Source organism: Bombina bombina, chromosome 6, assembly GCF_027579735.1.
Source record: "Bombina bombina isolate aBomBom1 chromosome 6, aBomBom1.pri, whole genome shotgun sequence".
Classification (NCBI taxonomy): Eukaryota; Metazoa; Chordata; class Amphibia; order Anura; family Bombinatoridae; genus Bombina; species Bombina bombina.
This window is the reverse complement of record NC_069504.1, coordinates 306,416,840-306,561,018: the sequence shown is the minus strand read 5'-3', so window position 1 is coordinate 306,561,018 and position 144,179 is coordinate 306,416,840. Positions and strand designations below refer to the sequence as shown.

The 144,179-nt window shown below is 40.5% G+C and overlaps 1 pseudogene; it reads right to left on the bottom strand.

Annotated features, from left to right (window-relative positions):
* Positions 1–134,541: 134,541 nt before the first annotated feature.
* On the bottom strand, positions 134,542–136,427 carry LOC128665050 (26S proteasome regulatory subunit 10B-like; annotated as a pseudogene).
* Between the last annotated feature and the right edge of the window lie 7,752 nt (positions 136,428–144,179).

The window sequence follows — 144,179 nt, the reverse complement described above, 5'->3', positions numbered from 1 at the left end:
CTTTTCTTCAATGCAATGCTTGCTTGTCTAGTGTCTCCGTTCAGTGGCGTTCACACTGACCACATGCACCGTGTCGGCTCGTCCAATGCCGACGTGCGTTTCACCCGTTGGGTGTGTCGGGCTTCGTCAGGGCGTGATGACGTAGGGAGCGTCTCATCTCCCTTTTAAGCTTCCTATGTTACACGCCTCTTCTTTCCAAGTTTCTTAATAGCCAATCATATTTAGAGAGAATAAATGCGTAAATACTTAACTCTCTATTGCTTACAAAGTTGTAATAAAAACATGTCAAAACCGGGCAAGTAAGCCCTAATGGAAAATACTTATATATACACCAACAAGTTTTGGTCATTTATGTACTAATGAAAGTGTCGAGAATTATTAAGAGTGTACGGATACCTATGGCAATTGTAGCCCTAAATTTCTAATGCTTAGATAAAGCTTCTAAAAACTTGTGATAAACCATATTAATTACATACATAGCTATTTTTTATCATTGTCAAACGAAGTATTCTTGTTACTTTGCAATACATTTTGCACTTGTCTGTAATAGAGAAATACTGTTATAACAGGAACTGTTCCTTATAGGAAGCAGGCCATGTCTATTCTGTCATTTAATCCATTCGGCATCTGGGTTTGTAGGATAGTGATCCACCTACATTCTTTCTGGAGGAGGACCCTATCGTTATCACCCCCTCTATTGTTGGTAATGCCTCTGTCAATACCCACAAATGAGAGAGAGTCAGGATTACAGGCATGGATTTCTTCAAAATGTTTAGCCACATTACTTTTGGGATTTTTGTATTTTATGTCATCCCGATGCTCAGTTATTCTATCCTTTATCGCTCTCCTTGTTTTACCCACGTAAAAGCGTGGGCAGCTACAGGACAGGAGGTAGATAACACCTTCAGTGCTACAAGTAATGTGGTATTTTAACTTGTATATTTTGCCTGTGTGTGTTGAAAATGTTTTAGTTTTTTTCATATACTTGCAGGCCACACATCTTCCACAAGGATGATTCCCAGTGGATCTGTGTGTAGTGAGCCAGTCTGTTTGTTTTTTCAGTGACACGTATTGGCTTCTCACGAACTTGTCTCTGAGATTGGGAGCTCTTCTGGCAGTGATGTTGGGGTAGTCTCCTACCTCCTTAGATACCCCTTCATCACTCATTAGAATATGCCAGTTTCTTTCCAATACCAGTCTCAGGGCTGTCCAATGACAGTTGTAATCTGTTATCAACCTAATTGTACTTTGTACAGCCTTTTTTTTGGGTCTTAAGAGTTGTTCTCGATCTGAATGAGCTGCTTCATTAAGAGCTCTATTCACTACTCTTTTGGAGTACCCTCTGTCTAGAAATCGTTTTTGCATCTCCTTGGCATGCTCGTAGTATTTAGTTTTTGTGGAGCAGTTCCGACGTAATCTAAGGAACTGCCCCTTTGGTATCCCCTTCTTGAGATGGTCAGGATGGTGACTAGTGGCGAGTAGCAAACTATTAGTTGCAGTAGTTTTGCGGAAATTCTCAGTCACAATAAAGCCCTGTTTTAATTTAATTGTAATATCCAAAAAGGATATTTCCTCCTTACTACTTTGTAATGTGAGGAAAATATTTTTATCATTTTTGTTTAGAGTTTCAACAAACTCTAAAAGGCCTGTTTCAGAGCCCTCCCATATGAGGAAAATGTCATCCACATATCTTAGCCATATGTGGATATTTTCCTCAAAGAGAGGGCTCTGATAAACATCCTCCATCTCCCAGGCTCCTAAGTGTAGGCAGGCATAGGTGGGGGCACACGTTGCCCCCATGGCAGTCCCTTGCTGCTGTACATACACCTTGTTGTCAAATAGAAAAACGTTGTTTGTCAGTATGAACTCTAAGAGTTCTATGACAAAAACCGTGTGCTGTTGTGATTGTGTACCTCTCATCATAAGAAAGTGATTACACGCTTTTAGACCTACATTGTGGGGGATAGATGAATATAATCCTTCCACATCCAAACAGGCCATGATGGCTCCTGGTGGAACTGTAAGGTTGTCTATTTTCCTTAGAAAATCAGCCGTATCTAAAATATATGATGGTAATGTACTTAGGAATGGCCTAAGGAAAAAGTCTACATAATTTCCAAGATTTTCTGTTAGGCTACCAATGCCTGCAATTATTGGGCGGCCTGGTGGATGATTAGCATTCTTGTGTATTTTGGGGATACAATAGAAAACAGGTGTTATTGGGTACTCACAATAAAGATATTTCTTTTCTGAGTTTGTAATTAGGCCTTCACTTTTTGCCTTTTTTAGTATGTTAAAAAGCTTAAATTGTAAGGAAGATGTTGGATTGAACGTCAATGATTTGTAATGTTTCTTATTCAGAAGTTGACGTTTTACTTCCAGGACGTACATGTTCTCATCCCAAAGGACTAGGTTTCCACCTTTGTCCGCGGGCTTGATCACAAATCCTTTTGCATTTATCAGGTCATTGAGTGCTTTACGTTCAGATTTTGTTAGGTTATCATCAACTACTCCTGTAAAGGACATTTGGTTAACCTCTTTCTCAACCTGTTTTACAAAGATATTGACTGCTGGCACCATTGAGAGTTGCGGCATGTACTTAGATTTTGCTTTGAAGTTGGAAGTAGTTTTATTAAGGTAAGGAATATCCTTAACTTGGGTAGGAGTATATTGACTGCCTTCATTTTCTTCTAGGAGGCTTTGGAGGTTTTCTACTGTGGACTTGTCATCCTGGGTAATGGAGACATCGTCTATTAGGTGTTTGCTTTTGCCCTTCATTATTTGTGATAACACAATTTTGCGGGCAAAGAGATGGAGATCTTTTGTGAAATTGAATTTGTCAAGGTAATTAGTGGGGCAGAAGGAAAGGCCTTTCTTAAGTACCTCTATGTGAGCCAGGTTTAACTTAAATGTTGATAAGTTGATTATCTGAAGCCCTTCTTCTGTTGTCTTTAATATCCCCTGCGTCCCCGGAATCGCCGGGGTCTGCCCCTCGTATAGTTCCCTTGATTCAGTTGTTGTCTCCGTTGTCTGGAGGGATATCTCCTCTCTTGAGAGTCTGAATTTGTCCCTCCTCCACCTTCTCTTCCTGCCTCCTCTCCTCCTTCCCCTAAAAAAGAAGAGTGTGACTTTTCTGTAATAGGTCTTTGGTGTTCTGATTCTATATCAGACGCATCTGTACCAGAGTCATACGTGCCTCTTGGTGTCAAGTAATTATAGACCTTGTTGTTCTTATAGTCATCATTGTCTCTGGACAATTTCCTACCTTTTCTCAATTTTATGTCATTCTGCAGTCTGGCAATCTGATCCTTTATTTCTTCATTAAGTTTAACAAAGTTTGGGTTGCTAGAAAAGGTATTAACTATCTTTAGGCATTCCTCTGCCTGTGTGATTGTCTTGTCCAATCTTTCTTTGTTACGTTTGACCATTTTTCCCATCAAAATGATGGAGCACTCAGTTAGACTGGAATTCCAGTCTTCCATAAATGCTTCCCCACCTTCATCTTCCCTTAGGTTAGTTCCGGGGTCTAATCTCAATCGTAGCCCCCTAGGTATGATGTTATTTTTTATATAGTTTTCTAGGCTCGATGTCTCAGCCCTGAGTTTGACCTGTTTTACTAAAAGTTTTTTATAGTTTTTAAATGCCCCATATATGTTAACTGGAGCATTATTTTCAAGTTGGCTCTCTTCTAAGCCTGACATCGACAATGACGCTGTTAATTCAGCTTCCCAATTCTCATCAGACAGTGTAAATGCCATAATGCAAGTATGTATGACTAGATTGGGCTTTAATGTCAAAGATTATTATGTCTCTTGCTGTCACTCTAGCTTCTTAAATGGACACACCCAAGAGTTGTTAACTCTTACGGAAATTAATTATTAGCACTATAGGGTCACCTCTCCGGAAGCCTATGATTCGGTCCTAGAACCCAGTAACATAGGTAATGAAATTGAAAAATAGAAAAGAAGATACGGAGGGGACGCAATTGCTATGAGCTTCTAGAAAAGAGCCATATAGTTCCAAAGTAAATACTAATATGGCTACAGTTGAATAAATGGTGCAGACCCTTAAATAAATTTCATGGTTTTGTAAGAAAGAGAAAATCCTGAAAAAATATAAATGTCAGGATAAAAGACAGGGAATTCAGCACTCTTTTTAAAAAAGTTTTATTAGCTCAAAAATATATATGATCCTGTGTGTCCAAAATGAAAGCTGTAGTGGTTTCAAGAAAGATCAATCTTTGACAGTTAAATCCTAGGACAAAGAAATCCTAGGAATATGCTTAGCAATAGGTAAATACACAATTGACCAAGTGGTGTATATATTAGAAACACAAAACATAATACTTAACAAACCTGACCGGTCAGGGGTGAGTGTTCAAGCATGAACAGGATACATTAATAAGAGACATAGCTTCTATCAAATATTAGACAAAAGTATCTCATTGTACTCACAATGCTTTAAATGCAGTTTATGTCTTGGGAAACTGTAGTCAGACTATTATTTCTTACTGCCATCGGCACCTTTAGAAATATAAGGCAAACTGCCGAGCAGATATTAAGGTGACTGACTATGTATCTCAAGATATAATTCAGATATGTATAATGCACATTTGAGCAACAGCAATGTAATAATTGTACATAGTATTACTGAGATATATTAATGAGGAACACTTATCAAACTACTACACCCTGCTGCGTACGGCACCTTATCAAATAAGGCTTAATGCCGGGCAGGTAAAGTGATGGGATCTAAGTAGTTACTGATAATGTGCCTCAGAATATTTACATATGTCGATACATAAACAAGCAAGCGTTAAAAAGCAGAGATGGAATATACTCAGCGGTGATTAGTAGTAAGCAAGTAGTAGCGTGATGCTTGAAAAGTCATTGTAGAGGTCCTTAGCTTAAGGTCGTATATGCATAAGGTAAAAAGTCATGAAAAAGTGACAGGCATTATGTAGATTTGCAGATCAAGTATGCTAGATGTTAGTATGCTGTAAGCGATAGATAGAAATCACAGACTCTGTAGCTCAGAGTGGCTTCTGTTTACACCCTCTCTGCAGGGTAACGATATCCAAGTCTAACATCAATATGCCTATTTTTCAGGCCAAATTTTAGCTGCATACGACCTGTCTCCTGTCAAGTCCTCAGACTGATGTTTGTTAGATAATCATCAGTAGTTTTCCCCGGGACCTCCAAACTTTTCTTCAATGCAATGCTTGCTTGTCTAGTGTCTCCGTTCAGTGGCGTTCACACTGACCACATGCACCGTGTCGGCTCGTCCAATGCCGACGCGCGTTTCACCCGTTGGGTGTGTCGGGCTTCGTCAGGGCGTGATGACGTAGGGAGCGTCTCATCTCCCTTTTAAGCTTCCTATGTTACACGCCTCTTCTTTCCAAGTTTCTTAATAGCCAATCATATTTAGAGAGAATAAATGCGTAAATACTTAACTCTCTATTGCTTACAAAGTTGTAATAAAAACATGTCAAAACCGGGCAAGTAAGCCCTAATGGAAAATACTTATATATACACCAACAAGTTTTGGTCATTTATGTACTAATGAAAGTGTCGAGAATTATTAAGAGTGTACGGATACCTATGGCAATTGTAGCCCTAAATTTCTAATGCTTAGATAAAGCTTCTAAAAACTTGTGATAAACCATATTAATTACATACATAGCTATTTTTTATCATTGTCAAACGAAGTATTCTTGTTACTTTGCAATACATTTTGCACTTGTCTGTAATAGAGAAATACTGTTATAACAGGAACTGTTCCTTATAGGAAGCAGGCCATGTCTATTCTGTCATTTAATCCATTCGGCATCTGGGTTTGTAGGATAGTGATCCACCTACATTCTTTCTGGAGGAGGACCCTATCGTTATCACCCCCTCTATTGTTGGTAATGCCTCTGTCAATACCCACAAATGAGAGAGAGTCAGGATTACAGGCATGGATTTCTTCAAAATGTTTAGCCACATTACTTTTGGGATTTTTGTATTTTATGTCATCCCGATGCTCAGTTATTCTATCCTTTATCGCTCTCCTTGTTTTACCCACGTAAAAGCGTGGGCAGCTACAGGACAGGAGGTAGATAACACCTTCAGTGCTACAAGTAATGTGGTATTTTAACTTGTATATTTTGCCTGTGTGTGTTGAAAATGTTTTAGTTTTTTTCATATACTTGCAGGCCACACATCTTCCACAAGGATGATTCCCAGTGGATCTGTGTGTAGTGAGCCAGTCTGTTTGTTTTTTCAGTGACACGTATTGGCTTCTCACGAACTTGTCTCTGAGATTGGGAGCTCTTCTGGCAGTGATGTTGGGGTAGTCTCCTACCTCCTTAGATACCCCTTCATCACTCATTAGAATATGCCAGTTTCTTTCCAATACCAGTCTCAGGGCTGTCCAATGACAGTTGTAATCTGTTATCAACCTAATTGTACTTTGTACAGCCTTTTTTTTGGGTCTTAAGAGTTGTTCTCGATCTGAATGAGCTGCTTCATTAAGAGCTCTATTCACTACTCTTTTGGAGTACCCTCTGTCTAGAAATCGTTTTTGCATCTCCTTGGCATGCTCGTAGTATTTAGTTTTTGTGGAGCAGTTCCGACGTAATCTAAGGAACTGCCCCTTTGGTATCCCCTTCTTGAGATGGTCAGGATGGTGACTAGTGGCGAGTAGCAAACTATTAGTTGCAGTAGTTTTGCGGAAATTCTCAGTCACAATAAAGCCCTGTTTTAATTTAATTGTAATATCCAAAAAGGATATTTCCTCCTTACTACTTTGTAATGTGAGGAAAATATTTTTATCATTTTTGTTTAGAGTTTCAACAAACTCTAAAAGGCCTGTTTCAGAGCCCTCCCATATGAGGAAAATGTCATCCACATATCATTACCATCATATATTTTAGATACGGCTGATTTTCTAAGGAAAATAGACAACCTTACAGTTCCACCAGGAGCCATCATGGCCTGTTTGGATGTGGAAGGATTATATTCATCTATCCCCCACAATGTAGGTCTAAAAGCGTGTAATCACTTTCTTATGATGAGAGGTACACAATCACAACAGCACACGGTTTTTGTCATAGAACTCTTAGAGTTCATACTGACAAACAACGTTTTTCTATTTGACAACAAGGTGTATGTACAGCAGCAAGGGACTGCCATGGGGGCAACGTGTGCCCCCACCTATGCCTGCCTACACTTAGGAGCCTGGGAGATGGAGGATGTTTATCAGAGCCCTCTCTTTGAGGAAAATATCCACATATGGCTAAGATATGTGGATGACATTTTCCTCATATGGGAGGGCTCTGAAACAGGCCTTTTAGAGTTTGTTGAAACTCTAAACAAAAATGATAAAAATATTTTCCTCACATTACAAAGTAGTAAGGAGGAAATATCCTTTTTGGATATTACAATTAAATTAAAACAGGGCTTTATTGTGACTGAGAATTTCCGCAAAACTACTGCAACTAATAGTTTGCTACTCGCCACTAGTCACCATCCTGACCATCTCAAGAAGGGGATACCAAAGGGGCAGTTCCTTAGATTACGTCGGAACTGCTCCACAAAAACTAAATACTACGAGCATGCCAAGGAGATGCAAAAACGATTTCTAGACAGAGGGTACTCCAAAAGAGTAGTGAATAGAGCTCTTAATGAAGCAGCTCATTCAGATCGAGAACAACTCTTAAGACCCAAAAAAAAGGCTGTACAAAGTACAATTAGGTTGATAACAGATTACAACTGTCATTGGACAGCCCTGAGACTGGTATTGGAAAGAAACTGGCATATTCTAATGAGTGATGAAGGGGTATCTAAGGAGGTAGGAGACTACCCCAACATCACTGCCAGAAGAGCTCCCAATCTCAGAGACAAGTTCGTGAGAAGCCAATACGTGTCACTGAAAAAACAAACAGACTGGCTCACTACACACAGATCCACTGGGAATCATCCTTGTGGAAGATGTGTGGCCTGCAAGTATATGAAAAAAACTAAAACATTTTCAACACACACAGGCAAAATATACAAGTTAAAATACCACATTACTTGTAGCACTGAAGGTGTTATCTACCTCCTGTCCTGTAGCTGCCCACGCTTTTACGTGGGTAAAACAAGGAGAGCGATAAAGGATAGAATAACTGAGCATCGGGATGACATAAAATACAAAAATCCCAAAAGTAATGTGGCTAAACATTTTGAAGAAATCCATGCCTGTAATCCTGACTCTCTCTCATTTGTGGGTATTGACAGAGGCATTACCAACAATAGAGGGGGTGATAACGATAGGGTCCTCCTCCAGAAAGAATGTAGGTGGATCACTATCCTACAAACCCAGATGCCGAATGGATTAAATGACAGAATAGACATGGCCTGCTTCCTATAAGGAACAGTTCCTGTTATAACAGTATTTCTCTATTACAGACAAGTGCAAAATGTATTGCAAAGTAACAAGAATACTTCGTTTGACAATGATAAAAAATAGCTATGTATGTAATTAATATGGTTTATCACAAGTTTTTAGAAGCTTTATCTAAGCATTAGAAATTTAGGGCTACAATTGCCATAGGTATCCGTACACTCTTAATAATTCTCGACACTTTCATTAGTACATAAATGACCAAAACTTGTTGGTGTATATATAAGTATTTTCCATTAGGGCTTACTTGCCCGGTTTTGACATGTTTTTATTACAACTTTGTAAGCAATAGAGAGTTAAGTATTTACGCATTTATTCTCTCTAAATATGATTGGCTATTAAGAAACTTGGAAAGAAGAGGCGTGTAACATAGGAAGCTTAAAAGGGAGATGAGACGCTCCCTACGTCATCACGCCCTGACGAAGCCCGACACACCCAACGGGTGAAACGCGCGTCGGCATTGGACGAGCCGACACGGTGCATGTGGTCAGTGTGAACGCCACTGAACGGAGACACTAGACAAGCAAGCATTGCATTGAAGAAAAGTTTGGAGGTCCCGGGGAAAACTACTGATGATTATCTAACAAACATCAGTCTGAGGACTTGACAGGAGACAGGTCGTATGCAGCTAAAATTTGGCCTGAAAAATAGGCATATTGATGTTAGACTTGGATATCGTTACCCTGCAGAGAGGGTGTAAACAGAAGCCACTCTGAGCTACAGAGTCTGTGATTTCTATCTATCGCTTACAGCATACTAACATCTAGCATACTTGATCTGCAAATCTACATAATGCCTGTCACTTTTTCATGACTTTTTACCTTATGCATATACGACCTTAAGCTAAGGACCTCTACAATGACTTTTCAAGCATCACGCTACTACTTGCTTACTACTAATCACCGCTGAGTATATTCCATCTCTGCTTTTTAACGCTTGCTTGTTTATGTATCGACATATGTAAATATTCTGAGGCACATTATCAGTAACTACTTAGATCCCATCACTTTACCTGCCCGGCATTAAGCCTTATTTGATAAGGTGCCGTACGCAGCAGGGTGTAGTAGTTTGATAAGTGTTCCTCATTAATATATCTCAGTAATACTATGTACAATTATTACATTGCTGTTGCTCAAATGTGCATTATACATATCTGAATTATATCTTGAGATACATAGTCAGTCACCTTAATATCTGCTCGGCAGTTTGCCTTATATTTCTAAAGGTGCCGATGGCAGTAAGAAATAATAGTCTGACTACAGTTTCCCAAGACATAAACTGCATTTAAAGCATTGTGAGTACAATGAGATACTTTTGTCTAATATTTGATAGAAGCTATGTCTCTTATTAATGTATCCTGTTCATGCTTGAACACTCACCCCTGACCGGTCAGGTTTGTTAAGTATTATGTTTTGTGTTTCTAATATATACACCACTTGGTCAATTGTGTATTTACCTATTGCTAAGCATATTCCTAGGATTTCTTTGTCCTAGGATTTAACTGTCAAAGATTGATCTTTCTTGAAACCACTACAGCTTTCATTTTGGACACACAGGATCATATATATTTTTGAGCTAATAAAACTTTTTTAAAAAGAGTGCTGAATTCCCTGTCTTTTATCCTGACATTTATATTTTTTCAGGATTTTCTCTTTCTTACAAAACCATGAAATTTATTTAAGGGTCTGCACCATTTATTCAACTGTAGCCATATTAGTATTTACTTTGGAACTATATGGCTCTTTTCTAGAAGCTCATAGCAATTGCGTCCCCTCCGTATCTTCTTTTCTATTTTTCAATTTCATTACCTATGTTACTGGGTTCTAGGACCGAATCATAGGCTTCCGGAGAGGTGACCCTATAGTGCTAATAATTAATTTCCGTAAGAGTTAACAACTCTTGGGTGTGTCCATTTAAGAAGCTAGAGTGACAGCAAGAGACATAATAATCTTTGACATTAAAGCCCAATCTAGTCATACATACTTGCATTATGGCATTTACACTGTCTGATGAGAATTGGGAAGCTGAATTAACAGCGTCATTGTCGATGTCAGGCTTAGAAGAGAGCCAACTTGAAAATAATGCTCCAGTTAACATATATGGGGCATTTAAAAACTATAAAAAACTTTTAGTAAAACAGGTCAAACTCAGGGCTGAGACATCGAGCCTAGAAAACTATATAAAAAATAACATCATACCTAGGGGGCTACGATTGAGATTAGACCCCGGAACTAACCTAAGGGAAGATGAAGGTGGGGAAGCATTTATGGAAGACTGGAATTCCAGTCTAACTGAGTGCTCCATCATTTTGATGGGAAAAATGGTCAAACGTAACAAAGAAAGATTGGACAAGACAATCACACAGGCAGAGGAATGCCTAAAGATAGTTAATACCTTTTCTAGCAACCCAAACTTTGTTAAACTTAATGAAGAAATAAAGGATCAGATTGCCAGACTGCAGAATGACATAAAATTGAGAAAAGGTAGGAAATTGTCCAGAGACAATGATGACTATAAGAACAACAAGGTCTATAATTACTTGACACCAAGAGGCACGTATGACTCTGGTACAGATGCGTCTGATATAGAATCAGAACACCAAAGACCTATTACAGAAAAGTCACACTCTTCTTTTTTAGGGGAAGGAGGAGAGGAGGCAGGAAGAGAAGGTGGAGGAGGGACAAATTCAGACTCTCAAGAGAGGAGATATCCCTCCAGACAACGGAGACAACAACTGAATCAAGGGAACTATACGAGGGGCAGACCCCGGCGATTCCGGGGACGCAGGGGATATTAAAGACAACAGAAGAAGGGCTTCAGATAATCAACTTATCAACATTTAAGTTAAACCTGGCTCACATAGAGGTACTTAAGAAAGGCCTTTCCTTCTGCCCCACTAATTACCTTGACAAATTCAATTTCACAAAAGATCTCCATCTCTTTGCCCGCAAAATTGTGTTATCACAAATAATGAAGGGCAAAAGCAAACACCTAATAGACGATGTCTCCATTACCCAGGATGACAAGTCCACAGTAGAAAACCTCCAAAGCCTCCTAGAAGAAAATGAAGGCAGTCAATATACTCCTACCCAAGTTAAGGATATTCCTTACCTTAATAAAACTACTTCCAACTTCAAAGCAAAATCTAAGTACATGCCGCAACTCTCAATGGTGCCAGCAGTCAATATCTTTGTAAAACAGGTTGAGAAAGAGGTTAACCAAATGTCCTTTACAGGAGTAGTTGATGATAACCTAACAAAATCTGAACGTAAAGCACTCAATGACCTGATAAATGCAAAAGGATTTGTGATCAAGCCCGCGGACAAAGGTGGAAACCTAGTCCTTTGGGATGAGAACATGTACGTCCTGGAAGTAAAACGTCAACTTCTGAATAAGAAACATTACAAATCATTGACGTTCAATCCAACATCTTCCTTACAATTTAAGCTTTTTAACATACTAAAAAAGGCAAAAAGTGAAGGCCTAATTACAAACTCAGAAAAGAAATATCTTTATTGTGAGTACCCAATAACACCTGTTTTCTATTGTATCCCCAAAATACACAAGAATGCTAATCATCCACCAGGCCGCCCAATAATTGCAGGCATTGGTAGCCTAACAGAAAATCTTGGAAATTATGTAGACTTTTTCCTTAGGCCATTCCTAAGTACATTACCATCATATATTTTAGATACGGCTGATTTTCTAAGGAAAATAGACAACCTTACAGTTCCACCAGGAGCCATCATGGCCTGTTTGGATGTGGAAGGATTATATTCATCTATCCCCCACAATGTAGGTCTAAAAGCGTGTAATCACTTTCTTATGATGAGAGGTACACAATCACAACAGCACACGGTTTTTGTCATAGAACTCTTAGAGTTCATACTGACAAACAACGTTTTTCTATTTGACAACAAGGTGTATGTACAGCAGCAAGGGACTGCCATGGGGGCAACGTGTGCCCCCACCTATGCCTGCCTACACTTAGGAGCCTGGGAGATGGAGGATGTTTATCAGAGCCCTCTCTTTGAGGAAAATATCCACATATGGCTAAGATATGTGGATGACATTTTCCTCATATGGGAGGGCTCTGAAACAGGCCTTTTAGAGTTTGTTGAAACTCTAAACAAAAATGATAAAAATATTTTCCTCACATTACAAAGTAGTAAGGAGGAAATATCCTTTTTGGATATTACAATTAAATTAAAACAGGGCTTTATTGTGACTGAGAATTTCCGCAAAACTACTGCAACTAATAGTTTGCTACTCGCCACTAGTCACCATCCTGACCATCTCAAGAAGGGGATACCAAAGGGGCAGTTCCTTAGATTACGTCGGAACTGCTCCACAAAAACTAAATACTACGAGCATGCCAAGGAGATGCAAAAACGATTTCTAGACAGAGGGTACTCCAAAAGAGTAGTGAATAGAGCTCTTAATGAAGCAGCTCATTCAGATCGAGAACAACTCTTAAGACCCAAAAAAAAGGCTGTACAAAGTACAATTAGGTTGATAACAGATTACAACTGTCATTGGACAGCCCTGAGACTGGTATTGGAAAGAAACTGGCATATTCTAATGAGTGATGAAGGGGTATCTAAGGAGGTAGGAGACTACCCCAACATCACTGCCAGAAGAGCTCCCAATCTCAGAGACAAGTTCGTGAGAAGCCAATACGTGTCACTGAAAAAACAAACAGACTGGCTCACTACACACAGATCCACTGGGAATCATCCTTGTGGAAGATGTGTGGCCTGCAAGTATATGAAAAAAACTAAAACATTTTCAACACACACAGGCAAAATATACAAGTTAAAATACCACATTACTTGTAGCACTGAAGGTGTTATCTACCTCCTGTCCTGTAGCTGCCCACGCTTTTACGTGGGTAAAACAAGGAGAGCGATAAAGGATAGAATAACTGAGCATCGGGATGACATAAAATACAAAAATCCCAAAAGTAATGTGGCTAAACATTTTGAAGAAATCCATGCCTGTAATCCTGACTCTCTCTCATTTGTGGGTATTGACAGAGGCATTACCAACAATAGAGGGGGTGATAACGATAGGGTCCTCCTCCAGAAAGAATGTAGGTGGATCACTATCCTACAAACCCAGATGCCGAATGGATTAAATGACAGAATAGACATGGCCTGCTTCCTATAAGGAACAGTTCCTGTTATAACAGTATTTCTCTATTACAGACAAGTGCAAAATGTATTGCAAAGTAACAAGAATACTTCGTTTGACAATGATAAAAAATAGCTATGTATGTAATTAATATGGTTTATCACAAGTTTTTAGAAGCTTTATCTAAGCATTAGAAATTTAGGGCTACAATTGCCATAGGTATCCGTACACTCTTAATAATTCTCGACACTTTCATTAGTACATAAATGACCAAAACTTGTTGGTGTATATATAAGTATTTTCCATTAGGGCTTACTTGCCCGGTTTTGACATGTTTTTATTACAACTTTGTAAGCAATAGAGAGTTAAGTATTTACGCATTTATTCTCTCTAAATATGATTGGCTATTAAGAAACTTGGAAAGAAGAGGCGTGTAACATAGGAAGCTTAAAAGGGAGATGAGACGCTCCCTACGTCATCACGCCCTGACGAAGCCCGACACACCCAACGGGTGAAACGCGCGTCGGCATTGGACGAGCCGACACGGTGCATATGGTCAGTGTGAACGCCACTGAACGGAGACACTAGACAAGCAAGCATTGCATTGAAGAAAAGTTTGGAGGTCCCGGGGAAAACTACTGATGATTATCTAACAAACATCAGTCTGAGGACTTGACAGGAGACAGGTCGTATGCAGCTAAAATTTGGCCTGAAAAATAGGCATATTGATGTTAGACTTGGATATCGTTACCCTGCAGAGAGGGTGTAAACAGAAGCCACTCTGAGCTACAGAGTCTGTGATTTCTATCTATCGCTTACAGCATACTAACATCTAGCATACTTGATCTGCAAATCTACATAATGCCTGTCACTTTTTCATGACTTTTTACCTTATGCATATACGACCTTAAGCTAAGGACCTCTACAATGACTTTTCAAGCATCACGCTACTACTTGCTTACTACTAATCACCGCTGAGTATATTCCATCTCTGCTTTTTAACGCTTGCTTGTTTATGTATCGACATATGTAAATATTCTGAGGCACATTATCAGTAACTACTTAGATCCCATCACTTTACCTGCCCGGCATTAAGCCTTATTTGATAAGGTGCCGTACGCAGCAGGGTGTAGTAGTTTGATAAGTGTTCCTCATTAATATATCTCAGTAATACTATGTACAATTATTACATTGCTGTTGCTCAAATGTGCATTATACATATCTGAATTATATCTTGAGATACATAGTCAGTCACCTTAATATCTGCTCGGCAGTTTGCCTTATATTTCTAAAGGTGCCGATGGCAGTAAGAAATAATAGTCTGACTACAGTTTCCCAAGACATAAACTGCATTTAAAGCATTGTGAGTACAATGAGATACTTTTGTCTAATATTTGATAGAAGCTATGTCTCTTATTAATGTATCCTGTTCATGCTTGAACACTCACCCCTGACCGGTCAGGTTTGTTAAGTATTATGTTTTGTGTTTCTAATATATACACCACTTGGTCAATTGTGTATTTACCTATTGCTAAGCATATTCCTAGGATTTCTTTGTCCTAGGATTTAACTGTCAAAGATTGATCTTTCTTGAAACCACTACAGCTTTCATTTTGGACACACAGGATCATATATATTTTTGAGCTAATAAAACTTTTTTAAAAAGAGTGCTGAATTCCCTGTCTTTTATCCTGACATTTATATTTTTTCAGGATTTTCTCTTTCTTACAAAACCATGAAATTTATTTAAGGGTCTGCACCATTTATTCAACTGTAGCCATATTAGTATTTACTTTGGAACTATATGGCTCTTTTCTAGAAGCTCATAGCAATTGCGTCCCCTCCGTATCTTCTTTTCTATTTTTCAATTTCATTACCTATGTTACTGGGTTCTAGGACCGAATCATAGGCTTCCGGAGAGGTGACCCTATAGTGCTAATAATTAATTTCCGTAAGAGTTAACAACTCTTGGGTGTGTCCATTTAAGAAGCTAGAGTGACAGCAAGAGACATAATAATCTTTGACATTAAAGCCCAATCTAGTCATACATACTTGCATTATGGCATTTACACTGTCTGATGAGAATTGGGAAGCTGAATTAACAGCGTCATTGTCGATGTCAGGCTTAGAAGAGAGCCAACTTGAAAATAATGCTCCAGTTAACATATATGGGGCATTTAAAAACTATAAAAAACTTTTAGTAAAACAGGTCAAACTCAGGGCTGAGACATCGAGCCTAGAAAACTATATAAAAAATAACATCATACCTAGGGGGCTACGATTGAGATTAGACCCCGGAACTAACCTAAGGGAAGATGAAGGTGGGGAAGCATTTATGGAAGACTGGAATTCCAGTCTAACTGAGTGCTCCATCATTTTGATGGGAAAAATGGTCAAACGTAACAAAGAAAGATTGGACAAGACAATCACACAGGCAGAGGAATGCCTAAAGATAGTTAATACCTTTTCTAGCAACCCAAACTTTGTTAAACTTAATGAAGAAATAAAGGATCAGATTGCCAGACTGCAGAATGACATAAAATTGAGAAAAGGTAGGAAATTGTCCAGAGACAATGATGACTATAAGAACAACAAGGTCTATAATTACTTGACACCAAGAGGCACGTATGACTCTGGTACAGATGCGTCTGATATAGAATCAGAACACCAAAGACCTATTACAGAAAAGTCACACTCTTCTTTTTTAGGGGAAGGAGGAGAGGAGGCAGGAAGAGAAGGTGGAGGAGGGACAAATTCAGACTCTCAAGAGAGGAGATATCCCTCCAGACAACGGAGACAACAACTGAATCAAGGGAACTATACGAGGGGCAGACCCCGGCGATTCCGGGGACGCAGGGGATATTAAAGACAACAGAAGAAGGGCTTCAGATAATCAACTTATCAACATTTAAGTTAAACCTGGCTCACATAGAGGTACTTAAGAAAGGCCTTTCCTTCTGCCCCACTAATTACCTTGACAAATTCAATTTCACAAAAGATCTCCATCTCTTTGCCCGCAAAATTGTGTTATCACAAATAATGAAGGGCAAAAGCAAACACCTAATAGACGATGTCTCCATTACCCAGGATGACAAGTCCACAGTAGAAAACCTCCAAAGCCTCCTAGAAGAAAATGAAGGCAGTCAATATACTCCTACCCAAGTTAAGGATATTCCTTACCTTAATAAAACTACTTCCAACTTCAAAGCAAAATCTAAGTACATGCCGCAACTCTCAATGGTGCCAGCAGTCAATATCTTTGTAAAACAGGTTGAGAAAGAGGTTAACCAAATGTCCTTTACAGGAGTAGTTGATGATAACCTAACAAAATCTGAACGTAAAGCACTCAATGACCTGATAAATGCAAAAGGATTTGTGATCAAGCCCGCGGACAAAGGTGGAAACCTAGTCCTTTGGGATGAGAACATGTACGTCCTGGAAGTAAAACGTCAACTTCTGAATAAGAAACATTACAAATCATTGACGTTCAATCCAACATCTTCCTTACAATTTAAGCTTTTTAACATACTAAAAAAGGCAAAAAGTGAAGGCCTAATTACAAACTCAGAAAAGAAATATCTTTATTGTGAGTACCCAATAACACCTGTTTTCTATTGTATCCCCAAAATACACAAGAATGCTAATCATCCACCAGGCCGCCCAATAATTGCAGGCATTGGTAGCCTAACAGAAAATCTTGGAAATTATGTAGACTTTTTCCTTAGGCCATTCCTAAGTACATTACCATCATATATTTTAGATACGGCTGATTTTCTAAGGAAAATAGACAACCTTACAGTTCCACCAGGAGCCATCATGGCCTGTTTGGATGTGGAAGGATTATATTCATCTATCCCCCACAATGTAGGTCTAAAAGCGTGTAATCACTTTCTTATGATGAGAGGTACACAATCACAACAGCACACGGTTTTTGTCATAGAACTCTTAGAGTTCATACTGACAAACAACGTTTTTCTATTTGACAACAAGGTGTATGTACAGCAGCAAGGGACTGCCATGGGGGCAACGTGTGCCCCCACCTATGCCTGCCTACACTTAGGAGCCTGGGAGATGGAGGATGTTTATCAGAGCCCTCTCTTTGAGGAAAATATCCACATATGGCTAAGATATGTGGATGACATTTTCCTCATATGGGAGGGCTCTGAAACAGGCCTTTTAGAGTTTGTTGAAACTCTAAACAAAAATGATAAAAATATTTTCCTCACATTACAAAGTAGTAAGGAGGAAATATCCTTTTTGGATATTACAATTAAATTAAAACAGGGCTTTATTGTGACTGAGAATTTCCGCAAAACTACTGCAACTAATAGTTTGCTACTCGCCACTAGTCACCATCCTGACCATCTCAAGAAGGGGATACCAAAGGGGCAGTTCCTTAGATTACGTCGGAACTGCTCCACAAAAACTAAATACTACGAGCATGCCAAGGAGATGCAAAAACGATTTCTAGACAGAGGGTACTCCAAAAGAGTAGTGAATAGAGCTCTTAATGAAGCAGCTCATTCAGATCGAGAACAACTCTTAAGACCCAAAAAAAAGGCTGTACAAAGTACAATTAGGTTGATAACAGATTACAACTGTCATTGGACAGCCCTGAGACTGGTATTGGAAAGAAACTGGCATATTCTAATGAGTGATGAAGGGGTATCTAAGGAGGTAGGAGACTACCCCAACATCACTGCCAGAAGAGCTCCCAATCTCAGAGACAAGTTCGTGAGAAGCCAATACGTGTCACTGAAAAAACAAACAGACTGGCTCACTACACACAGATCCACTGGGAATCATCCTTGTGGAAGATGTGTGGCCTGCAAGTATATGAAAAAAACTAAAACATTTTCAACACACACAGGCAAAATATACAAGTTAAAATACCACATTACTTGTAGCACTGAAGGTGTTATCTACCTCCTGTCCTGTAGCTGCCCACGCTTTTACGTGGGTAAAACAAGGAGAGCGATAAAGGATAGAATAACTGAGCATCGGGATGACATAAAATACAAAAATCCCAAAAGTAATGTGGCTAAACATTTTGAAGAAATCCATGCCTGTAATCCTGACTCTCTCTCATTTGTGGGTATTGACAGAGGCATTACCAACAATAGAGGGGGTGATAACGATAGGGTCCTCCTCCAGAAAGAATGTAGGTGGATCACTATCCTACAAACCCAGATGCCGAATGGATTAAATGACAGAATAGACATGGCCTGCTTCCTATAAGGAACAGTTCCTGTTATAACAGTATTTCTCTATTACAGACAAGTGCAAAATGTATTGCAAAGTAACAAGAATACTTCGTTTGACAATGATAAAAAATAGCTATGTATGTAATTAATATGGTTTATCACAAGTTTTTAGAAGCTTTATCTAAGCATTAGAAATTTAGGGCTACAATTGCCATAGGTATCCGTACACTCTTAATAATTCTCGACACTTTCATTAGTACATAAATGACCAAAACTTGTTGGTGTATATATAAGTATTTTCCATTAGGGCTTACTTGCCCGGTTTTGACATGTTTTTATTACAACTTTGTAAGCAATAGAGAGTTAAGTATTTACGCATTTATTCTCTCTAAATATGATTGGCTATTAAGAAACTTGGAAAGAAGAGGCGTGTAACATAGGAAGCTTAAAAGGGAGATGAGACGCTCCCTACGTCATCACGCCCTGACGAAGCCCGACACACCCAACGGGTGAAACGCGCGTCGGCATTGGACGAGCCGACACGGTGCATGTGTTCAGTGTGAACGCCACTGAACGGAGACACTAGACAAGCAAGCATTGCATTGAAGAAAAGTTTGGAGGTCCCGGGGAAAACTACTGATGATTATCTAACAAACATCAGTCTGAGGACTTGACAGGAGACAGGTCGTATGCAGCTAAAATTTGGCCTGAAAAATAGGCATATTGATGTTAGACTTGGATATCGTTACCCTGCAGAGAGGGTGTAAACAGAAGCCACTCTGAGCTACAGAGTCTGTGATTTCTATCTATCGCTTACAGCATACTAACATCTAGCATACTTGATCTGCAAATCTACATAATGCCTGTCACTTTTTCATGACTTTTTACCTTATGCATATACGACCTTAAGCTAAGGACCTCTACAATGACTTTTCAAGCATCACGCTACTACTTGCTTACTACTAATCACCGCTGAGTATATTCCATCTCTGCTTTTTAACGCTTGCTTGTTTATGTATCGACATATGTAAATATTCTGAGGCACATTATCAGTAACTACTTAGATCCCATCACTTTACCTGCCCGGCATTAAGCCTTATTTGATAAGGTGCCGTACGCAGCAGGGTGTAGTAGTTTGATAAGTGTTCCTCATTAATATATCTCAGTAATACTATGTACAATTATTACATTGCTGTTGCTCAAATGTGCATTATACATATCTGAATTATATCTTGAGATACATAGTCAGTCACCTTAATATCTGCTCGGCAGTTTGCCTTATATTTCTAAAGGTGCCGATGGCAGTAAGAAATAATAGTCTGACTACAGTTTCCCAAGACATAAACTGCATTTAAAGCATTGTGAGTACAATGAGATACTTTTGTCTAATATTTGATAGAAGCTATGTCTCTTATTAATGTATCCTGTTCATGCTTGAACACTCACCCCTGACCGGTCAGGTTTGTTAAGTATTATGTTTTGTGTTTCTAATATATACACCACTTGGTCAATTGTGTATTTACCTATTGCTAAGCATATTCCTAGGATTTCTTTGTCCTAGGATTTAACTGTCAAAGATTGATCTTTCTTGAAACCACTACAGCTTTCATTTTGGACACACAGGATCATATATATTTTTGAGCTAATAAAACTTTTTTAAAAAGAGTGCTGAATTCCCTGTCTTTTATCCTGACATTTATATTTTTTCAGGATTTTCTCTTTCTTACAAAACCATGAAATTTATTTAAGGGTCTGCACCATTTATTCAACTGTAGCCATATTAGTATTTACTTTGGAACTATATGGCTCTTTTCTAGAAGCTCATAGCAATTGCGTCCCCTCCGTATCTTCTTTTCTATTTTTCAATATATATATATATATACACATATAGAAAGGATTAGAACATTGGAATGTAAAATATGTGTAATGCGCTTTAGGTCTAACGCAGTGTTGGGTTAGCACACATATAGAATTGATATATTCATGTTGAGTTTGAACACATAAGTCCAACAGTGCACTAATTCTTTATGTGTGCTAACCCGACATGAGTTATAATAAGGTATGTTATGTATTTATTATCTATAAAATATTGAAAAATAATAATACACATATACTATTGTTTAATATTGTCTATAACTATATCCTTCCAAATAGTATTTAGTCTCAATCAACAAAATAAGTCCAAATGCTGTAAGCTACATATATTGAATGGATATATAGATACACATAGACATTTTAGCTTATATTGTTCATTTATATTTAAGTTATTATGCAATTTGCTATAATTCAGCAACCTTCTTAAAGCTATGACCAGTGCTACATATAACTATTCAATCATGCTAGTTGTATAGCACACCATTACTATTGGGAACCCCTAACAGTTAACTCTATTGACCACTGTCCTGCCCCCAAACAAAATTAACCATATTTAGCACTTTCCCAGTTGCCCAGACAGCAGTTACCCTTTATCAACCCAAATATAAGCTAAACTTAACTATGACCATATTCCACATCAAGTAACTCTATCTGATGCTATTTCTCAAAAAACAATTAACACCCACCAATAACCTGAAAGTGCAAGTAATGCTAACCTTTGCTGACCTACCATAATATGCCTACAAAATCCAATGTGCCCTCTTTACACAACCATACAGCAAAAAACAAAAACAAAATCCCTACAATTGTTAAAAAGCCCAGCAAAGTAAATTCCTTCCTAACACCTAACTCCCCTTCCAAAACCTTTTCCTTATGATACTCATCACAATGCTAATCCTGATTGGTTAAAATATAGATGGGTGATTTACTGTCAAAATGAAACTTGCTCATTCTTCTGTTTTGTTACAGTAGTTTAAGGGGAGAATATTTGTTATGGAGAACTGGAATAATTTATATGTGGATATACTGGGGAGCAAGTCATTTAAGGGGTGTTTGCACTGGAGTGATAAAGAAAGGAGGAATGTTTGTAGCTGATGCCTGGTGGTAGGTATCAGGGCTAATGGCAGTCTTTGGGGCAAGCATAGTGACTGATAAGGTTAAATGCAGTTGGAGATAACTCATACAGGAGGATTTGTTTTTGATCTTCTGAATTGAGTTTTGTTATTTTAAATTAATTGTATATAGTTGAAAGCTATTGTGCAGATTATTTTATTTATTAGGTTCTAGGGGTTCCCATTATAAATAATTGGTTGTGTGTGTTACTTCTTGAGAGCAGTATCTTAGCTTAGCAACAGACTGTCACTTTATTCTGCAGTGGCTCTGTTGCTACCAACACCAGTTTAAATCAGATCCAGCACTTAGTGAGTTATGCACTTAATTTTTAAAATGCATTTACACTGATCAGCCACAACATTAAAACCACTGACTGGTGAGGTGAAGTGAATAACATTGATTATATTGTCAGGAGTAAACAGTCAGTTGTTGAATTTCATGTGTTGGAAGAAGGAAAAACATGTAAGAAAAAAGATCTAAGTGACTTTGACAAGGGCCAAATAGCAATGGCTAGACTACTGGGTCAAAGCATCTGGAAAACGGCAACTCTTGTGAGGTATTCCTGATATGCAGTGGTTAGTACTAACCAAAAGTGGTGCAAGGAAGGACAACCAGTGTACCGGCATCAGGGTCATGGGCGTCCAAGGCTCATGCATGCATGTGGGAAGCGAAGGCTTGCCCATCTGGTCCGATCACACAGAAGAGCTTCTGTAGTTGAAATTGCTAAAAAATAATGCTGGTCATGATAAAAAGGTGTCAGCACACACAGTGCATCACAGTTTGCTGCGTATGGGGCTGCATAGCCGCAAACCAGTCAGGTTGTCCCTGATGACCCCTGTAAACTGCAGAATGCACCTTCAATGGGGATGTGAGCATCAGAACTGGACAATGTAGCAATGGAATAAGGTTGAATGGTCTGATGAATCATGTTTTCCTTAAGATCAGGTAGTTGGCCGGGAGCCTGTGCATAGTTTACCTGGAGAAGAGATGGCAGCAGGATGAACTATGTGAAGAAGGCAGACCGGCGGTGGTAGTGTTATGCTCTGGGCAATGTTCTGCTAGGAAATCTTGGTTCCTGGCATTCATGCGGATGTTACTTTGACACGTACCACCTAACTAGAGATTTTTGCAGATCCTGTACACCCCTTCATGGCAATGGTGTTCTCTGATGGCAGTGGCCTCTTTCAGCAGGGTAATGCACCCTGCCACACTGCAAAAAATGTTTAGAAATGGTTTAAGGGACTTAACAATGAGTTCAAGGTGTTGCCTTGGCTTTCAAATTCCCCAGATCTCAATCTGATTGAGCATCTGTGGGATGTGCTCGAACAACATACCGATCCATGGAGGCCCCCTCAATGCAACTTGCAGGACTTAAAATATCTGCTGCTAATGTCTTGGTGTCAGATACCACAAGACACATTCAGAGGTCTTGTGGAGTCCATGCCTTGACACATCAGAACTGTTTTGGCAGCACAAGGGGAACCTACTAGATGATACTAGGCAGGTGGTTTTAATGCTGTGGCTTATCAGTGTATATTTATTTTTATTTATTTATCAAAATATTTTACCAGGAAGGATACATTGAGATTTCTCTCGTTTTCAAGTATGTCCTGGGATCACAAAAAATTGCATTGATACAATAGGGTACTATAAAATACAAAAACAATTATAATACACAATATAAGCAAAAATTAACATAGAACAGGTAGGAAATATATAATCAACCATGACAGGTGCATTCTGTTTTGAGATATATATATATATAGAGGGATCTCTTAAAGGATATTAGGCTTGGGGAAGGTTTTAAAGTGTGCGGGAGGTCATTCCATAATTGTGGTGCTCTGTAGGAAAAGGAGGATTGAGATGCTTTCTTTTTGTATTGAGGCAAGCTAAATAATGTGCTGGTACTGGATCAGAGGTTATAGGAGGTGGGAATAGCCGGGGAGAGCATTCTGCTCAGGTAGGGTGGGAGCTTCCGAGAAAGGTTTTTAAACTCAAGGCAGGAAAGATGGAGGGTGCGCCTGGATTCCAGCGTCAGCCAGTTTAGTTCTTTTAGCATGTCACAATGGTGGGTCTTGTAGTTACATTGTAGCACAAAGCGGCAGAATGAGTTATACAACGCATTAAGTTTATTAAGGTGAGTTTGCGGTGCAGGTGCATATACTACGTCCCCATAATCCATGATATGCATCAGCATTTGCTGTACAATCTTTTCTTTTACTGTAGGGCTGAGGCAAGATTTGTTTCTGTACAGGGCACCTAGTTTTGGATAAAGTTTAGATGCAAGTTTTTCTATGTGGAGGTCAAAAGATATATTAGGGTCTAACAACATTCCCAAGTATTTGAAAGAGTGGACTGCGGTCAGCGTGCAATTGGATTTTGTTTTGATGCATAGATGGGAATTTTGTAATTTGTGTAATTTAGGTCTCATTCCAAAGATCATTGTGACTGTTTTGTCAGTGTTTAGTATATACAGTATATACAGTGTATAATATATATATATATATATATATATATATATATATATATATATATATATATATATTGGTATTGACATCAGATATAACTGCCATTTTAGATATAATATATTTAGACTACTTTAGGTGATCTCCAATATTTTCCTTATTTTGCTAATTATAATAGATGCACTTTCATTAGACACAATGCAGAATACACAACATAAAAGGGAGCAAATAAATAATATAAAGAAAACATGATAATGAAGTCTTAGAAACCATTGACAGAGACAGATAGCTTTGTCTTTTAAACCAGTTATTATTTATACGCCTTGCTTTATAATTTCGGCATATAATTTAAATGTCAACAACTCAAACACACCAATAGTTTATTCATCATCGCTGCTTTAATTCGATAATTTTTTTTTAACAGAATATCTGCTTTTTTCCCTTAAGCAAAGTGTTTTTTTGCAAATGTAAATGTATAATGCATTACTACTCTACTGTGTGTTTTTAAATTTATGCAAATTTTAAATAATTTTAAATTGTATGAATAGTTGATCACTGTCAGTATAAAGCTTTAACTTGGACTTACTATTAATTAATCATTTTAACATCCTCTTGAAACAAACTAACACTCTCATAAACGAAAGCTAAATTATAAACACTGGATTCCAAGAAACAATTAGCAGAGCATGGTTACATAGTTTAAAAAAATGACAGTAATCCAATTAGCTCTATGTCTACTCTATTAATTGTTGGTGAGCCAAGCTTTTATGTAGGTCTGTAAATTAAGAAGGCATATGGCAGCAGCAAGCATGAATTCTTATCCAAATCACTGCTAATTATATAACTATAAAACCCGTATGTGTAACTACACTTTTTTTTTGTTTGTATCACAGTTCATAAAATGTGAGAAATACATATTTTATTCTTTTTAAGGTCTAAAAAAAAGTTTGAAAACTCTTGAAAAGCCTCTGAATTTTTAATTCAGAATTTTCCAATTAAGTTACAATTGGGAACATTTTATCACACAAATTCAGATTTTAGTTGAACGAGATGAAAAACAAATACATAAAGTAAAATAATAGTTTGAAATACTGCACATATTTTGCTCTGTATGGTTTATTTTGATGTTAGGTTTTTATGTCACTTGTTGCATTTATTATTGTGTGCAGAGATACTGGTCTATAAATGGATTGACTGTTCCATAATATGTTACTTTTGTTTATTATTAATATTCTCAAGTCTAGAAACATAATTTGGCCACAGATCTCCCATGTCATCTAATAGGTATCTTTCTTTCTAAGGATTTTAGATATCTGGACAAATTAATGTTATGCAGTTATAACACAAATGGATGTAGAAATAGCAGACATGCATGCCTTTGCCATTGATTTTTGATAATTAGAAGGCTGCTAATTGCTGCTGCGCACAATGCTTCTGAAATTCCTGGCAATGAAGGGGTTAAAGGGATATTAACCCCAATTTTTTTATTTCATAATTTAGATAGAGCATGCACTTTTAAACAACTTTCCAATTTACTTCTATTATGTAAGTTGCTTCATTCTCTTGATATACTTTATTGAAAAGCATATCTGAATAGGCTCAGTAGCTGCTAATTGGTGGCTGAGCACAGATGATTGGCTCACCCATGTACATTGCTATTTCTTCAACAAAGGATATCTTATAAATTAAGCAAATGAGATAATAGAAGTAAATTGGAATGTTTAAAATTGTATGCTTTATCAGAATCTTGAATCAATTTTGAATTTCATGTCCCTTTAAAGGGACACTGAACCCAAAATGTTTCTTTCGTGATTCAGATAGAGCATGCAATTTTAAGCAACTTTCTAATTTACTCCTATTATCAACGTTTCTTCGTTCTCTTGCTATCTTTATATTAAAAAGAAGGCATCTAAGCTTTTTTCTTGGTTCAGAATGCTGGACAGCATGTTTTTGATTGGTGGATGAATTTATCCACCAATCAGCAAGGACAACCTAGGTTGTTCATCAAAAATGGTCCGGCATCTAAACTTACATTCTTGCATTTCAAATAAAGATAACAAGAGAATAAGGTTTAAACCATCTATTCCGTCCTTCTTACTGTCTAATACCTTATCTAGTAAATAAGTTATTCTAATTACCCTTAGGCACTTGATCAACCTATCAACGAAACTTGGCAACAAGTTCGTAATCCCATCTCACCCTAACCTAGCCCCTACTAGCAGATGGTCAAGGCCCCTTTCGATACCTGCAGCGTGACACCCGGATGTCACACCCCATGGCACTCAGAGAGAGCTGTGATGTTCAGAGGTCTTCGGTCCAATTGCGATGGAGAGGACTCCCAGGCTGGCGCCTGGCAGGCATAACCCCTCCCTTTTCCAGGACCGTCACTCTTCTCTCCTTGTGCCCGCTCCCCAGGGCATTGACCACCCGCCGCTGAGGCATATCCAACCAACCTAGTAAGGCACCCCCTGACAGCCGAATCGTACAACGCAACCGCAGGGGTGGATGGCTACATTAAAGGCTTGGTCTTACTGCAGGCTAGCTCAATTAAACCCACCCCTGCCGAGCCAACTCACCCTAAACAGCCGCATCGTAGCCGCCAATCTCCTCTTCCAGGGACGGGTGGGCGGGGAAACCTTCTCCTTGAAGTCTGGAAACCGAAAGAGGCTGATTTCACTGCTGCAGGACCCTATAAAGGTAAGAAACAGACACCTCCTCTCCACTTGCAACATTGTAACAACACAATTTAGCATTACTCCAGACTTCAAGTTGGTAAACCCTTAATTTTGTTACAGGCCCACTAGAGGGCCCTCCACTACCATAAGGTTTAAACCATCTATTCCGTCCTTCTTACTGGCGGAATTGAAAGACCGACAGGGCCAAACCGTCCTCATGTATCAGGAGCAGTTTCCCCCCCGCCGGCCTCACCTTAAGGTATTGCTCCACACAAACCACCGGGCAGCAATCCTCAAACTCCTGTCGTTCAAGGGGCAACCATGCCCCCACCCCCTCCTGGTCCGTCTTGGACCTGGGCACAAACAAAAGGAGCCCCCCGTCCGTCAGACGGATGTGCTCTAACTGTACTCCACCGCGGCCCTTATCCTTGGCAAACGCGACAAGCTCCCCCACCCTGAGAGCTCCCGCAAACGCCAATGCAAATGCCGTTCTAAAAAGAAGCTGCTCGTATTCGGAGTTGCAAACCTTTGCAACGCCCTTCGCTAGCGCCCGCAGTCTCTCCTGGGTAATGGGTTCCCTCCAATCTTTTTGTCGGGGAGCCAACCTACCCCACCCCTTCAACACCTTCCTTACTAGGAAAGTTCCGGAATGGTCCTCAAAGCCAAGCGCCTTATTAAAGAATAACAACGCCGATAGCCTACCACTCGCGCTGGCCTTACTGACCCCCTCTTTATGCAGTAAAGCCAACCAATCTAACACCAGCACCCTAGTAGCCCTTTGTACCTGTACACCTCTGAGTTGACAGAACGCCTCCCAGCAGTCCCAGTGACTCTTATACGCTGACCATGTCCTTGGTGCCAAGGATGCCTTAACCAAGGCTAGGATGCTCATCCAACCTTCACCAGCTGCCAAAGAGAAGAAGGGCATGTTAACCCCTCCTCTCCCACCATGGGTGCCGCTGCCCTAAACTGTTCCCATTTAAATCGAGAGAGTGCATCTGGAATAATGTTCTGCACTCCCGGGACGTGTTTGGCGGTAAAATGTATATTGCACTGCAAGCATCGTAACACCAGGTGACGCAAGCAGCACACAACCGCAGGCGATGATGCGGACAGCCTGTTAATGGCGTACACCACACTCAGGTTGCCTGTCCAGAACACCACCACTTTATTAGCCAATCTATCACCCCAAATCTCCACAGCCACCACTATCGGGAATAATTCCAAAAGCGTCAGGTTTTTGGTATATCCCGCAGCTATCCAGCCCCTCGGCCATGGAGCTGCGCTCCATTCCCCATCAAGGTATGCTCCGTACCCGAAACCCCTGGCTGCATCCTTGTACAGGTTTATTGCCTTGTTGGGTACTTTCCTACCCCTCCATAGGCACACACCGTTAAAATTCCCCAAGAATTTCTCCCATATCTCCAGGTCCTCCCTGACATCCGCAGTAATGCTTGTCCATTTTGCTAGACCGGTAGGGCCTTTCAAAAGGCCCTCCAATCGACGGTTAAAGGCCCTTCCCATCGGGATGACCCTTCCCGCAAAATTCAGGAGGCCCAGCAGCGACTGCACCTCTTTGATTGTGACCTTCCTCGCCTCTCTAAGCCTCCGAACCGCCTCCAACATCCGGATCACCTTGTCCATGGGCAGTCTGCATTCAGCCTGCACCGTGTCTATTTCTATACCCAGAAATGTGAGGCAGGTGCACGGCCCCTGCGTTTTGTCGTCCGCGAGGGGCACTCCAAACTGCGCCCTCATATCCTGCATAACTTCCATGAGCTGTTCACACTCCGTGGAACCGGCTCTCCCTACCAACAAGAAATCGTCCAAGTAGTGGGCCACCGCTCCCCCACTTGACGCCTTGTACACTACCCAATGCAGGAAAGAGCTAAAACACTCGAACAGGGAACAGGACAATGAGCAACCCATCGGCAAGCACCTGTCCACGTAGTATTCCCCTTCAAACTTCATGCCCATTAGTCTGAATGCCGAAGGGTGCAGCGGAAGCAGGCGGAAAGCCGACTAGTGCACGATCAAATGATTGATAGTGCACCGAACTCAACACTGGGTCAATGGCGTAGTTAACTGACTCCCCTTTTGGGAAAGAAAGGTGATGTATCAACCTGAACTTCCTTTCCTATTTTTTGGGCACCACACCCAATGGGGAGATCACCAGATCTTCCTACGGGCAGGTGGAGAATGGCCCAGACACCCTGCCCAGCGCCACCTCCTTGGCCAACTTTTCCCTAACTACATGCAGGAATTTGTAGGCCGTTTTCAAATTTCTGTGCACTGAAGAACCCACAACCCGTCCAGTGACCGGTATACGGAAACCCCATTCCAACCCCGACCTCAGCAGCTCAGCTGCCCCCCTGTCAGGGTAGTTCGCCAGCCATATCAACATGGCATGCAACCTAAGCGGACTTGGTGCCCTTGACTGTAACTCCCGACTTAGGCGTGAGTTTGGGCTTTCCCTGGTCCTTTCGTTTTCCACAATCGGCACCTGGGTGAGGCCCTGCACAGAACTTGCAGATGTGACGAAAGGAGCAGCTGCTCCCCCTATCACACTGCTTATCCTGGAATTTCCAGCATTCCCTCCCCTTCCTGCCAAGCCGTGCCCCTTGGCGCGGCGGCGCTTGACGTGATGCCACGGGGGAGGGAGAACCGCCCTCCACTCCTAATTTGGACCACAAGTGCATATCTTGCATCCCAAAGTGCAGCAGAGGGTTACCTACCATCTTCCTCCTAAAGGCCATGTCGTATTCACGCCATGCTCCTTCCTTGAATCTCGTACGGATATCCTCTATGGTATCCTGGTACTTAAACAGGTTGTGCCCCTGCAACGGCCATCTGTCGACATAGCAAGCGGCCAGTACATGGAAGCATTTAAGCCATTCCTCGTATGTCTCCGGCCTACGCACTTTCTTTGGGCCTGAGCCATCCGCCGCTCTTTCTTTGGCCCTAAACGCGTCTAGAGAGAGCTCGAACACATTAACGTATCTTCCCTCCTGTATCTTTTTAACAACCTTCGCTTTCAGATGGCCATACAGCGAGTGGACCAAACAGGGGTAAGTGTCCCCCTGTGTCGCAACTTTGCGTGGCACTGGGCCCGCTGGCGCTACCGCGCCTCCTAAAGCTTGCGACCCCTGTAGCTCAAGTGTCTGATTCCTAGCGCCTGCCCTGTCTTTAGCTTGAGCCGACGACATCTTCTTTATCCACCTAAACATCCTGCGCTGACCCTTACCCACTAATCCGAGGTCCTCCCCGCTATCTGATCCTGACCCACTCGTGGAAGACCCCGTGTCAGTGTGCATAATGTCTGGTGCATGGCACTCACCCTCGCCTTGTATCCCTGCTCCCGAAGGGGTTGCTGGACTTGCAGCACTCTGGATTCCGCTGGGCCCTGCCACTGCTAGGGCGCTGCACGAGCTTGATGCCATCTCTGCTGTGCTTGCCGGAACCTGTTGAGACAAAATAACTTGGGGGGTACTCTGGTCTGCGAGAGGGGCAACAGTTGAAACACCCTCTCTCCCCTCCCCCTGTCTCCCCCCAGCCGACATACCCAGAACATTAGACACAGCATTTCTGATAATCGCCTCCTGCGCAGCCCCATCCCGGGTGTGACCACTAAACCCAGGCTGGGGCCTCGCAGTATCCACAACACGTAACGCTGCCTCAACAGCTCTCCTGATCATATCCTCATCCACTCCACCATGTGACTGGCCACCTCTAGGCGTCTGGCCCCTATCATACTGCGTATCATTCAGCACATCACTCAGTCTCACAAATCCCCCAGCCCTAAACTGAGTAGATCCCTCATAGGCATGCGTTATCCCGCATGTCCCCACCCCCTATGTGGTTCATAACTCCTTCTAGTCTCCAATCGACCATATGCCCCGTCAGGCCCACCGGCCTCTGATACTGCACCTGCGCCTGCATACATCTGGCTCATGCCCCCTCTCATGCAAGCTTGTCCAAATGTGTCCCCTCCACCTGTGCTCCGTACTGTTGCACCACTCTCTCTCACAACAACTGCGGGCCTTTGCCCTTCACTGCCTCTATCTTCAGCCACCGCCTGCGCGCTCGTGCTAGGCCACTCTGTAGGCCTTCCAACTGAACACACTGCTCTGCCTGCCACACCTGATGGGCCCGTATGGGGACCGCGATCTACCGCCATGCGCACTATTAACAGGCATACCCACGTGAGGATCAACTGCGCCACTCGCTCTCCGCCCGGCACCTGGACCATCAGCCGTGCCCCTGCCAGGTAAGTAGACCCCACTGCTCCCCGCCTGTCTAACTGCTGAATCGCTCGCGACCTGGAGTCCCCCCAAGTTATCTACGGAGCTCCGGTCGCGCAAGGCAGTCCTCTCCCGGTCGTGTCCTCCCCCAAAATGGCGGCCGCAATCTCCCTCCTCCTCAGAACTCTCGGAGGAGGTGATCTCGCGGGAACCGCCATTCGAAGGGCCAGACTCCGCTGCGCACTCTGCAATGTGGCTGGGCCCTGGGTTTGCTCCCACACCCCCGGCCGCCCTGGCGACAGCCGTGCCCAGGCCCTGGCCCCCCTGAGGGGAACCATAATTAAAGGATTGGGCCAAGGCCAAGACCGCCGGCGACAAGGCCGCAAACTGCCCAGCCAGGCTGGCCACTGCATCCGCTGGGGCCACCGGACCTAATAAAGTTCCTTGGCCACTCTCAGTCCCCAACATACAACCCCTCACGGCTGTAACAACCCTGCCAGTCTGCAACACCCTGGGTTGAGGGTTACCCTCTTATCAACAGTAGTCTGGGCCTTCCCCCTAGGGCCTGTAACCCCCGAGCTTCCCCCAGCCTTTCCCTTTCCCCGATTAAAACTCCTAGCAGGTGGGGATTTTTGGGTTTTGGGGGGTACCAGATCCTCTGACTCAGGCTCCTGTCTTTGCTTTGCAGGTCCTTTTTTCCTTGCAGACATCTCCACCACCTCCCTGTAATGCTTGGGAGGCACAGATTTTCTCCTGGATCTCTCCATGCTTCACTTCTAGAACCTTCAGCCAACTTCAGAAACCTTCTCCTTGAAGTCTGGAAACCGAAAGAGGCTGATCTCACTGCTGCAGGACCCTATAAAGGTAAGAAACAGACACCTCCTCTCTACTTGCAACATTGTAACAACACAGTTTAGCATTACTCCAGACTTCAAGTTGGTAAACCCTTAATTTTGTTACAGGCCCACTAGAGGGCCCTCCACTACCATAAGGAACATTTGATAATATGAGTAAATTACAAAGTTGCTTAAAATGTCATGCTCTATCTGAATCTTCAGTCCAATTGCGAGGGAGAGGACCCCCAGGCCGGCGCCTGGCAGGCATAACCCCTCCCTTTTCCAGGACCGTCACTCTTCTCTCCTTGTGCCCGCTCCCCAGCTCATTGACCACCCGCCCGCTGAGGCATATCCAACCAACCTAGTAAGGCCCCCCCTCACAGCCGAATCGTACCATGCAACCGCAGGGGTGGATTGCTACATTAAAGGCTCGGTCTTACTGCAGGCTAGCTCAATTAAACCCACCCCTGCCGAGCCAACTCACCCTAAACAGCCGCATCGTAGCCGCCAATCTCCTCTTCCAGGGACGGGTGGGCGGGGAAAACTTCTCCTTGAAGTCTGGAAACCGAAAGAGGCTGATTTCACTGCTGCAGGACCCTATAAAGGTAAGAAACAGACACCTCCTCTCCACTTGCAACATTGTAACAACACAATTTAGCATTACTCCAGACTTCAAGTTGGTAAACCCTTAATTTTGTTACAGGCCCACTAGAGGGCCCTCCACTACCATAAGGAACATTTGATAATATGAGTAAATTACAAAGTTGCTTAAAATGTCATGCTCTATCTGAATCACAAAAGAAAAAAATTGGGTTCAGTGTCCATTTAAGTAGTTAGCTGGCAAGGGATATAGTATTCTAGTTTAAGAATGACCCTTCCAGTTCCCTGATCTATCCTAAACAGCTTTCCCCCCACCACCACCCACACTCCTCACCTCTATCTTAGGTACTGGCAGACAGTCTGCTAATTTTAAGTTTTAGGGCTTTAATAAATTAATTAAATTTTTTATTTTCTGCAGTGTAGGATCCCCCCTTACCATCCCACCTCCCTGAACCCTCCCAAACAGCTCTCTCCCCCTCCTAATGGTGTCTAGAATCTTAGTTACTAGCAGCTGTCTGCTAGTAACCAGTTGAGGCACTATTTTTTATTATTATTATTTCTTTACTATTTTTTTTCTGTAGTTTAGTGGTGTTTCCACCTACACCGCCCCTGCGATCACGATTGTAGCCCCCCCCCACCTTAATTTATTTTTATCTGTAATGTAGCATCCCTTCCCTCTCCCCTCCATACTTTACTTTCTGTAGCATAGGGCCCCCACACTCCCTCCCTCCAGCTTTGTGTAACCCATCCCGCCTCCCTCCTTCCCTCCCACACCTCCTACTAGCACTGAAGGAGATTGCTACAGACAGTACCACATGCCACTGTCTGTAACAATATGGCAATCTACACTTATTTGATAACGGAGCACTGATCATACTCCGTAACCATATGAAGACAGATTGCCTGCAGCTCAGGAACAGGGAAACGACTAAGTAATGTAAATAAGCAAACTTTCCTAGTCTTTAACTTCTATCTGCTTTTCTCAAATTTATTTTGGATCACCCCCCTTTAGATTGCAATCTCTACCTGCTATCTGTAGCACCCTGTATATTTATTAAAGGGCAGGGAGTCTATCCTTTTTTCAAAAATTGTTGCGATAGGTATCATCATTGTAATAATAACAGCAGTAATAATATTAATAATTTTAATGATAATAATGATATTGTTGAATTCTTCTTTGCTGATTCTAGCAAAACAGAAAATCAGAAAGCTTTTCTCTCTTTAGTGTTCATGTGAATATGGTTTTAAAAGAGAAATGATGAAAATAGTTGCAAAACAGAAACAATTTCAAAAGCCAATAAAGCCATTATTGTTCCTTTTTGTAATTTGAGACAGGATTGTATATTGTATAATATATGCTTTTTTATTTTGTTAAAACTTAGAAAAAAAATTATGCTTGTGAGCAGTATTACTTCTAAGGCAAGTTTTGTGAGCAGCCCAGCTGTGAAACAGTAAATTAGAGCAATTAGCAAACACTACATAACGCAGAGAGCAAGGTGTTGTCCCATAATTAAGGACTAGATTACAAGTGGAGCGCTAATTTATTGCGTGTCTGCAAATGGGCAAACAGGTGGTAAATCGCCATAGAACAGGCTAACAATGGTATTGGGCCATTTGTTCATTCCTGTGAGTGCACTTCTCTCTCTCTCTATATATATATATATATATATTATATATAAATAATTTTTTTTGCACAAATATTTATTTACACACACATACAGTATATATATATATATATATATATATATATATATATATACATACATGATTATAAATATAGGAATATCTATTTACAAATACATAGAACATATTCCCTTATGTGAAGAAAATTGGAATGTGAAATGTTTACAGTAAATACACAGTAATAGTTTATTAAATATGAATATTGCATAACATGTTTTCATCTACTTAATTGCAAAGGGCTCCAATGTAAATAGTTTTGTAAAACTATTTTGTTTTGCGAAACAGTTAACCAGATCTCCAAGGACGCGGTTATTATTCTATAGTAAATCTTGCTTGAGCTCAATCGCATTTACTTTCAACTTGAAATACGAGCGGAAAACCCAAAGTGTGCAAACAGCCATGAACAAAAAAAAACCTTATCGCTCATGTGTAACTGTTTACACACCACTCGTAATCTGGCCCATTATGTTAAAAGTGCAATATTATTCTGAGTTACATAGCATATCATTGGAAATCTAATACAAAGTCATTCTGCCTGATTGTTTTTTATTAAACATTTTTGTATGTTCTCCACCTCTTGTTTTGTTTTTTTGGATTAAGTATAAAGAAGGAAATAGTAATACTCTAGGACTTTAAAGGTAGAAAGTGTAAAGAAAGCTGTAGGAGAAACATTGATGAATTGAGGAAGTAAGAAGGGAGAGAAGGCATGGAATAGGGTAGTGGTGTGGCTATAAGCAGGGTGCTGGGGCTAGAGGAGTGGTGTGGCTATGGGCAAGGTGCTTAGGATAGAGGAGTGGTGTGGCTATGAACAGGGTGATGGGGCTAGAGGAGTGGTGTGGCTATGGGCAGGGTGCTTAGGCTAGAGGAGTGGTGTGGCTATGAGCAGGAGGCTGAGGCTAAAGAAATGGGGTGGCTATGGGGAGGTTGATGGGGTCAGAGGCATATTGTGGCAATGGGCAGGGTGCTGGGGATAGAGGAGTGGTGTGGCTATGAACAGTATGCTGGGGCTAAAGAAATGATGTGGTTATGGGCAGGTTACTGAGGCTAGAGGAATGATCTGGCTTTAGGCAGAGTGCTTAAGCTAGAGGAGTGGTGTGGCTATGGGTAGGGTGCTGGGGCTAGAGGAGTGATGTGACTATGGACAGGGTGCTGTGGCTAGAGGAGTGATGTGGCTATGGGTAGGGTGCTGGGGCTAAAGGAGTGGTATGACTATGGGCAGAGAGCTGTGGCTAGAGGAGTGGTGTGGCTATGGGCAGGGTGCTGGGCTGACAGAGTGGTGTGGCTATGGGCAGGGTGCTGGGGCTAGAGGAATGATGTGGCTATGGGCAAGGTGCTGGGGCTAGAGGAGTGATGTGGCTATGGACAGAGTGCAGGGGCTAAAGGAGTGATGTGGCTATGGGCAGGGTGCTGGGGCTAGAAGAGTGATGTGGCTATAGGCAAAATACTGATGATAGATGAGTGGCGTGGCTATGGGTAGAGTGCTGGGGCTAAAGAAGTGATGTGGCTATAGGCAGAGTGCTGGGGCTAAATAAGTGATGTGGCTATATGTGCAGAGTGCTGATGCTAGATAAGTGGTGTGGCTGTGGGCAAAGTTCTGGGGCTAGTAGAGTGATGTGGCTATCGGCAGGTTGATGGGGTCAGAGGAGTATTGTGGAAATGGGCAGGGTGCTGGGGATAGAGTAGTGTGGCTATGAGCAGTATGCTGGGGCTAAAGCAATGATGTGGCTATGGGCAGGTTACTGAGGCTAGAGGAGTGATCTGGTTGTAGGCAGAGTGCTTAAGCTAGAGGAGTGGTGTGGCTATGGGCAGGGTGCTGGGGCTAGAGGAGTGATGTGGCTATGGGTAGGGTGCTGGGGCTAAAGGAGTCATGTGACTATGGGCAGAGAGATGTAGCTAGAGGAGTGGTGTGGCTATGGGTAGGGTGCTGTCGCTAAATGAGTGGTGTGGCTATGGGCAAAGAGCTTACATTAGAGAAGTGATGTGGCAATTGTCAGAGTGTTGTGGCTAGATGAGTGATGTGGCTATGGACAGGGTGCTGTGGCTAGAGGAGTGATGTGGCTATGGGTAGGGTTCTGGGGCTAAAGGAGTGGTGTGACTATGGACAGAGAGCTGTGGCTAGAGGAGTGGTGTGGCTATGGGTAGGGTGCTGACGCTAGATGAGTGGTGTGGCTATGGGCAAAGAGCTTACATTAGAGAAGTGATGTGGCTATGGGCAGGGTGCTGAGGCTAGAGGAGTGGTGTGTATATGAGCAAAGAGCTAACTTTAGAGTAGTGGTGTGTATATGGGCAAAGAACTAACATTAGTGAAGTGGTGTGGGCTGAAGGAGTGGTGTGGCTATGGGCAGAGCGTTGTGGCTAGAGGAGTGATGTGGCTATGGGTAGGGTGCTGGGGCTAGAGGAGTGATGTGGCTATGGGCAGAGTGCTGGGGCTAAAGGAGTGATGTGGCTATGGGTAGGGTGCTGGGTCTAGAAGAGTGATGTGGCTATGGGCAGAGCACTGATGCTAGATGAGTGGTGTGGCTATGGGTAGAGTGCTGGGGCTAAAGAAGTGATGTGGCTATAGGCAGGGTGCTGGGGCTAAAGAAGTGATGTGGCTATATGTGCAGAGTGCTGATGATAGATCAGTGGTGTGGCTATGGGCAAAGTGCTGGGGCTAGAAGAGTGATGTGGCTATGGACAGAGTGCTGATGCTAGATGAGTGGGGTGGCTATGGGCAGGTTGATGGGGTCAGAGGAGTATTGTGGGAATGGGCAGGGTGCTGGGGCTAAAGAAATGATGTGGCTATGGGCAGGTTACTGAGGCTAGAGGAGTGATCTGGCTTTAGGCAGAGTGCTTAAGCTAGAGGAGTGGTGTGGCTATGGGCAGGGTGCTGGAGCTAGAGGAGTGGTGTGGCAATTGTCAGAGTGTTGTGACTAGAGGAGTGATGTCACTATGGACAGGGTGCTGTGGCTAGAAGAGTAATGTGGCTATGGGTAGGGTGCTGGGGCTAAAGGAGTGGTTTGACTATGGGCAGAGAGCTGTGGCTAGAGGAGTGGTGTGGCTATGGGCAAAGAGCTTACATTAGAGAAGTGATGTGGCAATTGTCAGAGTGTAGTGTCTAGAGGAGTGATGTGGCTATGGACAGGGTGCTGTGGCTGGAGGAGTGATGTGGCTATGAGTAGGGTGCTGGGGCTAAAGGAGTGGTGTGACTATGGACAGAGAGCTGTGGCTAGAGGAGTGGTGTGGCTATGGGTAGGGTGCTGTCGCTAGATGAGTGGTGTGGCTATGGGCAAAGAGCTTACATTAGAGAAGTGATGTGGCTATGGGCAGGGTGCTGAGGCTAGAGGAGTGGTGTGTATATGGGCAAAGAGCTAACGTTAGAGTAGTGGTGTGTATATGGGCAAAGAACTAACATTAGTGAAGTGGTGTGGGCTGAAGGAGTGGTGTGGCTATGGGCAGAGTGTTGTGGCTAGAGGAGTGATGTGGCTATGGGTAGGGTTCTGGGGCTAGAGGAGTGATGTGGCTATGGGCAGAGTGCTGGGGCTAAAGGAGTGATGTGGCTATGGGTAGGGTGCTGGGTCTAGAAGAGTGATGTGGCTATGGGCAGAGCACTGATGCTAGATGAGTGGTGTGGCTATGGGTAGAGTGCTGGGGCTAAAGAAGTGATGTGGCTATAGGCAGGGTGCTGGGGCTAAAGAAGTGATGTAGCTATATGTGCAGAGTGCTGATGATAGATGAGTGGTGTGGCTATGGGCAAAGTGCTGGGGCTAGAAGAGTGATGTGGCTATGGACAGAGTGCTGATGCTAGATGAGTGGGATGGCTATGGGCAGGTTGATGGGGTCAGAGGAGTATTGTGGCAATGGGCAGGGTGCTGGGGCTAAATAAATGATGTGGCTATGGGCAGGTTACTGAGGCTAGAGGAGTGATCTGGCTTTAGGCAGAGTGCTTAAGCTAGAGGAGTGGTGTGGCTATGGGCAGGGTTCTGGAGCTAGAGGAGTGGTGTGGCAATTGTCAGAGTGTTGTGGCTAGAGGAGTGATGTCGCTATGGACAGGGTGCTGTGGCTAGAAGACTGATGTGGCTATGGGTAGGGTGCTGGGGCTAAAGGAGTGGTTTGACTATGGGCAGAGAGCTGTGGCTAGAGGAGTGGTGTGGCTATGGGCAGAGTGCTGGGCTGAAGGAGTGGTGTGGCTATGGGCAGAGTGATGTGGCTAGAGGAGTGATGTGGCTATGGGCAGGGTGCTGGGGCTAACAGAGTGATGTTGCTAGGGGCAGGGTGCTGGGGCTAGAGGAATGATGTGGCTATGGGCAGGGTGCTGGGGCTAGAGGAGTGATGTGGCTATGGACAGAATGCAGGGGCTAAAGGAGTGATGTGGCTATGGGCAGGGTGTTCGGGCTAGAAGAGTGATGTGGCTCTGGGCAGAGTACTGATGCTAGATGAGTGGTGTGGCTATGGATAGAGTGCTGGGGCTAAAGAAGTGATGTGGCTATAGGCAGGGTGCTGGGGCTAAATAAGTGATGTGGCTATATGTGCAGAGTGCTGATGCTAGATGAGTGGTGTGGCTATGGGCAAAGTGCTGGGGCTAGAAGAGTGATGTGGCTATGGGCAGGTTGATGGGGTCAGAGGAGTATTGTGGAAATGGGCAGGGTTCTGGGGATAGAGTAGTGTGGCTATGAGCAGTATGCTGGGGCTAAAGAAATGATGTGGCTATGGGCAAGTTACTGAGGCTAGAGGAGTGATCTGGCTTTAGGCAGAGTGCTTAAGCTAGAGGAGTGATGTGGCTATGGGCAGGGTGCTGGGGCTAGAGGAGTGATGTGGCTATGGGTAGGGTGCTGGGGCTAAAGGAGTGGTGTGACTATGGGCAGAGAGCTGTGGCTAGAGGAGTGGTGTGGCTATGGGCAGGGTGCTGTCGCTAGATGAGTGGTGTGGCTATGGGCAAAGAGCTTACATTAGAGAAGTGATGTGGCAATTGTCAGAGTGTAGTGGCTAGAGGAGTGATGTGGCTATGGACAGGGTGCTGTGGCTGGAGGAGTGATGTGGCTATGAGTAGGGTGCTGGGGCTAAAGGAGTGGTGTGACTATGGACAGAGAGCTGTGGCTAGAGGAGTGGTGTGGCGATGGGTAGGGTGCTGTCGCTAGATGAGTGGTGTGGCTATGGGCAAAGAGCTTACATTAGAGAAGTGATGTGGCTATTGGCAGGGTGCTGAGGCTAGAGGAGTGGTGTGTATATGGGCAAAGAGCTAACTTTAGAGTAGTGGTGTGTATATGGGCAAAGAACTAACATTAGTGAAGTGGTGTGGGCTGAAGGAGTGGTGTGGCTATGGGCAGAGTGTTGTGGCTAGAGGAGTGATGTGGCTATGGGTAGGGTGCTGGGGCTAGAGGAGTGATGTGGCTATGGGCAGAGTGCTGGGGCTAAAGGAGTGATGTGGCTATGGGTAGGGTGCTGGGTCTAGAAGAGTGATGTGGCTCTGGGCAGAGTACTGATGCTAAATGAGTGGTGTGGCTATGGGTAGAGTGCTGGGGCTAAAGAAGTGATGTGGCTATAGGCAGGGTGCTGGGGCTAAAGAAGTGATGTGGCTATATGTGCAGAGTGCTGATGATAGATGAGTGGTGTGGCTATGGGCAAAGTGCTGGGGCTAGAAGAGTGATGTGGCTATGGACAGAGTGCTGATGCTAGATGAGTGGGGTGGCTATGGGCAGGTTGATGGGGTCAGAGGAGTATTGTGGCAATGGGCAGGGTGCTGGGGCTAAAGAAATGATGTGGCTATGGGCAGGTTACTGAGGCTAGAGGAGTGATCTGGCTTTAGGCAGAGTGCTTAAGCTAGAGGAGTGGTGTGGCTATGGGCAGGGTGCTGGAGCTAGAGGAGTGTTGTGGCAATTGTCAGAGTGTTGTGGCTAGAGGAGTGATATCGCTATGGACAGGGTGCTGTGGCTAGAAGAGTGATGTGGCTATGGGTAGGGTGCTGGGGCAAAAGGAGTGGTTTGACTATGGGCAGAGAGCTGTGGCTAGAGGAGTGGTATGGCTATGGGCAGGGTGCTGGGCTGAAGGAGTGGTGTGGCTATGGGCAGAGTGATGTGGCTAGAGGAGTGATGTGGCTATGGGCAGGGTGCTGGGGCTAACAGAGTGATGTGGCTAGGGGCAGGGTGCTGGGACTAGAGGAATGATGTGGCTATGGGCAGGGTGCTGGGGCTAGAGGAGTGATGTGGCTATGGACAGAGTGCAGGGGCTAAAGGAGTGATGTGGCTATGGGCAGGGTGTTGGGGCTAGAATAGTGATGTGGCTCTGGGCAGAGTACTGATGCTAGATGAGTGGTGTGGCTATGGATAGAGTGCTGGGGCTAAAGAAGTGATGTGGCTATAGGCAGGGTGCTGGGGCTAAATAAGTGATGTGGCTATATGTGCAGAGTGCTGATGCTAGATGAGTGGTGTGGCTATGGGCAAAGTGCTGGGGCTAGAAGAGTGATGTGGCTATGGGCAGGTTGATGGGGTCAGAGGAGTATTGTGGAAATGGGCAGGGTTCTGGGGATAGATTAGTGTGGCTATGAGCAGTATGCTGGGGCTAAAGAAATGATGTGGCTATGGGCAAGTTACTGAGGCTAGAGGAGTGATCTGGCTTTAGGCAGAGTGCTTAAGCTAGAGGAGTGATGTGGCTATGGGCAAGGTGCTGGGGCTAGAGGAGTGATGTGGCTATGGGTAGGGTGCTGGGGCTAAAGGAGTGGTGTGACTATGGGCAGAGAGCTGTGGCTAGAGGAGTGGTGTGGCTATGGGCAGGGTGCTGTCGCTAGATAAGTGGTGTGGCTATGGGCAAAGAGCTTACATTAGAGAAGTGATGTGGCAATTGTCAGAGTGTAGTGGCTAGAGGAGTGATGTGGCTATGGACAGGGTGCTGTGGCTGGAGGAGTGATGTGGCTATGAGTAGGGTGCTGGGGCTAAAGGAGTGGTGTGACTATGGACAGAGAGCTGTGGCTAGAGGAGTGGTGTGGCTATGGGTAGGGTGCTGTCGCTAGATGAGTGGTGTGGCTATGGGCAAAGAGCTTACATTAGAGAAGTGATGTGGCTATGGGCAGGGTGCTGAGGCTAGAGGAGTGGTGTGTATATGGGCAAAGAGCTAACTTTAGAGTAGTGGTGTGTATATGGGCAAAGAACTAACATTAGTGAAGTGGTGTGGGCTGAAGGAGTGGTGTGGCTATGGGCAGAGTGTTGTGGCTAGAGGAGTGATGTGGCTATGGGTAGGGTGCTGGGGCTAGAGGAGTGATGTGGCTATGGGCAGAGTGCTGGGGCTAAAGGAGTGATGTGGCTATGGGTAGGGTGCTGGGTCTAGAAGAGTGATGTGGCTCTGGGCAGAGTACTGATGCTAAATGAGTGGTGTGGCTATGGGTAGAGTGCTGGGGCTAAAGAAGTGATGTGGCTATAGGCAGGGTGCTGGGGCTAAAGAAGTGATGTGGCTATATGTGCAGAGTGCTGATGATAGATGAGTGGTGTGGCTATGGGCAAAGTGCTGGGGCTAGAAGAGTGATGTGGCTATGGACAGAGTGCTGATGCTAGATGAGTGGGGTGGCTATGGGCAGGTTGATGGGGTCAGAGGAGTATTGTGGCAATGGGCAGGGTGCTGGGGCTAAAGAAATGATGTGGCTATGGGCAGGTTACTGAGGCTAGAGGAGTGATCTGGCTTTAGGCAGAGTGCTTAAGCTAGAGGAGTGGTGTGGCTATGGGCAGGGTGCTGGAGCTAGAGGAGTGGTGTGGCAATTGTCAGAGTGTTGTGGCTAGAGGAGTGATGTCGCTATGGACAGGGTGCTGTGGCTAGAAGAGTGATGTGGCTATGGGTAGGGTGCTGGGGCAAAAGGAGTGGTTTGACTATGGGCAGAGAGCTGTGGCTAGAGGAGTGGTGTGGCTATGGGCAGGGTGCTGGGCTGAAGGAGTGGTGTGGCTATGGGCAGAGTGATGTGGCTAGAGGAGTGATGTGGCTATGGGCAGGGTGCTGGGGCTAACAGAGTGATGTGGCTAATGGCAGGGTGCTGGGACTAGAGGAATGATGTGGCTATGGGCAGGGTGCTGGGGCTAGAGGAGTGATGTGGCTATGGACAGAGTGCAGGGGCTAAAGGAGTGATGTGGCTATGGGCAGGGTGTTGGGGCTAGAAGAGTGATGTGGCTCTGGGCAGAGTACTGATGCTAGATGAGTGGTGTGGCTATGGATAGAGTGCTGGGGCTAAAGAAGTGATGTGGCTATAGGCAGGGTGCTGGGGCTAAATAAGTGATTTGGCTATATGTGCAGAGTGCTGATGGTAGATGAGTGGTGTGGCTATGGGCAAAGTGCTGGGGCTAGAAGAGTGATGTGGCTATGGGCAGGTTGATGGGGTCAGAGGAGTATTGTGGAAATGGGCAGGGTTCTGGGGATAGAGTAGCGTGGCTATGAGCAGTATGCTGGGGCTAAAGAAATGATGTGGCTATGGGCAAGTTACTGAGGCTAGAGGAGTGATCTGGCTTTAGGCAGAGTGCTTAAGCTAGAGGAGTGATGTGGCTATGGGCAGGGTGCTGGGGCTAGAGGAGTGATGTGGCTATGGTTAGGGTGCTGGGGCTAAAGGACTGGTGTGACTATGGGCAGAGAGCTGTGGCTAAAGGAGTGGTGTGGCTATGGGCAGGGTGCTGTCGCTAGATGAGTGGTGTGGCTATGGGCAAAGAGCTTACATTAGAGAAGTGATGTGGCAATTGTCAGAGTGTAGTGGCTAGAGGAGTGATGTGGCTATGGACAGGGTGCTGTGGCTGGAGGAGTGATGTGGCTATGAGTAGGGTGCTGGGGCTAAAGTAGTGGTGTGACTATGGACAGAGTGCTGTGGCTAGAGGAGTGGTGTGGCTATGGGTAGGGTGCTGTCGCTAGATGAGTGGTGTGGCTATGGGCAAAGAGCTTACATTAGAGAAGTGATGTGGCTATGGGCAGGGTGCTGAGGCTAGAGGAGTGGTGTGTATATGGGCAAAGAGCTAACTTTAGAGTAGTGGTGTGTATGTAGGCAAAGAACTAACATTAGTGAAGTGGTGTGGGCTGAAGGAGTGGTGTGGCTATGGGCATAGTGTTGTGGCTAGAGGAGTGATGTGGCTATGGGTAGGGTGCTGGGGCTAGAGGAGTGATGTGGCTATGGGCAGAGTGCTGGGGCTAAAGGAGTGATGTGGCTATGGGTAGGGTGCTGGGTCTAGAAGAGTGATGTGGCTATGGGCAGAGCACTGATGCTAGATGAGTGGTGTGGCTATGGGTAGAGTGCTGGGGCTAAAGAAGTGATGTGGCTATAGGCAGGGTGCTGGGGCTAAAGAAGTGATGTGGCTATATGTGCAGAGTGCTGATGATTGATGAGTGGTGTGGCTATGGGCAAAGTGCTGGGGCTAGAAGAGTGATGTGGCTATGGACAGAGTGCTGATGCTAGATGAGTGGGATGGCTATGGGCAAGTTGATGGGGTCAGAGGAGTATTGTGGCAATGGGCAGGGTGCTGGGGCTAAATAAATGATGTGGCTATGGGCAGGTTACTGAGGCTAGAGGAGTGATCTGGCTTTAGGCAGAGTGCTTAAGCTAGAGGAGTGGTGTGGCTATGGGCAGGGTGCTGGAGCTAGAGGAGTGGTGTGGCAATTGTCAGAGTGTTGTGGCTAGAAGAGTGAAATCGCTATGGACAGGGTGCTGTGGCTAGAAGAGTGATGTGGCTATGGGTAGGGTGCTGGGGCTAAAGGAGTGGTTTGACTATGGGCAGAGAGCTGTGGCTAGAGGAGTGGTGTGGCTATGGGCAGGGTGCTGGGCTGAAGGAGTGGTGTGGCTATGGGCAGAGTGATGTGGCTAGAGGAGTGATGTGGCTATGGGCAGGGTGCTGGGGCTAACAGAGTGATGTGGCTAGGGGCAGGGTGCTCTGGCTAGAGGAATGATGTGGCTATGGGCAGGGTGCTGGGGCTAGAGGAGTGATGTGGCTATGGACAGAGTGCAGGGGCTAAAGGAGTGATGTGGCTATGGGCAGGGTGTTGGGGGTAGAAGAGTGATGTGGCTCTGGGCAGAGTACTGATGCTAGATGAGTGGTGTGGCTATGGATAGAGTGCTGGGGCTAAAGAAGTTATGTGGCTATAGGCAGGGTGCTGGGGCTAAATAAGTGATGTGGCTATATGTGCAGAGTGCTGATGCTAGATGAGTGGTGTGGCTATGGGCAACGTGCTGGGGCTAGAAGAGTGATGTGGCTATGGGCAGGTTGATGGGGTCAGAGGAGTATTGTGGAAATGGGCAGGGTTTTGGGGATAGAGTAGTGTGGCTATGAGCAGTATGCTGGGGCTAAAGAAATGATGTGGCTATGGGCAAGTTACTGAGGCTAGAGGAGTGATCTGGCTTTAGGCAGAGTGCTTAAGCTAGAGGAGTGATGTGGCTATGGGCAGGGTGCTGGGGCTAGAGGAGTGATGTGGCTATGGGTAGGGTGCTGGGGCTAAAGGAGTGGTGTGACTATGGGCAGAGAGCTGTGGCTAGAGGAGTGGTGTGGCTATGGGTAGGGTGCTGTCGCTAGATGAGTGGTGTGGCTATGGGCAAAGAGCTTACATTAGAGAAGAGATGTGGCAATTGTCAGAGTGTAGTGGCTAGAGGAGTGATGTGGCTATGGACAGGGTGCTGTGGCTGGAGGAGTGATGTGGCTATGAGTAGGGTGCTGGGGCTAAAGGAGTGGTGTGACTATGGACAGAGAGCTGTGGCTAGAGTAGTGGTGTGGCTATGGGTAGGGTGCTGTCGCTAGATGAGTGGTGTGGCTATGGGCAAAGAGCTTACATTAGAGAAGAGATGTGGCAATTGTCAGAGTGTAGTGGCTAGAGGAGTGATGTGGCTATGGACAGGGTGCTGTGGCTGGAGGAGTGATGTGGCTATGAGTAGGGTGCTGGGGCTAAAGGAGTGGTGTGACTATGGACAGAGAGCTGTGGCTAGAGTAGTGGTGTGGCTATGGGTAGGGTGCTGTCGCTAGATGAGTGGTGTGGCTATGGGCAAAGAGCTTACATTAGAGAAGTGATGTGGCTATGGGCAGGGTGTTAAGGCTAAACGAGTGGTGTGTATATGGGCAAAGAGCTAACTTTAGAGTAGTGGTGTGTATACGGGCAAAGAACAAACATTAGTGAAGTGGTGTGGGCTGAAGGAGTGGTGTGGCTATGGGCAGAGTGTTGTGGCTAGAGGAGTGATGTGGCTATGGGTAGGGTGCTGGGGCTAAATGAGTGATGTGACTATGGGCAGTGTGCTGGGGCTAGAGGAGTGATGTGGCTATGGGCAGGGTGCTGGGGCTAAAGGAGTGATGTTGCAATGGGTAGGGTGCTGGGTCTAGAAGAGTGATGTGGCTATGGGCAGAGCACTGATGCTAGATGAGTGGTGTGGCTATGGGTAGAGTGCTGGGGCTAAAGAAGTGATGTGGCTATAGGCAGGGTGCTGGGGCTAAAGAAGTGATGTGGCTATATGTGCACAGTGCTGATGATAGATGAGTGGTGTGACTATGGGCAAAGTGCTGGGGCTAGGAGAGTGATGTGGCTATGGACAGAGTGCTGATGCTAGATGAGTGGTGTGGCTATGGGCAGGGTGCTGGGGCTACAGGAGTAATGTGGCTATGGACAATGTGCTGGGGCTAGAGGAGTGATGTGGCTATGGGAATGTTGCTGGGGCTAAAGGAGTGATGTGGCTATGGGAAGAGTGCTGACGCTAGATGAGTGGTGTGGCTATGGGCAGGGTGCTGGGGCTACAGGAGTAATGTGGCTATGGACAATGTGCTGGGGTTAGAGGAGTGATGTGGCTATGGGAAGGGTGCTGGGGCTAAAGGAGTTATATGGCTATGGGCAGGGTGCTGGGGCTAGAGGAGTGCTGACGCTAGATAAGTGGTGTAGCTATGGGCAGAGTGCTGGGGCTAGAGGAGCGATGTGGCTTTTGGCAGGGTGCTGGGGCTAGAGGAGTGATGTGGCTATGGGCAGGTTGATGGGGTCAGAGGAGTATTGTGGAAATGGGCAGGGTTTTGGGGATAGAGTAGTGTGGCTATGAGCAGTATGCTGGGGCTAAAGAAATGATGTGGCTATGGGCAAGTTACTGAGGCTAGAGGAGTGATCTGGCTTTAGGCAGAGTGCTTAAGCTAGAGGAGTGATGTGGCTATGGGCAGGGTGCTGGGGCTAGAGGAGTGATGTGGCTATGGGTAGGGTGCTGGGGCTAAAGGAGTGGTGTGACTATGGGCAGAGAGCTGTGGCTAGATGAGTGGTCTGGCTATGGGCAGGGTGCTGTCGCTAGATGAGTGGTGTGGCTATGGGCAAAGAGCTTACATTAGAGAAGAGATGTGGCAATTGTCAGAGTGTAGTGGCTAGAGGAGTGATGTGGCTATGGACAGGGTGCTGTGGCTGGAGGAGTGATGTGGCTATGAGTAGGGTGCTGGGGCTAAAGGAGTGGTGTGACTATGGACAGAGAGCTGTGGCTAGAGGAGTGGTGTGGCTATGGGTAGGGTGCTGTCGCTAGATGAGTGGTGTGGCTATGGGCAAAGAGCTTACATTAGAGAAGTGATGTGGCTATGGGCAGGGTGTTAAGGCTAAACGAGTGGTGTGTATATGGGCAAAGAGCTAATTTAGAGTAGTGGTGTGTATACGGGCAAAGAACAAACATTAGTGAAGTGGTGTGGGCTGAAGGAGTGGTGTGGCTATGGGCAGAGTGTTGTGGCTAGAGGAGTGATGTGGCTATGGGTAGGGTGCTGGGGCTAAATGAGTGATGTGACTATGGGCAGTGTGCTGGGGCTAGAGGAGTGATGTGGCTATGGGCAGGGTGCTGGGGCTAAAGGAGTGATGTTGCAATGGGTAGGGTGCTGGGTCTAGAAGAGTGATGTGGCTATGGGCAGAGCACTGATGCTAGATGAGTGGTGTGGCTATGGGTAGAGTGCTGGGGCTAAAGAAGTGATGTGGCTATAGGCAGGGTGCTGGGGCTAAAGAAGTGATGTGGCTATATGTGCACAGTGCTGATGATAGATGAGTGGTGTGACTATGGGCAAAGTGCTGGGGCTAGGAGAGTGATGTGGCTATGGACAGAGTGCTGATGCTAGATGAGTGGTGTGGCTATGGGCAGGGTGCTGGGGCTACAGGAGTAATGTGGCTATGGACAATGTGCTGGGGCTAGAGGAGTGATGTGGCTATGGGAATGTTGCTGGGGCTAAAGGAGTGATGTGGCTATGGGAAGAGTGCTGACGCTAGATGAGTGGTGTGGCTATGGGCAGGGTGCTGGGGCTACAGGAGTAATGTGGCTATGGACAATGTGCTGGGGTTAGAGGAGTGATGTGGCTATGGGAAGGGTGCTGGGGCTAAAGGAGTTATATGGCTATGGGCAGGGTGCTGGGGCTAGAGGAGTGCTGACGCTAGATAAGTGGTGTAGCTATGGGCAGAGTGCTGGGGCTAGAGGAGCGATGTGGCTTTTGGCAGGGTGCTGGGGCTAGAGGAGTGATGTGGCTATGGGCAGTTTGATGGGGTCAGAGGAGTATTGTGGAAATGGGCAGGGTTTTGGGGATAGAGTAGTGTGGCTATGAGCAGTATGCTGGGGCTAAAGAAATGATGTGGCTATGGGCAAGTTACTGAGGCTAGAGGAGTGATCTGGCTTTAGGCAGAGTGCTTAAGCTAGAGGAGTGATGTGGCTATGGGCAGGGTGCTGGGGCTAGAGGAGTGATGTGGCTATGGGTAGGGTGCTGGGGCTAAAGGAGTGGTGTGACTATGGGCAGAGAGCTGTGGCTAGATGAGTGGTCTGGCTATGGGCAGGGTGCTGTCGCTAGATGAGTGGTGTGGCTATGGGCAAAGAGCTTACATTAGAGAAGAGATGTGGCAATTGTCAGAGTGTAGTGGCTAGAGGAGTGATGTGGCTATGGACAGGGTGCTGTGGCTGGAGGAGTGATGTGGCTATGAGTAGGGTGCTGGGGCTAAAGGAGTGGTGTGACTATGGACAGAGAGCTGTGGCTAGAGGAGTGGTGTGGCTATGGGTAGGGTGCTGTCGCTAGATGAGTGGTGTGGCTATGGGCAAAGAGCTTACATTAGAGAAGTGATGTGGCTATGGGCAGGGTGTTAAGGCTAAACGAGTGGTGTGTATATGGGCAAAGAGCTAATTTAGAGTAGTGGTGTGTATACGGGCAAAGAACAAACATTAGTGAAGTGGTGTGGGCTGAAGGAGTGGTGTGGCTATGGGCAGAGTGTTGTGGCTAGAGGAGTGATGTGGCTATGGGTAGGGTGCTGGGGCTAAATGAGGGATGTGACTATGGGCAGTGTGCTGGGGCTAGAGGAGTGATGTGGCTATGGGCAGGGTGCTGGGGCTAAAGGAGTGATGTTGCAATGGGTAGGGTGCTGGGTCTAGAAGAGTGATGTGGCTATGGGCAGAGCACTGATGCTAGATGAGTGGTGTGGCTATGGGTAGAGTGCTGGGGCTAAAGAAGTGATGTGGCTATAGGCAGGGTGCTGGGGCTAAAGAAGTGATGTGGCTATATGTGCACAGTGCTGATGATAGATGAGTGGTGTGACTATGGGCAAAGTGCTGGGGCTAGGAGAGTGATGTGGCTATGGACAGAGTGCTGATGCTAGATGAGTGGTGTGGCTATGGGCAGGGTGCTGGGGCTACAGGAGTAATGTGGCTATGGACAATGTGCTGGGGCTAGAGGAGTGATGTGGCTATGGGAATGTTGCTGGGGCTAAAGGAGTGATGTGGCTATGGGAAGAGTGCTGACGCTAGATGAGTGGTGTGGCTATGGGCAGGGTGCTGGGGCTACAGGAGTAATGTGGCTATGGACAATGTGCTGGGGTTAGAGGAGTGATGTGGCTATGGGAAGGGTGCTGGGGCTAAAGGAGTTATATGGCTATGGGCAGGGTGCTGGGGCTAGAGGAGTGCTGACGCTAGATAAGTGGTGTAGCTATGGGCAGAGTGCTGGGGCTAGAGGAGCGATGTGGCTTTTGGCAGGGTGCTGGGGCTAGAGGAGTGATGTGGCTATGGGCAGAGTGCTGACGCTAGATGAGTGGTGTGGCTATGGGCAAAGAGCTTACATTATAGAAGTGATGTGGCTATGGGCAGGGTGCTGAGGCTAGAGGAGTGGTGTGTATATGGGCAAAGAGCTAAATTTAGAGTAGTGGTGTGTATATGGGCAAAGAACTAACATTAGTGAAGTGGTGTGTATATGGGCAAATAGCTAAAGTGGCGTGGCTATTGGCAGAGTGCTGGGCTAGAGGAGAGATGTGGCTATAAGCATGGTGATGGCATTGGGATAGTGGTGTGGCTATTGGCAGAGTGCTGGGCTAGAGGAGAGATGTGGCTATAAGCATGGTGATGGCATTGGGAGAGTAATACTATAAATAATGTTTAAAATGATGAGGGAATTGACTGTTGAGCTTCTAACAATGTAAGTAAGTTTTAATTTATTTTTAGCATGTAGATGATGGTATACTTTTTCAGACTGGACATTTAATACACCTAGTTTTTGTGCTATCAATTCAATTGGTTTAATAGATACTTGATTCAACTTTACCACAAGATCTCTAATATATTGTCCTCGATGCTCCATCAAAGAAAGGCACAGTTCCGATTGATGTTGTAAATTGTGGTAACATGATCCCCATTAAAGTCTAAGGAGATTTTTGTTATGTTGAGATCAGTTTCCAAACTTTACCACCTCATTGGAAACTGTGCCTATATTTACAGTATATATTTCTGATGTAGGTCATATTTAAATTGTTATTTTAAACCTCTGTTCATGGATTTATTGTTCATATTAGCTAATTAGAGAGTGCACATCAGAGTTGTTCCTGTTATACATTGTGGTTTTGATATACCCTTATTTAGAGATGGCTGATAGCTATTATTAAAATATAATATGTAATTACAGTAAATTGGCTTATAGATCAAAAAGTATGTTACCTATTTAAAGGTACAAGTAGAAGGAATTACATCAAATTTAAATCTAGTCTTGCTAATTAACAAGTTCAGTTAATGGGGCTATACTAGTTAACCAGACTAATACATAATATATGATAATTATATTTAAATTTTAGTAGAGCCCACAATAAACTATAATGAGTTTATATGGGCCCAAAAGAAAAGTACTAAATGGAATTATAAAAGTGATAATTAGAGGTCATAAAGTAATAGGATTGGGCCAGGTTATCTACAAATGGTTATCGTTTAAATGTTTTAGGTATTTGTTAGGAATTATTGTTAGCATGAGTAGCGCCATCTTGTTCTTGGCCGCCATTTTGTCTTTGGCATCCATCTTGTCTGAATAACCTTTATTATAGTGGTTTATTCTGTAGTGAGAAATACATGTTTGTTATTATTCTCTGCAAAGCTAGTTAACCTTGTAGATGTTCCTGGCGCAACGCCTGGAGGGTGCTATCTCTATCAGATGCTCAAATAACCTTGTCTTCATCCTAGATGCACTCCTTATTATGACTATAGAAATATTGTTTATGAGCTAGTATTTTTCCTGACAAACACTGTTCAAAACTGTGTAAAATGACGTGGCCATAATGTGTCATCATGTTAGCCCCGTATGCTGTATCTGTCGCCTATAAGACATGCTTTGTATCTTTCAATAAACAGAATAGTTTTAGATCATTGCTGCGTGGTCTGAATTACTGTTCTCTGGGCGTCCTTATCAAATAATCTATTCATCTCCAGTTGGTATGGTGTGCCTGAGGCCCAGTCCTGAACTGACACGCTCCCCCCCACTGAAAACAACACCTAACAATATTGATGAAAACCAGTGTTCTATGTTTGCTTATTATATTAAATAGTGTAACATAATTAAATCTTAAAAAAGGGATTTGTGTAAACTGAAAGAATTGGTTTTAAAATGGCAAATGAGGTTTAACCCCTTAATGACCGCAGCACTTTTCCATTTTCTGTCCGTTTGGGACCAAGGCTATTTTTACATTTTTGAGGTGTTTGTGTTTAGCTGTAATTTTCCTCTTACTCATTTACTGTACCCACACATATTATATACCGTTTTTCTCGCCATTAAATGGACTTTCTAAAGATACCATTATTTTCATCATATCTTATAATTTACTATAAAAAAAATTATAAAATATGAGGAAAAAATGGAAAAAAACACACTTTTTCTAACTTTGACCCCCAAAATCTGTTACACATCTACAACCACCAAAAAACACCCATGCTAAATAGTTTCTAAATTTTGTCCTGAGTTTAGAAATACCCAATGTTTACATGTTCTTTGCTTTTTTTGCAAGTTATAGGGCCATAAATACAAGTAGCACTTTGCTATTTCAAAACCACTTTTTTTCAAAATTAGCGCTAGTTACATTGGAACACTAATATCTTTCAGGAATCCCTGAATATCCCTTGACATGTATATATTTTTTTTTAGAAGACATCCCAAAGTATTGATCTAGGCCCATTTTGATATATTTCATGCCACCATTTCACCGCCAAATGCGATCAAATAAAGAAAATTGTTCACTTTTTCACAATTTTTTTCACAAACTTTAGGTTTCTCACTGAAATTATTTACAAACAACTTATGTAATTATAGCATAAATGGTTGTAAATGCTTCTCTGGGATCCCCTTTGTTCAGAAATAGCAGACATATATGGCTTTGGCTTTGCTTTTTGGTAATTAGAAGGCTGCTAAATGCCACTGCGCACAATACATGTATTATGCCCAGCAGTGAAGGGGTTAATTAGGGAGCATGTAGGGAGCTTCTAGGGTTAATTTTAGCTTTAGTGTAGTGTAGTAGACAACCCCAAGTATTGATCTAGGCCCATTTTGGTATATTTCATGCCACCATTTCACCGCCAAATGCGATCAAATAAAAAAAAAACGTTAATTTTTTCACAATTTTAGGTTTCTCACTGAAATTATTTACAAACAGCTTGTGCAATTATGGCACAAATGGTTGTAAATGCTTCTCTGGGATGTCCTTTGTTCAGAAATAGCAGACATATATGACTTTGGCGTTGCTTTTTGGTAATTAGAAAGTCGCTAAATGCTGCTGCGCATCACACGTGTATTATGGCTAGCAGTGAAGGGGTTAATTAGGTAGTTTGTAGGGAGCTTGCAGGGTTAATTTTAGCTTTAGTGTAGATATCAGCCTCCCACCTGACACATCCCACCCCCTGATCCCTCCCAAACAGCTCCCTTCCCTCCCCCACCCCACAATTGTCCCCGCCATCTTAAGTACTGGCAGAAAGTCTGCCAGTACTAAAATAAAAGTTTTTTTTTTTTTTTTTTTCTAAAAGAAAAAAAAAAGCATATTTACATATGCTGTGTTTAGGATCCCCCCTTAGCCCCCAACCTCCCTGATCCCCCCAAAACAGCTCTCTAAGCCTCCCCCTCTGCCTTATTGGGGGCCATCTTGGGTACTGGCAGCTGTCTGCCAGTACCCAGTTTGCACACAAACAAATGTTTATTTTTTTATTTTTTTTTATTTTTTTTGCAGGGCACCCCACGGTCCCCCACGGACCAACCCCAACCACCTAAATGACTCCTAAGGTTTTTTTTTACATTCTAAGTCCCACTTTTATTTTGTTTTGGGACACATTTTTCTGTAGTGTAGCGGTTCCCACCCGCTCCCTCCCCGTGCACGCGCCCGCCCCCTCGTGCACGTGCGCGCGCCCGCGCGCGCTCCCGGACTCCCCCGCCCACGATCCCGCCCCCCTCCACATGACCAGGGCCATCGATGGCCGCCACCCACCTCCCACACCGGCTCCCACCCACCAACGATACCGGCCATCGATGTCCGGTGCAGAGAGGGCCACAGAGTGGCTCTCTCTGCATCGGATGGCCGTAGAAGGTTATTGCAGGATGCCTCCATATCGAGGCATCACTGCAATAACCGGAAAGCAGCTGGAAGCGAGCAGGATCGCTTCCAGCTGCTTTCCACACCGAGGACGTGCAGGGTACGTCCTCAGGCGTTAACTGCCTTTTTTCTGAGGACGTACCCTGCACGTCCTCAGTCATTAAGGGGTTAATGCATAAAAATATTATCAAAAAAGCAAACACAAGTATTATATTCTCTGCTTAAACAGGATAGATTTTTTGGAAATTAGACATAGAAAACACTTTCAACTAGATTACGAGTCTTGCGTTAGCCTTAAAAAGCAGCATTGAGAGGTTCTAACGCTGCTTTTTAACACCCGCTGGTATTACGAGTCTTGAAATGACAGGTGTACTGCTCATTTTTTTGGTCAGACTCGAAAATACCGCAAATCCACTTACGTCAATTGTGTATCCTATATTTTCAATGGGACTTTCATAACACCGGTATTACACGTCTTCCAAAAAGTGAGCGGTACAGCCTCTCCTGTCAAGACTGATACCGCATTTAAAAGTCAGTAGTTAAGAGTTTTATGGGCTAACGCCTTAGTATAAAACTCTTAACTAAAGTGCTAAAAAGTACACTAACACCCATAAACTACCTATTAACCCCTAAACCGAGACCCCCCCCCACATCGCAAACACTAAAAAAATCTTTTTAACCCTTAATCTGCCGAACCGGACATCGCCGCCACTATAATAAATATATTAACCCCTAAACTGCTGCACTCCCGCATCACAAACACTAGTTACATTTTATTAACCCCTAATCTGCTATCCCTAACATCGCCGAAACCTACCTACATTTATTAACCATCACCTAGATTACGAGTTTTGCGGTAACAGGGGTGCGGTGCTACTGCGCAGTATATGCTCACTGCTCACCTATAAACAACGCTGGAATTACAGGTTTTTTTAAACCCGGCTTTAGCCACAAAAAAGTGAGCGGAGAGCAAAATTTAGCTCCATATCTCACCTCAATACCAGCGCTGCTTACGTAGCAGTGAGCTGGCTAAACGTGCTCATGCACGATTTCCCCATAGGAATCAATGGGGCTGATTCGGCTGAAAAAAAGTCTAACACCTACAAAAAAGCAGCGTTCAGCTCCTAACGCAGCCCCATTGATTGCTATGGGGAAATACTTTTTATGTCTACACCTAACACCCTAACATGAGTCTAAACACCCCTAATATTACACCTATTAACCCCTAATCTGCCACCCCTGACATCGCCGCAACCTACATTATATTATTAACCCCTAATCTTACGCTCCGGACACCGCCGCCACCTACATTATACTTATGAACCCCTAATCTGTCACCCCCAACATCGCCGATACCTATATTATAGTTATTAACCCCTATTCTGCCGCCCCCAATGTCTTCACAACCTACCTACAATTATTAACCCCTAATCTGCCACCCACAATGTCGCCGCCACTATAATAAAGTTATTAACCCCTAAACCTAAGTCTAACCATAACCCTAACCCCCCCAACTTAAATATAATTTAAATAAATCTAAATAAAAATACTATTATTAAATAAATTATTCCTATTTAAAACTAAATACTTACCTATAAAATAAACCATAAGATAGCTACAATATAACTAATAGTTACATTGTATCTAGCTTAGGGTTTATTTTTATTTTAGAAGGGAACTTTGTATTTATTTTAACTAGGTAGAATAGTTATTAAATAGTTATTAACTATTTAATAACTACCTAGCTAAAATAAGTACAATTTTACCTGTAAAATAAAACCTAACCTATGTTACAATTACACCTAACACTACACTATCATTAAATAAATTAACTAAATTAACTACAATTAATTACAATTAAATTAAATAAACTAAAGTACGACAAAAAACAAACACTAAATTACAGAAAATAATAAAATAATTACAATTTTATATAACTAATTACACCTAATTTAATTGTATAAGCCAATAGGATTTTTTCTACTTTAATTCCGATTGGCTGATAGAATTCTATCAGCCAATCAGAATTCAAGGGATGCCATCTTGGATGACGTCATTTAAAGGAACCTTCATTCTTCAGTTGGACTTCGTTTGAAGAGGATGCTCCGTGTCGGATGTCTTGAAGATGGAGCCGCTCCGCATCGGATGGATGAAGATAGAAGATGCCGTCTGGATGAAAACGTCTGCCCGTCTTCGTTGAGGACTTCGGCCCGGCTGGGTGAAGACTTCTCAAGGTAGGGTGATCTTCAAGGGGTTAGTGTTAGGTTTTATTAAGGGGGTATTGGATGGGTTTTAGAGTAGGGTTGGGTGTGTGGGTGGTGGGTTTTAATGTTGGGGGGTATTGTACTTTTTTTACAGGTAATAGAGCTGATTACTTTGGGGCAATGTCCCGCAAAAGGCCCTTTTAAAGGCTATTTGTAATTTAGTATAGGGTAGGGCTTTTTATTATTTTGGGGGGATTTTTTATTTTATTAGGGGGATTAGATTAGGTGTAATTATTTAAAAAAAACTTGTAATTATATTATTATTTTCTGTAATTTAGTGTTTTTTTTTCTTCGTACTTTAGATAATTGTATTTAATTGTAGTTAGTTTAGAAAATTAATTTAATTATAGTGCAGTGTTAGGTGTAATTGTAACATAGGTTAGGTTTTATTTTACAGGTAAATTTGTCTTTATTTTAACTAGGTAGCTATTAAATAGTTAATAACTATTTAATAACTATTGTACCTAGTTAAAATAAATACAAAGTTGCCTGTAAAATAAAAATAAATCCTAAGATAGCTACAATGTAACTATTATTTATATTGTAGCTATATTAGGGTTTATTTTATAGGTAAGTATTTAGTTTTAAATAGGAATGATTTAGTTAATTGTAGTTATTTTATTTAGATTTATTTAATTTATATTTAAGTTAGGGGGTGTTAGGATTAGGGTTAGACTTAGATTTAGGAGTTAATAACTTTAATATAGTAGCGGCGACGTTGGGGGCGGCAGATTAGGGGTTAATAAGTGTAGGTAGGTTGCGCAACATTGGGGGTGGCAGATTAGGGGTTAATAAATATAATGTAGGTGTCGGTGATGTTGGGGGCAGCAGATTAGGGGTTCATAAGTATAATGTAGGTGGCGGCGGTGTCCGATGCGGCAGATTAAGGGTTAATATTATAATGTAGGTTGCGACGATGTCGGGGGCGGCAGATTAGGGGTTAATAAGTGTAAGATTAGGGGTGTTTAAACTCGGGGTTCATGTTAGGGTGTTAGGTGCAGGCATAAAAAGTATTTCCACGTAGGAATCAATGGGGCTGCGTTAGGAGCTTTACGCTGCTTTTTTGCAGGTGTTAGGTTTTTTTTCAGCCGGCTCTCCCCCATTGATTCCTATGGGGAAATCGTGCACAAGCACGTTTTGCCAGCTCACCGCTACCATAAGCAGCGCTGGTATTGAGGTGAGATGTGGAGCTAAATTTTGATCTACGTTCACTTTTTTTGCGGCTGGCGCCGGGTTTGTAAAAACCCGTAATACCAGCGTTGTCTGTAGGTGAGCGGTGAGGGAAAACTGCTCGTTAGCACCGCACAGCATTACCAACAAAACTCATACACAATTCATAGGCAAGCAGTCATCAATCCAAAAACAACAGCTTCAAAGGCAAGTACAGTTATAACATGCATGAAAAAATAAAGATACACAGGGAGTGAAAAAAACATAATACCTTATAACAACATTGTCCTTATCTATAGGTGTAAATCTTCAAATCTTTCAATTACTTTAATATAGTTATTAAAAATTTTTTTAAAAAAATCTAAAATTACAAAAAATAAAAAAGTCTAACATTACAGAAAATAATAAACCAAATAATCAAAAATTAAAAATTAAACCTAATCCCTATGAAAATAAAAAAGCCCCCCCAAAATAAAAACACCCCAAATCAAAATTAAACTACCAATAGCCCTTAAAAGGGCCTTTTGTAGGGCATTGCCCTAAATTAAACAGCTCTTTTACATTTAAAAAAATAAAATAATTTCCCCCTAAAAGTAACCTCCCTACCCACCAAACCCCCCAAAATAAAATAAACCTAACACTAAAAAAAACTAAACTACCTATTGACCCTAAAGGGGCATTTGTATGGCATTGGCCTTAAAAGGGCATTCAGCTCTTTTACTGCCCTTAAAAGGGCATTCAGCTTTTTTACAGTGCCCATTAAAACCCTAATCTAAAAAAACAAACCTCTTCTATATTCACCCAGAACCAAGCCAGCGTGGAGTGGAGGTTACCTCGGAACCAGACCAGCGACCGCGGAGCTATCAAGCATGGAGATCCTCCATCGCATACTGAGGACTGCAAATCAGTCAATAGGATTTTAGTAGCTCTCATCAATAGGAATGCAAGGTACCCCATATTTAAACAGGTACCTTGAATTCAATCCTCAGTGTGCGGCGGTGATCGTATGAAGATGATCTCCATGCTCGATGGCTCCGTGGTTGCCGGTCCGGTTCCGCGGTCATCTCCACTCCGTGCCTGTTTGGTCCTGGATGAATATAGAAGAGGTTGCCGCAATGGTAGAAGATATCGCCGCTTGGAAGAAGACTTCACCTCTTGGAAGAAGACTTTCTCCACTGGACTTCAGGAACGGTGAGTACCTATTTGGGGGTTAGATTTAGGATTTTTTTTTTTAGATTAGGGTTTTAATGGGCACTGTAAAAGAGCTGAATGCCCTTTTAAGGGTAGTAAAATAGCTAAATGCCATTTTAAGGGCAATGCCCATACAAATGCCCCTTTAGGGGCAATGGGTAGTTAAGGTTTTTTAGTGTTAGGTTTATTTTATTTTCAGTGGTTTGGTGGGTGGGGGGTGTTAAATGTTAGGGGGGACTTAGTATTTATTTAATGTTAAAGAGCTGTTTAACTTAGGGCAATGCCTTACAAAAGGCCCTTTTAAGATCTATTGGTAGTTTAGTTTAGATTAGGGGGTGTTTTTATTTTGGGGGGCTTTTTTATTTTCATAGGGATTAGGTTTAATTTTTTAATTTTTGATTATTTGGTTTATTTTTTTCTGTAATGTTAGACTTTTTTTTATTTTTTTGTAATTTTAATTGTAAAATAGTATTTATTTTAGGTATGTGGGGTTAATTTAGGGGCCTGTTATGGAACATTCTTTGGGCAGGAGGTACATGGGCTTAAGGATACCCAGAGACTGCATGGAAATGTGGATTTTTATATGCTGAACACCCTATGTACTTTCATAACTTTATCTTATGTCCATGTCACCCTGTATCCATAAATACAGGATGGGTACAGGGTGTGAGTACCCTTTGTGGAAGCAATTGTGACTCTATAAACCAAGTGGGCATAAAGGACTTAATAGATAATAAGAGCTGTTTTAATATTTTAAGATGTATTTTACTTACGTTTCAGATCTGATTGTGTCTCAGGAGTCTGTTTGGGTATACTAATTGTGTTCCTGTGTGATTATGTTAACTAATTAATTAATATGATAAGTTAATCTGTTTTACCTGCGAATAGACAATTGTTAGAGGTTTGATGTATTGTTCATATGTTTGCTTTACTGTTTAACCAATTCCCTCTGTAACCTAAAGCTATGTGACTCTGGAATGCCAGGGTGTATAAATATGTGTGCTGCTTTTAAATAAAGTATTCATTTTGTGTTCAAACTGAGTGTTGCCTCAGTTCTGTTCCCCTCCATAAATTTAGACTGCGGTCAAAGGGAGATACCAGGAGCTATTGCTCTGCATAAAGGGATGTCCAGGACAAGGAAAGTGTTCTGACGGAGGTACTCATTCAGGGTACCATGCGGTCCGTCACATTTAATGGCAAGTGCTGGGATTGATTTCTTGTCCTGCTGAAAGAGGAGGAGCAGCACTGTCACCCGCAGCTATGGAAGCGGAGCTCCTATAGCGAATGCAGCAAGTGGGTTGGAGGGATGTGCTGCCTAGCTATCAGTCCCTAAGCACTACAAAGATGCGCCAATGGCAGCCAGTGAAGGATCACAGCCAGACGATTATAGATGATGAAGAGAAAAAATTCCACAGCAGAGTGCGGAGAAGGTTGCCAATCTACGGAGCCAACCCATCTGAAGCAGTTGTCCGGGTAACGAATGCTGAGGTGGTTAAGCAGATCATCAGGTATCAGAATATTCAGACAGCTGAGATGCTGGGATCAGATACCTCTAAATGGGAAGTTCCAATATGGGACTTCGAATGGCAGGTCAAAGTCGTCCTTTCTGTTTTAGGAGGGCCAGTTCCAGAGGAGATGTGCCTGGAATGGAGAGCCTTGATTCGGCTAGAGATGTGGGAAGATGCACTGGAAAATTGGTATGGCTGCAGAGGCAAAGTCCTGCCCTCCCCAGAACAGAACTTCGGGGACCAGGTGAACTTGCGGCTATGCTTACTGAGAGAACAATAGGGCTATTGCAGCACTCATTCTTACTTAAGTTATTGTGGAGTTAGTTAAAAAAACTATACTTTAATTGAATATATTAAAAAACATGGGGTAAATACCCCTACCGTTTACCACACCTACTACCAAACAGTGAATAAACTAAAAACAAGCCCACAGTCACTTCTCTGTTTCCTGGCCGATAGCAGGAAACGTCGGCATCAGGTGGCTGAAGTGACTGAAATGGCAAGATTAAAAGTATATGGAGCAAACGCGTTTCGGCTACGACCTAGCCTTTCTCAATGCTGTATTTTACACTGACATTTGGAAAAACCCGAGGCTACCGGATGCGCGGACTTAAATACTCATTTGAAGGCCACAGTTAGCCAATCACGTGGATTACAGGGAGAACGCCCCATTATTATCCAATGGTTGTACAAGGGAGACAACGCCTACTAACCTGACTGTGCTGTATGGCTATAGGAACTAAATGATATGCCGCGCATGCTCAGTGTTCCGCTGCTAGCGTGTAAGAAGTAATTCCATGTAACAACACTGCTAAATTAGAAATACGAATTTATACATTATACGGACAATGTTTTATCCAAACAATGAAGATCTTACATTTCTAAATAATGTTTACCATAAGCTATAAGGTTTATATTTAAAAGGTTTCCTTATATCGATTCAAAATATAACGATACTTACTGGAGTAGAAGAGTACAAAAGTTTTAGAGACTATGGAAAGTGGAATTTTTGGATATAACAATTCAAAATACTGATAGCTCTATTGCTACAGAAGCGTATAGGAAGCCCACGTCCACTAATAATATCTTGCATGCTAGTAGCTATCACCATCCTGCTACTATTAGAGGACTACCTATGGGAGAATATATACGTTTAAGGAGAAATTGTAGCACCATTGAAAATTTCAAAATAGCTGCTAGAGAACTTAGACAAAGGTTACTTGAAAGAGGCTATTCAAAAAAACTGCTTGCGAGAGCATATAACAGAGCGTTACTGAAAGATAGGGGAGAACTACTTACCCCTAAGATTAAGGAGAATAATACCCCCCTAAGGTGTATCACTACTTATTCCGCACACAGCGATCAAATTACTAAAATTCTGACCAAACATTGGCATGTCCTAACTAGAGATGAACTACTAAAACCGTTAATAACAGAGAAACCTCTAGTAACATATAGGCAAGCTAGGAATATTAAGGATACACTGGTCAGTAGCCATTACGATAGAAATGCTAAAAAATTGCCTATATATGAAGGCTCTATTGCATGTGGACACTGCTCAGTATGTCAACACATGGTTAAAAAACAAAAATAGTTGACAGATTTGGAAAAACCTGGAATATTAAACAACACATAAATTGTCAAAGTACTAATGTTATCTACTGTATATCCTGTAGCTGTAATTTATATTACATTGGAATGACTACAAGGAGCATGGGCACACGCATAACTGAACGCCTCAGCAATATTAGAACAGCCCAAAGAGACGTAGACAAATCCAAACAAATTACTAGTGTTGCCAGGCATTTTCTACGCTATCATAATGGGAAACCCAGTGCCTTAAAATGTTGGGGTCTTGAAAAATTGAAGCCCGGAATAAGAGGGGGTAACACTGAGGATAAATTGTTACAGATGGAAACCAAATGGGTTTTCAATCTTAATACTGTCATGCCTCATGGCATGAATGAGTATAATAATTACTGGGTGTATATCTGATCTGCTATGACTGGCAAAAAGTTTATTCCATGTAGTTATTAACATAGCCCACTGTATTCAATTCTATAATTTGGTGAGCTTGTATCACTTCATAAAAATTATAGGAATACTGTTATGTAAATGAGCATATACATTCTTGGACTATTAGTCTGCTCTTCTGTCCCAATCGTTGTATAATGTATGTATATTCAAGATCTAGTATATCAAAGATCTTGAGTCAACGTTATATATTTTAAGATTGGGACCCAGAAGAAATATTATATATTTATGCATTCACGCAATATAGACCATAATCCAAATAAGTAACTTCCATCTATAAGGTAATTTTTGTGGTTTCATAGTAATCGATTCTTCAAAATGGTAGTGATACTTCATAAAGAAGAACTGTAACCTTGACTTTTGGGTAATCACAATATAATCCTAAATCACATATATACTGCATTACCGGTACATGTTCAGGCATATTGGGTGTGATTTTATAAATATGAAAAACAACAGTGAGGTATAAGTGGACAGCTTACTTTACTCTTTGTTTGATATTCATATCATGATCTTAAATCATATCAGTATGGCAGTATTTGTACAATGGTAAATATAATGCAGGTAAATTTATGGATATATTAATAATAGTATTTCCATAGGCCTAGATTTAGAGTTTGGCGTTAGCCGTGAAAACCAGCGTTAGAGGCTCCTAACGCTGGTTTTAGGCTACCGCCGGTATTTGGAGTCACTCAAAATAGGGTCTAACGCTCACTTTTCAGCCGCGACTTCTCCATACCGCAGATCCCCTTACGTAAATTGCGTATCCTATCTTTTCAATGGGATTTCTCTAACTCCGGTATTTAGAGTCGTGTCTGAAGTGAGCGTTAGACATCTAACGACAAAACTCCAGCCGCAGGAAAAAAGTCAGTAGTTAAGAGCTTTCTGGGCTAACGCCGGTTTCTAAAGCTCTTAACTACTGTACTCTAAAGTAGACTAACACCCATAAACTACCTATGTACCCCTAAACCGAGGTCCCCCCACATCGCCGACACTCGAATAATTTTTTTTAACCCCTAATCTGCCGACCGCCACCTACGTTATCCTTATGTACCCCTAATCTGCTGCCCCTAACACCGCCCGCCGACCCCTGTATTATATTTATTAACCCCTAACCTGCCCCCCACAACGTCGCCTCCACCTACCTACACTTATTAACCCCTAATCTGCCGACCGCAAAGCGCCGCCACCTACGTTATCCTTATGTACCCCTAATCTGCTGCCCCTAACACAGCCGACCCCTATATTATATTTATTAACCCCTAATCTGCCCCCCACAACGTTGCCTGCACCTGCCTACACTTATTAACCCCTAATCTGCCGACCGGACCTGAGCGCTACTATAATAAAGTTATTAACCCCTAATCCGCCTCACTAACCCTATCATAAATAGTATTAACCCCTAATCTGCCCTCCCTAACATCGCCGACACCTAACATCAATTATTAACCCCTAATCTGCCGACCGGAGCTCACCGCTATTCTAATAAATGTATTAACCCCTAAAGCTAAGTCTAACCCTAACACTAACACCCCCCTAAATTAAATATAATTTAAATCTAACGAAATTAATTATCTCTTATTAAATAAATTATTCCTATTTAAAGCTAAATACTTACCTGTAAAATAAATCCTAATATAGCTACAATATAAATTATAATTATATTATAGCTATTTTAGGATTAATATTTATTTGACAGGTAACTTTGTATTTATTTTAACCAGGTACAATAGCTATTAAATAGTTAAGAACTATTTAATAGCTAAAATAGTTAAAATAATTACAAATTTACCTGTAAAATAAATCCTAACCTAAGTTAAAATTAAACCTAACACTATACTATAAATAAATTAATTCAATAAACTACCTACAATTACCTACAATTAACCTAACACTACACTATCAATAAATTAATTAAATACAATTGCTACAAATAAATACAATTAAATAAACTTGCTAAAGTACAAAAAATTAAAAAGAACTAAGTTACAAAAAATAAAAAAATATTTACAAACATAAGAAAAATATTACAACAATTTTAAACTAATTACACCTACTCTAAGCCCCCTAATAAAATAACAAAGCCCCCCAAAATAAAAAAATGCCCTACCCTATTTTAAATAACTAAAGTTCAAAGCTCTTTTACCTTACCAGCCCTGAACAGGGCCCTTTGCGGGGCATGCCCCAAGAAGTTCAGCTCTTTTGCCTGTAAAAGAAAAAATACAATACCCAAGCCCCCCAACATTACAACCCACCACCCACATACCCCTAATCTAACCCAAACCCCCCTTAAATAAACCTAACACTAAGCCCCTGAAGATCTTCCTACCTTATCTTCACCATACCAGGTTCACCGATCCGTCCTGAAGAGCTCCTCCGATGTCCTGATCCAAGCCCAAGCGGGGGGCTGAAGAGGTCCATGATCCGGCTGAAGTCTTCATCCAAGCGGGAGCTGAAGAGGTCCATGATCCGGATGAAGTCTTCTATCAAAGGCATCTTCAATCTTCTTTCTTCCGGATCCATCTTGCAGACCTCCGACGCGGAACATCCTGCTGGGCCGACGGACTAAAGACGAATGACGGTTCCTTTAAGGGACGTCATCCAAGATGGCGTCCCTCGAATTCCGATTGGATGATAGGATTCTATCAGCCAATCGGAATTAAGGTAGGAATATTCTGATTGGCTGATGGAATCAGCCAATCAGAATCAAGTTCAATCCGATTGGCTGATCCAATCAGCCAATCAGATTGAGCTCGCATTCTATTGGCTGATCGGAACAGCCAATAGATTGTGAGCTCAATCTGATTGGCTGATTGAATCAGCCAATCCGATTGAACTTGAATCTGATTGGCTGATTCCATCAGCCAATCAGAATATTCCTACCTTAATTCCGATTGGCTGATAGAATCCTATCAGCCAATCGGAATTCGAAGGACGCCATCTTGGATGACGTCCCTTAAAGGAACCGTCATTCGTCTTTAGTCCGTCGGCCCAGCAGGATGTTCCGCGTCGGAGGTCTGCAAGATGGATCCGGAAGAAAGAAGATTGAAGATGCCGTTGATAGAAGACTTCATCCGGATCATGGACCTCTTCAGCTCCCGCTTGGATGAAGACTTAAGCCGGATCATGGACCTCTTCAGCCCCCCGCTTGGATCAGGACATCGGAGGAGCTCTTCAGGACGGATCGGTGAACCTGGTATGGTGAAGATAAGGTAGGAAGATCTTCAGGGGCTTAGTGTTAGGTTTATTTAAGGGGGGTTTGGGTTAGATTAGGGGTATGTGGGTGGTGGGTTGTAATGTTGGGGGGCTTGGGTATTGTATTTTTTCTTTTACAGGCAAAAGAGCTGAACTTCTTGGGGCATGCCCCGCAAAGGGCCCTGTTCAGGGCTGGTAAGGTAAAAGAGCTTTGAACTTTAGTTATTTAGAATAGGGTAGGGCATTTTTTTATTTTGGGGGGCTTTGTTATTTTATTAGGGGGCTTAGAGTAGGTGTAATTAGTTTAAAATTGTTGTAATATTTTTCTTATGTTTGTAAATATTTTTTTATTTTTTGTAACTTAGTTCTTTTTTATTTTTTGTACTTTAGCAAGTTTATTTAATTGTATTTATTTGTAGCAATTGTATTTAATTAATTTATTGATAGTGTAGTGTTAGGTTAATTGTAGGTAATTGTAGGTAGTTTATTGAATTAATTTATTGATAGTATAGTGTTAGGTTTAATTTTAACTTAAGTTAGGATTTATTTTACAGGTAAATTTGTAATTATTTTAACTATTTTAGCTATTAAATAGTTCTTAACTATTTAATAGCTATTGTACCTGGTTAAAATAAATACAAAGTTACCTGTAAAATAAATATTAATCCTAAAATAGCTATAATATAATTATAATTTATATTGTAGCTATATTAGGATTTATTTTACAGGTAAGTATTTAGCTTTAAATAGGAATAATTTATTTAATAAGAGATAATTAATTTCGTTAGATTTAAATTATATTTAACTTAGGGGGGTGTTAGTGTTAGGGTTAGACTTAGCTTTAGGGGTTAATATATTTATTAGAATAGCGGTGAGCTCCGGTCGGCAGATTAGGGGTTAATGTTTGAAGTTAGGTGTCGGAGATGTTAGGGAGGGCAGATTAGGGGTTAATACTATTTATGATAGGGTTAGTGAGGCGGATTAGGGGTTAATAACTTTATTATAGTAGCGCTCAGGTCCGGTCGGCAGATTAGGGGTTAATAAGTGTAGGCAGGTGCAGGCGACGTTGTGGGGGGCAGATTAGGGGTTAATAAATATAATATAGGGGTCGGCGATGTTAGGGCAGCAGATTAGGGGTACATAAGGATAATGTAAGTAGCGGCGGTTTATGGAGCGGCAGATTAGGGGTTAATAATAATATGCAGGGGTCAGCGATAGCGGGGGCGGCAGATTAGGGGTTAATAAGTGTAAGGTTAGGGGTGTTTAGACTCGGGGTACATGTTAGAGTGTTAAGTGCAGACGTAGGAAGGGTTACCGCATAGCAAACAATGGGGCTGCGTTAGGAGCTGAACGCGGCTTTTTTGCAGGTGTTTGTTTTTTTTCAGCTCAAACAGCCCCATTGTTTCCTATGGGGGAATCGTGCACGAGCACGTTTTTGAGGCTGGCCGCGTCCGTAAGCAACTCTGGTATCGAGAGTTGAAGCTGCGTTAAAAATGCTCTACGCTCCTTTTTTGGAGCCTAACGCAGTCTTTATGTGGACTCTCAATACCAGAGTTTTCTCCAACATTGGTGTGTCCGGTCCACGGCGTCATCCTTACTTGTGGGATATTCTCTTCCCCAACAGGAAATGGCAAAGAGTCCCAGCAAAGCTGGTCACATGATCCCTCCTAGGCTCCGCCCACCCCAGTCATTCTCTTTGCCGTTGCACAGGCAACATCTCCACGGAGATGGTTAAGAGTTTTTTGGTGTTTAAATGTAGTTTTATTCTTCTATCAAGTGTTTGTTATTTTAAAATAGTGCTGGTATGTACTATTTACTCTGAAACAGAAAAGGATGAAGATTTCTGTTTGTAAGAGGAAGATGATTTTAGCAGACAGTAACTAAAATCGATTGCTGTTTCCACACAGGACTGTTGAGATGAAGTAACTTCAGTTGGGGGAAACAGTTAGCAGTCTTTTCTGCTTAAGGTATGACTAGCCATATTTCTAACAAGACCATGTAATGCTGGAAGGCTGTCATTTCCCCTCATGGGGACCGGTAAGCCATTTTCTTAGTTAAACATAAAAGAATAAAGGGCTTCAAAAAGGGCTTAAAAACTGGTAGACATTTTTTCTGGGCTAAAACAATTGCTTTACTAGGCATATTATGCAGATTCTAACTAATTATTGGTATTATAATCTTGGGGAACGTTTAGAAAAACGGCAGGCACTGTGTTGGACACCTTTTTCAGATGGGGGCCTTTCTAGTTATAGACAGAGCCTCATTCTGGGACTGTATAGGGGTTAAATGTAAAAACGGCTCCGGTTCCGTTAATCTAAGGGTTAAAGCTCTGAAATTTGGTGTGCAATACTTTTAATGCTTTAAGACACTGTGGTGAAATTTTGGTGAATTTTGAACAATTCCTTCATACTTTTTCACATATTCAGTAATAAAGTGTTTTCAGTTTGAAATTTAAAGTGACAGTAACGGTTTTATTTTAAAACGTTTTTTGTGCTTTGTTGACAAGTTTAAGCCTGTTTAACATGTCTGTACCATCAGATAAGCTATGTTCTATATGTATGAAAGCCAATGTGTCTCCCCATTTAAATTTATGTGATAATTGTGCCATAGTGTCCAAACAAAGTAAGGACAGTAATGCAACAGATAATGATATTGCCCAAGATGATTCCTCAAATGAGGGGAGTAAACATGATACTACATCATCCCCTACTGTGTCTACACCAGTTATGCCCACACAGGAGGCCCCTAGTACATCTAGTGCGCCAATACTTATTACCATGCAACAATTAACGGCTGTAATGGATAACTCCATTGCAAATCTTTTATCCAAAATGCCTACTTATCAGAGAAAGCGCGATTGCTCTGTTTTAAACACTGAAGAGCAAGAGGACGCTGATGATAACTGTTCTGACATACCCTCACACCAATCTCAAGGGGCCATGAGGGAGGTTTTGTCTGATGGAGAAATTTCAGATTCAGGAAAAATTTCTCATCAAGCTGAACCTGATGTTGTGACATTTAAATTTAAATTAGAACATCTCCGCGCACTGCTTAAGGAGGTGTTATCTACTCTGGATGATTGTGACAATTTGGTCATTCCAGAGAAATTATGTAAGATGGACAAGTTCCTAGAGGTTCCGGTGCCCCCCAACGCTTTTCCTATACCCAAGCAGGTGGCGGACATAGTAAATAAAGAGTGGGAAAGGCCCGGCATACCTTTTGTCCCCCCCCCTATATTTAAGAAATTATTTCCTATAGTCGACCCCAGAAAGGACTTATGGCAGACAGTCCCCAAGGTCGAGGGGGCGGTTTCTACTCTAAACAAACGCACTACTATTCCTATCGAAGATAGTTGTGCTTTCAAAGATCCTATTGATAAGAAATTAGAGGGTTTGCTTAAAAAGATTTTTGTACAGCAAGGTTACATTCTACAACCAATTTCATGCATTGTTCCTGTCACTACGGCAGCGTGTTTCTGGTTCGAGGAACTAGAAAAATCGCTCAGTAAAGAATCTTCGTATGAGGAGGTTATGGACAGAGTTCAAGCACTTAAATTGGCTAACTCTTTTGTTTTAGATGCCGCTTTGCAATTAGCTAGATTAGCGGCGAAAAATTCAGGGTTTGCTGTCGTGGCGCGCAGAGTGCTTTGGCTAAAGTCTTGGTCAGCGGATGTGTCTTCCAAGACAAAATTGCTTAACATTCCTTTCAAAGGTAAAACATTATTTGGACCTGATATGAAAGAGATTATTTCAGACATCACTGGGGGAAAGGGCCACGCCCTCCCACAGGATAGGTCTTTTAAGGCTAATAATAAGCCTAATTTTCGTCCCTTTCGCAGAAACGGACCAGTCTCTAATTATGTATCCTCTAAGCAAGAGGGTAATACTTCACAACCCAAACCAGCCTGGAAACCAATGCAAGGCTGGAACAAGGGTAAGCAGGCCAAGAAGCCTACCACTGCTACCAAAACAGCATGAAGGGATAGCCCCCGATCCGGGACCGGATCTAGTGGGGGGCAGACTTTCTCTCTTTGCTCAGGCTTGGGCAAGAGATGTTCAGGATCCTTGGGCGCTAGAAATAGTTTCTCAAGGTTATCTCCTGGAATTCAAGGAACTACCCCCAAGGGGAAGGTTCCACAGGTCTCAATTATCTTCAAACCAAATAAAGAGACAGGCATTCTTACATTGTGTAGAAGACCTGTTAAAGATGGGAGTGAGACATCCAGTTCCAATAAGAGAACAAGGAATGGGATTTTATTCCAATCTGTTCATAGTTCCCAAAAAAGAGGGAACATTCAGACCAATTTTGGATCTAAAGATCCTAAACAAATTTCTCAGGGTACCATCGTTCAAAATGGAAACTATTCGAACGATCCTACCTACTATCCAGGAAAATCAATTTATGACTACCGTGGATTTAAAGGATGCGTACCTACATATTCCTATCCACAAGGAACATCATCAGTTCCTAAGGTTCGCTTTTCTGGACAAGCATTACCAGTTTGTGGCACTTCCATTTGGATTAGCCACTGCTCCAAGGATTTTCACAAAGGTACTAGGGTCCCTTCTAGCGGTTCTAAGACCAAGGGGCATTGCAGTAGTACCTTACTTGGACGACATCCTGATTCAAGCGTCGTCCCTGTCAAAAGCAAAGGCTCATACGGACATCGTCCTAGCCTTTCTCAGATCTCACGGATGGAAGGTGAACAAAGAAAAAAGTTCTCTGTCCCCGTCAACAAGAGTTCCCTTCTTGGGAACAATAATAGATTCCTTAGAAATGAGGATTTTTCTGACAGAGGTCAGAAAATCAAAACTTCTAAGCTCTTGTCAAGTACTTCATTCTGTTCCTCGTCCTTCCATAGCGCAGTGCATGGAAGTAATAGGATTGATGGTTGCAACAATGGACATAGTTCCTTTTGCACGAATTCATCTAAGACCATTACAACTGTGCATGCTCAGACAGTGGAATGGGGATTATACAGACTTGTCTCCGACGATTCAAGTAGATCAAAAGACCAGAGATTCACTCCGTTGGTGGCTGACCCTGGACAATCTGTCACAGGGAATGAGCTTCCGCAGACCAGAGTGGGTCATTGTCACGACCGACGCCAGCCTAGTGGGCTGGGGCGCGGTCTGGGAATCCCTGAAAGCTCAGGGTCTATGGTCTCGGGAAGAGTCTCTTCTCCCGATAAACATTCTGGAACTGAGAGCGATATTCAATGCTCTCAGAGCTTGGCCTCAACTAGCAAAGGCCAAATTCATAAGGTTTCAGTCAGACAACATGACGACCGTTGCATATATCAATCATCAGGGGGGAACAAGGACTTCCCTGACGATGAAAGAAGTGACCAAGATAATTCAATGGGCGGAGGATCACTCCTGCCACTTGTCTGCGATCCACATACCAGGAGTGGAAAATTGGGAAGCGGATTTCTGAGTCGTCAGACATTCCATCCGGGGGAGTGGGAACTCCATCCGGAAATCTTTGCCCAAATAACTCAATTATGGGGCATTCCAGACATGGATCTGATGGCGTCTCGTCAGAACTTCAAGGTTCCTTGCTACGGGTCCAGATCCAGGGATCCCAAGGCGACCCTAGTAGATGCACTAGTAGCACCTTGGACCTTCAACCTAGCTTATGTATTCCCACCGTTTCCTCTCATCCCCAGGCTGGTAGCCAGGATCAATCAGGAGAGGGCCTCTGTGATCTTGATAGCTCCTGCGTGGCCACGCAGGACTTGGTATGCAGACCTGGTGAATATGTCATCGGCTCCACCATGGAAGCTACCTTTGAGACAGGACCTTCTTGTTCAGGGTCCATTCGAACATCCGAATCTGGTTTCCCTCCAACTGACGGCTTGGAGATTGAACGCTTGATTTTATCAAAGCGTGGGTTTTCAGATTCTGTAATAGATACTCTGATTCAGGCTAGAAAGCCTGTAACTAGAAAAATTTACCATAAAATATGGAAAAAATATATCTGTTGGTGTGAATCTAAAGGATTCCCATGGAACAAGATAAAAATTCCTAAGATTCTATCCTTTCTACAAGAAGGTTTGGAGAAAGGATTATCTGCAAGTTCTCTGAAGGGACAGATCTCTGCTTTATCTGTTTTACTTCACAAAAGACTGGCAGCTGTGCCAGATGTTCAAGCATTTGTTCAGGCTCTGGTTAGGATCAAGCCTGTTTACAGACCTTTGACTCCTCCCTGGAGTCTAAATCTAGTTCTTTCAGTTCTTCAAGGGGTTCCGTTTGAACCCTTACATTCCGTAGATATTAAGTTATTATCTTGGAAAGTTTTGTTTTTGGTTGCAATTTCTTCTGCTAGAAGAGTTTCAGAGTTATCTGCTCTGCAGTGTTCTCCGCCCTATCTGGTGTTCCATGCAGATAAGGTGGTTTTGCGTACTAAGCCTGGTTTTCTTCCGAAAGTTGTTTCCAACAAAAATATTAACCAGGAGATAGTTGTACCTTCTTTGTGTCCGAATCCAGTTTCAAAGAAGGAACGTTTGTTACACAATTTGGACGTAGTCCGTGCTCTAAAATTCTATTTAGAGGCTACTAAAGATTTCAGACAAACATCTTCCTTGTTTGTTGTTTATTCTGGTAAAAGGAGAGGTCAAAAAGCGACTTCTACCTCTCTTTCCTTTTGGCTTAAAAGCATTATGCGATTGGCTTATGAGACTGCTGGACGGCAGCCTCCTGAAAGAATCACAGCTCACTCCACTAGGGCTGTGGCTTCCACATGGGCCTTCAAGAACGAGGCTTCTGTTGACCAGATATGTAAGGCAGCGACTTGGTCTTCACTGCACACTTTTGCCAAATTTTACAAATTTGATACTTTTGCTTCTTCGGAGGCTATTTTTGGGAGAAAGGTTTTGCAAGCCGTGGTGCCTTCCATTTAGGTGACCTGATTTGCTCCCTCCCTTCATCCGTGTCCTAAAGCTTTGGTATTGGTTCCCACAAGTAAGGATGACGCCGTGGACCGGACACACCAATGTTGGAGAAAACAGAATTTATGCTTACCTGATAAATTACTTTCTCCAACGGTGTGTCCGGTCCACGGCCCGCCCTGGTTTTTTAATCAGGTCTGATGAATTATTTTCTCTAACTATAGTCACCACGGTATCATATGGTTTCTCCTATATATATTTCCTCCTGTCCGTCGGTCGAATGACTGGGGTGGGCGGAGCCTAGGAGGGATCATGTGACCAGCTTTGCTGGGACTCTTTGCCATTTCCTGTTGGGGAAGAGAATATCCCACAAGTAAGGATGATGCCGTGGACCGGACACACCGTTGGAGAAAGTAATTTATCAGGTAAGCATAAATTCTGTTATTTTTATGGTGCGGCCAGAAAAAAGCCGGCGTTAGTTTTTCGGGTCGTTACCGACAAAACTCCAAATCTAGGCCATAGTCTCTAAAACTTTTGTACTCTTCTACTCCAGTAAGTATCGTTATATTTTGAATCGATATAAGGAAACCTTTTAAATATAAACCTTATAGCTTATGGTAAACATTATTTAGAAATGTAAGATCTTCATTGTTTGGATAAAACATTGTCCGTATAATGTATAAATTCGTATTTCTAATTTAGCAGTGTTGTTACATGGAATTACTTCTTACACACTAGCAGCGGAACACTGAGCATGCGCGGCATATCATTTAGTTCCTATAGCCATACAGCACAGTCAGGTTAGTAGGCGTTGTCTCCCTTGTACAACCATTGGATAATAATGGGGCGTTCTCCCTGTAATCCACGTGATTGGCTAACTGTGGCCTTCAAATGAGTATTTAAGTCCGCGCATCCGGTAGCCTCGGGTTTTACCAAATGTCAGTGTAAAATACAGCATTGAGAAAGGCTAGGTCGTAGCCGAAACGCGTTTGCTCCATATACTTTTAATCTTGCCATTTCAGTCACTTCAGCCACCTGATGCCGACGTTTCCTGCTATTGGCCAGGAAACAGAGAAGTGACTGTGGGCTTGTTTTTAGTTTATTCACTGTTTGGTAGTAGGTGTGGTAAACGGTAGGGGTATTTACCCCATGTTTTTTAATATATTCAATTAAAGTATAGTTTTTTTAACTAACTCCACAATAACTTAAGTAAGAATTAGTGCTGCAATAGCCCCTATCTTTCCTTTCCTTTTTTGTGTATTATAATTGTAACTAAGGGGTAGCACCGGAATCTACGGATTCTTTATCTTACTTTACACCCGTGTAGTGCCAGTTTATATATTTCTCTAAATACTGAGAGAACAACCCACAGGTGAGAGAATAGCCAAACTGAAGTGTCTGGTGCAAATAGAGGTCGAGCTCAAGGATCGGTACAGAGCGTTATATTGGTTTGCAGACAGGTGGCAGTCAAGGGCAGAAACGCACTATTCCCCGGAAGGTGTTGACTTTGGTGGCCCTGGCTTATTATGGCCTAGATTTGGAGTTTGGCGGTAGCCGTGAAAACCAGCGTTAGAGGCTCCTAACGCTGGTTTTAGGCTACCGCCGGTATTTGGAGTCAGTCAGGAAAGGGTCTAACGCTCACTTTTCAGCCGCGACTTTTCCATACCGCAGATCCCCTTACGTCAATTGCATATCCTATATTTTCAATGGGATCTTCCTAACTCCGGTATTTAGAGTCGTGTCTGAAGTGAGCTTTAGAAAACTAACGACAAAACTCCAGCCGCAGAAAAAAGTCAGTAGTTAAGAGCTTTCTGGGCTAACGCCAGTTCATAAAGCTCTTAACTACTGTGCTCTAAAGTACACTAACACCCATAAACTACCTATGTACCCCCACATCGCCGCCACTCGATTAAATTTTTTTAACCCCTAATCTGCCGACCGCCACCTACGTTATCCTTATGTACCCCTAATCTGCTGCCCCTAACACCGCCGACCCCTATATTATATTTATTAACCCCTAACCTGCCCCCCTCAACGTCGCCGCCAGCTACCTACACTTATTAACCCCTAATCTGCCATCCGCACGCCGCCGCCAGCTACATTATAGCTATGTACCCCTAATCTGCTGCCCCTAACACCGTTGACCCCTATATTATATTTATTAACCCCTAACCTGCCCCCATCAACGTCGCCTCCACCTGCCTACACTTATTAACCCCTAATCTGCCGAGCGGATCTCACCGCTACTATAATATAGTTATTAACCCCTAATCCGCCTCACTCCTGCCTCAATAACCCTATAATAAATAGTATTAACCCCTAATCTGCCCTCCCTAAAATCGCCGACACCTAACTTCAATTATTAACCCCTAATCTGCCAACCGAATCTCGCCGCTATTCTAATAAATGGATTAACCCCTAAAGCTAAGTCTAACCCTAACACTAACACCCCCCTAAGTGAAATATAATTTAAATCTAACGAAATAAATTAACTCTAATTAACTAAATTATTCCTATTTAAAGCTAAATACTTACCTGTAAAATAAATCCTAATATAGCTACAATATAAATTATAATTATATTATAGCTATTTTAGGATTAATATTTATTTTACAGGTAACTTTGTAATTATTTTAACCAGGTACAATAGCTATTAAATAGTTAAGAACTATTTAATAGCTAAAATAGTTAAAATAATTACAAAATTACCTGTAAAATAAATCCTAACCTAAGTTACAATTAAACCTAACACTACACTATCAATAAATTAATTAAATAAAATACCTACAATTACCTACAATTAAAGCTAACACTACACTATCAATAAATTAATTAAATACAATATCTACAAATAAATACAATGACTAAAGTACAAAAAATAAAAACGAACTAAGTTACAAAAAATAAAAAAATATTTACAAACATCAGAAAAATATTAAAACAATTTTAAACTAATTACACCTACTCTAAGCCCCCTAATAAAATAACAAAGACCCCCAAAATAAAAAAATGCCCTACCCTATTCTAAATTACTAAAGTTCAAAGCTCTTTTACCTTACCAGCCCTGAACAGGGCCCTTTGCGGGGCATGCCCCAAAGAATTCAGCTCTTTTGCCTGTAAAAAAAACCATACAATACCCCCCCAACATTACAACCCGCCACCCACATACCCCTAATCTAACCCAAACCCCCCTTAAATAAACCTAACAGTAAGCCCCTGAATATCTTCCTACCTTGTCTTTACCATGCCAGGTATGACCGATCGTTCCAGGCTCCGAAATCTTCATCTAAGCCCAAGCGGGGGCTAGACATCCATCATCCGACGGCTGAAGAAGTCCAGAAGAGGCTCCAAAGTCTTCATCCTATCCGGGAAGAAGAGTAGATCCGGACCGACAACCATCTTCTTCCAAGCGGCATCTTCTATCTTCATCCGATGAGGACCGGCTCCATCTTGAAGACCTCCACCGCGGACCCATCTTCTTCCGACGACGACTTCCTGAAGAATGACGGTTTCTTTAAGGGACGTCATCCAAGATGGCGTCCCTCGAATTCCGATTGGCTGATAGGATTCTATCAGCTAATCGGAATTAAGGTAGGAAAATTCTGATTGGCTGATGGAATCAGCCAATCAGAATCAAGTTCAATCCGATTGGCTGATCCGATCAGCCAATCAGATTGAGCTCGCATTCTATTGGCTGATCGGAACAGCCAATAGAATGCGAGCTCAATCTGATTGGCTGATTGAATCAGCCAATCGGATTGAACTTGATTCTGATTGGCTGATTCCATCAGCCAATCAGAATTTTCCTACCTTAATTCCGATTGGCCGATAGAATCCTATCATCCAATCGGAATTCAAAGGACGCCATCTTGGATGACGTCCCTTAAAGGAACCGTCATTCGTCGGGAAGTCGTCGTCGGAAGAAGATGGGTCCGCGGTGGAGGTCTTCAAGATGGAGCCGGTCCTCATCGGATGAAGATAGAAGATGCCGCTTGGAAGAAGATGTTTGCCGGTCCGGATCTACTCTTCTTCCCGGATAGAATGAAGACTTTGGAGCCTCTTCTGGACTTCTTCAGCCGTCGGATGATGGATGTCTAGCCCCAGCTTGGGCTTAGATGAAGATATCGGAGCCAGGACGGATCGGTGTGATACCCGGTGAGGTGAAGACAAGGTAGGAAGATCTTCAGGGGCTTAGTGTTAGGTTTATTTAAGGGGGGTTTGGGTTAGATTAGGGGTATGTGGGTGGTGGGTTGTAATGTTGGGGGGGGGTATTGTATGTGTTTTTTTACAGGAAGCTGAATTTCTTGGGGCATGCCCCGCAAAGGGCCTTGTTCAGGGCTGGTAAGGTAAAAGAGCTTTGAACTTTTGTAATTTAGAATAGGGTAGGACATTTTTTATTTTGGGGGGCTTTGTTATTTTATTAGGGTGCTTAGAGTAGGTGTAATTAGTTTAAAATTGTTGTAATATTTTTCTTATGTTTGTAAATATTTTTTTATTTGTTGTAACTTAGTTCTTTTTTATTTTTTGTACTTTAGTTAGTTTATTTCATTGTAGTTATTTGTAGGTATTGTATTTAATTAATTTATTGATAGTGTAGTGTTAGCTTTAATTGTAGGTAATTGTAGGTATTGTATTTAATTAATTTATTGATAGTGTAGTGTTAGGTTTAATTGTAACTTAGGTTAGGATTTATTTTACAGGTAATTTTGCAATTATTTTAACTATTTTAGCTATTAAATAGTTCTTAACTATTTAATAGCTATTGTACCTGGTTAAAATAAATACAAAGTTACCTGTAAAATTAATATTAATCCTAAAATAGCTATAATATAATTATAATTTATATTGTAGCTATATTAGGATTTATTTTACAGGTAAGTATTTAGCTTTAAATAGGAATAATTTATTTAATAAGAGTTAATTAATTTCGTTAGATTTAAATTATATTTAAGTTAGGGGGGTGTTAGTGTTAGGGTTAGACTTAGCTTTAGGGGTTAATACATTTATTAGAATAGCGGTGAGCTCCAGTCGGCAGATTAGGGGTTAATGTTTGAAGTTAGGTGTCGGCGATGTTAGGGAGGGCAGATTAGGGGTTAATACTATTTATTATAGGGTTAGTGAGGCAGATTAGGGGTTAATAACTTTATTATAATAGCGGTGCGGTCCGGTCGGCAGATTAGGGGTTAATAAGTGTAGGCAGGTGGAGGCGACGTTGTATGCGGCAGATTAGGGGTTAATAAATATAATATAGGGGTCGGCGGTGTTAGGGACAGCAGATTAGGGGTACATAGGGATAATGTAAGTAGTAGCGGTTTACAGAGCGGCAGATTAGGGGTTAATAATAATATGCAGGGGTCAGCGATAGCGGGGCCGGCAGAATAGGGGTTAATAAGTGTAAGGTTAGGGGTGTTTAGACTCGGGGTACATGTTAGAGTGTTAGGTGCAGACGTAGGAAGTGTTTCCCCATAGCAAACAATGGGGCTGCGTTAGGAGCTGAACGCTGCTTTTTTGCAGATGTTAGTTTTTTTTTTCAGCTCAAACAGCCCCATTGTTTTCTATGGGGGAATCGTGCACGAGCACGTTTTTGAGGCTGGCCGCGTCCGTAAGCAACTCTGGTATCGAGAGTTGAAGTTGCGTTAAATATGCTCTACGCTCCTTTTTTGGAGCCTAACGCAGCCATTCTGTGGACTCTCAATACCAGAGTTATTTTAAAGGTGCGGCCAGAAAAAAGCCAGCGTTAGCTACGCGGGTCGTTACCGACAAAACTCTAAATCTAGCCGTTAGAGAAGCATTTGAGGAGAAAGTTGACTTTGGCAGTCCTGAGGGATATCGATTCTGGGACATTCAAAGCAAGAGGAAGGAGCTGTTAAAGCCATCGGAAGTACTTGCCGTAGAGCCAGACCTGACATGGCTTATCTATCAGGAATGGTACCTTGAGGTGGATTACCTAGAACTGCTGGAAAGTGGTTCTTTACTTCCTTCAGAGGCAGCGGATCTAGTGGATCTAGTGGACTTCATGTCCACAGATGTTGGTCCGGGAGGTGTGGATAACACAGTGGTCTCCCCATGTGGAGTGCAGGGATACGGGGAAGTAGGCCCAGATCCCCAACCCCCTGAAATGGGGACCCTAGTCACCCTGTTATCTCCTCAGCTGTACCCAGAGATTGTGGATCTAATTAACTTTTCCTCATAGGTGTCAGAAGAGCAGGCAACAGGGGCAGAGGATTGTTGGCCTCTGCCCACCCCTAACCGGCACCCCAGAAAACTGGAGTGACAGCCTCACGCTGGCAGAGGGACTGGAGGAGCATGCATCAATCCCAGCGGAGGAGCTGGAATTGGGACAGAGAGATGTCGGCCTCTCTCTGCAAGCAATGGGAGATTCCTATCCAGTACAAGTGGATGGGACTACAGTCTCCACCTATATTCTCTAGGGATGCTGGGTAATTGGCCCAGATCCGCAATGGCATGTTGAAGTGAGCTTAGCCACCCCGTCTTCTCTCCAGCGACTGATAGGACTCCAGAGAGAAGGGACAGTCAACACTTCTCCCCAGCAGCGGGTATGTTCTATGAGAGAGGCAGAGGTCGGCCGGGTGAGTAATGCTCTGTTTGGGACAATTTGTTTGGGGTACTGTGTGGATACAGGATACATCAAAGTCTCCTCCTGTGTTAGTCTCCTTCTGAAGGGGGAGATATGTGACGTGAGTCACCAAGATCTGAGGGCCTGTTATGGAACATTCATTGGGCAGGAGTTACATGGGCTTAAGGATACCCAGAGACTGCATGGAAATGTGGAAATATATATGCTGGACACCCCATGTACTTTCATAACCCTGTCTTATGTCCATGTCACCCTGTATCCATAAATACAGGATGGGTACAATTGTGACTCTATAAACCAAGTGGGCATAAAGGACTTAATAGATAATAAGAGCTGTTTTTATATTTTAAGATGTATTTTATTTACATTTCAGATCTGATTGTGTCTCAGGAGTCTGTTTGGGTATTCTGATTGTGTTCCTGTGTGATTATGTTAACTAGACTGCCCAAAATCAGATTGTCTGCGTAAACTTTCTTCCCCAGTTAATTTATTTGATATGTTAATCTGTTTTACCTGTAAATAGACAATTGTTAGAGGTTTGATGTATTGTTCAAATGTTTGCTTTACTGTTTAACCAATTTCCTCTGTAACCTAAAGCTCTGTGACTCTGGAATGCCAGGGTGTATAAATATGTGTGCTGCTTTTAAATAAAGTATTCATTTTTGTGTTCAGACAACTGAGTGTTGCCTCAGTTCTGTTCCACTCCATAACTTTAGACTGCAGTCAAATGGAGATACCAGGAGCTATTGCTCAGAATAAAGGGATGTCCAGGACAAGGGAAGTGTTCTGAAGGACGTACTCATTCGGGGCACCAGGTGGTCCATCACAGGGGGCTTAGGGGTTATTAGGTTAATTAGCTTTAATGCGTTGTTTGGGGTTGGCGGTTTAGGAGTTAATAGGTTAATTAGGTTTAATGTGTTGTGGGGGTTTGGTGGTTTAGGGGTTAATAATGTTGATAGGTAGTTGGCGTTTTGGGTAAATGGCAGATTAAAGGTAAAATACATATATTAGGTAGATCACGATGTGGGTGAATGGCGGGTTAGAGGTTAATACATTTATTAGGTATAACATTTATTAGGTATATTGAGTTGTGGGGGGTTGGCGGTTTAGGGGTTAATACTTTTATTATTTGATGCGATGTGGGCGGATTGCAGATATAGGGGTTTTGACGTGTCAGGTTTATTTTTGGGAGGTGGGTTAGACTTTTATGGAAATGTAACTTTTTTTTTCTTATGCGCCGGCAGTTTCTAAACACCCATTACAAGTCTTGTCGCTAAAGGTGTACTGCAAGCCTTTGCATTCCTATTGGCTGAAAGATTTGAATCAGCCAATAGGAATTAGAGCTGCTAAAATCCTATTGGCGGTTCAAATCAGTCAATAGGATTTAAGCAGCTCTAATTCTATTGGATGATGAATGTAGCCAATAGAATGAGAGCTGCTTAAATCATATTGGCTGTTCAAATCAGCCGCCTGGATGAAGACTTCTCACCGCTTGGATGAGGACTTCGTGCCGCAATGAAGATTGAAGAGGCTGCCTGGATGTAGACTTCTCGCCGCCTGGATGAGGACTTCTCTGCCGGGATAAAGATCGTTCAAGCGGGACTTCAAAAACTGTAAGTGGATCGTCAGGGGTTAATGTTAGGTTTTTTTAAGGGTTTTTTGGGTGTTTTTTTTTTTAAATCAGGGTTTGGGCAGTGAAAGAGCTAAATGCCCTTTTAAGGGCAATGCCCGTAAAATGCCCTTTTCATGGCAATGGTTAGCTTAGGTTTTTTAGATAGTTTTTTTTTTTGTGGATTTGGGGGGTGGGGGTTTGTAATCTTAGTGGGTATTTGTATTTTTTTCACAAAAAGAGCTGATATCTTTAGGGCAATGCCCTACAAAAGGCCTTTTTAAGGACCATTGGTAGTTTAATCTAGATTATTTTTTTTTATTTTGGGGTGTTTTTTAATGGGTATTAGAATAGGAATATTTTTTTATTTTTTTTTATAACTTGTTTGTTATTTTGTGTAATGTATTTTTTTTAGGGGGTGTTTTTTTTGTAGCAAAAGAGCTTAACTTAGGGCAATGCCCTACAAAAGGCCCTTTTAAGGCCCCCAAAAGGCCCTTTTAAGGTCCCTAGGTAGTTTGGGGGGTGGGGGTTTGTATACTCTTAGGGGGTGTTTGTATTTTTTGTAGCAAAAGAGCTGTTTAACTTAGGGAAATGCCCTACAAAAAGCCCTTTTAAGGGCCCTTGGTAGTTTATTCTAGATTAGGCTTTTTTATTTTGGGGTGTTTTTTTTTTTTTTAAAGGGTATTAGAATAGGAATAAGTTTTATATTTTTGGATAATTTCTTTTTTTTTTTTTTTAATGGTAGGTTTTTTTAATTTTTGTAATTTTAGGTTTTAGTGTAAGGTAGCTTAGGTAGCTCACAGGTAATGTATTTATTTTAACTAGGAAGTTATTAAATAGTTAATAACTATTTACTAACTAGTCTACCTAGTTAAAATAAATACAAACTTACCTGTGAAATAAAAATAAAACCTAAGCTAGCTACAATATAACTATTAGTTATATTGTAGCTATCTTAGGTTTTATTTAACAGGTGAGTATGTATTTAGTTCTAAATTATTATTTAGTTAATAATTGTAAATTTAATTTAGATCTGTTTTAATTATGTTAAAGTTAGGGGGTGTTAGAGTTAGGTTTAGGGTAAGCATTGGTTTAGGGGTAGGGTTAGGTTTAGGGGTAGGGGTTAATAGTTTAATTTACGTTGTTGCGATGTGGGGGGCTGGCGGTTTAGGGGTTAATAGGTTTATTTAGTGGTAGTGATGTGGGAGGCCAAAGGTTTAGGGGTTAATAACTTTATTTAGTTGCAGCAATGTTGGGGAGCGGCAGAATAGGGGTTAATAGCTTTAATATAGTGGCGGCGATGTTGGGGTGCGGTGGAATAGGGGTTAATAACTTTAGTATAGTGGCGGCGATATCGGAAGCGTCAGATTAGGGGTTAATACATTTATTTTGGTATCAGCATTATCAGGAGCAGCAGATTAGGGGTTAATAACTGTAGGCAGGCGTCGGCGATGTCGGGGGCAGCAGATTATGGGTGTTTAGACATAGGGTTTATGTTAGGGTGTTAGGTTTAAACATTATTTTCTTTTCCCCCATAGATATCAATGGGGCTACGTTACGGAGCTGTTCTTTCCGCAATCGCAGGTGTTAGACTTTTTTCTGACCCGCTTTCCCCATTGATGTCTATGGGGAAAGCATGTATGAGCACGTCAAAACAGCGCTTGTTTTTGGTGCAGTATGGAGCTTAAAAGCACCATATTGCCCGCACACGCCAGGTTTTGAAAAGCTTGTAATGGCAGCGCTATAGGGGATTAAATAACGCAACTTTTGTTGCATTCGTTAATTTCCCTATAGCGCTCAAAACTCGTAATCTAGCTGAATGTTATTTAAAATTGTATTCTCTATCTGAATTATGAAAGAAATTTTTTGTGTTTAATGTCCTTTAAAAATGATGAATTCCTGTTAATGTTAATTATTTGGCAGTTAATGCTATTGGAAATACTGCAGTAGCTGTGCAAAGTTGGGGAATATGCACAGCTATATTAATCTTTCTTTTAGCAAGATTTTGCAAAAAGTACCAGAATATATGCATATATTAGAAATCATTATGCTTTGAAAACTATAACAGTTTATCCATAGCCAGTTTTATTGATAGCACCTTTCCTTTTATTTTTGTTATATCTACTGCAGTTTATGTAGATAATTTTTTGGAGAGCAATGTTCTGAAAGTAATTACTCCTAGGCTTATAAATGCAGATACACTACCAGTATTAAAACACATCTAAGGCTCCATTACATATACGGCGCAGGCTTCGGCGCAAGTTTTGAAACCCACGCTGCCCGTAATTTCACCTTGCACATGGGGGTATTACATATACTGCGCCGTTAGATGCTAGACTGGCGTAAGTAGGACAAACCGGCGATCTTCTGAAATGTGCGCAAATACACATTTTAGTCGTCGCAAGTAACTTACGCCAGTCTTGTGTCCAGGGAAAGTGTCAATAAACAGTAGTTTTTTGCAAATTAGGTTACCACGCGTAAAAACGAACCCGGAATTCAAATAAAAATGCGACACATAATTACGATATTCAAATTCATATATAAAACCATTCACAGCTGCCATTTTCTTCAATGTGTTTAGATTGTTCGTTGAGCTACAACACACTACACTGGAGTGGAGGATAAGTGAGAGATAGTTAGGTTGCATTGTTGTTGAGTAAGCTTGTACACTTACACATATTCTTACATATTGCACACATTGCATACATTCATATACAAATACACTACACTTTTTTTTCTAACACCTCACACATATTTTATTTGAGTTTTACAGTGTGATAGGCGGAGTGTTTGGTTGTGATTGTGTGTGATTGAACTGTGAGTGTGTGATTTAGTGTGAGGATGGCAGGGAGAGGTAGGGAGGAGGGGAGGAGGGGAGAGAAGTGGTAGGGAGAGGAGTATTGGAGAGGACAGGAGGAACAGTGGGGTCCCCATTAGGGAGTAAGTGGAGTGGGGAGAGGGAGAGCCAGAAGGGATGATGGGAGGGAAGATGCCCAAGAGCCCCAGAGAGCAGGCACATCCAGGAGAGGGACAGAGGGTGCACATGGGGACAGAACAGGGGAGGAGGTAGAGGTTAGGGAGGAACCCATACCAGGGACATCACAGGAGGAAGCCAAGTGGCCATGGAGGATGAGAGGCTGGGATGTCCCAACTTCTCATTTGCGGAAAATGTTGCCCTTGTCCAGGCCATCATGGACAATTACAGTGCCCTCTTCGGGAAGGAGAGGGGCAAAGGCATTGCCAAAAAGAGAAAAATGGCATGGTTGGCGGTAGAGGATGCCATCAACAGTGTGGCCCCGCAGAGGAGGACTGTTGAGGGCCTGAAAAAGTGCTGGAATGACTGCAAGAGGTGAGTCAAAGAAAAGATGGGGCTGGAAGCTATGCACCAGAAGGGAACAGGCGGTGGTCCATCCCTGGATATAGAGTATAATACCTGGCAGGAAATGATACGCAGGTCCCTGAGTATCACAGCAGTCCGTGGACTTCCAGGGGCTCGTGACTCAGGGGCTGCAACCACAGCACAGCATGCTGGTGAGTAACATCCCACACAACAGTATTATATGTATTTGAGATATAACATCCTTTAATACAGTATTATATGTATTTGAGATATAACATCCTTTAATATCACACATTCATGTACACGATGAGGAGCATGGTATTTGGCGTACTAACAAAAACATCTACAATTATACTTGACATTACTGCTACTTAACACAATGCAATTCATGATATGAGCTGGAATAGTTCAATACTAACATGTCTCAGATTAACACAGGCCACAAGCCACATGTAATTGTATGCCCACATGGACATATATCTGACTGTACTAATCCCTCTCATCCTTTGACTCCTCCACAGAACCTCCTGTCATGAGGATGCAAACATCCATGCCACCACCACCACCACCACCAGTCTTCAGGCAACCGCAAGAACAGTATGCTCCCAGGCATGAGCATGATTGGAAGGCTTCAGTTGATGACCCGGGAGTGATGCCACCACCATTGACATATGACCCCTGGCAAGATTCCTGGCCAGAGGAATATCCTTCCTTTGGCTTTGAGGGGGAGCCAAGACAGCCACAAAGGGTCCATGTATTTACCCCCCCCCCCCACACACAACACAATCTCATGTCAGTCATGGATTTTACCCACAGACTATGTCACAAGAAGTGTAAATTGGAGAGGCTGAGTGGTCACACACTGGTCATCAGTGGGACTATCAATCAACCATGAGAGCTCCCATCCTCATTCATGGGACGACCTCCCCCATCCTCATCCATTGGATGAGTTCCCCCAACCTCATCTATTGGACGAGCTCCACCATCTGCAGATGGAAATATATCTGAAACTACAGCTGCACCTCAAGCACCAGTAGATACAGCTGATCCTGCCCCACAAGTAACAGTAGATGCATCTGAACCTGCTTCACAAGCACAAGCAGATGCAGGTGCACATGCCCAACAAGCACAAGCAGATGCAGTTGAGCATGTCCAACAAGCAACTAGAAGCCCTGTTGCTCAAGAGCCTGTGGATGCATTGTATTCTCCCCTTCAGGAGGCAAGAGAGGATACAACAACGTAGCATAGAGCTGCAGAGGGACATGGCAGCATCGTTAAGTGCATGTGTTCAGAACCAGTCACAGATGATGAAAATTCTGTCTGATATGCAGATGCAGATGGACAATAGATGGAGAGAACAAAATCAACTCTTGGGTGTGTTGGTTGAGCACTTTACACACCAGCAGGACACTGCCTCCAGCCTATCATCTGTGGCCAGCACCCCAGCAGAAATACCAGAATCATCTAAAACCAGGAAAACAAAGAAAATCCACTACAGGCACCTCAGCTCCCTCATCCAAGAAGCCCAAAAAATAAATAAATATTATTATAGTTCACCATAAACCTTGTCCTCTGTTATTTACCATGTCATTGTCATACACATTCATGCAAGGTGTGTTTTATTACACTAATATTGTTAAAACATATAATATGTCCTGTGTGGAAATGGCAATAACAACAGGTAATTTTATCATGTTTATGACATATTCTTGTACTATAACTCACATCCACAATAGTTGTTTATGAAGGGTACATATAGTAATATTCACTTCTAAGATGTAAACCAATGTATCTCACATCCAATATAAATTGACACATGGGTATATATAATACTGATGTTACTGATAGGTGTGCATTATCAGGTGTTTTAAGGCTGCAGGTAAGAGGTTGTGTTGTTTGTGATTTGTTTGACACAATTGCAAAGAGGCGGCCTTCAAGGTCTTAGAAATTATCATATGTCTCAGAGTAACAGAGTAACACAGGCCACAAGCCACATGTAATTGTATGCCCACATGGACATATATCTGACTGTACTAATCCCTCTCATACTTTGACTCCTCAACAGAACCTCCTGTCACGAGGATGCAAACATCCATGCCACCACCACCACCACCACCAGTCTTCATGCAACCGCAAGAACAGTATGCTCCCAGGCATGAGCATGATTGGAAGGCTTCAGTTGAGGACCCGGGAGTGATGCCACCACCATTGACATATGACCCCTGGCAAGATTCCTGGCCAGAGGAATATCCTTCCTTTGGCTTTGAGGGGGAGCCAAGACAGCCACAAAGGGTCCATGTATTTACCCCCCCACAACACAATCTCATGTCAGTCATGGATTTTACTCACAGACTATGTCACAAGAAGTGCAAATTGGAGAGGCTGAGTGGTCACACACTGGTCATCAGTGGGACTATCAATCAACCATGAGAGCTCCCCCCATTTTCATCCATGGGACGACCTCCCCCATCCTCATCCATTGGATGAGCTCCCCCATCCTCATCCATTGGACAAGCTCCACCATCTGCAGATGGAAATATATCCGAAACTACAGCTGCACCTCAAGCACCAGTAGATACAGCTGAACCTGCCCCATGAGCACCAGTAGATGCATCTGAACCTGCCCCACAAGCACAAGCAGATGCAGGTGAACATGCCCAACAAGCACAAGCAGATGCAGCTGAACATGCCCCACAAGCACAAGCAGATGCAGGTGTGCATGCCCAAAAAGCACAAGCAGATGCAGGTGAACATGCCCAGCAAGCAACTAGAAGCCCTGTTGCTCAAGAGCCTGTGGATGCATTGTATACCCCCCTTCAGGAGGCAAGAGCGGATACAACAATGTAGCATAGAGCTGCAGAGGGACATGGCAGCATCGTTAAGTGCAAGTGTTCAGAACCAGTCACAGATGATGAAAATGATGTCTGATATGCAGATGCAGATAGACAATAGATGGAGAGAACATAATCAACTCATGTGTGTGTTGGTTGAGCACTTTACACACCAGCAGGACATTGCCTCCAGCCTATCATCTGTGGCCAGCACCCCAGCAGAAATACCAGAATCATCTAAAATCAGGAAAACAAGGAAATCTACTACAGGCATCTCAGCTCCCTCATCAAGGAAGCCCAAAAAATAAATAAATATTATTATAGTTCACCATAAACCTTGTCCTCTGTTATTTACCATGTCATTGTCATACACATTCATGTAAGGTGTGTTTTATTACATTAATATTGTTAAAACATATAATATGTCCTGTGTGGAAATGGCAATAACAACAGGTAATATTAACATGTTTATGACATATTCTTGTACTATAACTCACATCTACAATAGATGTTTATGAAGGGTACATATAGTAATATTCACTTCTAAGATGTAAATCAATGTATCTCACATCCAATATAAATTGACACATGGGTATATATAATACTGATGTTACGGATAGGTGTGCATTATCAGGTGTTTTAAGGCTGCAGGTGAGAGGTTGTGTTGTTTGTGATTTGTTTGACACAATTGCAAAGAGGCGGCCTTCAAGGTCTTAGAAATTATCATATGAGCCATTCTAGGTTTATCTTTCAACTAAGAATACCAAGGGAACAAAGCAAAATTGGTGTTAGAATTTAATTGGAAAGTTGTTTGAAACGACATGCCCTATTTGAAACAAAAAGTTTTTTTTTTAACTTGACTGTGCCAATATATATTGTAGCATCAATGCCAAGCTGTGTTAACAGTAGAATAAATTATACTCCCAATGGGTTCTAAAGAGATAAAGGTCATACAATTATGATTGCCCATTGTTCTCTCCAAGTATTGGTGATTGTTTTAAGAAGAAATATAAAGTAAATAAGCAAGTATATGTACACAATGTGATAAAGTAATGAGACATGATTATACCTACAAGCTACATCCATTTGATTAGGTTGTGGCTTCAAAATACAAAGGCAGCTATTTCAAATACACAAATAAAGCTTAAAAAAACAAATCTCATAGTATACTGCCCCTTTAACTATTTGAGATGCTGCTTAAATGTATGTGTTTGTTAATGCTTCCAGGGAGTTATGTTGCTGCGTCTGCAATGTGTGGCGAGATGAGAATGGAGTAGATTTTATGAATTCTGCGCGCGTAAGTCCTTACACTGTATATTGGATACCAAATTGCGCGGCTGTTCTATGTTAATCTATGGGAGAAAAAAATATGGCCGGCGGGTGACATATACGTGCGTAACTTGTATGCTACGCCGTATATGTAATACCAAAATCACGTAAAAACCGGAGACGCCGCATATGTAATGGAGCCCCTATTTTTAATTTTTTTAATTAAATTCAAGGAGTTCAAGTTCAGTAAATTACCTGAAATGTTACAAAGGTAGGTAGTAAACTACCAGAAGTTAAATAAACAAATTTAGGTTACCAAAAACTAAAAAATAATCTACATTTAAAGTTATAAACAAAGGCCATTTTTAGCTATGCAATTAATGCTAGCTTTGGATAGCTTAAGTAGCATTTATAAATAACAGAAGATGTTATAATATTGCAATGTATTACCTCGCTACCACCCGGCTATTTCATAATGCCACACAGCTGGCAACATTTTCTATAGAGAACGCTTGAGCGTAATGGGTTAACAATTTACCGCAGCAATAAAAGTAAATTGGGCTTTGCAAGTTTCCTAGAGGTATCTCAACATTTTTTGATTACTTACGAACCCCCTGTCTGTATAAAAGCACCATTGGAGCAAACTAGACTATTTTACTACATGCTTTAAGCATTATTTTTACAGTATTGTACTGAATGAACTATTTTGTTATCACACTGGGAAGTAAACGACAATTGACAAAGAAAAATGGACAAACCATTATAACCCTTAAAAAGTGTAGCTTTTTCCTTTAAAGAAATTGCAAAGTAAGCCAAGGTGTCAGTCAGAACAGTTTCCTACATTAACAAAAGGCACTTGGAAACTGGAGAAAACTCAGAAAAGGAAAAGATCTGGCAGACCAGAATCGGGAAGAGAAGTTTCTGAACGTTACTAGCTTGTGTGATAGGCAGCTCATAGAACAGCAGCTTTAAGCACAGCTTAAAGAGACATTGTACACTAAATTTTTCATTGCATACATGTTTTGTGGATGATCCATATATATATATATATATATATATCCCATCTGGAAGTGTTTTTGTAACAATGTACAGTTTTGCTTATTTTTAAATAACGTGCTAATTTTCAGACTCCTAACCAAGCCCCAAAGTTTTAGATGTATACGGATGTCTACAGATTCCTGCAGCTCCTGTTTGTATAATCTGTGTTTTCATATGCAGGGAAGGGGCGTCCCAGCTTAACCCTATCAATAATGCTAAACTGGGAGCTTCTAAGTAAGTTTTTAAAAGGTTTTATACTGGATTTTTAAATCAGTATCTGTGCATATTCATCTTTATAGTAGTGTCTATTACATGCAGTTATATTAAAATTGCTATTCAATGTCCCTTTAACACTAGACAAATTAAGCAAGTCTCAATTTCAACTATGAAAAAAGATTTTGAGCTACTGGATTTACAGGTCAAGTAGCTGTAAGAAAGTCCTTGCTTGCTTGGGTAATTAAAGGGACAGGAAACCCACATTTTTTTTCCATGATTCAGATAGATAATACAATTTTAAACAGCATTCTAATTTACTTCTATTAGCATTTTTTTAAATCTTTAGATATCCTTTGTTGAAGAAATAGCAATGCACATGAGTGAGCCAATCACACAAGGCATCTATGTGCAGCCACTAATCAGCAGCTACTGGGCCTATTGAGATATGCTTTTCAACAAAGGATATCAAGAAAATGAAGCAAAATAGATAATCAAAATAATTTGGAAAGTTGTTTAAAATTGCATGTTCTTTCTAATTCATGAAAAAAAAACATTTTGGTTTCAGGTCCCTTTAAAGGGATAGTAAACATCAAAAATGTTATTGTTTGAAAAGATAAATAATCCCTTTATTTACCATTCCACAGTTTTGCATAACCAACACTGTTATAGAAATATACTTTTTACCTCTGTAATTACCTTGTATCTAGGGTTCTGCTGACTGCCTCCTTATCTTAGATCTTTTGACAGACTTGCATTTCAGTCAATTAGTGCTGACTCTTAAATAACTTCACGTGCATGAGCACAATGCTATCTATATGAAACACATGAACTAATGCCCTCTAGCTGTGAAAAAACTGTCAAATGCATTCAGAAAAGAGGGCTTTTTTAAAAGGATTAGAAATTAGAATATTAGACTACCTAGGTTTATATTTCAACAAAGAATACCAAGAGAACAAAGCAAATTTGATGATAAAAGTAAATTAGAAAATTGTTTAAAATGACATACCCTATCTGAATCATGAAAGTTTAATTTGGATTTTACTATTCCTTTAAGCACCAACAGTGTACTACTGAAGACTGGGTAAATGTCTTATGGACAGATGATTAAAAATCTGAAATCTTCAGTTCAACACACAGGGTTTTGTTCAGCATCAAGTAGTCAATAACTTTCCAAACAATATTTGATTTCCATTGTAGAAAGAATGCTATGCATGTGTTCAGCTGTTATATCTACAAAAGGTGGCTACTAAGAAGAGTCAAAAACTTGGGTTACATTTTTTTTTCACATGATTCTATTATTTCTTTTTACCCCCAATCATGTTTTTTAATACTTTTAAAGAGACATAAAACCTTTCTTTCAAGATTCAGATACAACATACAATTTTTAATACCTTTTCAATTGACTTGCATTATCTAATTATCTTTGTTCTTTTATTATCCTATGTTAAAAAATATACCTAGGTAGGCTCAGGAGCAGCAGTGCGTTACTTGGAGCTAGCTTTTGATTGGTGACTGCAGAAAGAAGCCTCTTGTGATTGGTTCACTTGATGTGCCTAGCTAATTACGAGTAGTGTATTGCTACTCCTTAAACAAGATAATTAATCAAATTAGATAATAGAAGTAAATGATAAATAATGTTTATAATTGAATCCTCCGTATGAATCATGAAAGAAACATTTTGGGTTTCATGTCCCTTTAATTTTAAATTATATTGAGACATTAAGCAGCATAAATTTCAATAAAACCTGAAAAAATAAAGGTGTGCTAAAGCTTTTGATCAGGAGTGTAGATCTTTTTTCTTAGAAGGGAACTGGAAGAAATCCAAGGAATGTTCAAGAGAATAAAAAGAAAATACATGCGTATCTTTCCACCATCAGTAGTGGGCTTTTGGTAGAATAAAGATGAACTACTGGTCTTGCTTTAACTATTAAAACCTTAACACAATAATCCAAAAACTTCCGACAACGTGCCTTCATCATGACACTCATTTTTAAAATCTTTGATGTCAGTTTATGCTCACTTTTTATGCTCACAACATTTCCTGTTTCCATAGAAGGAACGGTAGACCTCTTAAAATTCTGGAAAACTATTGTGCTCAACTCCGCTTATGCTTTGTAAAGACCAGGACTGTCAATTTATATTATTGATAACTTGGTGTTTTTGTATCTAATTTAACTCTCTACTTTATCATCTTATATATAAGGTTATCCTTATTCTTCTAGTGCTTACTTGTGTTCTGGACCTAAAATTAATGGTGAGTTTAACCCCTTTGGAAAGGTTAAACACATAGGACTAGATTAAGAGTGGAGCGCATGACCGATTATTATTAATATCATTTATTTGTAAAGCTCCAACAGGTTCCGCAGTGCTAAAGACATGGGTCTAATATGCATGGTAACAGTAATGGGAGACAAGGGGATAGAGGGCCCTGCCAAGAGTTTCACTGTTGTAAATCATCTCTCATGAAGGTGATCTACAAAGCAACTAAGCTCATAGGCTTACATGCCAAAGGGGTTCAACTGGATAAGATAAAGCAGGAGAAGAACTAAGACAGGAAAATGTTAGTGTATATTATATGCATTCCTGAACAGTAGATTCTTTAAGTAAAGTTTGAAAACTAGAGGAGAGTCATGCAGAGTGAGACAGAGAGTTCCACAAAATAGGGGCCAGTCTGGAGAAGTCTTGTAGATGGATTGTGAGGAAGTAACAAGAGAAGAGAAGGTCATGAGCAGAGCAAAGGGGACAGAAGGGCGAGTATCTGGAGACTAGGAAGGAGATATAGGGTAGAGCAGTGTTATTGAGAGTTTTAAAAGTTAGAGTCAGGATTTTATGTTTTATATTGGAGGTTAGAAGAAGCCAGTGAAGGGAATCACACAGCAAGAAAGAAAGTGGTGCTTACCAGCCTCCGTGAACATCAACCAGAAATAAGCGTTGCTTCAGCATGTGCATATAGTCATCAGTATCAGTGGTGTCCACGCCGTTCCCCAGGAGCCAAAGAAAAATGCACCTCTGCTAAGACACATATAGACGGCAGCGAGCCGTATGTTAAAAGTGCAACAGTGTATCCGGCTACACTGGGTGAGAGGAAGAAAATTCCGATTATACTAGTATGTGAAGGTATAATCTAGATTTTATTAAAGACACAGAGACGAGTATTTTTATGCATTACTCTTTCTTTACTACTCAATGCAGCCTTTTAAAAAACAAGATATATAAGATAAATAACATACACATAATAAGAAAATAACATAGACTTATTATAGTGAGAAAAAACAGCCAATCAGCACAGAGCATAGACTATAAACAGAGCACCCAATTAACATTCTTCCTCTTTCTAATTGATGCTCAAAAGAAATAAAATATTAAACATCATGATAAAACCAAAAAGTCCGAAACAACAGAGGGTAATAAACGCCAACTTCTTGTAGAACTGATGGAAGAATTTCCATGGGATGTTGAACTTGATAGAAGGTAACGTAGATGTCCAAGGTTCAGTGGATGAAGGTCGAGACTTCTGAATTGAAGGGAAGAATCCAGAAGATGAGAAAGGGTTGGAATCACATGAATACTGTTAAAAAATAAGAGAATTAGTAACACATAATGACGGTTATTAGGGTGGGAAAAAAACAAACAAAAAAAACACCATTATCTATGTGAGGAGGGAAAGTACTCGTCTCTGTGTCTTTAATAAAATCTAGATTATACCTTCACATACTAGGATAATCGGAATTTTATTACAAGACCAGAGACTCCTATTTTTATGCAAGTTTAAAGTAATCAGGAAAATAAATTAAGCGAGGCATGTTGAATGGGTCTGAAATAAAATTGTTTGAAAATGGAATCCGAAGACCAGTCTGCAGCATTTAAAATCTATTGAAGAGGAGCCGCCTTCAAAAAGGCTTTCGAAGCAGCGGAACCTCTGACAGAATGAGCTGTAAAAGAAATGTTGATACCGGCCTCTTTCATGACCCATTTAACCCACCTAGCGATAGAGGTAGAAGTGATAGGAGCATGGGGGGGAACAAAGGAAATAAGCAGTTGATTATGGATAGATTTCCTAAATATCAGAGTTCTAGATTCATATGACTTTAAGCATTCGACCACACACAAAGAAGGTTCGGAAGGAAGATAAGGGTAGAAGATGGAAGTAGAAAAAGTTTTTGTTCTGTGAGTAAGAAAAAAGGTGACTCCTTCAGGGGAGAAACGTTTAGAGTTCCAATCTAAGGCTTTTACATCAGATACCCTTCTGAAAGAAATAAGGCATAGAAGGGTAGCGAGTTTAGCTGAAAGTTGTTTTAGAGACAGCAAGTTATTATCTGGCCAGGATTTGAAAAGGGAGAAAACTAGGTCTACATCCCAGAAAAATTCGTGTTTGGGAACAGGAGGACGTTTTAATCTAATGGCTTTAAGAACTCTACAAACTAAAGGATGTTTACCGACAGGAGAGTTATTGATTAGATTATGTGTGGCAGAAATAGCAGATCTATGGACATTAATTGTTCTGTAAGCCAGGCCTGAATCAAAAAGGTGCGACAGATAATTAATGATTTCGGTTAAATCCGAAGAAATGGGATCCAAATCCCTTCGCAAGCACCAGCTAGACCATTTTGACCATGCGGCAAAATAACATCTGCGGGTACCTGGAGCCCAAGAGTCTTGAATGAGGGATCTAGCTCCCTCCGAAAGGCCTCGGAGAGACCAGGGTCCCCTGATATTGTCCAGGCTATCAGAAGAAGAGAGCCTTGGAGAATTAAACTGTGAAATTCGCCCTCCGGATTGACTAATAGGTGAGGAAGTGGAGGAAGAAGAATTGGAAGATTGATGGACATCTCCAAGAGGGAGGGGTACCAAGATTGGGTCGGCCAAAGGGGAGTCACTATAGTTAGGCATAGGAGATCCCTGCGGACTGTTGAAATTGTCCTCGGGATCATTGAGAATGGAGGGAAAGCATAAGCTTTCTTGGAGGGCCATGGTTGTAGAAAAGCATCTATGGCCGTAGCTTACGGATCTGGACGCCAGCTGAAATATGGGTAAATCTGGAAATTGGTCCTGGATGCAAAAAGATCCAGGCAAAAGGGACCTCTGAGCGATTGAAGGAACAAAAACATTTTCCTGTCTAGTTTCCAATCGCTCGAATCTGTCAGGTGACGAGATCCCCAATCTGCAGCTGCATTCGATTGACCTGGAATATATTCCGCTTTGATAGAAATATTCCTGTCTAAACAAAGGTGAATAAATTCCTTGGTTATGTTGGACAAATTCCTTGATTTGGTGCCTCCTAAACGATTGAGATATCGTACTGCTGAAATATTGTCCATGCGAAGGAGAATAGAAACTGGAGAAGAAAAATTGGCAAAACTTTTGACTGCAAACGAACCAGCCAATAATTCCAAACAATTGATATGGAAACGTTTCTCCTCCAATGTCCATTTGCCACCGGTGATGGAAGGACCGCAGCGTGCACCCCAGCCTGAAAGACTGGCATCGGATTCTATAATGAAGTCCGGAGTTCTGCCAAAGATGGCTCTCCCATTCCAGGCTTCTAGATGAGAGAGCCACCAAGACAGTTCTTCTTTGGCTTCTAGAGACAAAGGAATCAAATGAGAGTAAGAAAAACCTTTCCTCAAATGAAGGATTTTTAGTCTCTGAAGTTCTCGGTAATGTAATGGGGCAGGAAAAATAGCCTGAATTGAGGATGATAGTAACCCTACTATTCTGGCTATGGTTCTGATAGGGACTAAATCTTTGGATAACGTTTTGGTAATTTCTTTCTTGATATTCTTTACCTTGTCTGAAGGAAGACTCAGAGTAGAGAGTATCGAATTGATTTTGAAGCCTAAGAAAATCAAAGACTTTGTGGGAAAAAGAACTGATTTCTGTTTGTTCACAATAAAACCCAAAGATTCTAATAAAGAAATTGTGGTAGATAGATGATTCTGAAGGGAATGAAAATCTTGATCCATAATCAAAATATCGTCTAAATAAATTATTAGACGAATTCCTCGGAGTCTCAACCAGGCCACTACTGGTTTCAGTAGCTTGGTGAAAATCCAAGGAGCAGAGGACAGACCAAATGGAAGGCAAGTGAAATTCCAAAACTGGTCTTCCCAACGGAAAGTCAAGAATTTCCAATGTTCTTGGGCGATTGGTACGGTTAGATAGGCGTCTGTGAGGTCCAATCGAACCAACCAATCGTTTCCTCTTAAACATTCTCTTAATAAGTGAATACCCTCCATTTTGAAATGATGGTAAACTACAAAGGTATTTAACGTTTTTAGGTTTATGACTGGTCTGTATTGATTGTTTTTCTTTTTTACCAAAAACAAATTGCTTAGGTAATAATCTTGAGGTTGAGAGACTGGAATAATTGCTTTTTTGGAGAAGAGAGAAGAAATTTCTCTCCTGACCAAAAGAGAGTCTTCTTGAGAGAACTGAATTGGATGGGGAAGGCAGATTTGAATTGGGGGAGATATGAATTCTATGAGAATACCTGACACAGCTTGTAAAACCCAAGGGTCTGAAGTAATTGAGGCCCAATTTTGGGTAAACAGGGCGAGTCTGCCTCCAATTTTTTCTGGGAAAGAAAGGACATAGGGAAGAAATAAAGAACTTACCTGGAGCTTGTCTAGCTCTGGCTCTGGACCTAAAACCTCTCTGAGTCCAGGGGCGACCTCTTGTTGGAAAAAAGGAGGAAGTAGATGGTTCAGAGTAACCTCTTTGGAATTGTGATTGAAACTGGTGCTGGTATTGTGGTTGTTGGGGATAGTAATGAGACCTGGATAAGAAGGATTGGCGGCCGGGAAAGCGGCCTCTGCCTCTCCCGGCCCTGTCAGAAAAACCCTGGTTAGGGTAGAAAATTTTCTTAACAGATGTTTTTACTTTGTTTAAGTTAGAAAAAGTATTGACGTATTGGCTTAAGTCTTTTAAGTAAGAGTCTCCAAATAAAAGACCCTTGTTATCTGAAGCGATATTACTTGAGGAAAAATCAGAAATTTTCGGATCTATTTTCCTCAAGATGTTACGTCTTCTTTCTCCAGACATAGCGCAATTCGTGTTCCCAATAAAACACAGAAGTCTTTGAACCCATTCTCTGACCACATAGGGATCCAAAGGGCAATTTTCGGCTACACCTTGTTCAGATAATTCGAATAATTTAGTGAGGGGACCAACTGAATCTAAAAGTTTGTCTTGGCAAATTTTCCAGGATCTATCTATTCCTTTTTTAAGTTTATATCCTGGGGAACCAATAAATTTTAAAATTTTGGGGTCAACTTCAGGTGTGATGGAAGCATTCTTTGGTAACAGGGGACGAGGACATTCGGCTTTCATTTTGTTGCGGGTTTGCTTTTTTAGGGGTTTACGTAATTGGTGGTCAATGAATTTAGCTAAATCTAGGGGGGGACACCACTCGGCGGACCGGGGATGGTGTAAGTCATCTGGTTTAAACCTAGGATTACCCAAACAATCTAAAAAGTCCTCATCGTCCTCGCTGTATTCACAAGATTTTTTGGCTTTCTTTTTCGTTTTTTTAGCGGCCGGGGAGCCATCGGAATTATCCGATTCATTGAAATTGTCTGAGTTAATATCAGTGTATTCGTCACCATCTGATTCTTCAGAATCTGAAGATGGATCATCAATAATATTTTTTGACTTAAATTTTAATTTTTTGCATACTTGAGTATCCCCTGTTTGGTTACCCTCAGGGTGCAGGGTTCTACTAACAGCGGTTTTTCTTCCTTTGCTGTGAGGAATATTAGGCTCAGTTAAAAGTTGGCGAGACTTTTCAATACGTTTTTTGCTTGCTTTATAGGCAATAGATGGGTTCTTTCTTTTTAAAGATATTTTTCTTTGTTTCTCTCCCATCAAAGAGGTCATTTTGTTAAATAAATTATCCATAGAGGAATCAATCATAGATTGTACAGTATGTAAGGTCAAGGGAGGTGATTTAGATTGAGTTTCAGACATTGCTTATAATGTTTTATCAAAAAACAATGGCCTAGATTTGGAGTTCGGCGGTAGCCGTCAAAACCAGCGTTAGAGGCTCCTAACGCTGGTTTTGGCCGCCCGCTGGTATTTGGAGTCAGTGATTAAAGGGTCTAACGCTCACTTTTCAGCCGCGACTTTTCCATACCGCAGATCCCCCTACGCCATTTGCGTAGCCTATCTTTTCAATGGGATCTTTCTAACGCCGGTATTTAGAGTCGTTTCTGAAGTGAGCGTTAGAGCTCTAACGACAAAACTCCAGCCGCCTGAAAATAGCAGGAGTTAAGAGCTTTCTGGCTAACGCCGGTTTATAAAGCTCTTAACTACTGTACCCTAAAGTACACTAACACCCATAAACTACCTATGTACCCCTAAACCGAGCTCCCCCCACATCGCCGCCACTCGATTAAAATTTTTAACCCCTAATCTGCCGACCGCCACCTACGTTATACTTATGTACCCCTAATCTGCTACCCCTAACACCGCCGACCCCTATATTATATTTATTAACCCCTAACCTGCCCCCCACAACATCGCCGCCAGCTACTTAAAATAATTAACCCCTAATCTTCCGACCGCAAAGCGCCGCCACCTACGTTATCCTTATGTACCCCTAATCTGCTACCCCTAACACCGCCGACCCCTATATTATATTTATTAACCCCTAATCTGCCCCCCTCAACGTCGCCGACACCTGCCTACACTTATTAACCCCTAATCTGCCGAGCGGACCTGAGCGCTACTATAATAAAGTTATTAACCCCTAATCCGCCTCACTAACCCTATCATAAATAGTATTAACCCCTAATCTGCCCTCCCTAACATCGCCGACACCTACCTTCAATTATTAACCCCTAATCTTCCGATCGGAGCTCACCGCTATTCTAATAAATGGATTAACCCCTAAAGCTAAGTCTAACCCTAACACTAACACCCCCCTAAGTTAAATATAATTTTAATCTAACGAAATAAATTAACTCTTATTAAATAAATAATTCCTATTTAAAGCTAAATACTTACCTGTAAAATAAACCCTAATATAGCTACAATATAAATTATAATTATATTATAGCTATTTTAGGATTAATATTTATTTTACAGGCAACTTTGTAATTATTTTAACCAGGTACAATAGCTATTAAATAGTTAAGAACTATTTAATAGTTACCTAGTTAAAATAATAACAAATTTACCTGTAAAATAAATCCTAACCTAAGATATAATTAAACCTAACACTACCCTATCAATAAAATAATTAAATAAACTACCTACAATTACCTACAATTAACCTAACACTACACTATCAATAAATTAATTAAACACAATTGCTACAAATAAATACAATTAAATAAACTAGCTAAAGTACAAAAAATAAAAAAGAACTAAGTTACAGAAAATAAAAAAATATTTACAAACATAAGAAAAATATTACAACAATTTTAAACTAATTACACCTACTCTAAGCCCCCTAATAAAATAACAAAGCCCCCCAAAATAAAAAATTCCCTACCCTATTCTAAATTAAAAAAGTTACAAGCTCTTTTACCTTACCAGCCCTGAACAGGGCCCTTTGCGGGGCATGCCCCAAGAAGTTCAGCTCTTTTGCCTGTAAAAAAAAACATACAATACCCCCCCCCCCAACATTACAACCCACCACCCACATACCCCTAATCTAACCCAAACCCCCCTTAAATAAACCTAACACTAATCCCCTGAAGATCTTCCTACCTTGTCTTCACCATCCAGGTATCACCGATCCGTCCTGGCTCCAAGATCTTCATCCAACCCAAGCGGGGGTTGGCGATCCATAATCCGGTGCTGAAGAGGTCCAGAAGAGGCTCCAAAGTCTTCCTCCTATCCGGCAAGAAGAGGACATCCAGACCGGCAAACATCTTCTCCAAGCGGCATCTTCGATCTTCTTCCATCCGGAGCGAAGTGGCAGGATCCTGAAGACCTCCAGCGCGGAACATCCATCCGGACCGACGACTGAACGACGAATGACTGTTCCTTTAAGGGACGTCATCCAAGATGGCGTCCCTCGAATTCCGATTGGCTGATAGGATTCTATCAGCCAATCGGAATTAAGGTAGGAATTTTCTGATTGGCTGATGGAATCAGCCAATCAGAATCAAGTTCAATCCGATTGGCTGATCCAATCAGCCAATCAGATTGAGCTTGCATTCTATTGGCTGATCGGAACAGCCAATAGAATGCGAGCTCAATCTGATTGGCTGATTGGATCAGCCAATCGGATTGAACTTGATTCTGATTGGCTGATTCCATCAGCCAATCAGAAAATTCCTACCTTAATTCCGATTGGCTGATAGAATCCTATCAGCCAATCGGAATTCGAGGGACGCCATCTTGGATGACGTCCCTTAAAGGAACAGTCATTCGTCGTTCAGTCGTCGGTCCGGATGGATGTTCCGCGCTGGAGGTCTTCAGGATCCTGCCACTTCGCTCCGGATGGAAGAAGATCGAAGATGCCGCTTGGAGAAGATGTTTGCCGGTCCGGATGTCCTCTTCTTGCCGGATAGGAGGAAGACTTTGGAGCCTCTTCTGGACCTCTTCAGCACCGGATTATGGATCGCCAACCCCCGCTTGGGTTGGATGAAGATCTTGGAGCCAGGACGGATCGGTGATACCTGGATGGTGAAGACAAGGTAGGAAGATCTTCAGGGGATTAGTGTTAGGTTTATTTAAGGGGGGTTTGGGTTAGATTAGGGGTATGTGGGTGGTGGGTTGTAATGTTGGGGGGGGGTATTGCATGTTTTTTTTTACAGGCAAAAGAGCTGAACTTCTTGGGGCATGCCCCGCAAAGGGCCCTGTTCAGGGCTGGTAAGGTAAAAGAGCTTGTAACTTTTTTAATTTAGAATAGGGTAGGGAATTTTTTATTTTGGGGGGCTTTGTTATTTTATTAGGGGGCTTAGAGTAGGTGTAATTAGTTTAAAATTGTTGTAATATTTTTCTTATGTTTGTAAATATTTTTTTATTTTCTGTAACTTAGTTCTTTTTTATTTTTTGTACTTTAGCAAGTTTATTTAATTGTATTTATTTGTAGGAATTGTGTTTAATTAATTTATTGATAGTGTAGTGTTAGGTTAATTGTAGGTAATTGTAGGTAGTTTATTTAATTATTTTATTGATAGGGTAGTGTTAGGTTTTATTATATCTTAGGTTAGGATTTCTTTTACAGGTAAATTTGTAATTATTTTAACTATTTTAGCTATTAAATAGTTCTTAACTATTTAATAGCTATTGTACCTGGTTAAAATAATTACAAAGTTGCCTGTAAAATAAATATTAATCCTAAAATAGCTATAATATAATTATAATTTATATTGTAGCTATATTAGGATTTATTTTACAGGTAAGTATTTAGCTTTAAATAGGAATCATTTATTTAATAAGAGTTAATTTATTTCGTTAGATAAAAATTATATTTAACTTAGGGGGGTGTTAGTGTTAGGGTTAGACTTAGCTTTAGGGGTTAATCCATTTATTAGAATAGCGGTGAGCTCCGATCGGAAGATTAGGGGTTAATAATTGAAGGTAGGTGTCGGCGATGTTAGGGAGGGCAGATTAGGGGTTAATACTATTTATGATAGGGTTAGTGAGGCGGATTAGGGGTTAATAACTTTATTATAGTAGCGCTCAGGTCCGCTCGGCAGATTAGGGGTTAATAAGTGTAGGCAGGTGTCGGCGACGTTGAGGGGGGCAGATTAGGGGTTAATAAATATAATATAGGGGTCGGCGGTGTTAGGGACAGAAGATTAGGGGTACATAGGGATAACGTAGGTTGCGGCGGTTTACGGAGCGGCAGATTAGGGGTTAAAAAAAATATGCAGGTGTCAGCGATAGCGGGGGCGGCAGATTAGGGGTTAATAAGTGTAAGGTTAGGGGTGTTTAGACTCGGGGTACATGTTAGAGTGTTAGGTGCAGACGTAGGAAGTGTTTCCCCATAGGAAACAATGGGGCTGCGTTAGGAGCTGAACGCTGCTTTTTTGCAGGTGTTAGGTTTTTTTTCAGCTCAAACAGCCCCATTGTTTCCTATGGGGGAATCGTGCACGAGCACGTTTTTGAGGCCGGCCGCGTCCGTAAGCAACTCTGGTATCGAGAGTTGCATTTGCGGTAAAAATGCTCTACGCTCCTTTTTTGGAGCCTAACGCAGCATTTGTTTGAACTCTCGATACCAGAGTTAAATTTATGGTGCGGCCAGAAAAAAGCCTGCGGAGCGTTAACAGCCCTTTTACCGCCGAACTCCAAATCTAGGCCAATGTGAGGTAAAATTAAATATTAAATTGGTTTAATTACAAAATCTCCCTTATAGGAAAAAACTATGTAATAAACTTGAAATATATAAGTGAAAGAGTCTGATAAAACAGACTATTGAGAGGGTAAATAAAAATTTTGAGGTAAAGTTGTTTTAGTTGAATCACTTAACCAAACGATTAACAACAGAGTTTGTAATAAATATATTTGTAATAAGTAAAGATGCAAGAAGATGGCAACATATGCTGTGAAAAAACACTAAATGTTAATAATGTCAGGACCGAGTGGAAAAAGACACAAAGTTACCACTCGGTTAGCAGTTGAGGTACAGCTGACAGAAGGCAGAGTTAGTACGTCAGCGGTAGTGGGCGGGAAGGGGACGGCCCACAAAATGGCGATCGTACTGATAGGAAAAGACCATGCAGGAGGGGGGAAAAAAACGTGTAAACAACGGAGAGCAGCAAAGCGGAACAAAACGCCAGAGAGGTGACAACAGAATAAGTGCAATAGAAGTTAGACAGACATAACAAATATATACAAAGTGAAAACGGAAATGATATAAACATTTGCTTAACCAAACGATTAACAACAGAGTAGTGATATAGTGACAAAACGAAAATAAACAGTCAATAGAAACAATGCCAAAGGAGATAAAACATATCTATATATACAACAATGACAAACGTTTTTATTATTTAGACTGCACTACTTATCTGAGTGAGCAGCAAAAAGAAAGAGGAAGAATGTTAATTGGGTGCTCTGTTTATAGTCTATGCTCTGTGCTGATTGGCTGTTTTTTCTCACTATAATAAGTCTATGTTATTTTCTTATTATGTGTATGTTATTTATCTTATATATCTTGTTCTTTAAAAGGCTGCATTGAGTAGTAAAGAAAGAGTAATGCATAAAAATAGGAGTCTCTGGTCTTGTAATAAAATCCTCAGCCGTCCTTGTTGTAAAACTTCACATTTATTGAAACTGAATATAAAACCATCAATAGGGAAACAGTAAAATGATCACTCAAGACATCAGAGTGACCTGGAAAGACAGCAAAACAAGCATACGCGTTTTGTGCAGCGCTACCGCACTTGATCCCTGCTATGCAGCTTATGCTGTCCACAGCCCATTTAAAGGAAAAAAGAAGGGAATAATAACCCTCATTAGCAACATGTGTGGGTAATTTAACCTCTTAATGGGCTGATACAACATGTCAGAGCACACTTAAATTTAGCACAGAGATATGAAATAGTAACTTAGTTAGTATAGTATAGAAAAATGTGAAATCATATATATAAATACACATTCTGCAAAGATTTAAGATATCTGGCAACACAATGAGCCATAATTGATTTAAACTGAATATATATATATATATATATATATATATATATATATATATATATATATATATATATAAATATATATACAGTATATATATGTGTACATTTGAATTTATATTGAAATACTATACATCTGGATCCTCATAATCTCTAATATGCTCTAATGCTCTTTCTTTCAATGGCCTTTTTGTTTTTCCTGTATAGTGAATATGGCACCCCCTGCAGGTCATCACATATACAGTATGGGTGGACTTGCAATTTAAACTGTGTCTTATTTTGTATTCCCTGTGGTGAAGGGACTGGCAAAAAGGTGCAGCAGATGAGAAGTGACGAGTAAGGAAGATCAGCCTGGCAGGGGCATTTATTATGGATTGTAAGGGAGATAGATGGCAGCTAGGGAGGCTGGAGAGGTTGGAGTCAAGGCAGGAAATGATGAAAGAGTGGATTAAAGTCTTAGTTGTGTCTTGTGTGAGAAAGTGGCAAATTTTAGAGATGTTGTTAAAGTAGAGGGGGCAAGAATTGGCCAAAGACTGGATGTGGGGAGTGAAAAAGAGATCTGAGTCAAGTGTAACCCCAAGACATCGAGCATGCCGGGTTGGGGTAATGATGTTATTATCAACAGTTAGAGAAAGTTAGGGGGTAGGGTTTTGGAAGAAGGGAGGAAAATAAGGAGCTCAGTTTTTGAGAGATTTAGCTTAAGGTAGTAAGAGGACATTCAGGATGAAATATTAGAAAGACATTTAGTGACACAAGTTAGTAAGGAAGGGTATAGGTGTGGTGCAGAGATGTAGATTTAGGTATCATCAGCATTCAAATTGTATTGAAACCCATAGGTTTGTATTAAGGAACCTAAGGATGATTTATCAATTGAGAAGAGAAGGGGACCAAGGACAGAAAGTGGTAAAGGGTCAGAGGATGTGCCAGAGAAGGTAACACTAAAGGCCTGGTTAGATAGGTAAGAGGAGAGCCACAAGAGAGCTGTGTCACAGATGCCAAAGGATTGGAGGGTTTGGAGCAAGAGAGTGTGGTCAATTGCGTCAAAGGCTGCAGACAGTTCAATAAGTATTAACAAAGAAAAGTGGCCTTTATATTTTGCTGTAATTAGGACATTAGTTACCTTAATGATTGCAGTTTCTGTGGAGTGTTGAGGGAGAAATCCAGATTACATTGGATCAAGGAGGGAGTTTAAGGTGAGGAAATGTGATAAATATGTATATGCAAGCCTTTCCAGAAGTTTTGAGGCGAAGGGAAGTAGGAAAATAGGGCGATAGTTGGATGGGGATGATGGATCAAGAGAAGATTTTTTTGAGGATAGGATGTTTAAGGGATCAGGGAAATATACCTGTGCTGAGGGAGAGATTAAACATATGTGTGAGGATATTAGTAAGAGTAGGAGAGAGGGAGGGCACTAATTGTGAGGGGATAGAATCAAGGGGACAAGTAGTGAGGTGAGAGGAGGATATAAGTACAGAATCTTCTTCCTCAGTAGCAGGAGCAAAAAAGCTGAGTCTGTGGCTTTGCGGGTTTTGGACATTGGTTGAGGGGGTTGGAGACTGGTAGCGTGTTGAGAGATGATTTTGTTTCTGATGGAATCTATATTGTTGGTTAAGTGGTTTATTGTGGATGTTTGTATTAGTCGTGTTTACTGCTGGTATTATGAGTTGAAAGTAAATGCGATCACTTGAGTGCAATAGCAATTTACGCTAGAATGATTACTGCGAGTTCAGAGCTCTGGTTAACTGTTTTGCAAAACTAAAAAGTTGCACAAAACACATCAAAAAACACTACAAAGTACAGTTACACTAATAATAACTCCATATATTAAAAAGTATTACAAAAAATATTGCACACAAAAGTTACGAGGGCTCAAAGATATGAGAGCTTAGGTGTTAGAAAAAAAAAGGCAGGCAAAGGGCTTTAACTTTGAGATACATAGATATACATGCCTAAACATATATATACATACATTCATACATACAGGTATATACTGTATATATATATATATATATATATATATATATATATATATATATATATATTTGTGTGTGTGTACAGATGTATTTATGTATTTATATGTTTATATACAGTATGTATTTACAGACAAATATACACATATAAACACATAAACATAATTGTATATATATATATATATATATATATATATATATAAAAAAGTGCATTTGAGCCCTTTCCGGTTAAGTAGATGAAAACATGAAAACACATATTTTTGCAATATTCATTTTTAATAAAGGTTTTAACTATGAATTTACTGTTAATATGTCACATTCCTATGTTCTGCACATAGCAGAATATGTTCTATGTATTTATAAATAGATATTCCTATATATATCTGTATATACCTATACCCTTATATAATCATCTGTATATAGGTATAGATATACCATCATATATATGTAGAAATATGTATTTATGAATAAATAGAACATATTGTGCTATGTACAGAACAATGGAATGTGAAATATTCATATTTTCATGTTCAGTTAGCGCAAATGAGAATATGCAATCAAATTTGCGTGAGAGAGGGGGGTTAGGCCTTTTTTCACTTTTCTTTCTCTATTGACTTCTATAGTGGAATACGTGAACGCGCACAATATTCTAACTTCTGCGTTTTGCGCTAGTCGGGTTAGTGCAAGAGTAAAAAACAGTTTACTTTCAACTCATAATCACCCTGATTAGGAGTTTTGCGTTCGTGTTTTAACGCTGAAAAAATGTCAATTTCAGCGTTAAAACAACAACGCAGTCATTATGAGTCTTGTCGGTATAACTGTACCGCAAGTCTTTTAGCCTGTAACGCAACGTCAGTCCCACACTCGAAAAAATGACATTTTTGCATGGGATTTCCATAGCACTTCAATTACAAGTTTTGCGGTGAGGCTAAAAAGCTTGCGTTACAGCCTATACCGACACGGTCCCTTTCACAATCTGAGACCAGTAGTTATGAGTTTTACGCAACAAAACTGTTACACAAAACTCATAACTTAACTGTTACAAAGTACACTGACACCCATAAACTACCTATTAATCCCTAAACCGAGGCCCTCCCGCATCGCAAACACTATTTTAAAGTTATTAACCCCAAATCTGCCGCTCCCGACATCGCCGCCACTAATAACATTTATTAACCCCTATTGTGCCACTCCCCGACATCGTCGCCACTGTATTAAAGTTATTAACCCCTATTCCCCCGCATCCCAACATCGCCCACACTATAATAAAGGTATTAACCCCTATTCCGCCGCTCTCCCAAACATCGCCGCCGCTAAAAAAAGTTATTAACCCCTAAACCTCTGGCTTCCCACATCACTACCACTTAATAAACCTATTAACCGCTAAACCGCCAGCCCCCACATCGCCAAAAACTAAATTAAACTATTAACCCCTAAACAACCCCTAACTTTAAATTCAACTTACAAGATCCCTAACTTAAAAAAAATAAAAACTTACCTGTGAAATGAAAAGAAACTAATTTTAAACTATAAATTAAACTAACATTACTATTATACTAAAATTAAAATAACTACAAATTAAAATAATTAAATTACTCGTTAAAAAAAACCTAACCCTACTAAAAACTATTAAATCTACAATTACAAAAAATAAAAAATACTAAATTACAAAAAGTAAAAAAAATACTAAAGTACAAAAAATAACAAACACTAAAGTACAAAAAAAACCACGAAATTATCCAAAATAAAAACAATTACACCTAATCTAATAGCCCTATCAAAATAACCCCCCCAAAATAAAATAAAAAAACTAGCCTACAATAAACTACCAATAGACCTTAAGAAATCATCTCTTTTCCCTGTAAAAAAAAATACAAAGACCCCCCCAACAGTAAAACCCAATACCCAACTAACCCCCCAAATTAAAAAACCTAACTCTAAAAAAAACCTAAGCTACCCATTGCCCTGAAGAAAAGTGCATTTGTATGGGCATTACCCTTAAAAAGGCATTTAGCTCTTTTAAGAAAGCCCAAAACTCTCTTCAGCCAGGCGGCATCTTCTATCTTAATCCCGGCGGCGTGGAGCGGATCCATCCTGAAAACATCTGGTGCTGAGCATCCTCTTCATTCGGTCAACGTCGTACACTGAATCTTCAATGCAAGGTAACCTTTTCAAAATGGCGTCCCTTGCATTCCTATTGGCTGATTTGATTTTGGAAATTCAAATCAGCCAATAGGATGAAAGCTACTGAAATCCTATTGGCTGATTTGAACAGCTAATAGGATTTCAGTAGCTCTCATCCTATTGGGTGATTTAAATTTCCAAAATCAAATCAGCCAATAGGAATGCAAGGGACACCATTTTGAAAAGGCTCCCTTGCATTGAAGATTCAGTGTACGGCAGCGACAGTATGAAGAGGATGCTCTGCACCGGATATCTTCAGGATGGATTCGCTCTGCGCCACCGGGATGAAGATAGAAGATGCCACCTGGATGGATGAAGACCTCGTCGCCTGGATGAAGACTTCGCCGCCTTGATGAGGATGGATGTCCGGACTTCAAAAACTGTAAGTGGATCTTCGAGGGTTAGTGTTAGGTTTTTTTAAACTTTTTTTGGGTGGGTTATTTTTTTAGATTAGGGTTTTAGGCATTCTTAAAAGAACTATATGCCATTTTAAGGGCAATGAAAAAGAGCTGAATGCCCTTTTAAGGGCAATGCCCATACAAATGCCCTTTTCAGGGCAATGGGGAGCTAAGGTTTTTTTAGAGTTAGTTTTTTTATTTTGGGGGGTTGGTTGGATGGTAGGTTTTACTGTTGGGGGGTCTTTGTATTTTTTTACAGGGAGAAGAGATGATTTCTTTTGGGCAATGCCCTACAAAAGGCCCCTTTAACAGGACATAATACTCATATGCTAAATCACTTGAAACTGATGCAGTATAACTGTAAAAAGCTGACAGGAAAATATCACCTGAGTTTCTCTATGTAAAAAAGGAAGATATTTTACCTCACAATCTCCTCTGCTCAACAGAGTAAGTTCTGCTCCCAGCTACAGGTAAAAAAAAAATTAAAAAAAATGAAGAAATGAACAGCCACAAATCAGCATCAGCAGTGCTGAGGTCATGAACTCTTTTACTGTGATCTCATGAGATTTCACTTAACTCTCATGAGATTTCATTGTTATACTGAATAGGGAAATAACATAAGAGTGCACAAGGCTCATCCTTTCAGCTGTCCCGGGACAGACATACTAATATGCTGCTTAGAAATCCTTTACAATGGGATGTGGCTACTGAGGAACTTTTGAGGTAAAATATCTTTCTTTTTTACATAGAGATGTTCAGGTGATATTTTTCTAGTCAGCTTTTTACAGCTATGCTGCATCACTTTCAAGTGTTTAAACATTTGGGTATTATGGCCCTTTAAGGGTTATTGGTAGTTTATTGTAGGCTAGGTTTTTATTTTATTTTGGGGGGCTTTTTAATTTTGATAGGGCTATTAGATTAGGTGTAATTGTTTTTATTTTGGATAATTTTGTTTGTTATTTTTTGTACTTTAGTATTTTTTATTTTTTGTAATTTAGTATTTTTAATTTTTTATAACTGTAGATTAATTTTTTTAGTAGTGTTAGTTTTTTTAATGAGTAATTTAATTTATTTAATTGATAGTTATTTTAATTTTAGTATAAAAGTATTGTTAGTTTAATTTCCCAGATAAGTTTTTATTTATTTTAAGATAGGGATCTTGTAATTTTAATTTAAAGTTAGGGGGTTGTTAGGTTTAGGGTTTAATAGTTTAATTTATTTTTTTGCGAAGTGAGGGGCTGGCGGTTTAGGGGTTAATAGGTTTATTTAGTGACAGTGATGTGGGAGGCCGGAGGTTTAGGGGTTAATAACTTTATTTAGTGGCGGCAATGTCGGGGAGTGGCGGAATAGGGGTTAATATCTTTATTATAGTATGCGCAATATTGGGGTGCAGGTGAATAGGGGTTAATAACTTTATTATAGTGGCGGCGATATTGGGATAGGCAGATTAGGGGTTAATAGATTTATTTCGGTGGTGACGATGTCGGGGCGGAAGATTAGGGGTTAATAAATTTATGTAGGTGTCGGCAATGTTTGGAGCTGCAGATTAGCGGTGTTTAGACGTGGGGTTTATGTTAGGGTGTTAGGCTTAAACGTAACTTTTTTCCCTATAGACATCAATGGGGTTGCGTTACGGAGCTTTTTCATTCCGAGTCGCAGGTTTTTTTCTAACACTTTCTCCCCATTGATGTCTATGGGGAAGGCGTGCACGAGCACGTCAAAGCAGCGCATGGATTTTGTGCAGTATGGAGCTCATCGCAACCATATCGTACGCACGAGGCACCTTTTCTAAAACTCGTAAAGGCAGCGCTATGGAGGGTGAAATAACGCAACTTTTGTTGTGTTCGTTTTGCACCCTCTATAGCGCAAAACGTGTATTCTAGGTGTATATGAGCACAACCCGACAAGCACAAAAAGATTATGTCTAGCGCAATTAACGTTCAAGCGGAGCTCCACTCGTAACCTGGCCCATATATACAATCAATAGTGCAAGAATAAAATGTTCTAACACATTACATTGCTTTCATTTTGCACATGTATGTCCCTTTAACTGTGTTTTCTTATAAAAATGGATTGAAAGCCTTCACTATCATATTTAAAAACCCTTCAGAAAGTCATACAACGTCCTTTCAAAAGTTCTGTTAATAAAATGGAATCAATTTAGTTGGTTGAGACTGTTTCAAATAAAAATTAAATAACTCTTTACATTTTAAGGCAAAAAAAGAAAAAAAGTTTAAATCCTGCTTGAGGACAACATTCCGTTTAAGGGAACATATTTCAAAATCTAAAAACAAAAAAAAGACAGTGGTGCGGCTAATTGTGAAATGAAAAAATATTCAATTCTGTGTGCATGCAGTCACTAAGAAATTAATAACCAAGAGCAAAGAAAAGAGATTTGAAAATGTACTTAGAGTCTAAAAAATATATATGAAAACCAAGGCTGGATGTTTCAAATCACTGCACTTATTATAAATTTTATCAAAACATAATAAAATTAAAAACAAACATACGGGTGACATAATACCTGCAGAGCACCAGTCTCATAGCAGTTTAAATTCTAGGCATAAAATAACGTTTACGCAAAGTCATAAACTGAGATGAAAAGATTTTTCTATTGCGAACCTTGCGTGTGGTGTTTTGTCATGGGATTACAAGTTGAAAGTAGAAACAGTGCTTGTTTGCATTATTTATGAGAGCATATATTATAACGAGGGCATTTTCTATGATATTGTGTTAACGCTACACCACTTACCCACTCAAAGACCTGCTTGGGCTGCGACGTCATTAATTGAGGGCATAATTACAGTTTTTTTCAATTATAACAGACTAATCAATTAAAATGGTACAACCATTAATGTGTTGGAAAACAACTTGGAACAGCTGCATATTAACACATGCATGTACAACATTTAATTATAGGGTCAGCACAACAGTCACTTTAATTGGATTTACATCTTTAGCACAGTTTACAGTTTTTAATGATCAGTGCACCTAGGGATGACATCTCGGCCATGTTTTTATAGATGCTTACGACCAATACATGCTGCACGGTGTGCAGAGGGGAACAGGAATAGTGATCTCCAGCCTCAATACACGTGAACTGTCCTGGGGTGCAATGCATGTTACCATATGCATGCCCTGAAACATAGGTAACTCATAAGACTGCTACTGAAATTAGTACAGTGAGCAAACGTCATGTTGGAGACTACTACATAAATGTACTCGCATTATGATTATGTGTTAAACATGGAGGAAGTATTAGGTAGCTTGCAAACAAAGAACTGTTTAGAAAGCAATTACGTGTGCAACAGTTTTGAATAACTTGATTACATTGTGGATGCAAATATTACAAATGTAACATCAGTAAAATGCAGAAATAGCTTCATGTACACATTAAAAATAAATATTGCAACACATTTACACAGATTTCTTTCGAGCGTGTGAACAATGTTCCAAACATAACCACATTGCGCACACACAAACACGTTTATGTAATCAACATGCTAATCTTCAATGGAGATTTTATTCTTACATTTGCTATATAGAAGAAAGAAGTTAATACATAGGCCACTACTTGGGACAGATGTGTTTAAAGGAACAGTGTACTAGAAGAATGGCACACATCCTACTATAATTTTTTTATTTAGTACTATTAAATTGAATTGCATTATTTTAAATATTTAAATATTATCACAGTGTTATGCATTACTTAGGCTGACCATATTGCCGCTTTAAAAAGGGACACCTATGAAAAATACATATGTTAGGGCTGTTTTTAGGGCTGTTTAAAGAAATGTTTTGTATAAGAACCCTGGCATATGTATCTTTCATATGTGTCCCATTTTAAAGCGGCAATATGGTCACCCTAGCATTACTAAAAATATTTTATTCAATTTGCAAGTTATATCCAAATATTTTTCTTTTATTAAGAAATAGATTTACGCTGCAGCTGTTAAAAAAAAATGTAACCACATAAAGGATATACACTATGCTGTACCTTAAGTTATTGTCATCAGAAATGAACCATTATTATAAACAAATAAAGACACAGCTGTATTATTGTTTGGAACATTTATTTAAATATTGTAGCACTGACATATTTTAATTAACCCCTTAATGACAACTGACGTACCAGGTACGTCATGCATTAACTTACAGTTAATGACAATAGACGTACCTGGTACGTCAGTTGTCTAAGAGAGTGCTGGAAGCGATCGCAATCGCTTCCAGCAGCTCTCAGGGTATTGCAGTGATGCCTCCATATGGAGGCATCCTGCAATACCCTTTCAGAAGACTCTGATGCAGAGAGAGCCACTCTGTGGCCCTCTCTGCACTGGTAGCGATGGTGCCGGTTCGTTGGTGGGTGGGAGCGCAACAGGGAGGCGGGTGGGCGGCCCATCGCTACCCGGCATCCGGCTCCTGTAAGTGCAATGTGCACGCCGGGTGCCGGGAGCGTGCGGGGGCGCGCGCGCGCGCGATTAGCTACCCACACTGACACCAATGAGGAGGGAAGAGGGGGGAAAAAATAAATATATAAGGATCTGGGAGGGGGAGGGGGTTGGGGTATTGTGGGGGGCTGCTACACTACAGAAAAATTTAAAATTGCAATAAAAGATAAAAAAAAACACTTTTTTGGGGGGCAAATTGGGTACTGGCAGACAGCTGCCAGTACCCAAGATGGCGGCAATTAGGTAGGGGAGAGGGTTAGAGAGCTGGGGGGGGGGATCATGGAGGTTGGGGCTAAGGCAGGAGTCCATCACAGCTAAAACATTTTATTTTTTTTTATTAAAAAAAAGAAAAACTCCTTTTATTTAGTACTGGCAGACTTTCTGCCAGTACTTAAGATGGCGGGGACAATTGTGGGGTGGGGGAGGGACGAGAACTGTTTGGGAGGGATCAGGGGGTGGGATGTGTCAGGTGGGAGGCTGATCTCTACCCTAAAGCTAAAATTAACCCTGCAAGCTCCCTACAAGCTACCTAATTTAACCCCTTAACTGCTGGGCATAATTTACGTGTGGTGCGCAGCAGCATTTAGCGGCCTTCTACTTACCAAAAAGCAACCCCAAAGCCATATAAGTCTGCTATTTCTGAACAAAGGGGATCCCAAAGAAGCATTTACAACCATTTGTGCCTTAATTGCAGAAGCTGTTTGTAAATAATTTCAGTGGGAAACCTAAAGTTTGTGACAAAATTTGTGAAAAAGTGAACTTTTTTTTTTATTTGATGACATTTGGCGGTGAAATGGTGGCATGAAATATACCAAAATGGGCCTAGATCAATACTTTGGGTTGTCTTCTAAAAAAAAATATATACATGTCAAGGGATATTCAGGTATTCCTGACAGATATCAGGGTTCCAATGTAACTAGCGCTAATTTTGAAAAAAAAGTTGTTTGGAAATAGCAAAGTGCTACTTGTATTTATGGCCCTATAACTTGCAAAAAAAGTAAAGAACATGTAAACATTGGGTATTTCTAAACTCAGGACAAAATTTAGAAACTATTTAGCATAGGTGTTTTTTGGTGATTGTAGATGTGTAACAGATTTTGGGGGTCAAAGTTAGAAAAAGTGTGTTTTTTTCAATTTTTTCCTCATATTTTATATTTTTTTTATAGGAAATTATAAGATATGATGAAAATAATGGTATCCTTAGAAAGTCCATTTAATGGCGAGAAAAACGGTATATAATATGTGTGGGTACAGTAAATGAGTAAGAGGGAAATTACAGCTACACAAACACTGCAGAAATGTAAAAATAGCCATTGTCATTAAGGGTAAGAAAATTGAAAAATGGTCCGGTCATTAAGGGGTTAATACTCCAGAAAATAAGGTTACTTGACAGAGATCACTTAGGAGTCCAAATGGAGTGTTGTGAGTTCCACCACTATTAAAACCAAAGAAAAAAAGCTGTCTCCATTCAGTTCTGCATCATGCCATAGTTCCTCTCTTAGGCCTTACAGTTAAATTCAACTAGGCCTCTGCAAGAATCAATGGATGTAAGGATATCTCAAGACAGTCCCAATAATGCTGATAAATGATTTAATTAAGAATATTTTTCCCCTTGATTTTGTGGATTTACAATCCATAAGTGAGATTCGTATGGAGTTTTGTTTTTCTTCACTAATAAAGTATATGGTCAGTCTATAGATATCTGATATATGTATACAGGGAGTGGAGAATTATTAGGCAAGTTGTATTTTTGAGGATTAATTTTATTATTGAACAACAACCATGTTCTCAATGAACCCAAAAAACTCATTAATATCAAAGCTGAATAGTTTTGGAAGTAGTTTTTAGTTTGTTTTTAGTTATAGCTATTTTAGGGGGATATCTGTGTGTGCAGGTGACTATTACTGTGCATAATTATTAGGCAACTTAACAAAAAACAAATATATACCCATTTCAATTATTTATTTTTACCAGTGAAACCAATATAACATCTCAACATTCACAAATATAAATTTCTGACATTCAAAAACAAAACAAAAACAAATCATTGACCAATATAGCCACCTTTCTTTGCAAGGACACTCAAAAGCCTGTCATCCATGGATTCTGTTAGTGTTTTGATCTGTTCACCATCAACATTGCGTGCAGCAGCAATCACAGCCTCCCAGACACTGTTCAGAGAGGTGTACTGTTTTCCCTCCTTGTAAATCTCACATTTGATGATGGACCACAGGTTCTCAATGGGGTTCAGATCAGGTGAACAAGGAGGCCATGTCATTAGATTTTCTTCTTTTATACCCTTTCTTGCCAGCCACGCTGTGGAGTACTTGGACGTGTGTGATGGAGCATTGTCCTGCATGAAAATCATATTTTTCTTGAAGGATGCAGACTTCTTCCTGTACCACTGCTTGAAGAAGGTGTCTTCCAGAAACTGACAGTAGGACTGGGAGTTGAGCTTGACTCCATCCTCAACCCGAAAAGGCCCCACAAGCTCATCTTTGATGATACCAGCCCAAACCAGTACTCCACCTCCACCTTGCTGGCGTCTGAGTCGGACTGGAGTTCTCTGCCCTTTACCAATCCAGCCACGGGCCCATCCATCTGTCCCATCAAGACTCACTCTCATTTCATCAGTCCATAAAACCTTAGAAAAATCAGTCTTGAGATATTTCTTGGCCCAGTCTTGACGTTTCAGCTTGTGTGTCTTGTTCAGTGGTGGTCGTCTTTTAGCCTTTCTTACCTTGGCCATGTCTCTGAATATTGCACACCTTGTGCTTTTGGGCACTCCAGTGATGTTGCAGCTCTGAAATATGGCCAAATTGGTGGCAAGTGGCATCTTGGCAGCTGCACGCTTGACTTTTCTCAGTTCATGGGCAGTTATTTTGTGCCTTGGTTTTTCCACACGCTTCTTGTGACCCTGTTGACTATTTTGAATGAAACGCTTGATTGTTCGATGATCACGCTTCAGAAGCTTTGCAATTTTAAGAGTGCTGCATCCCTCTGCAAGATATCTCAGTATTTTTTACTTTTCTGAGCCTGTCAAGTCCTTCTTTTGACCCATTTTGCCAAAGGAAAGGAAGTTGCCTAATAATAATGCACACCTGATATAGGATGTTGATGTCATTAGACCACACCCCTTCTCATTACAGAGATGCACATCGCCTAATATGCTTAATTGGTAGTAGGCTTTCGAGCCTATACAGCTTGGAGTAAGACAACATGCATAAAGAGGATGATGTGGTCAAAATACTCATTTGCCTAATAATTCTGCACTCCCTGTAATGTAAAACAATTCATTCGCAATTCTAACTGCGCCACACTATCAACCAATCAAATTTTTTAACAAAACACGTTAACCATAATTCTGTGCAAATTTTATTTTCACCAAAGGTACAATTATCATATGTATTTACAGCTAATGAAAATTTATAACACATTTTAATCAAATTGCATGATTAAAAAAAAATATATAAATTTGTCCACTTCTTTTAATCCCATTAGTCTTGAGAAATACTGTCTTGGTGTCATCACGCTTTACCCTTGAAGAAAATGAAGTACTTATGGCCACTTTAGAGGCACAATATATCTATAGACAAAAAAAAGTGAAGCGCTAATAAAGCTAAAAGAGATCTCCTATGCAAATAGTTTAGTGCGTGTTGAAACCACTAGTAATATAATCTTGTGAAATGTAATAAAACAATAAAACAATATTTAGGTATAAAATAGATAAAACAATCTTAATGTTTATTGGGACAATTGTTCAGAATAAAGTATAAAAAGGTTTAAATAATTAATCTTAAGAGGTGATTCCAGCATCAAATTGATATACTATCTGAGATAATTCATAAAATATAATCTAAAATTAATACGTATATATTAGCTTGTAAAATGAAATCAGTCAAGCGCTACTGAAAAAGGCCTATATCATTCAGTGTGATAAAGTACAATAAAGCAAAGAGTAATACAAATTGGTTCTAATGTAACATATATTGTAATATGTATCGTTGCAACGATAGGGACAGAGTTCGTGGGAACTAAGTAGAGGAAGGGTTTTTAGCAGTAGTATACCGTGTCCCACGGTTTAGACAATGAGTCCTACTTATCAAGCCGTCAACTGTGCTGCATTTGCCGGCACCAATACGCTCGCCTAACATCGCTGCCGCGGACCTGAATACGCTCTCCATATTTAACAAAAAAGCTGTCAAAGAGCCGCGCACCAAGTACGGGGCGATGAGTAGCGGACTGTTGTTAACTAACAGTCATTGATCTTGCTGCTATTCGGCTTTTTCACAGCTTTATTTGTATACTGTCACTAAGCACCCACACTATACTAAACTGTTTAACCCCTATACCGCCGCTCCTGGACCCCGCCGCAACTAAATAAGGTTATTAACCCCTAAACCGCCGCTCCTGGAGCCCACCGCCTTTCTAATAAACTTTTTAACCCCTATTCCTCCGCTCCCGGAGCCCACCGCCACCTACATTATACTTATTAACCCCTAATCTGTTGCCCCCTACACCGCTGCCACCGACATAAAGTTATTAACCCCTATCCTGCCACTCCCGGAGCCCACCGCAACTAAATAAATGTATTAACCCCTAAACCGCCATCCCCCACATCGCCATAAACTAAATTAACCTATTAACCCCTAAACCTAACAACCCGCTAACTTTATATTAAATATTAACTCATCCCTATCTTATAATAAATTTAAACTTACCTTTAGATTTAAATTAAATTATATTAAACTAATAATTAACCTATTCTAACTATTATAATAAAATTACATTAAACTATATTAAATTAATAATTTACCTACCCTAACTATTATAATATAATTACATTAAACTATATTAAATTAATGATTAATCCAACCTAACTTTTAAACTAAAATTACATTAAACTATATTAAAATAAAAAATAATCTAACCTAACTTTTATACTAAAATTACATAAAATTACAAATTAAAATAACTATATTATATATTTAAACACCTAACCCTACTCAAATAATTTAAATCTACACTAAAAAAATTACAAAATTACAAAAAAATAAGTTACAAAAAACAAACACAACACTAAGTTACCCAAAAAAATAAACACTAAGTTACAAAAAATAAGAAAGAAATTATCAAAACTTTAAACTAATTAATCTAAGGGCCCTATGAAAATAAAAAAGCCCCCCCCCCAAAATAAAAAAACCCTAGCCTACAATAAACTGCAAATAGCCCTTAAAAGGTCCTTTTACGGGGCATTGCCCCAAAGTAATCAGCTCTTTTACCTGTAAAAAAAAAATACAAATACCCCCCAACAGTAAAACCACCCACACAACCAACCCCCCAAATAAAAAGCTAACTAAAAAATCTAAGCTCCCCATTGCCCTGAAAAGGGCATTTGGATGGGCATTGCCCTTAAAATGGCATTTAGCTCTATTGCAGTCCAAGTCCTAATTTAAAACTAAAACCCACCCAATAAACCCTTAAAAAAATCCTAACACTAACCCCAGAAGATTTACTTACAGTTTTGAAGATCCGACATCCATCCTCCAAGAAGCCAGGAGAAGTCCTCAACGAAGCGGCCAAAGTCTTCATCCAAGCCCGCAGAAGTCTTCACCTAGACGGCATCTTCTATCTTCATCCATCCGGCGTGGAGCGGCTCCATCTTCAAGACATCCGACGAGGAGCATCCTCTTCTGACGACGACTACCGTCGAATGAAGGTTCCTTTAAATTACGTCATCCAAGATGGCGTCCCTTAGATTCTGATTAGCTGATAGAATTCTATCAGCCAATCAGAATTAAGGTTGAAAAAATCCTATTGGCTGATCCAATCAGCCAATAGAATGCAAGCTTAATCCTATTGGCTGATTGGATCAGCCAATAGGATGAAAGCTCAATCCTATTGGCTGATTTCAACAGCCAATAGGATTTTTTCAACCTTAATTCCGATTGGCTGATAGAATTCTATCAGCCAATCGGAATCTAAGGGACGCCATCTTGGATGACGTCATTTAAAGGAACCTTCATTCGACGGTAGTCGTTGTCAGAAGAGGATGCTCCGCGTCGGATGTCTTAAAGATGGAGCCGCTCCGCGCCGGATGGATGAAGATAGAAGATGCCGTCTGGGTGAAGACTTCTGCGGGCTTGAATGAAGACTTCGGCCGCTTCGTTGAGGACTTCTCTCGGCTTCTTGAAGGATGGATGTCGGATCTTAAAAACTGTAAGTAAATCTTCTGGGGTTAGTGTTAGGATTTTTTAAGGGTTTATTGGGTGGGTTTTAGTTTTAGATTAGGACTTGGGCTGCAATAGAGCTAAATGCCCTTTTCAGGGCAATGGGGAGCTTAGGTTTTTTTAGTTAGCTTTTTATTTGGGGGGTTGGTTGTGTGGGTGGTGGGTTTTACTGTTGGGGGGTATTTGTATTTTTTTTTTACAGTTAAAAGAGCTGATTACTTTGGGGCAATGCCCCGCAAAAAGGCCCTTTTAAGGGCTATTTGTAGTTTATTGTAAGCTAGGGTTTTTTTATTTTGGGGGGGCTTTTTTATTTTCATAGGGCCCTTAGATTAGGTGTAATTAGTTTAAAGCTTTGATATTTTTTTTTTTTTTTTTGTAATTTAGTGTTTATTTTTTTGTGTAACTTAGTTTTTGTTATTTTTTGTAACTTTGTAATTTTTTAGTGTAGATTTAAATTATTTGAGTAGGGTTAGGTGTTTAAATATATAATATAGTTATTTTAATTTGTAATTTTATGTAATTTTAGTATAAAAGTTAGGTTAGATTAATTTTTATTTTAATATAGTTTAATGTAATTTTATTATAAGGGTAGGTTAATTATTAATTTAATATAGTTTAATGTAATTTTAGTATAATAGTTAGTGTAGATTAAATTAATTAGTTTAATATAGTTTAGTTTAAATCTAAAGATAAGTTTAAATTTATTATAAGATAGGGATGAGTTAATATTTAATGTAAGGTTATTAGGTTTAGGGGTTAATAGGTTTAGTAAGTGCTAGTGATGTGGGAGGCCAGGGGTTAATAACTTTATTTAGTTGTGGTGGCTCCGGGAGCGGCGAGATAGGGGTTAATAACTTTTATTTAGGTGTCGGCGGTGTCGGGGCGGCAGATTAAGGGTTAATAAGTATAATGTAGGTGGCGGCGGTGTTGGGGCGGCAGATTAGGGTTAATAAGTATAATGTAGGTGGCGTTGGTGTAGGGGGCGGCAGATTAGGGGTACATGTTAGGGTGTTAGGTGTAAACATAACTTAAATTCTCCCATAGGAATCAATGGGATATCGGGAAGCAGCGAAAATAAGCTTTCGCTGCTTTTAGACTCGCATTTATTCCTATGGAATCGGCCGCCCTGGGGCGGCGGATTTAAAAACAGGTACGCTGGGCCGGAATACAGGGAGTGCAGAATTATTAGGCAAGTTGTATTTTTGAGGATTAATTTTATTATTGAACAACAACCATGTTCTCAATGAACCCAAAAAACTCATTAATATCAAAGCTGAATAGTTTTGGAAGTAGTTTTAAGTTTCTTTTTAGTTATAGCTATTTTAGGGGGATATCTGTGTGTGCAGGTGACTATTACTGTGCATAATTATTAGGCAACTTAACAAAAAACAAATATATACCCATTTCAATTATTTATTTTTACCAGTGAAACCAATATAACATCTCAACATTCACAAATATACATTTCTGACATTCAAAAACAAAACAAAAACAAATCAGTGACCAATATAGCCACCTTTCTTTGCAAGGACACTCAAAAGCCTGCCATCCATGGATTTTGTCAGTGTTTTGATCTGTTCACCATCAACATTGCGTGCAGCAGCAACCACAGCCTCCCAGACACTGTTCAGAGAGGTGTACTGTTTTTCCTCCTTGTAAATCTCACATTTGATGAGGGACCACAGGTTCTAAATGGGGTTCAGATCAGGTGAACAAGGAGGCCATGTCATTAGATTTTCTTCTTTTATACCCTTTCTAGCCAGCCACGCTGTGGAGTACTTGGACGCGTGTGATGGAGCATTGTCCTGCATGAAAATCATGTTTTTCTTGAAGGATGCAGACTTCTTCCTGTACCACTGCTTGAAGAAGGTGTCTTCCAGAAACTGGCAGTAGGACTGGGAGTTGAGCTTGACTCCATCCTCAACCCGAAAAAGCCCCACAAGCTTATCTTTGATGATACCAGCCCAAACCAGTACTCCACCTCCACCTTGCTGGCGTCTGAGTCGGACTGGAGCTCTCTGCCCTTTACCAATCCAGCCACGGGCCCATCCATCTGGCCCATCAAGACTCACTCTCATTTCATCAGTCCATAAAACCTTAGAAAAATCAGTCTTGAGATATTTCTTGGCCCAGTCTTGACGTTTCAGCTTGTGTGTCTTGTTCAGTGGTGGTCGTCTTTCAGCCTTTCTTACCTTGGCCATGTCTCTTAGTATTGCACACCTTGTGCTTTTGGGCACTCCAGTGATGTTGCAGCTCTGAAATATGGCCAAACTGGTGGCAAGTGGCATCTTGGCAGCTGCACGCTTGACTTTTCTCAGTTCATGGGCAGTTATTTTGCGCCTTGGTTTTTCCACATGCTTCTTGCGACCCTGTTGACTATTTTGAATGAAACGCTTGATTGTTCGATGATCACTCTTCAGAAGCTTTGCAATTTTAAGAGTGCTGCATCCCTCTGCAAGATATCTCACTATTTTTTACTTTTCTGAGCCTGTCAAGTCCTTCTTTTGACCCATTTTGCCAAAGGAAAGGAAGTTGCCTAATAATTATGCACACCTGATATAGGGTGTTGATGTCATTAGACCACACCCCTTCTCATTACAGAGATGCACATCACCTAATATGCTTAATTGGTAGTAAGCTTTCGAGACTATACAGCTTGGAGTAAGACAACATGCATAAAGAGGATGATGTGGTCAAAATACTCATTTGCCTAATAATTCTGCACACAGTGTAGTGGCGAGCGTACCTGATCTGCTCACATTGTGTTTACCTCTTATATTGTCTAAGAGAAATAGCAGTAGGACAGGTGCATTGGGTTACTTTGCAGCACACAAGTGTACTCTATGGGGTCTATTTATGTAGGTGCAGATAGACATGATCCGCTACAGCAAATCATGTCCGCCGCACATCGATAAACGTCAATACCTCTTAGATTCTTTCAAAGTTCCTGTATTTGTGCATCACACTACACGGATTTCTGGAGCATACAAACAAAAGCACAACCCCTGCAAACAGAACCTGTTACGGAAGCAAGTATTAAAACCTTACCATTGGGAAATACCTGCTCTTCAAATGGAGTCAAAGTGAGTTAAAAACTTCTGCAAGACCCACATATTATACCAAGACTGTGTTGCCTAAAAACTCGACATAGAAGCTGCTTGAGCGATTACACACCTTTAAACCCTTATATCATACACGAAAAAAGGTGTCATATAAGGTATTTAAGTATTTACACAACCTAAGAGACATTGGGGCTGATTTATCAAGCTCCGCTGCCCCATAACTTGTCCGCCTGCTCTGAGGCCACGGACATAAATCAACCCGAACGAATAATACGATTGGGTTGATTGACACCCCCTGCTAGTGGCTGATTGGCTTTAATCTGCAGGGGGCGGCATTGCACCAGCAGTTCACAAGAACTGCTGGTGCAATGATAAATGCCAACAGCGTATGCTGTCGGCATTTATCGATGTGCAGCGGCCATGATAAACTACATTGTATCATGTCCGCTCGCACATTAATAAATATACCCCATTGTCTAAACCGTGGGACACGGTATACTGCTGCTAAAAATCCTTCCACTACTTAGTTCCCACGAACTCTGTCCCTAATGTTGCAATGATACATATTACAATATATGTTGCATCAGAACCAATTTGTATTACTCTTTGCTTTATTGTACTGTATCACACTGAATTGTATAGGGCTTTTTCAGTAGCGCTTCACTGATTTCATTTTACAAACTAATATATAGGTATTAGTTTTAGATTATATTTTATGAATTATCTCAGATACTATATCAATTTGATGCCGGCATCACCTTTTAAGATTAATCAGTTAAACCCTTTTACTCTTTATTCTGAACAATTGTCCCAATAAATATTAAGATTGTTTTATCTATTTTATGCCTTAATATTGTTTTATTATTTTCATTACATTTCACAAGATTACATTACTAGTGGTTTCAACACACACTAAACTATTTGCATAGGAGATCTCTTTTATCTATAATTGTTTTTTGGATTATCAGCATTAGAGGACTGTTAACCATATAGAGATTAGCTAACGAGAGAGAGATCCTTCTAGTGTTGTATCTCAAATTATTTCTCTTTTTCTATAAGGTACAATATATAATATCTACCTAATGGGATGGCGGAGGAGGGAGAATAATTCACATGAAATGGATGTCATGTGGATTGACATTGCAGATATTGTTAACTTGACTGCGCAGAATGAGAAATCTGTTCTGCATTGTCCGAAAATAATTCCTGACATCAAAAGGAAGGTTTTAAGGAAGAAAAATGAATTAAAGGGACAGTCAACACCAGAATTTTTGTTGTTTAAAAAGATAGATAATCCCTTTATTACCCATTCCCCAGTTTTGCATAACCAACACAGTTATATTAATACACTTTTTACTTCTGTGACTAACTTGTATCTAAGCATCTTCTGACCGCCCCTAATCACATTACTTTTAGTTATTATCTATTGACTTGCATTTTAGCCAATTAGTGCAGTGTCTGCCACTAGCCACGGGCGTGATCACAATGCTATCTATATGGCTCACATGAGCTTGCTCTCCCCTGCTGTGAAAAGTAAATAAAATAGAGGCGGCCTTCAATGGCTTAGAAATTATCATATGTGCCTTCCTAGGTTTAGCTTTCAACTAGAATACCAAGAGAACAAAGCAAAATTGTTGATAAAAGTAAATTGGAAAGTTGTTTAAAATTACATGCCCTATTTGAAAAATGAAAGGTTTTTTTGGACTTGACTGTCCCTTTAAGCAAATTTAAAAAACTAAAAGCTAAGAACATTATTGGAAAATTTCGACAACCAAAATGTAAACTGTATGAAAAAGATTTTCTGAACATTTTGAAGTTGAAAAATCCAGTTTCCGACATTACGCAACATATTAATAATTGTTCGGAGGACCAATCATATCCCTTTCATGTGGGTTCTCTGTCCCCCTACCATCCCTCAAATATTGAAAAAAATATACACAGCAAAGATGAGCGTTCAACAGGTAAGAACCTTTTTTTAAATGTCCATTGTCAAATAATGTACACATAGTTTTGCTACAAAATATTTACTAGAGAAAAGTAGAGAAAAAAACATGATGGTACTACAGGTGTTGTTTCCTATATCATAAGTATTCTTTAATAGATTATGTAATATAATCTTCAGTGATATATTGTGAAGGAAGAGGTGCTGTTCATCAAAGGAGAAAATGTTTCAAAAAGTTCCAAGGGTGACAATAGGAGAGTATATACATGAATATCACTCTACAACACTAAATATGTATTATAAGAGTGGATGAAAGTAATCATTTCCCGAAAGAAGGGGTTTAAACTTAACTTTTAATAAAAAATAATAAAAAAAACATAGATAAAAACACAGAGTGGTAATATCAGTGCAACATGGGTAAGAGTATAACTATATCCCCTGGTAATAGAGTTCCCCTAATAAGTAAACATCAAGGTTAAATAAATGCTGCAATATAACTGATGATGCAAGGAAACAATAGCAGCACCTAAGTATTAGGGTGTCAGGGTTATAGTACACTATCTAAATTTAAAGGCACAAATCCGAGATCCTATTCACCAACAGTGAAGAGCGCAAATGCTGTGAAAATAAAGAGAGCCCCAAATAATGTAATATCGTTGTTACACAGTTTATTGACACAGATATAAGGTACTCACACAATTGAACAGAACAAAGATGCACATAAAGGTTTCTTTAAAATGACCTTGTGTGATGAACAGAATCTTCCGAAAGGCACAAATCCGAGATCCTATTCACCAACAGTGAAGAGCGCAAATGCTGTGAAAATAAAGAGAGCCCCAAATAATGTAATATCGTTGTTACACAGTTTATTGACACAGATATAAGGTACTCACACAATTGAACAGAACAAAGATGCACATAAAGGTTTCTTTAAAATGACCTTGTGTGATGAACAGAATCCTCCGATTAACACTCAGTCAATGTACTCGGTCGGCGTGTGACGTCACCACCCAACAACAGCTGTTATTTTCAGAGGTCTGTACACACGGGCTCAAGGAACACTGCCTCAATGCGTTTCTCGCCCCCTACTAGCCGCTTTCTCAAGAGGATAAGTGGTGTGTTGTGATTCCACATATTTATACCTTAATGAATAGCTATTGTAGCACATATTGAATCATCACATACACCTTATTATAATAAAACAAAATAAATACATTATGGATATTTAAAATCATTATTACCCTAAATAAAAATAAAAACTTATCTGAGTCCCATCAAGCGTTGGTAATCCAAACCTCAGCTGTGTTTACTTAGATTATAGGCAACACAATTCGTCAGCCAACACCGTATACATAAAGGGATAAGTAAAGTAAATATTATTATGAACACCTAGTATTCCACATATGCTGAATTAAAAAAAGAGAAAGACTCAACGTCCCTACTCCCCCTGATATGTTTCGCCTGTAGGTTTTCTTATTTTGACTGATGTGTGTATATATATTAATAAAAAATATTTTGTCATACTTTAAGCACTTTCGGAAAAAAAAAAAGAATCATGCTTTCTTTAGAGGGACTCTGGGGGGAAACAAAATATGACCTGTCATTGTGCTAGCTGTACACATGAGTTACTGGGTTGTGCAGGGCTAAATTTACATTCTGTCATTATACTAATTTCACAAAAAAACATTGACCTTTTAGTTGTCCAAAAAGATGTTTTCCAAAGTTTATCCACATCTGCTTGATAGTTCTCGTTCATATATATGATTCATTGCAGATTATCTCAGTGATTATATTTCCACTTCAGGCTGACCCTAATTGAAAAGTACGACCTGTACATGTAAATATTAATGTATGACTAAATCTTCCAATCCAAAGAACCAAGTCCCTAAAATATTGGTCTCAATTACTATGTCCAAATATCTGCCTCTGTCATGTCACTAACACAGTAGCATGCATGTGAAACACATAAATAGAGTATTGTTATCCTCTGAAGGTCTTTGGTTCCATGAAGATGAAGTCAACACTCTTTAGGTTTGCCAATGTCAGTGTCCTATGTTTGTTGTTTCTGTGTGAAGATGCCACCACTCTTGCTGCTGACCCTGCCACCGGCTTTCTGGGCTGTCAGTGATTGAGTGCACTTTTAGCATTCTGTGTCATGCACGGACTTTGTTAGTGTGCAGGGACTTCAATCCCTGCACAGCTATACTGCTTTGGATGTGGCAAGGAACATTGCATGGCAGTTTGCTTATTGATGTAGAGAACATTAGAGACATTTAAAAAAAATAAAAATAAACTTTAGTTGACACATATTTAGTATACACATATATCTGATCACATTTTAAGGGACCTCCAATCCTGTACTGTCCATTGTAAATTGATGTATGCATGCTGTGTTTTAGTACTGAACAATGACCCATCCATGATGCCCCTTTGTGGCCTCAAACTGTGGCCACACAAACGAGTGCCTGAGGATATGGTAGTTGTGAGTGGAACCAAAATACTCTGCAAAAATGTTCATAATGTGGATGTTGCCATTGCATACAAAGTGGACATTGAAAAAATAAAAGTGTTGGCGGATGCGATATGCTATTTGTTGGTTCCACGGTGGCCGCAGAGCATAATGGGTGCAGTGCATTTTCCTCCACACACTAGATATGCCCCCATATTCTATTACCAACCAACAGAGAAAGTGTGGGGAGATTTCACAAATAGCAATATAGTCCCAGCTCCAAACTATGAATATATGTATATAGAATTGTAAATACTGGATAGAGGGGTGACACTCACAAATACAGAACTAATAAGGTGAACAAGTCCATCAGGTACAGCTCCCACCAAGGCTGGATGTTAAGTGAGGACTTGCTTGTAATAATACCTCACACACACATGTATAAGCAACAAAAAGTAGGTGTCTCACCACCAGTTAGAGAGTCCGTGTAACTTATATATAGCCCCGGATGGTCTATTCCACTTCCATACACCTTCCCGCAGAACCAGGCTGCGTTAAAGTGCTGTGCTCCGTCGGCTCCCAATCCCGGTCAGGAGGCATGTTGCATGCACGCTGACATCAATTACGTCACCGACCGGTCTCTCCTGTTGCTGAATACAGAAAGCCTATCCACATGGCAAGGGGCGTGTCACATACACGCTGTCAAACCAATCGACACGTACCACTACCAGGGTATATTCCAGGAAGGGAGATTAATAGACTGAGAGTACAAATAGTATGATAATAGTACAATCAACTATGTGAAGTACTCTATGATGTTAGCGGCATATGAAGTTGCTGTAAAAAGTCCAAATAAAGCTTGTAGGCAATATAGTGATAGGAGAGTGCAAACAACCCCTCGGTCCAGGAGCTATTCCAACCAAGTGAGTGGGGGCAATGCAGGGTGCCATTCCGCTTACAACAGGCTAAATATACCTTACCAAGAAAAAGAGCAAGAAGCGGATGGCTGGATAAGTGCTAAAAAATGTCCTTTATTTCAAAAATATGTTTAAAAACCGATGGTCAATCAGTAAAAAAAATCAGAGCGCACACACAAGCACCTAGGGATAGGCCAGCTTACGCGTTTCAGCTATAAGCCGTAATCATACCAACCAATATCAAACCCATATTCTATTAGTCTCTCTTAAGATGAAGCCAAGGGGCCTATTTATCATATGTCTGTCGGACCTGGTCCGACAGTGCGGATCAGGTCCGACAGACATCGCTGAATGCGGAGAGTATATAAAAGGCCCTGTATGTAGTGTAGGCAATTGTGCTTGTTTATTAGGTCTTTAAGTAATTTTGACGGTTATACTATTTATTATATGAAGTTTTTAGCTGATATATTCAGCTGTGTTGTTTGAGGAATTTTTAGTGTTGAAAGCTAATCTAAGTTATTGTACCTAGTACATAGAAATACCTAGTGCAATTCCCTAAAAAAGTCAAGAAACATGAGTAGTAATCTTAATATATTGATTTAGCATGGGAAAAAACATGTACGTTTATCTAGCAGAAATCGTGTAGTAGGTATACTATAAAAAACTCTTTGTTTGTTTTGGGAAGTAGATAAAAAAAAAATTAGTAAATTCAATTCAATCAGTAAAAATCAATAAAAATATGTAAAGTGAAACGATGGAGATAGACTAAAAATATGTAAAAATATGTAAGCCATAAAAATGCAATGTTAATATTAGGCAGAAATCTGGTTAAGCATAAAAATTCTCTTTCTACTGGTCGGCCGACAATTTAAAAATATGAAGGATGTTTTTTTTTTTTTTTTTTTTTTTAAAAGTTCATGCCTAGGATTAAAAAACCACCGGTGGATTTAATCTTAAAAAGTTCAAAAATGCCTTTTTGTATTATGCGTGAATCTTATTTGCAACCTATTCGGTAACAGAGTACTCCTTGTTTTATAATAATGTTATATTATGTTGCAAAGGAATGTTTCAAAGTCTGTTTGTATGTCCTTCTTTCGATGTGGATTAAATGTTGCCAGAGCTCTACGGACTAAAGAGGTTATGCAGTAAGGAGCGGTTTTTTGTACTTACTGTACTCTTAGCCGATTCTGGAGCCTGGTAGGGGTGTTGCCGCTCAGGGTGGTCTTCTTTATCTGGTCCTTGATCCTCTGACGAAAAGGGTGGAAAAGGTGTGTCCACCTCTGGAGTTGCGGTCCTCAGTTCAGGAGGCAGTTTGTGGAGGGCGTAAAAACCCAAATGTGTTTTTTTGCTTGGTCTTTTCTCGCTTAAAGTTGGAAGCGGATGCGAGATGAGGAGTTTAAAATCCAAGGTAGCTTATAGTGGATGGGTGGTGGTTCTTTTTGTCACAGTAGGTATATTTGTGACTCAGGAGTGTATCAGAAGGGGTTGTCACAGTAGTTCGCTACGCGTTTCGGCCGTTACATTGGCCTTTTTCAAGCTGTACTACTGTGGGAGAGTTTGGCGGTCTTTTTATTTGTTCAAAATTGATTGGAATAATCAGATCAATTATTCAATTTGCCTTAAATCCTTGCACCGTTTTTTTGTGCATATATGTTCATCTTGTATACCCTTTGCAGGCATTTTTTTATCACAGTTGGTATACATCGGTGTTCATAATAAATCATAGTTCCAAAAAAACATAAAGTGTATTTGAAAAATATTACACAGTGTGTAAAAAACTTCCTAAGGTACATTACATACATGAGAAACGATTTGAATAGAGATAAAAACTAGATAGCAATGAAAAGCGGGATTATCTTTGATTTTCTAAGATCGTTTTTTGAAAAAGTTTAGAGATAAATTTACTTAATTTCTTTTCTTATTTATGGGATATACATGTCTTTGTGGTTGAGTTTGGAAAACTACCTAAGATAAATTGCATACATAAGAATCGAAAAAAATAGTTATGATAGTAATAATAGTAATAAAAAAGTTATGATTATGTTTGTTCTTCTAAAATCGTTTGTTGAAAAAGTTGAGAGATTTTTGGTTATAATAATACATCTGCTTAGTTTCTTATTTGTGGGATCTATATCTTTATGGTTGAATTTGAAAAAATGGTTATTTACCGTTAATTTGTTTTAGAGATTTATTTTGTAGACAGTAGAGTTTTTCTGATTGCATATGATATTTTTAAAAATGATCTTCAAAAATAATGGTCTGTTGTTGTTTTTAGAGTACAATTTTAGTTTATGAATATATATAACGAGGTAAATATTTGGAATGTTTTTAAACCAGTCAAAAAGCACATCTAAATATCTATGTCCTCCTATGTAAATATGCCGGCTGGTAGATATATAAATATTTTATGAAAGTTTGGGATTTTTGATGAAGATTTTCTTATTTATTTTTATATAGCAATTAATATTAAATACATTTATGATAGTATCTGGTTTAATGAAGTATTTTGTTATGAAGTTATATGGGTTATTTTTGTGTGTCATTTCATTCTTTTAAGAAACTATTTAAATTAAAGTCTATGTTCAGGCCCTTTGGTTGTAGAGTTTGTAGTTTAAAAATCAATTTAGCTTCTGCTTGTAGTAACGCTCTGGAGTGATTCCCTCCTCTAACGTTTTTACTTATTTTTTCTATAGCTGTAAAGTTAAAGTATTTTAAATTGCTATTGTTACATAATCTGAAATGTTTTGGGACAGGGAGTTCTAAGTTTCTTTTTTCTTCTGAGTTTTCTATGGACATAATATGCTCTCTTATCCTTTCTCGTATAGTTCTTTCGGTTTCCCCTGTATATTGTAAATTGCACTTTTTACACTCTATAAGGTAAATTATATTTTTATCCATACATCTTATAGTGTTTTTAATTATGTATAAATCATTATACACGTGCATACAACATACAGATGGAATAGATGCAGTAAAACACTTTTTAACCAATGGAGGAGAAATGCCAAGAAACCAAATTGAATTCATTTTAGATGGAATCAACTTCATTTTAACACACAACTATTTTCTATATGAGGGTATCTTCTATGAACAGGTTTGCGGAACTGCAATGGGTACTAAATTTGCACCCAGTTACGCAAACCTGTTCATGGGCCTATGGGAAATCAATTTTTTAGACCAAAGTGAGTATAAGAACAACATTATAGTATATAAAAGATATATAGACGACCTTTTCTTCATATGGGAAGGTAACGAAGAAGACCTGACAAATTACATACAATCCATGAACAATAATAACAAAAACCTAACTTTTACATACACTTTCAGCAAAGATAAAATCAGTTACTTAGATCTAGAAATCGCACCCAATGGTGATAAACTCAATACCAAGACATTTCTAAAGGAAGTAGACGCGAACAATTACATTCACTGGGAAAGCTGCCACTTAGACAGGTGGAAACAGAATATCCCGAAAGGACAATTCTTAAGACTTAAAAGAAATTGCAATGACCCAGAAGTCTTCGAAAAACAAAGCGAAATTTTTAAACAAAAGTTCATAGATAGAGGATATAACATATCCAAAATAGAAAAAGATATAGAAGAAGTAAGAAATATAGACAGAAATAATATTCTAAACCACAACACTAAGAAAAATAGACCTTCAAACACAACTAGTGATAGAATAAATATACCATTTATTACACAATATGGAGAAGACAAGCACTCCATTGAAAAGATTATCAGAAAACACTGGAATATCCTCAGCTATGACCCTGATTTAGGGCCACTATTACCTAAGAAACCTAAATTTATCTACCGAAGAGCGAATACCATAAAAAACAGACTAGCCCCTTCCTTGAAGAACACTAGGAACAAAAACATTGAGAAAGGAGTATTAGGAACAGAACTTAGGGGCTTCTACCCCTGTCATATATGCAAAGCCTGCAGACATTCAAAAAAGACGAACACGTTCACATCTAACAATACCAAACAAACATACAAAATTAAAAACACTATAAGATGTATGGATAAAAATATAATTTACCTTATAGAGTGTAAAAAGTGCAATTTACAATATACAGGGGAAACCGAAAGAACTATACGAGAAAGGATAAGAGAGCATATTCTGTCCATAGAAAACTCAGAAGAAAAAAGAAACTTAGAACTCCCTGTCCCAAAACATTTCAGATTATGTAACAATAGCAATTTAAAATACTTTAACTTTACAGCTATAGAAAAAATAAGTAAAAACGTTAGATCCCAAACTTTCACAAAATATTTATATATCTACCAGCCGGCATATTTACATAGGAGGACATAGATATTTAGATGTGCTTTTTGACTGGTTTAAAAACATTCCAAATATTTACGTCGTTATATATATTCATAAACTAAAATTGTACTCTAAAAACAACAACAGACCATTATTTTTGAAGATCATTTTTAAAAATATCATACGCAATCAGAAAAACTCTACTGTCTACAAAATAAATCTCTAAAACAAATTAACGGTAAATAACCATTTTTTCAAATTCAACCATAAAGATATAGATCCCACAAATAAGAAACTAAGCAGATGTATTATTATAACCAAAAATCTCTCAACTTTTTCAACAAACGATTTTAGAAGAACAAACATAATCATAACTTTTTTATTACTATTATTACTATCATAACTATTTTTTTCGATTCTTATGTATGCAATTTATCTTAGGTAGTTTTCCAAACTCAACCACAAAGACATGTATATCCCATAAATAAGAAAATAAATTAAGTAAATTTATCTCTAAACTTTTTCAAAAAACGATCTTAGAAAAACAAAGATAATCCCGCTTTTCATTGCTATCTAGTTTTTATCTCTATTCAAATCGTTTCTCATGTATGTAATGTACCTTAGGAAGTTTTTTACACACTGTGTAATATTTTTCAAATACACTTTATGTTTTTTTGGAACTATGATTTATTATGAACACCGATGTATACCAACTGTGATAAAAAAAATGCCTGCAAAGGGTATACAAGATGAACATATATGCACAAAAAAACGGTGCAAGGATTCAAGGCAAATTGAATAATTGATCTGATTATTCCAATCAAAGTGCAATTTTGAACAAATAAAAAGACCGCCAAACTCTCCCACAGTAGTACAGCTTGAAAAAGGCCAATGTAACGGCCGAAACGCGTAGCGAACTACTGTGACAACCCCTTCTGATACACTCCTGAGTCACAAATATACCTACTGTGACAAAAAGAACCACCACCCATCCACTATAAGCTACCTTGGATTTTAAACTCCTCATCTCGCATCCGCTTCCAACTTTAAGCGAGAAAAGACCAATCAAAAAAACACATTTGGGTTTTTACGCCCTCCACAAACTGCCTCCTGAACTGAGGACCGCAACTCCAGAGGTGGACACACCTTTTCCACCCTTTTCGTCAGAGGATCAAGGACCAGATAAAGAAGACCACCCTGAGCGGCAACACCCCTACCAGGCTCCAGAATCGGCTAAGAGTACAGTAAGTACAAAAAAACGCTCCTTACTGCATAACCTCTTTAGTCCGTAGAGCTCTGGCAACATTTAATCCACATCGAAAGAAGGACATACAAACAGACTTTGAAACATTCCTTTGCAACATAATATAACATTATTATAAAACAAGGAGCACTCTGTTACCGAATAGGTTGCAAATAAGATTCACGCATAATACAAAAAGGCATTTTTGAACTTTTTAAGATTAAATCCACCGGTGGTTTTTTAATCCTAGGCATGAACTTTTACAAAACATCCTTCATATTTTTAAATTGTCGGCCGACCAGTAGAAAGAGAATTTTTATGCTTAACCAGATTTCTGCCTAATATTAACATTGCATTTTTATGGCTTACATATTTTTACATATTTTTAGTCTATCTCCATCGTTTCACTTTACATATTTTTATTGATTTTTACTGATTGAATTGAATTTACTATTTTTTTTTTTATCTACTTCCCAAAACAAACAAAGAGTTTTTTTATAGTATACCTACTACACGATTTCTGCTAGATAAACGTACACGTTTTTTCCCATGCTAAATCAATATATTAAGATTACTACTCGTGTTTCTTGACTTTTTTAGGGAATTGCACTAGGTATTTCTATGTACTAGGTACAATAACTTAGATTAGCTTTCAACACTAAAAATTCCTCAAACAACACAGCTGAATATATCAGCTAAAAACTTCATATAATAAATAGTATAACCGTCAAAATTACTTAAAGACCTAATAAACAAGCACAATTGCCTACACTACATACAGGGCCTTTTATATACTCAATATTTAAGGTATAGACATATATATGTTTTTATTGTATATTTATCTTTGTTTATCCTTGAGCTAATAAAATATCATTTTTCTAGCACTTGGCAATTTCTTAATATATCCGATATAATTCTGAAATAGACTGTATTATTTCTGTTTATTTAAAATATAAGGGTATAAGCATTAAGTTGCGCCACACACTCCTTAAACCTACATCCCTCCTGCACACCACAAGTAGATATTTTTTGGGGAAAATATCTTAGGAGTTAAGGCATACCCAAAACAAGGCAGCGCAAAAAAGTTTTAAAATTCTCCTACCAGGACAGATTTATGGAGCAGCGGTTTCTCGCCAGTAACACGGGCCTTCAAGCTCCATACGGAGCTTGATAAATGGGCCCCCTTGGGTCCACTGTGTGAGGGAATCCTATGACAGGGAATAACTTGATAAGGATGGCATTCCTTAACTTCCCGATTACGACAGTGAAAGTGCCTTGAGTCATCCTTTATGACATGGTTTAAATGAATAATGTGCTGTGTATAGATGTTCTAGACATCATAAACCTCAGCATCAGCGAGTGCACACACTCTGCACATATAGGCAAGATGGCTGTCATTTATGATTGTGTTGAGACAGAGTTGTCCACAAGCAAGAGAACAAGCAAACTCAGGATCCATATTTACATAGCCAAATAGTGAAGCAAATTAGTCAATCAAAAGAGCAGTGCTACAAAAACAGTGATCAAAAAGGGCAAGAATGGCCTGATAGGCCAAGTTGGTCATCTGGGACATATTGGCTGTGATGTTTGTTTAATTTCTAGTACACTAGCCTAGGTGAGCACCTTTATAACCTTTTTTTGACTATATGCAGATGAAACATATTGAAAACATAGAACCAAATAAGTAAACCAGAGGTTGGAGCTATGGTTAAAAAATCTTAAAATTTTCTCAATAGCTCGGTCGCACACATATTACCCAGCATCTTGTAATATAATTGCAGAATAGCATTTTTCAAGGCCATTTGAAAACATAGGACATGTAATTTTTTTGTAAAAGCTTGCAAAGCTTAGTTTGGGATGATCTAACTGCAGTTGAACTCATAATGGGGGGGTCTCAAAACCCCTCCGCGAGCTTGTGAACATGTGCGTAAACCTTGCGTAGTCAATAGCACATCACTTGTAATCTAGCCCTTAATGTGTTACCACACGCTCCAGAAGTGGTTGTATAGGGAAACCACCAGCAAAAGGAGGAGGAGATTGTGTATGCAGGCTCTTAGTGTAATTAAACATGCTCCAACAATTTATTTCAAAGTGAGCATAAGACATTACAGCAGTACTTACTTATCGGCACCAGCACCAGATGCTCCCACAATTGATGCGGCTCAATATTTGGAACAAGCCGTAGGTGTTTACCACATTAAATGGTTAGTGCATTTCCTTGCTGTGTATTCTCCATAATGTAAATTCTCATACTGTCAATTTTCAAACGCTCCATGCTCAGACGTGAATGGAGTCTTCGCCAATATCCACTCCTCTGTTTAGATGAGAGGCTCAGATCACGAAGCAACATCTTTTGTCACCGGTAGACCAAGTTGGGGGCGTTAGTCATGACATAGTTGCCACTCAAGAATGCGTTTCGCTCTGTCCTAACGAGGCTCCAAGCCCGTCTAAACAGAGAAGTGGATATCGGAGAAGGCTATGCTCACATCTGATCATGGATCATTTGAAAATCGACATTTTGAGGATTTACATTATGGAGCATACACGACCAGGAAATGCACTAACCTTTTGATGTGGTAAACACCTACTGGCTTGCTCCAAAGATTGAGCTGCATAGCTTGTGGGAACATCTGGTGCTGGTACCGATAAGTATGTACTGCTGTATTGTATTTAACCTCACTTGGAAATAAATGGTTGAAGCTTATCTAATTACACTTAGAGGCCGTCATACACAATATCCTCTTCTCTTTGTTTGTGGTTTCCCTATGCAAGCACTTCTGGAGCATGTGGTAGCACACTAAGTGCCCAGGACTGGGACTGCAATGGGACTAGTGATCTGCAGGTGTTATATCACTGGTATAAAATGATTTTCATTTTATTATGTTTTGATACAATTTATAAGAAATGTGTTGACTTGAAACATCCAGTTTTGGTTTTCATATATAGTTTTTGTAGTGTGGCCTGAGTCACACTTTAAACTCTTAAGTATATTTTTGAGTCTCTTTTCTTTGTTCTTGGTTATATATTTAAAAATCTACTCATCGATAATGATTTGGAAAATCATTAATTTATGTCAATATGGACCATAAATAATTGATTTTTTGATTTGTATTATTTTTTTTAAAGTTAATCATTTACTCTAAGGAAAACATCTCTTTCCCAAGAGTTAGTAATCAAGGGAGTCACAGTTTGCTTATCACTGCTTTTTTACAATATGTACTAATGCATTTATTTATATTCTTATATAATTGTGTTTAAAAAGATCATATTCTTGATTATGTTTTACTCTATATTCTATTAAATTTTTGCTTTACATTCATATGAAATTCGTCAACTAAATATTTCTAGCTTCCACTCTTTTTGACTTTTTATATTTCTCTATTTTAAATATAATTTCTTTCCCCCAATTTAAACATGGTTTATTTTTTTACTTGGAAAGAAAAAATCAAAAGTCAGTTGATATAAAATACTTCTTACAAAACACAATAAATATCTTAAAATCTGCTATGTTCTTCCCCATTATTTGGGTATCTTTAATTTCTTCAGACATTAAAGGGTTTTCATTATTGCAAATCTTTTCTGAGCTGCACTGATTGCAGCATTGTAGCAATACAGAATATTTTCTGTAGCAGACTTGCTCCAGAAATGATCAAATTACTCAGTCTTATGATGTTATATGTACTTTTAATAGAAACCATAACCAGGAGGAACAAAATGACCCTTTTAAACATAAGCCAAATATTCATGCAGTCTTTTGTCTATCTTAGACAGGTTTGTAGTCTAGTTTAGACTCTAGTTTCTTAGAATCTGCAACTTTGCGGACAGCTTTCATAAATTCTTCTTGGACCACAAAATCATGATCAGCCGGATTGCAAACATTCCAACTTCTCTACAGACATTTCTCAGCTCTGCTCCATTAAATCCATCAGAAAGTTTCACAATGGCTTCATAGTCTATTTCACCATGTTTGGTTATTAGACCAGCTTGGATGCTCAAAATATCTAACCTTGCTTGCCCATTTGGCAGCTCAATATGGATTTTTCTATCAAGCCTCCCAGGAAGTATTAAGGCAGGATCTAATATGTCTGGACGATTAGTGGCCATGATCATTTTTACTCTGTGTAAGGTATCAAATCTACTGCTTAATGTATAAGTATAATATAGGGTACCTACCTATACCAGCTCCACTTATTGTACATATGGTCTATCTATCTTTTGATGTTTATTAATTCTGCTGGTCCCTGACCGCTATTTTAGGTCATTTCTGTTATTCAGTACATATTAATAAGAGCTACTTTTGAATTTGACTTTGTAACTTTATTGCATAGAATCTATTACTGCTCTTGACCTAGGGGGTGGTAGGTGCCCTATTTCTTGTGAGCCGATTATTGTCGATAGTAGACTTCCTAACCCTGGGAATATATACCATTAGTAAAACCACCCACCCCAGCAGTGGATATCACAGTGTCTGTATCCCTCAACATCCAAAGTCTGTGACTAGATTTTTCTGCTATTGATCATCACACAGCTAAGACATGATTGAGAAGTACAGGATGGCATGTCACTAGGTTTTTATGTTCTAAATCATTTTTAATTTGTATAATTAATAAAAGTTAAGTTTTAACCTCTCCACTCCGGAAGTTAATTATGAATCCTCCCTCTACTGGTGATATTGTATTAATTTAATTTGAGTGTTGTTGAGTGCTATGTAAGTACACACTTTCCAGTAGCCCACTGTTTCTTTGTGTAAGGTATCAAATCCATCCATCTGATTCTTTCTGAATTTCTCTTGAATTTCTCAGCTGATGTACCTTCAGAGAAACGCTGACCACCTATAGCATCAATTTCATCCATAAATATTATGCAAGGCTGGTGGTCTCTGGCGTAATTGAACATTTCTCTTATTAGTTGGGCACTTTACCAATGTATTTGTCTACAATTGAACTAGCTACAACCTTCAAGAAATTGCAATCCAGCTGGCTAGCAACAGCTCTTCCAGTACCTGGTGGGCCATACAGCAGACATTCCTTTGGTGGTATGATTCCTACACGCTGGAATAACTCTGGATTTGTAAGTGGTAATTCAATAACCTCGCATAGCTCTCTGATTTGTTCAGAAAGTCCACCAATTTCAGAATATGACACATCTCCAGGATCTTCATGAGACATGTTGTACACAAGGGGGTTTACTTCACGTGGCAAATAACGCATTATAGTCAGAGTAGTCATATCCAATGCAACTCTTGTTCCTGGTTTTAGTTTACTTTTGTCAAGCTGTCGACGACAGCCTACAATGTATCTTGGTCCATTGATAGCTTTACAATTAATTTTCTTCTGTTAACTGTTTAAGAACTTCTCCAACAATATGGCCAACACTTTGCAACGACTTAAGATAATTTTCTGATTTTTCATACTGTTTTCTTAACTCTTTTAGTTGCTCTCTTAACTCCTTAAGCCGAACTTCTATCTCTTTGTGCTCCAGCAGCTTCTTTCTGTAGTCCTGCAGCGCCTTCTCCCTAGGGTCCACCATGATGAGCAGCCGTTGTTTATAGGGAATTACGGAAAGGGCCCTATTTTAAATATAATTTTTTACTATTTATTGGCAGATTCTTCGTTGTCATGTAATACAGTAATGCTTATAATCATATTTTCCCTTTATTTAAATAGGAAAAAATAAGACAAAGCACATGCAGTATATAAGATTTACTTGACGCCACTCATCGGATATATTTAAAGTAAATTTCTATGAAACAAATAAATTACTTTTAAGAAATGTGTTTTTGAATCCTGCAAACAAGAAAGGAAAAAAACAGTTAATAAGAATACTGAATTCTTCTGGAAATTGCTACAATAAACAACAGCTGTGTTTATGCCTATTTCCTAAATCAGGATGAAAAATGTTACTATTCTGTGTGTCAGAATAAAAACACCTCATTAATTAGTATTAAATACCAGTCAGCAAACTAACAAAATATGTTATGCTGTTTTGTTTATGTCAAGAATATCACTTCGGCGACCATTGTACAAAATTTCAGTTGGCTAATACAATTAAGCTTTGATGTATTTTTTGTCTTTAATATTGTTCTACGCACTTGTACTTGTTTATATGTTTATGTTTTAATTTGCAATATTATGAACATGAATTAGTCAATCTACCCATTTCTTATAATAGTATTATTTCAGGAAATTATTTTTTAAAGTATGCTTGCATTTACTGAAGAGTTATTATTATTATTATTATTCAGCCTGATTACGAGTTTTGCGTTATGGCTGCTTGCCAATAACTTGCAAGTTATTTTTACCAATCACCTTTCATAGCGCTGCTATTACAGGTTTGCAAAAACCCAGCTTGTGCGGGCTATATGGTTGCGTTGAGCTCCATACCGCACCCAAATGCAAGCGGTGTTTTGACGTACTCGTGCACAATTTCCCCATAGACATCAATGGGGAGAGCCGGCTAAAAAAAGCCTAACACCTGCAGTCGCGGAGCGTAAAGCTCCGTAATGTAGCCCCATTGATGTCTATGAAAAAATAAATTATGTTTAAACCTAACACCCTAAAATAAACCCCGAGTCTAAACACCCCTAATCTGCTGCCCCTAACATTGCCGACACCTACATTATCCTTATTAACCCCTAATCTGCCGCCCCTGACATCGCCACCACCTACATAAATTTATAAACCCCTAATCTGCCGCTGGTCCATCTTCAAGACATCCGGCGTGGAACATCCTCTTCTTACGATGTTCACTGAAGAATGAAGTTTCCCTTTAAAAGACATCATCCAAGATGGTGTCCCTTACATTCTGATGAGCTGATAGAATTCTATCAGCCAATAGGAATTAAGAGGAAAAACATCCTATTGCCTGTTGCAATCAGCCAATAGGATTGAACTTTCAGTCTATTGGCTGATCCAATCAGCCAATAGGATTGAGCTTGCATTCTATTGGCTATTCCAATCAGGCTCGCCAGAAACACCAGTTATGCAGCAGCAGTCTAAAGACTGCTGCTCCATAACCTGTCCGCGTGCTCTGAGCAGGCGGATAGATATCGCCGCAATTCACCCCAATTGAGTATGATCGAGTTGATTTACACCCCCTGCTGGCGGCCAATTTGCCGCAAATATGCAGGGAGCGGCGTTGCACCAGAAGCTCACAAGAGCTGCTGGTGCAATGCTGAATATGGAGAGCGTATTGCTCTCCACATAGTGAGGTCTGTCGGACCTGATCCGCACTGTCGGATCAGGTCCGACAGACCTTTGTTAAATAGGCCCCTAAAAGTTCAAAGTATTTTATTAGTACTCAAGCAAAAGCATAGGTCCCGCTAACATCTGGATGTTGGGTAGCGTGAGTGCGCTAAATTCTATTTCTCTGGGGAGGCCCTTAAAAACTCATGTCTCGAGCACTAAGCCGAAGATCCACTAAGTTGAAGGTGCATGTAACAAACAACAAACAATTTTCCTGTTCGAGTATGCAAGTTCTCAATGTCAGGTGGAGAGCTGTTGTTTCAGAATGAAACAAGCTGGAATTAATGGCTGAGAGACCCAGCACACCACAAGTCCTTACTAGAGCATTAAACACAGTGTTCAAACAAAGGCCAGGGGTAAGAGAGCAATGAGACTAAACTTAGTAGCCTAACTCTCTTAGCTCCTACAACACAAGCAACAATTAAGTACTAGAAAGTAACTGTAAATTTGTAAATTCAAATATCAAAGAAAGATATACCATTATAAAAGTGTAATCTCACTATCCAGATGAATATAAACTTGCATAAGTTAATTAAATGCTGATCTTCTGATAGTAAATCAATCCAGGGAAAAGGAAATCAGACAGTCCGGGTCAAAGCCTGACAAGGAAAAGAAGCACAAAATCATTAAACAAACAAGCAAAAGTCCTAATCAAGTTAATCCAAACAAAGTGCTAAACAGAAGCATAGTCAAGGGAAGCAGAGGTCAAACCAGTATATCCAAGTAGTAATTGCCAGAATAAGAGGAAATAACTTAATACGCAAGCAACAATATGCTAAAAACAGAGAGCTTATAAAGACTACTACAATTAAGGCCTAATTGATCTTCAAGGCCTTAAAGGTACAGAACACCTTACTGCAGCAGAAGCAGAAATCACTCTCCTAGTCAAGTACCTGTTATGACAGTGCATTAAGGCTTTACGGTAGTGATGTCGCGAATAGTTCGCCGGCGAATAGTTCCCGGCGAACATAGCATGTTCGCGTTCGCCGCGGCGGGCGAACATATGCAATGTTTGATCCGCCCCCTATTCTTCATCATTGAGTAAACTTTGACCCTTTACCTCACAGTCAGCAGACACATTACAGCCAATCAGCGGCAGACACTCCCTCCCAGACCCTCCCACCTCCTGCACAGCATCCATTTTAGATTCATTTGGAAGCTGCATTCTTAGTGAGAGGAGGGACAGTGTAGCTGCTGCTGATTTAATAGGGAAATTGATAGCTAGGCTAGTGTATTCAGTGTCCACTACAGTCCTGAAGGACTCATCTGATCTCTGCTGTAAGGACAGCACCCCAAAAAGCCCTTTTTAGGGCTAGAACATCAGTCTGCTTTTTTTTTCCCTGTGTAATCTAATTGCAGTTGCCTGCCTGCCAGCGTGTGTGTCAGGCTCACAGTGTATACTGTGCCCACTTGCCCAGTGCCACCACTCATATCTGGTGTAACAGTAGTGTACATTTAAAAAAAAAACAACACTTTCTTGACTGTGAAATAATAGCAGACAGCTGCCAGAACCCAAGATAGCCGCCAATAAGGTAGATGGGGAGGGTTAGAGAGCTGTTTTGGGGGGGATCAGGGAGGTTGGGGGCTAAAGGGGGGATGCTACATCACAGTATGTAAATATGCTATAAAAAAAATAAAAAAATAATTAAAAACCTTTTATTTTAGTACTGGCAGACTTTCTGCCAGTACTTAACATGGCAGGGACAATTGTGGGGTGGGGGAGGGAAGGGAGCTGTTTGGGAGGGATCAGTGGGTCTGATGTGTTAGGTTCATCTCTACACTAAAGCTAAAATTAACCCTGCAAGCTCCCTACAAACTACCTAATTAACCCCTTCACTGCTAACCATAATACACGTGTGATGGGCAGCAGCATTTAGCGGCCTTCTAATTACCAGAAAGCAACGCCAAAGTCATATACGTCTGTTATTTCTGAACAAAGGGGATCCCATAGAAGCATTTACAACCATTTGTGCCATAATTGCACAAGCTGTTTGTAAATGATTTCAGTGAGAAACCTAAAATTGTGAAAAATTTAACGTTTTTTTTTTTTTATTTGATCGCATTTGGTGGTGAAATGGTGGCATGAAATATACCAAAATGGGCCTAGATCAATACTTTGGGTTGTCTACTACACTACACTTAAGCTAAAATTAACTCTACAAGCTCTCTACATGCTCCCTAATTAACCCCTTCACTGCTGGGCATAAAACACGTGTGATGCGCAGTGGCATTTAGCAGCCTTCTAATTACCAAAAAGCAACCGCAAAGCCATATAAGTCTGCTATTTCTGGACAAAGGGGATCCCAGAGAAGCATTTACAACAATTTATGCCATAATTGCATAAGTTGTTTGTAAATAATTTCTGTGAGAAACCTAAAGTTTGTGAAAAAGTGAACATTTTTTTTTTTATTTGATCGCATTTGGCGGTGAAATGGTGGCATGAAATATACCAAAATGGGCCTAGATCAATACTTTGGGATGTCTTCTAAAAAAAAAATATATACATGTCAAGGGATATTCAGGTATTTCTGACAGATATCAGGGTTCCAATGTAACTAGCGCTCATTTTGAAAAAAAGTGGTTTTGAAATAGCAAAGTGCTTCTTGTATTTATTTCCCTATAACTTGCAAAAAAAGCAAAGAACATGTTAACATTGGGTATTTCTAAACTCAGGACAACATTTAGAAACTATTTAGCATGGTTGTTTTTTGGTGGTTGTAGATGTGTAACAGATTTTTCAGGGCCTGCCAGGGCAAAGTGTCACACCAGTGCAACTCATATCTGGTGTAACAGTAGTGTACATTAAAAAAAAAAAATACAATTTTGACTGTAATAGATTGAATAGCAGTTAGTTGTCTGCAAGCGTGTGTGTCAGGCCTACAGCGTCTACTCTGCCAACTTCTGGCAGTGCACAGTGCCACTCATATCTGTTGTCACAGTAGCTTGCACGCATAGTACCACTAATGGAAAAAAAAATGACAGGCAGAGGCAGGCCACCCCGCAGGGGCTGTCGTGGTCATGGTGCTGTGATTCCCTTTGGCCCTAGAATAATGCCCAGTGTTCAGAGGCCACGTACCCTGAACTCGAAAAGTTCTGAGGACATAGTTGACTGGCTAACACAGGACACCCAGTCTTCTACAGCTTCCACTCGGAACCTTGACCCACCATCCTCCTCCAGCTTAGCTTCGGGCACCTCTCAAGTTACCACTTTTCCACCTGCCGCCACCACCAACACTAGCACCACAGCCGCTTCACTCGATCTGTCAGAGGAGTTATTTACACATCAGTTGGAAGAAATGAGTGATGCGCAACCATTATTGCCAGAGGATGTAGATAACAGGGATATATCTCAGTCAGGCAGCATTATACACATGGACGTACGGTGTGATGATGATGATGTTGTACCCGCTGCGGGAGTTTGGTCTGTCACTGTGTAACCCTTACACTACCTGATCGATACAACATCATACCTGATGTTTTAAAGCACGTTATTCCAAACAATTAGGAATGTTAGGTGATTTATGCCCTTTATGGATTAAAACCAGACTCTGCATCAACTATGTAATTTTCCATGGGAGTTTTGCCATGGATCCCCCTCCGGCACACCACAGTCCAGGTGTTAGTCCCCTTGAAACAACTTTCCCATCACTATTGTGGCCAGAAAGAGTCCCTGTGGGTTTTAAAATTCGCCTGCCCATTGAAGTCAATGGCGGTTTGGCCGGTTCGCAAACTTTTGCGGAAGTTTGCGTTCGCCGTTTGCGAACCCAAATTTTTATTTTCGCGACATCACTACTTTACGGTCTTTTAATAAAATGTATTAAGGTTATATTTTGAAATTTAAAATGTAAAGAATGTTATGAGACCCTTGTTCCACAAGTAGAGAATACATTTTTTTTTGAATGTTTGGCCCTAATATGGGATAGCCCTATTCTTGCCCCATAGAAAATAAAATTAAAATTACTCCACAAAGTTTCCAAACATTGACTTTGTTTTTTGATACATTGTTAAAACACTTCATAAATCCCAATACTTAGAAAGAAAAATGAGAAATTAAAATGTTATTACTAAATCCACTCTGCTGACTATGTTTACATAGCTTTTTTAAGTCCTTGAGTTTTCCTTCTTCTAATCTCCTTAGCTGAAAGGGTTGCTTTGGTGTTTCCCTCTGCAGCAATTCTGAAAGAACTCCCTCCACATGACACAGAGGCAGTCCTGGGAGATGCAAAGGATGTCATAATTGAGGTAGACTTCTCTAGAGTATATTTACCAATTTTGTTTTTGCAAAAAGTCTCTCTGAGTCCCTGAGATTCAAAACCTCTCCGTTCAGGTGGGATATTCTAAAATAATCCTCCAGCACTGAAAGATCCCTAGTGAAATATTCAAAAATCAGATTTTGCTTTGCTTCTCCAAGGGGAGTTCCCTGCATTTCTGTATGTGATGGAGAGACAATCCCATTGCAATATAGCGCTACTTGATATTACAGTTCTGCTGCATTTACACTGTGTGCTTTCTATTTTATATCAATCTACACTTCAGACTACACTTTATTACATTTAAACTTTGCACGTTCTATTTTATATTTTATTTTGTATACTGCAGTGTACTTAGGATTGTGATTCTTCAAATTCTGATTATGCCTTACACAGTTTATGTATAGCTTTAACAAATTAGGTTCATACTTTGAGGCCTATTTATCATGTGTCTGTCGGACCTGATCCAACAGTGCGGATCAGGTCCGACAGACATCGCTGAATACGCTCTCCATATTCAGCATTGCACCAGCAGATTACAAGAGTTGCTGGTGCAACGCCGCCCCCTGCAGACTCGCGTCCAATGGGCCGCCAGCAGGGGGGTGTCAATCAACCCGATCATACTCGATTGGGTTGAATTCCGATGATTCCTGTCCGCGGACAGGGTTATGGAGCAGTGGTCTTTAGATCGCTGCTCCATAACTTGTCTTTCTAGCGAGTCTGAAGACTCCCTAGAAACACGGGCCCTCAAGCTCCGTTCGGAACTTGATAGATAGGCCCCTTTGTGTGTGTGTATATATATATATATATAAAGTCCACTGTATCACAAACCTGGCCAAGGGTAGATGTTAATACTGAAAGAAGCAGGCAACACAGGATCCGGTATAATAAGCCTTTTAATCCGCAAGGAATGCAAACAACTAGGGCCTTAACCCAATGGGAGCAGAACTCACTGTTTTTTCTAAGAAAAGGGAGGAACCTGGAAATTCCAGAGTTTTGAGAGATGCCTTCTATAGAAAGCAATGAAGCTCTCTGGGATACAAAATTTCACATGGGAGAGAGAAGGTAACTGGAGAACCCCTGGGGCTGATATAAAGGCTCCATTTGCATCAAATCCAAATTAAACTGAAATGTTTTCTCTACAATTTAACTCGTTTTTGTCTATATTTTAGTATATATTACTTTTCTGTTAGTTAAAAAAGGGTATTGGAAATTTTGAGCAAACTTCACCTGCTTACAGCTGGCGAGACAAAGACTAGTGAGAGAGCTTCAGACATACCATGGGAAAGCCCCTGTTCAGGAAAAAAGGAGGCTAAAGTAAAGCATACACACACACATTGGAGATCTTTCCAGTCAAACACTACCATTATCAATATTAAAATGATGTTTTATTTATGTGTATATATGAGTGTAATACTTTATTTTAATGTTTTTGATGTTTAAGTTGATCTAAATATTATAGCACAGTTTGGCTTTCACTCGAGCGCAACCTATTATGTTCAACTGTATCAACTGTTACTATGTTCATAAGATTTCTCAGTGTCAATTAACTAAAACATTACATCCCTTTCTAAGTTATAAATTGCCCAGCAAAATGCAAATACTTTCCTTATTTAGGGCTAGATTACAAGTGGAGCAGTAATTACTGCTAGAAGTTAACTTGTTGCGAATGCCAGGTAGCGCATATTACAAGTTGAAAGTAAAAATTTTGCATTCGCATGAAACTCAAAGCTCACAAAATGTTAACCAGATGATATTGCTTTTGCGATATCAAACTAAACCCATTGAAATGAAAGAATCAACGATGT